We start from the raw sequence: 143887 nt of genomic DNA on the forward strand, positions 1-143887 counted from the left end.
CACAAGAAAACAAAATCAGTTACTCTGGTGTACGTGAAATCAGAACAATACAACCACTTGAAGCAAAAAGTAGAAACAAATTTCAGCCCAGGAATGGAAAACTGATACTTCAGTGCTATGGATATGCAATGCGCTTCATACCACAGTGCGGTTCAGCGTATGCCAACCTTTAATGCTTTTGTTGTTGTTGTCGTTGTTGTGTTTCTATCCATACAGAAAAACTAAAAACCACACTTCAACTCTCACTGAAAGCTTCAGAGCTTTAGCCATTAAACTATGAAAACAAGTAAAGACAATTTGTTATTGCCCAAGCTCAATACAGGATTTTATTTTCCCCAAAGGTGCTGGAATTATTACATGCCACAATGTAACTATAAGCAACACCTTCGTTGTTTTTGAGCCCTTTCTCACCAAAGAAACAGCTCTAGCCAAAATTAACTGAGCTGAAGTTTGTGTTTGAAATATGTCCATTTGGTCATTTCTTGTTCTCAAAGTTTTATTCCATTCTTCACTGCAGTGATTTGAAGAATTTGTGTGTAAAGTTCTTTTTTACTTTCATGTTACAGTTAACTAGTTTCTCAGTGCAGGTGCTAATCAACCTCTCAAGGAAGCTCCAGAAAAAAGTAAAATATATAAAAGTCTATCCAAAGTCTGCAAATAAATTAAGAAAAGAAACTGTAAAGTGTCAAAAGATTTGTTGTATGAATACAAACTCTAAAACATAGTCTAAGAGGAGGACAAAAAGAAAGTCCCCGGGTAAGGACAAACCAAGCCAACTGTAAGTAAGGATCTCAACAAAAGCGTCGCGCAAAGAATGGCATGGTTTTCCAACCACTTGTTTCAGTTCTTACGTTATCAATTGAATAAAGGCAACAAAACCCAGTTACTCAGAAAACCTTTGTAGCACAGAACATATTTCAAAGGCAGTTCAGCTCACATTTCAAACAGCTATAGTTCTCATGAGGTTTATTGCCTGTCAAAATTAATGGTTAAGCTTTTCAAGTCAGTATTGGACTTTCTGCACTTCCTGATGTTATAGACATGCTGCTATTGTATAGACTAGTTAGTTGTTGTTGTTGTTTAAACTATGAGTTGGTAAAAACTTAGAGTGTTTAGTTTTGCAAATATTGCTCCTCCTGGCTTATGCATTTTGCATAATGTGTTAAAAGCACAAGGAGTTGATAGTCTTGTACAGATGCAACTTGACAATGTATTGACTTTCTAAGTTAACAAAATAAAATTTAAAAGCAAGTCACATAAAGCAACAATCACTACTGCAATCACACATGTATGTTGTAAGTCATCACTTTCCCTACCCCCACCCACCACACACGTAACTTGCCCCACACATTCTCTCAGAAACACAAAATGAACTACGAGATATACTAAATTACAGCCACAACAGCAGCTAACTGCAGCAGCCACAGGATTTCTTTCAAGTGAAGCACTGACCCTTTGCATTTAAAACATTGAACACTCTGAGCATTTTAGATCGTTTCAGTCATTCAGGCTCAAGTTCAGTACAGAATGCTTTTGCAGGTTACACGAATGCCATCATCTGCAACAAGACAACATTCTCATTACTCGTTACAAAATTCACAACAATCCACACATCACCCCAGCGGTTTATTATTTTTGGTGTTACTTTTTAAACGTCTGTCCCACATTGGCAAGTTGCTAAAAAGGACAAAAAAAAAAAAAAGGAAAAAGCCCACATTGCCTCCATACCTACAAAAAATCCTTGGCTTCTCCAGTTAGCAAAAATACAAACCATGGTATCCTCAGTGTTGGTTTGCGGGAAGGGGGAATCAGAGGATAGAAAACACAGTTTCTGTAAGTCTCTAAAGCACAACCCTGTTGTTCCTACTTCAAAGTTACGAGATTTACTGAATGAAGACTGGACAAGTCATTCATGCTTTTCTCCTGCATTCAGAAAGGCACTGATAGATTACAGTGTTAAGTATTTATCTCCCAGTTCTTAAAGAACAAAGCCTAATGTGCAGAAAGCTGAAGTCTCTGAATAGCAGAAGTAGTTGTAGACACTGCGATGCTAAGAAGATTGTAATAGTGGTAGGGCTACAGTTACGAATGAAAATAACTGCAATTAAGATGCAAAAAAGCAGTGGTACTACTAAGACAAGCACATGCACATCCATTCTTGATTTGACAACACAATCTAGTCTAGTTCAAATAGCCAAGAATTTAACAGGTTTGGGGGGGGGGGGGGGGGGGAGGGAATCTTCAACAGGACAGCTGTGTCCTCATCTATAAAATAAGCAAGAAGAGAAAGATAAATACACATCTGAATCCATTAACTGAAGAGGAAACTCAAGTTGTTGTTTTAGAGCTACAGACCCTCAAGAAGGATAGTTTTCCATCTCATGTTACTTTTAAATCATCTGTTCTACTCTGCAGTTTTTATAGTTGAGTTCGAGAAAAAAGCTCCTCCTCACACGGATCGGCCCATTCACTTCCACCTTCTGAAGCTGTGTCTTCAGAGCTGGAGCTATCGCTGGAGTAGATCTTCTTCCTGAAGCCATTTGGTTTTGCTTCAGCATTTATATCATCTGCACATCTTGCTTCATAAACAGAAGAAACCTAAGGATTTAAACTGACAGTGTTGATGGGGAACAATAAAAAACATGATTGCTTTTTTCTGAGCTGGGAGGTTATACAGTTTTGTAGGTGTTCAAGAGAGATGTCATGATTACAGGGCAAGTCCTCCACTTCCCTGACTTAGCCCACTATGTAGAAAGGACTGCAGAACAGAAGGGAAAATAGTGGGGCCTTTATTATTTTTTCCTACTCCTTCATTTTAGGATTTGTACAAAACAGCAAGAGAATCAAAAGTGAACTCAGTTAGAATGCATCATTATCACGGGTCACATCAGAAAATTAGTGTCAAAGTTATCTCCAAAATTTGGTAGTAAGTATTAAATATCAAGAAAACACAGCACAGATCTGACTGAACTTCAAGCAAAACCAGTATGTCTTCAGCTGAATTAGTAAAGCTATAGCAAGCATGTCACAGTGTAAATTTAAGTGCTATCATCACTATAAAGTATGTTTAAAAGTGTATCAGTAAGTGCATGTGTACACAAAAGATTTTCCCTACAGCAAAAAATCAGGTTTTTGTTTGTAAGCAGGACAGAATCCAGCATACATTATGTTTACGCATGTAGTTACTGGTCCCTTCTGCCTTCATAGTGCACATCAGCCCGCTCTACGCTTACTGAAATTAGAAGTTCGGGGAAAAAAAGGCTCATGTTTAACACACACGACAAGCAAAAGCCAAGTGTTTCCAAAGGAAACCGAGTTTGCTTAAACTACTACAAGTACAATTCTTTGTACAAAGGGCTGTACTCCCCACAGTACAACACCTAGGAGTTTTCAGAAGAACGCTCAAGACACAGAAGAGAGTATAGCACAAAGTAAGGAAAGAAAAGCTTTGGGAGGTTTTCATAGGAATTTCATTTGAGGCCAGGCTGAAAACTGATGAAAGGGAAGATGTGGTGGCACTCCCTTATAAAATAAACAAGAAAACTCCTCCCCCAAACCAGTGACACACTTACCATATTAAAATCTAAAAGATGTTCATCATCATTGGATATTTCCTTTACATCTGCAAATTCTCCTACACCATTCTCTCCCTTGGCATTTGTATAACACTCTTACATTGTGTTTGTGGGGGTGTTTCACAGGAAAAAGGAAGAAAAAACAGAATTGAGGAACACTGTTATTTACATTTAGCCAAAATGAAAACATCTAGAGAAGTATTCTTGAAATTCACACTCTAAGCCATGTAAACTCTGTGCTTGTGGGGGGCTTTATAGTTTGACATCCTTCAAGAGATAAGCATAATACCTTATGGAATCTTCATCAAATCTTACCTGGATAATCAAATAATAATAATTAAAAAAAGAAGCTACTTAGTTAATGAAAACATCTAAAATAGTAAGGTACAAAGAGCAAGAATTACTTTTTTATTATAAATGGTTCAGTACACTTTTCAATTCTGATACTGCACAGCGTTTTAGATCATTCCTATTTCTATACCCCCACAAAATATATACTGCAACAGCAGCCCTATCCTGACTGAAGCTCACAAAAAAAAAAGTTTATGTGAATGGCTATGAATTCTACTTACCAGAGTAAACTTCCATATATAATATCAACATATATCATAGTAATATAGAGGGATCACATGCATCAATATCCATATATTAAAAACACCCATACAGAGAACTAGATACAGCTAAATATTTGTGAAAGAATAAAATTAGCTCTGAGGATAAAGCTCTAATTTTGTTACATTTAGTCTAGAAGAGGAAATCCTGGAACTATTCTACTTCACAGAAATTCTACCCCTGTATCAAGCAGGTTCCAGACTCCATGGTATTTTATACTGTATATTCTGTCTTCCTCTGATGAAATAAGGTGGTGAAACACTGAGACAGTTACGCAGGTTCACCAGCAGATGTCAGCCAAAAGATGACACGATTCACTCACAGGAATTCAAGGATTACTCTTGTGTAAAATACACACTCAAGAGTGTGAGTCAGTACATTGGCTAGTACACCAATAATACCTCTGCAATTATCACTGGGGGCGGGGGGAAGCTTTACAAGAGGACACTAAATATCTCTACTTTGTAAATACTGATTTTTTTTCTAATATGGGAGGTTCTGTGAGCAGTCCAGGAGGCAAATCAAAGTCCTGTAGGCATCCATCTATTCTCTTTCACTGTGCAAACACATTTCTATAGTTGGGAGCGAAATAAGTTAAGATGTTCATGAAAATAGCCCAAACTGTCCTAAACACCAAAGTAAGAGCATTTAGGCACCAAGAACACCATTTAATTGGTTGTACTTTAAGGTGCACTCCAAAAATAGTTCAGTAATAATGACTGGCTAATCTACTTCCAGATTATTAAAGAACCAGGTGTCTGATCAAGTTTTTTGCACTGAGCCTCTACCAACCGAAAGCATCAGATAGCCTATCAATTCGGTATACAGAATGTTCTTGTTTAGCTTCTTGCCTTCTCCCCAGAAAAGGTAAATTGGTATGGTAGGCAGGCAAAATGAAGCTGTCTGGATTTTTGCCTGTCCACTGAAAACCTGGGCGTGGGCCAGCTGTCAGATGCTACGAATTCTTGGGAGACAACAGGGAGTGCTGGAAGCACACCTGCTTTTGCTTGCGAGCAGCCTGCCTACCACGACTGGATTTACTCTCTGTGTGGGACAGAAAAATTCCCAGATTATCACTGTGAAAGGAGTGGCCAAGAGGCAAATCCCTCTCCCTCCCAGCTTGAGAGAAATTCCACACATTCACTGAGTAACTGGCATGTTATTTATGCAAACCCATAAAAAGTAATTATCATGTTTTCACATTCTTATAAAATTAGCTGCCTAATAAGTATTATTCAGGTTGAAACATATTCAAAAATGTAATAAAGTATTTTCAGAGTCAGAGATTAATATTCTATTTACTTAATTCCAGGCTCTGCAATGAAGTAAATTTGCATAAATGTTAAGACCATTTTAAAAGCACTTTCATTTTAAGACTATTTAGAAGCATGCTAGAGAGCTATTACGAATGTAACTGAAGCATCCCAGTTCTCTCTCAGATAAGCAAATTTATTATGGAAGTTTACTTTTTTTTTTTAAAAAATACAGATGGTAGTTCCAATTCATCTGCAACAATTCCAATCCGTAAGAAAGAACATTTAATTCTAACACAAGTGCAACAGCAAGTTAGTTCAAACAGGCACAGCTTCTTACCTTCACACTGTGATGCAGGAAAAAGGGGAGAATAGAGCGCCTTTTCCCACCAGCATTGCTTTTCCTGGCTGCCACTCATTCTCTGCAGATTAGTATTCAATATAGGAAAGTGTTTAGACAATAATAACACTTCATTATGCCATAAATAATATACTTACATGTAAAGAAGGAAACTCTGGTATTACCAACCAATTTGCTAGGTCTCACAGGTCACACTGTTCAATTTCTAATACTGACGGGAAAGGACTGTCAAACTACAATAGAACATCCATTATCTGAACTGTTATACTCCATATGAACGCCATGCAGGGGATCACACTTTGCCGATCCAGAGTTGTACAAATCCAGAACAAAAAGATGGATTTCAGCCCTACACTGTATAATCTAAGTACAAACCAAGAGAGAACAGATAGCTACCCAAGAGATGAAAATACAGAAAAAACCATTAGTGGTTCATTAGTTCAGTGTAAAACAAAACAGAAAAGAAAGCAAACAAAAAGTAGCAAAATCTAATGTTTAGAAGTCTGGAAGGGTGAATTAGCAGTACCACTACCATCAATGGAGGAAAAACTGGTTATGAGGATGATTAATAATTTGTCTTTATGCTAAAAATAATCTCAATCTACTCACTAAAAATGCCTAAATACCCCCCACCCCATATTTTAATGCTAATTTACATTTACCAGAGCCCCTTCCTTGCAAAATTAATGGATGTGGCTAAAATACCAAAGGCTTGTCACAACAGACATGTCCCTAGTTTTATGACTGCATTTGTGGTAACGCCATTAACCTACAAAAGATGATGCCACCTTTTAACATCCCCTATAGATACTGGATAGAATGATTCAAAACCAAACCATAGTGCAACTAGCTACTAAAAACCATTAACAAATGAGTATCAATGTTGAGCTTCTATCCAGCTTCCTCCTCTGTAAACCTGAGAACATTTAAACATGGAAAATTAACGAGCCTCCTTCTGTTCCTCTTTTTTAGAGCTACAAACCTACAGAACCTAAACTTACAACTGCTTATTACTTAATGAAGTCCCTCTCAAACCAAATAAGCAGCTCAAGAGTGCTGTATGCAGAAGTGTCTGCCAGATTAAACTTTTTTTTTCCCCCCACAAAATTCTGCTATAATGAATATTGAAATTATCCATGCTGGTTTCCTCTCGTAACACTGAGGAAGTGTCCTTTTGGAACCACCCTCCAAAAGCTCAAACCCCAACTCCAGAAAAGGGAATTCTTCGAAAGTTAAACCATAGTTTAAAAAAAAAAAAGAAAAAGAAAAAAGGAAAAAAAAAAGAAAGCTCAAGGGTATTTGAAGCAGGACTTCATCAGAAATATGTGCATTTACAAGTACACATGAGGCTTCTTCAATCATGGAAGCCTCACTCTGCTGCTGACTACAGATGGAGGCATCTAAACTCCACAGACACAATGCTTTATTAACGTCAAGGTTTCCCACGTGGCTGGTGTCACACATGCACTAGCACACATGGTAAGCTGGATGAAACACAGCGGGTTACAAGCAAAGCCAGCTTGAGTCTGGCAGGGTGTAACAAGCTACAGCGGTCTTGCTTCCTAGGCTAAGTCACCATCAGAGCCTACATATCTGCTTCAAGATGGCTCAGCGACTGAACTGATGTCGGCTGCAGGCTGCCTCAGCTCCCCTGTCCTTCCATCACTGCCTCGATACCAAAAGAGTTAGAGAAACGCAGAAACCAATCTTCTGGCTGCGTGCAGAAGCAGCCCAGCAGGACTTCAGTCTGAGCTCAGAGCTGGCTCTCTCGCCCCCATGCTGACCCTCATGGAATGATGGGTGTTATTTCTAAGCCAGCAGTAAAGTCAGATGTGTAAAGCAAAAGGACAGATGTAAAGACCTGCTCTCCATACTACAGCCATTTGGTGGTTTTGTTTGGGAGGTGATGGGGGACATGAGATGATGTCCATTTTATACATTCACTGAAGAAAACTATTTTCTCCTACAGTTGCTTAGATGTTTACTACAATTATACAGTCATCGTGAAAATTTCTGAAAATTAAAGAAATACCCTTAATTAGCAAACAGAAATACCAACTCCAGAATAGTCGCATGAGTCTACCTTCCTTTGCTTTCCCTTTTAAAACTTCATTTTCAATTTATGCCATCTCCTCCTTTCACATACTCACATGCACTTCCATTATTTTGTGAAAAGTTTTAAGAAATTTCCCAGACGCCCATCTAAAAAACTATTATTCTCAGTTGTACTAGTATTAGAAATTGCAAGTGGAAGCCTTTCCTCTCTGAAACTATTCATATTTATTTTACTTTATTCTTAAGCACAGCTCAAAGACAACAAGGCAAAACCAACTGCAATGCTGTTGCACTCCCAGTCTTGCTACAGGTCTGAGAGAAGACTGATGGGTTTCCCTTCTTGTTTTAGAGCTAGGCATATGGAAACTGAGGCTTCTCTTAGAGCTTCTGATTGAGGATATGTAAAATAACTTGAGGACTTTAGCATTCACTAGTACAAACACTACAGTAATGTTATAGTTATGAAAGATTCTCCTTCCCCCCAAAAATCCTGGTGGATTTCAGTCACAACTGGCTACAACTTTTCAGTAGACTCAAGTCAGAATTGTGCAGTTACATGCAAAAACTAAAACTTCAGTTCCACTCCTGTCCCCCTCTCATCCGTCCCCTACCGAGAGTTAAGCCAACTGCAGGAAAAAAAATCATTTTAATGTTTGCTATTGTTTGTGTAAGAGTTTGAAAGAGTAAAATAGTTTCAAAACTTTAAATAGCATTTAGATGTTTTTCATTGGCATCTGGCTCACATCTGTTCCTTCCAACATCATTTTATGTCTGTTTTCTCAAATGAAGCTTCCTAAGAAGGCTGGGCTGTCCATTTAGGTCTTTTATGGAAAATCTCAACTGAAACCTCTGGTATACAAAAGAACAACCATTCTTTGCAAACATCAATACAAATACTTTCTAAAGGAATAAAAGCAACTATTAGGTTTTTTTCAACTAAAAATTCTAGTGCTGCTTCAAAGATCACATTACAGTGAAACTCTGTAATCTAGCTGGAGTAAAGTAGCTAACAGGAAGAAGAGATTTTGTGAGCTGAAGTGGATAACGACCATTTTGAACAGCGTACTTGATCTCCAGCATCATAATGGAATAGCAATTTGGTGTTTTGTTAAGGCTAGAATTGAAAAAAAAGGGGGAAACAAGCAGAGAAGGAAAAGATTGTTTCCTGCACCATGACTGCCATTTCCTACAGCTGATGAGATTCTTCCTCACCTATTCCACTCACACACATACTTGAAATAAAGCAGCCAAGAAAGATTACTGTTCTACAGAGTTTTATTGTATTGCTGCTTTCTTCACAAGACTGCTATGGACAGCAATATGTAGTTCATTAGCTGATGAAGCTGTATTGCAAGAGTGCAGCAGAATATCGTATTGTATTGATCTGGGGAAAAGGACAAGCTGCTTTGGTGAACACGCTTTAGACTGCGGAGCTGGGCCTAACGGAACGAATGCCCAGGAGGAGCATTTTACCCTTCTGCTCATTTTGCTGTAGTGAGTATGGAACAGTTTACACAAGCAGGAGACATATCCAACACCACGGTGTTCACCTGTGACCAGCAGGCAGCCTGATAAACAGCACATTTGAATGGTACTGTTGGTTTGCTGAAATAACATAAAATTTATCTGTAGTTTCTGTATGACAGGATACTAAGCCAACTTTTAGAAATGTCTTTGACAGGGACATTTAGGCAGGTGAGGAAACAGCGACTACCCAAGTCGGGAAAGACCAGGTCTAGAAGTATGAAAGCAGAATTCAAGAAAAAAAAGACCCATTCATATGATAACATGATAAACCTGGTACTGTCACATCTGCAATACGAGGTTTTATTACACGAATGATAAATGCGCAGATGGAAAAGCCAAGGAACAAAAGGTAGGAGAAAGCTGGAGGGGGCAGGGGGATGGTGTTCCTTTCGCCTCTCCTTATGTATGCAGATTTATTAAAAGTGAAGTTCATGTTGATAGATTTAAAAAAAAAAAACACAAACCCCTAAATATTTATTTTATTTTAAAAAATATATATATAATATATATATGTGTAAAAATATTTCTCCTCAGGTAAGAGGATTGCTCATACAAGTAGTTCATTAAGAAATTACTTTATTCTTTCCTCTTGGCAGAAAATAACAGTTTTATTTTGCAACCTCAAATAAATGAATATGCAACACATTTTTTTCTCCACCAAGAACTGGTATAGGATATGCTTAACAAGTTAAATCCTGTTTTATCAACAATCTGCATAGGGAGAAATATTAGTATGATTTTTTTTTTTTTTTGCTGTTCCTTAACTAACAATTTTGTATGAGGCAGCAATCATTTTTCTTGATTTCCTTGCTTCCAACACAAATTTTTCCCTACAGTTACAGACAAAAGTCTACAGCAAGTTCATACGGCTGATCAGTCATTTGCTAGTTAAAACTAAGTTACATTGGTCAGAACTTTATTCTTCAAGCAAAATTTATGCAAAGCATCTTCTCAGAGCTGGGGTCTACAGTTTTAAGAACCATCTGCCTGAAGGTCTTGAAAAAAGGGCACTTCCAGTATTTTATGAAAAGTTCTATTAAATTTTCCAGTTACCTATCTAAATAGCTGGTATTTTTAATCTAAATCAATATGCCTTTCAGGATAGACTATTTGGGCTTTAGATACTAATTTGAAAACATTGAATATTTCTACTCTTCCAGAATGCATGCTGACAAGGATTGAGGCAGTGACAAGAGTTGTGCAGAATCTGAACAGAATAAGCACTAAAGCCTCATTACGATCTGGATATTATCTGAAGTTTATGACTGACAGCTTCATAACCAACCACAGAAAAGTAAAAGTCATATTAATCTGTAAGTACAAATTTCCTTGAACCTGCTTTGCAACCCCTTACTATCAGAAAGAATACAAGAAGCACACAAATAATGTAGAAGTCAAAGCAGCAATGAACCGATTGAGTCCCATTCCAAAAGATCAGATCCTAATTTTAGTTCATCAGCTACGCAGGGAAGATACATCTGGCTCAAGAAGCTAGTCACAAATGAATAAAGGGAGCCAAGTCTAGACTTTATATTCTTAAAACCTATTTGGCAGTCACCTAATTCTTGAATTTCACTGAAAATATATATAGGGACCCTATGAGATCATCTAGTTTCTACTCTTGCACAGAGCCGGAATCAACTACAATGCACTATTCCTACACTCTAAATCTCTTCAAGACAGAATTTCCACTGCTTCCCTAAAAATAACTCAGCCTTACAGTAAGCTCATTTTCTGGTTAGAATTCTTTTTCTTCAACTTCTCTTGCTGTGATTTAAGGTCAATACATCCACTTCTTTGTGTTTACCAGAGTCTACAGGACAAGCACCACTTTTTCCTTATCTCCTGTAACTATGAACATGGCTTCTGCAAAACTGCTGGGTTCTTCAAGCTTCTCTTTTTTTGAAATAAAACCACCCCAGTTCCTTTACTCTGTTTTCAAAAGTAGTGATCTTTGTGTTGCTCTCCTCAGGATGTTTTTCTTGATACAAGGTAATGGGAGCTAAGCCTGGTACTCCAGCAGAAGGCTTTCCAGCTCCAGCTACAGAGGAGCAATTACTTCACCTCTTACAGAAGAGCTTTCCTATTTATATATCACAATGCTGCCTCTTGCAGTGTGTCATTGCTGATTTGTGCTCAGCTTATGATCTACCTGAAGATGCTTTTCTGTTTCGTGTCATTTGCTCACCTGTCACTCCTCACACTGTGTTTGTGAGGAGGATTATTATTTTCTTTAGAAGTTTGTATTTGTCCCTGCTGGACTGCATTTTATTTTTCAGACCATTTCTTCAATTTAAAAACCTTTTGATTCTAATCTTGTTTTCCAGTGTAACTGCAGACTTTCACAGTTTGATATAATCAGGGATTTTCATAAACGTGTATTTTACTCCCCAGACCAGACAAATTAATCGTTTCCCTTGTCCTCTAGTAAGCCACTGTTATTTTGAGTGTGCAATCTTTTTGCCAAACCAACACTTAGAAACTTTCTCACTTTCTCATGCAGACATGCCATTTACTGGTTAAAACATTTATTTAGGAAATTTAAGAGTCACTGGTAATACATCAGGTTCCATTTTCCTCTTTAAAAAAGATGGAAATCTGTCTGCCTTTTCTGTATTTTCTAGTGTCCTCAAACTAGGCTTTCTTCAAATTAGTTGCTGCTCCTCATGATATTTAGCTGAATATTCCTATGACTAGCTGAAACAGTATAATTTATCTGTACTACTCCTTTACTTTATTGTCTTTTCACCAACAATTCAGACGATGACAAAAACCGCACTAAACAGTACATTTTTGACATTACCTTTTCATAGTTTTCCTTGTTAGTTCTGTCTCTCAGAAATATCCTTCAGTCATTTTTTCTGTTTCTGATCTACTTCTAGGACTTTCAGGTGTACCAAATCTTTATTTTATTGGCTTACTTTATACCTTGGGTTTTTTCTCATGATTTTTATACTGTCATTGTGAACTCCATCTTTTTAAGGTCCCTCTCATACAAGATACTTTTCATCCTTCAAAATACCAGCAATTTAATGTCTTATTAATTAGAAAGTTAGAGCTCAAAGTCTTTGTAGGTGTTTTCATCACCTGCCACAATCAGCACATATCAAGAACCATCTGGACCAATCCTTTCTCAGATAGTCCCAAAGTTAGTCTCTCTTTTACAATGAAGTCCTTTGCTTTGTATAAGATGACTATGTGCTCTTGAATGTTTTTTCCACTTGATTCTCCTGATTTTAAGGCATAAAGCAGACCCCTTTGGATTTTGTCTCCCTCTTATCACTACCTAGGTTTATGGCAGATTATCTCCTACACTACTGACCTCAGAACCAATGTATGCAAGAACCTTCTTCCCTTCCTCTCTTGACAGCCCTTCCTAAAGGAGTTATACACTTACAATGCATTACTCCACTCAAGCAAAGTACCTCACCAAATCTAATAAGCCAATTAAGTCATGAGATCCATAAACACTTACGGTTTTTGCCAGTAAAATTTCCTCATCCTCAGATGTGCTGTCCTAGGCAAGTCCAGACTTCAAAAGTTTGGTACCAATCCCAACAAAATCCACCAGTCCCTTTATCTATGTCAAGGACTCAATAGCGTAAGCATTCTTAGGGCACACCTACTAGATCAGAGACCATATAAAATTTGTTGATAGAGATTCAGCGTTGTTACATTCAGAGACCATTAACTAGACCAGACTATGTACTTACCCATGACTCCACAGCTAAATGGTAAGAGCATTTACTTGGAAGAAAAAGGACTGTACTTCAGCAGGTATTTTTTGTGGTTGTTGTTGTTGTTGTAGTTTGGGGGGGGGGGGGGGGGTGCTTGGGGTTTGGCTGGTTGGTTTGTTTTTTTTTTTAATCTTAAGGCTAGGTATATAATTATCATTCATTCTTGAAGAACTTCTGCAGGAGCTATAAGCAAATTCCTTCTGCAAAATATGCTAAAAGTCTAAAAGAAGTGCTCTAATGTAGAAGGTAAGAGTGAGGAAACTGAACCAGCTTCTCCTACAGTCTTACAAACAGGAGGTATTCAAAGATGTGTGTTTGCACAGCACATATATAATTCAAGTTTATGTGATGCAAAACAGAATGTTTTACTATTACACTGTGGTCTACATTAGTATTTTCACACCCATTATTTATGCAAAAATATTGGTGGTACCTCAGAACACAACTCAAACCTTATGTTAGATAACAGTGAGTTATACAATAACTTTAATCATAAGTCAGTAAAAGAAAGCACAGAAGTTTCATTTAAAATATCCTTTACAAATCAGTCAATTCTATAGCCTCTGCTCAAGTTAAAACTCTTTCCCATGCATGTATGTGTGGGTGTCCAGGAAGAATGCTTCTCAAACTGTTCTAATTCTAGGTATTTTATATTGATTTTGTTTAATGCACATGAAAATAAATATCACTCTTAAAAAGAAAAAAGTTCGCACACAGAAGACATACTTGCATGACATTTGCACTCTTCTTGCACACGGTATAGTCATCATCTTTACTGATTGAAGTTTACTTCATAACCAACATACTAAAATTGTTTTAATGCTTAAAAAAACTTCTCTTTTACAGATAGACTTAACTACAATAATAAGCTTAGATAAATGTTCTCAAGCCAAAAAGCCTGTTATCTTCAGATGCACACTAATGGCTCTTAGAAAAGCCCAGAGTGTGTACATATCCTCTTGAGCCATGCTAGGTACAGGAGGGCTATTTAACCCAGACTTTCTGAATTTAGGTTGTAATCAGACTCCTCAAGCCCCCTAGGAAGAGCTTAATTGCAAACCAAATTGGAGTCTAGACTGCTGAGACAGTTGTCAGCCCTTTGTACTGCTTAGTGACTTATAACATTGAAGCTTTGAAAATGCCTACAAAATCATGTGACCTGAGCAAGGGAAGGAGTTAGTTTTCCTCTTGCACTCAGGAACTTAAAGAAAATAAAATACCAAAGCTTTTTTGAGCACTATTCAGTACTAAAGGTTTTTTTTCAAGCCTTATAGCTACCACACGCTATGGAACCACTGTAAACTTATCTTATACCAGACACTTACTACTTTCTTGAATGGGTAAATGGTTGAGGCAAAGATAAGAATAAACATCCTCATGGAGCACTAAGCATCCAGAAAGGAGATCTGAACAAGGCTGGAAGGAACTTTAGACTCCTGCTGTCACAAATAACTGTATTATACCATTTGTTCATTCATTATGTCCTACTGCATGATGAAGTTAGATTCTGCTTACTCCTGGTAAAAGGTAATTCCAGAATCTGTTGACTTACAATCTAAGTTTATTAATTTTTTTGGTGACTCTTTTTTGGCAAGGCCAGGCACAAACCCAGAAACTTCCCAGACTCCAGAAAATATTTTGAGCCACTTCACCGCTGTTAACTTAACAGAGCAGCAGGAACCAAGATGTCTAAAAAGGGCCTAGAAAAGTCACAAATTTGATTCTCTTGTGCAAGCAGCAGACATCAACTTATTGACACTGGGAAAAGAAGCTGCAATAGCAATTAATTTAAAGGAGGATGAGAGGAGAAACAAACAGGGAAGAAGGAAAATAAGGAACTCTGATTTTGTTCAACAAAAAGGCTAGCTTTAGTTTTAGCAAGAAAAAGTTTAGCTTTCCCGCACATGAATTAGTGTTTCAGACTTGTAATTGAGGAGTATACCATTGCACAACACAAGCTGGTTGCAACTCCAGTTGAAAATGAAAAAATTCCCTCCTAATGCAGAGACTACAACTGCCGAGTATGTGGAAGAGGAGACTGAAGAGAAAAAGAAAATGTGAGATGCAACTTGTAACCATCCGGACAACATCTCTGGGCTGGCCACACAACTAAATTATTTTAGACTAGACTAGACTATTTCAGTTAGAAGGGATCTGCAATGATCATCTAGTCCAACTGCCTGACCAATTCAGGGCTGACCAAAAGTTAAAGCATGTTGTTAAGGGCATTGTCCAAATGCCTCAAACACTAACAAGCTTGGGGCAGCTTTGAACCATTCCCATGCATCCTGTCACTGGATCCCAGGGAGTAGAGATCTGCACCTCCCTCTCTACTTCCCCTCCTCAGGAAGCTGCAGAGAGCAATGAGGTCAACCCTCAGCCTCCTCTTCTCTAAACTAGACAAGCCCAAAGTCCTTAGCTGCTCCTCATAGGACATGCCTTCCAGCCTTGTCACCAGCTTTGCTGCCCTCCTCTGGACACATTCAAGGACCTTCACTTTGCTGGTCAAATATTTCTTCTCGAGAGCAGAGGGAGCTCACAGCAAGAACAACTTGGGTATTTTTGGCTGGAAGGGATTTTTTTCTCTTGATTATTACTTAACCTATGGCTACAATGACCTGAAAGAAAACTCTGAGCTTAACCCATAGTTATAGTTAGGCCTCCGTACAGTACTGTGGTAGTGATGGATATTTTGCATCCATGTTTTATTTCTTTTTGTGGCTACGCTGACGAGAGAACATTTTCATTTCCAGACAATTAAGCCTTTCTACAAACCTTTCTTTCTGAAAGTTTACATCCAATAATTCAACTCCAAATTCTTCTACTTGGAAGTAACTACAATTCATATTGCAAAGACTGACTTCAGATCCTCCTCTTCAAAATTTTAAAACAGGTTTGAATCAGAATCAGTAATAACTCATTACTCAAACTTTATGCACATTTTAACATATTATATGTAAATCAGATAAGCTAGAAACCTAAGGTAAACAGATTTTAAAGTCACATGAGTGTACACATGCATATATTTCTAAAGGTATGCAAGATGACACCGTAATGCCTGAAGATGGTTAAGTTTTCACAGAATCACAGAATGATTGAGGTTCAAAGGGAACTCTGGAGGTCATCATGTCCAACTTCCCCTACTCAAGCTGGGCGACCGAGAGCAGGTTGCCCAGGACCACGTCCAGATGTCTTTTGAATATCTCCAAGGATGGAGACTCTACAACCTTCCTGGGCAACCTGTGCCAGCGCTAGGTCGCCCTTACAGTAAAAAAGTTTTTCCTTATGTTCAGATGGAACCTCCAGTGTTTCTACAAAATTGTATTTTTCTAGAGAACTATACCCTTACAAACATTTAACTGTCACATGACAAATTGCTGGTTATCAGCTGCCAGCTGCAAATTCCGTAATTTTATATATCCACATACCTCTTCAAGCTCTCCTGAAGAAACAGGATTATCCTCGTACGTGGGGAAATGGCACCCTGCTTTACAACTGCAAAACCTGCCAGTCTCCTCACGTGGCTCCACTATTCTGCAGTTTACTTTAGAGCTCTCCATCGCCCTCCCATCTAGAGATTCTTTCATACTGCATTCTAAACAGGGATCTTTGTTTCCTACTGGCAACATCCCAGCCGACTCTTCTTGAGAATCCAATGATGTTTGTGCACTCTTCTCCATTCCAGACTTTTTTAATCTGGGAAGGAATTTTCCAGATTCAAGCTCTGATTTTCCATAATAATGCCCTTCTTTTTCTGCATCTTCTTCCAGAGGTTTGAGATCTGCTTGTGGATCCTCAAATACATCTGCTTGAGAAGGGACAGCAATACCTCCCTCATCTTTTTCTGACTCAAATTCTGACTCACTTCCACCACCTGGAGAAAGTTCAGATGCAGAAATTGGGCGAAAGTGAGTCCTTGGAGAAATCCGTATAGCCCTGTACTGTGTTCGATCAACACCACATATCCTGGGGTGTAAAACCTCACTGTCTGAATCAGAGCACAGAATTGACTTCGGTTTAAAACTAGGGCTGAAAGATGCAATTCCTTCTGGCTCAAACGAACACTCTACGTGAAGAACTTGTGAAAATGGATTGTTCAGGTCAAAGGAAGAGAATGAGTATTCAAGCCCTGGTTCTTCAACTTGAAAGTTACCACAAGCTCCCAGTAAGTCTTCATGGAAGATAAAAGAAAACCCCTTATTTAATCCATTATCTCCACTCTTTGATTGCTCATTCTGCTCAAATGATACAAATGGCCTCCATAATTGCCTATGACCAGGGGCAAAGCTATTACCTGGAGTCATAAAAACATCTGTACCAGCTATTGTCACTACATCAGAAGCTGCACATTGTAATAAGCTCCCTTTTGAGTGACTAGGTGGCACCACTGCCCATTCTCCATCACTGTTAAATGTTTTGAGCTCCCCATACACACCACCAAGTATAAATGAGTTTTCCTTATCCTGGTTAACATCCCAAGGTTTTGATGGTGTAGTATAATCACCACCATCTACTTTTGATAAATCATTTGAGACAAAGGCTCTCTTCTCTAAATTTTCCTTTTGACCTTCCCAAAGATGATACTCTGATCTCTGCACTGCTTTATTGGGCTCCTGGAGGGTTTCAGCTTTTGCTTCTGTATCCAAACAGCAACAATAGTTATTTACATCAGTTGAAAACAATTCATCTTCTATTCCTTCTATTTCTACCATTGCTGCAGAATTTCTGTCTGTCATATTTGTCCAAATATCTTTAATAACCCCTGAGCTGTAGCCATCTCCATGTGGACTGCTTTCACTACACCCTTGTGTAGTTTCATAGTCTTTACTTTCTGCTTTTTGTTCTAGCTGAATACCACAGACAGATTCTAGCTTAGATTTTTTTTTGAAAATCAAAGTGGGCATTTCTCCTAAAGTTCTAGCTTGTTGCTGGCAGGATTCTTCTGGCAAAAAATCTAGAATTTCTTCATCTACATAACTCGAAGACACTCTAGGAACTACATAATTAATATCTTCTGCATTAAATTGCGTGGATTCTTCATATGGAATATTTAAAGTCTCATTGTCTGAACGTGTTTCTTCCGAGTGTGACCATGGACTACAGGTTCTTGTTGAAAGATTGGAACAGTGTTCATTTTCATCAAAGGCACTATTTTTGGTCCATATTAGCAATCTAGACTGTGTTTTCCCAAGAATATTAGCAGTGCTACTAGAATCTGCATTTTCATTTCCCAAGTTGAGTGTTTCAAAAGAAAATGGTAAAACAGAGTTACTGCATTGCACTTCAAACACTGAAAAACAAGAGTTTATACCAGACCCTTCATTAATATCTGAAAAGAGCTCTTGATTGCCAGCAAGCATGTGTGAATTAAGCATTGTGCTGTCTAAGACGGGGGAGAATCTGATTGGAGAATCTCCTCCAAAACTTTCCCCATCTGCATCACCAGAACTAGAAGATGAACAGCACTCCCAAAACTGAGCTAAATTACTAAGGTCTTGCAAGAACCACCCTTCAGCACCAACAGAGCTGGTCGAATCTGTCCATATTGCACTTTCCCCTTGCAACTCCATTCCATCTAACACTATGCAACATTCTGCCTCAAAATCAGTTTTTTCTTTACTCTTTTGTCGAATCATATTTAAAATCCGACTCTCCCCTTGCATCGTATCTGAGGCACCAGGATCCAACATGGATTGATCAATATCCACTTCATAGAAGTGTGTTAGTTCTGACAGATGAACATCATCTAAATATTTGTCGTCCTCTGGTTGAGAACATATTGAGGTCCCAGCGAGGTCAATATCCTCATTTAGAACTGCAGGCATTTCTACAAAGTGACCATCGATGAAAGTACCTGCTGCGAGGTATGTTTTATGAATATTATTGTTGCTAATACAAAGACCATGCACTGATTCAGACAACTCTTCTACAGCCTCTGATGTTACGCCACATATATCTTCTCTGTTGCGGTATGTAGTCTCCAGCTTGCTTTTTCTGCTAAGAGGAACAAAGTACTCTGTAATCGGCTCAGTATACCACAAGGGTTCTTCTTTATATTCCTTTTCATTTCTGCTGTCTAAATACAAATCTTTCCCATCGCTACTACCAGCTTCTTTTCTTCCAATTTCTTTTAATGGCCTTTTACCTCTTTTGCACAGCTGTTTGATGGACCCGCTGCTACTGCTGCTACTGCTTCCGCTGTGGACTTTTCTATCAGCCTTTTCACCAGATTTCACTGAAAGCCTGCTTTGCCCATTACGCCCTTTTTTATTTCGAACCTCTCTTGTTTTGTGTCTTACTTTAATACACTTCATTGATGCCTTGTATTCACCTTGATTACCACTAGAACTTGAGCCAGCCTCACTGGATCCAGATGACCAAGAGCGAGGACGCATCTTTCCCTCAGACTTATGTCGGACTTGCTTTTTGTATAAAACAGGCTTCTCTTCAACAGTGTTGTTACTAAACTTGTTTTCTTTCTCATTTTTACTTTTCTTCTGCTGGGTTCTTTCCTGTACAGTGGCAGATACTTTATTACTTCTGTCTTTAGTTACTTCACTTTCACTGTTGCAGTCCTTTGGAGAAGATGTATCTGTGCTAGTTGGTGGAACAGTGGACGAAGATGAGGAGCTAGAGTAAGAGCATACTTTGGATTTATTCCATACAGTCATAATTTCCTGCAGGCAAACTGGCTTTTCAGAAAGAGGAGGAAATGCTTCATAGTACCTGAAAGCAAAACAAAAAGGTGACATTCAGATCGTAGAAATTCAGACAGGCATTAAGATTAGAAATTATTACTAAAAACACATCAAAACACTACCAATCTAATTGCCACAAAATCTAGTTTGTTCTACATGTGCACATGCCACTCATTGCACTGTTTATTTGAATGATAACAAAGTGGAGATTAAGATAAGCTTTAAAAGTGCTTATATTAACACATGTTTGAAAATATACTGCCAAGTAAAGCAGTCCCATTTTTAGGGAGTACTAAACTTCACTGTAGACAGAAATTGTGGATGCTTAAAACAGTGAAGGCCTGACTCCAGATTTATTAGATAACGTAGCAATTCACTACAGTCGTCTTAAACATGTTTGATTTAGAGTATAAATGACGAAATCCTGAATTTCAGTCAGTTGAGTCCTGAATTTCACGTTTTTTTTAATTCTCCTTTGTGAAATGAGATATTATCTGTTAAGTTCTACATAGTTTGATTGTCCAGCTATTAAGAAAAAGCTATAGCAATTACAGAAATCAAACATCATCAACATGGTTTTGCAAAGACGGTCAACAAGCCCTGACTTCCAATAAAACATCCTAGTTACTGCAAAAAGAGCGTTCTACAGTAGTTTAAGATGCTTAGCAGCTTTGTCCAAAGGGACAAGATTAAATTATGGTTTTCTGCAATGTTTAAAGTAGCATGTGTTGGACAGTAAAGATATTTATACTAAATTGCATGTATTTCAATGAAAACCTATTTAAAAAGTCTTCAGAAGTCAGTTAAATGCACATTAGCACAATCAGTTCCTTGAAGTATCATCCATTTAGCAACACTTATACTAGACTGTTGCTAGCAATGGTTATTACTAAGAGATACGGAAGCAGTCATAACTCCAAGATAAGTCTATGATAAAACTCCTGGCTACTTCAGTAACACTGGACTCAGTTATTTGGTAACTAGTAGAATACATCGGTTATAAAGAGTTTAAAAGTTATAAAGAGTTTCAGTTTCCCACTTCTGCAACAGAAGACAAAGAGTTCTGGAGACAGGAAACTGATTATCTCCCTGCAAGTCTAACGTGTCAATTAATGCTGTTTTAAAGGCATTTAATTTGCCTAGCTGACTTGGTCTTAAGGAAACTTGAGTTCTGCATATAGTCAGAAGAAAGCAGTCAGGACTTCAACATAAGTTAAACTAGCCCACGGTATCAAATGTGCATATTTTTACATATAAGATGAACAAAAGAAGATGGCAGGAAAAATCCTTATTCCTTAATATCTACAAAACTTCAGATTACCCACTAAGTTAACTTCACCGTTTTAAAATATGGGAGCAAAAGGACAAAAGAGAAAAGCATCTCAGATAATAATAAAAAATGCATACATTTCTACTTGATCCTTTGCTGTGGGAGATAAATCAGTCTCGGGAGACAAAGAGCCTTCTAACTTTTTGTGAATCTTCTCCTCTGTTTTGGAAAAAAATTCCAAATGCTTAACAGAAAAATTCAAAAAGCCAGTATATTTTATAACAGTATTTAACAAAAAGCACAAGGATATATACTGTAATAGTAGTAAATTTCCATAAAACAGAGCAATTTATAGTCTGATTATTATACATAAAGAAATTACAAATTATCACCCAAGATTCAAGTTTTCCACAGTTGTCTTGTTAAGCCCTACAAATTTCACCAAACATGACTGGCTAGCAGCTGCATGCAACTTCATTGTTAGCAATGCCCCCACTAGGAGACTTTCTATTGAATTTTTAGCTATTTCATATTAAAAACTTTATCTCCTTCTTACATTGCTAGATATAAAAAAAGATTTTAAAAATTCAGCTATTTAACTAAACGTTTTTACAAATGGTTGCATCTAACTTCTCATGTGTTTCACTAAAAGGAAGTAACCCTGCAGTAGTTGCTGTGCTTTGGGTGGATGTAAAGGCATATTCCCTGTGTGAGAGGTAACTAAAGTTTTCTAATTCTTTATATTAAAATCTGTAAAATACCAAAAAAATGCTGTGAGATACACGCTAATTTTACTTTTTTCAAAATAAATGGTCAACATCACCTTGGCTCAGTAAGAAAGCATCACAACAGCACTATGAAATATTAAGAGCCAACTAGTAATTACTGTTTAAAAACAGAAAAAGGGAATGGAAACAGCTAAAATCATGCTTTAAGCAGGTAAATATTTATCCCTTATTTATTGCTATTTACACTGCACGATAAACATTAATTTTACTATAAGTGTCAGAAGTTGCTACTATGCATCTGAACAAACATTCATGTGCGATGAACTTTCATTGGAACCACCACAATTTTGTATTATGCTCCCTGCCCTATGCTTGATAACAAAGTCCCCATTATCATTCCTCTAAAGCCCACAAATTTTAAGCACACCTCTGCCATGGCTACTTGGATGCTTTCCAGAGGAATAGCTAGTATATAACAATTTTGGGGCCAATCTACTCTTCGCCAGTATCAACACACAAAAGGAACAGAATCAAGCCTACTTTATTTTGATTTCTTTTGGTGGAAAGGGGGGGGATGCTGAACATCGAATAGTTACTGAAGAAGCAGGCATAGCTGGATATGAATAATTGTAGCTTTTAATAAGGAAAACTCCATTTGTGAATCACTATTTCTTAGGTAAACAAAGCACAGTAGTACAGAATTGCTTAAACTAGTTGAATGAAATAATTCAAATGTATTTTAAAATTACATGGCCTGTATTAAAAGCTACTGAATTAATAGCCTGCTCCCCCACCCACCCCCACGTCTCAGAATGTTACACAGTTGATAAATACAATGTATGGCCTCAGAAGTTTAAAGATTTATTCCTCACCTTGCTTACTCTGAAGGTCTTTCAGCCTGGAGCAAAGCTCCTCCACTAGCGTTTCAATCCCAGAGCTCTGCATAACAACAAAACCACGGGGGGGGGGGGCGGGCGGGGGGGGACGAGAGAAAAAAGGAAAAAAAAAGAAAACAAAACATAACTTACTAAAAAGAATATTCGTTTTCTAGAAAGACATCAATACAGTGAACATATCTTAGCAAACATGTATTTTTCTTTTTGCATGGTAACGATGCATTAAAAAGCAAAAAAAAAAATTCTTACTAGGTATAAATCCATTCCTATAAATACATTAATTAGAGGTCAAAATGATCCCACGACATATGTAGATACATTCACACAGAGGTTTCAAACAAGACACATTGTTGCATTATTGTATATCCAAGGTTTTGCAAACTCTGCACTCTCACATTTACTGCACTGTATCACTTAAGATTTAGCCAAGAGTCTCAGGATAAAAGTTCAAGCAGCAAGTAATCACTAAGATGCATTTTAAAAAGCTAAGCCTGACCCTTTCGGTTGCAGTTTATATCTGTGAGAAACAGACTGTTAAAAGTATACAGAAAATCAGGAGTGAAGGTGAAAAGAACAGTATGAAGACATATACATATAGGTGGTGCAGAGGGAAAGGAAACGCTTCCACAGTATCTTCATGCAAAACCTATCTCATAGTTTTGCCAGTTCACAATGCCCAGTTTTTTTCTTTTTAAACATTGTGCTGTTTACTCAGGAGAGCAGAGGGAAAAATAAACACCTTATTCATCTTCCCTATAAGCCTCTTTTTTCCTCCTTTATTCCTCCATATAAGCCTTCCATACACTCAAGCTTCCTTTTCAATCCAATTTCAGTGTTACTCTCACATGCTTCTGCTTTTACTATCTGCCTAGACTTGCGAGCAGTTCTAGATAAAGCAACAGCACCAGAACAGCAAAATACTGGAAAATACACACACACACAACACAATACAATATACTATCAATATTCTACATAGGAGAAAACCCCGTGCTATTCTAATGGAATAGAAGTTGAATCCCAGTCAGCAAAATACTAAATACCAACCTACAGCCTGAAATGACCATTTCTGTTGGAAGGAAAACAAGGTGAGGTCGGTACTGTGTAGATATTTGTGCTCTTAGTATTTTGAAGCCTAGGGATCATGCTTGGAGATTACACTTTGCACTTTCCAAAACTGCAAACAGAAGGCTGGAATCACAGCTAAACACAGCAATCTGACACAAGTGAGGAGGATGCAAGAAGTCCCCTGCACATTATCATACAGCTGGGAATGGTAACGAGGGAGAACTGTGCAGCTTCTTGTATCCTATCTTGTTTCCTCAGTAACAACTCCAGCATCTTGTCCCCCTCATACCTGGAGATTCTCAGACTTACACAAACCTCCTACAAAATTATCTTACCTTCTGAATTTTACATGATCTTGTGTGCATATAGTTACAGAGTATGCATTCTCTCCAAAGGTAATCCAGATCAAATATCAAGTTACAGAAATGCATAAAAAATACTTTGATTTGCTATGTCACCATGGTGGTATAAAGATTTCATTTTTCCAAGATCTAAGAGTTTCTACTCTCTCCCAATTACTGGCTAGAAATTGCTGAGAAATGTGAATATATGTTGCTAAAGCACAAGAAAATATTAGGGAAAAGGGAATACTAATTTATACAGTGGAACTAGCTTGTTTAATTCTCTGTCAGAAACACACATTTGAAAAATCATATACTGAAGCAATGACTTATATGCTAACTTTTAAATTTTAATTATTTGCAGTCAAGTGAGAAAGCAATTTTCTATTCCTAACTGCATTGCTGCACTGAAGTGCTAAATATAAACCTTTACGCCACATACTTAACTGAGGATGACTTAGCAATATTAAACTTTATAAGGCATCTTCTATATCAGGAAATTTACCAACATAAATTAAATTGTTTAGAAAGAACCAAGCAGCACAGTAATATGGACAAACCTATGTAGTTGTAATAATAGTCACTTTATGCCTATACCACTCCTGACTCCCCCCTCCTCCCCCCAAAAGGGCAACAGAGGAGGAGCTGGCCTTGGTTTTGCCTAGCTCTCCAAACTGCCTAATCGAATGGACACCTGTAGGAAATACTCAAAATCTAAGGAATACAGATTCACTTCCTTAGCTTAATTATAACATCATGTAAAAAAAAAAAAAAAACCAAACACAAAACTGGCAACAATATGCTCACCATTACACCGGAGAAGTGAAAACTTTTGTTGGAGTCAAACGTTTCATTTCCTTCTGTACCATGAAACTAATACTTGAGTCAGCTGACATGCTGCACGCTGTCCTGCATAGCACGCTGATGCAGCTAGCGCTAGCTTAAAAAAAAAAAAAAAAAAAAAAAAGGAAAGAAAAAAGGGGGGAAGCCATTGTGCAGAATGCCAAGTCTCTAGAGACCACTTGCTCAACCTCCTACTGCAGTATATAAAAACAAGCTGCAGACTTAACGTAACAAATGCCTCAGCAATTATTTCATATATGAGATTTAGTTACTGTCTTTTTTCATTGTTTAAGTTAATGCATTGTGGAAGTGGGGTTGCTGCAACTACAAAGTAAGATATTCCAGGCACTGGCTTGGTTCAATAGGACACAATCATTGAAGAAAATTAGATGATTTGCCTGAAGTGCTTTGCTTATGTTCAAATTTAAAGACAGTCCCCAAATAGTTCAAATACTGCAGTACCTTAAAAACATTTTTCAAGATGGAAGTCTTAGTGCCTAATTGTGATTGCTTTTGTAATTCCAACACGAAAGGCTTAAATCTCATGATTATCTGTAAGATTATTTAAACTACCGACCCAGATTTCTACTAACCCTTTTCTCTCATTCAAAGGGCAGCACGTCGTTTTTTAAATTTGTAGTTTTCATTTTGAATAACAAAACTTCCTCCACAACAAACACATTTTATTCTGTTCTACTGTTTCCAACATATTTCTATCTCCTTCCCCTGCTTTAGCTTACGTCCAGTTCCATCAAAAGTTTTTCTTTTTGGCTTTTCATCAGCTGGCTGAAAAAAGGGAAGGATTACATAAAGGATAGGTGTTATGTTACTGGCATAAGAGTGACTGTGCTAACAGCTAAATTAAGCTTCTGAACTCACCCAGCATGAAAAAGAACAGTCAATGTGATCACTGGAGTTATAGGACTAATAGCCTGTGTCTTGCTTACTGACCAACATGACTCTATTCAGAGCCAAATTAATGTAGTGCTGCATAATGAGGAATGAAAGCAATTAAAAAAACCAAGCATAGCTCACACACATTTTTATATATATATATGTAAAAATGTTGGTGGGGGTTTTTTTGTTGGTTTGGGGTTTTTGTTTGGGGTTCTTTTTGTTTGTTTGGGGTTTTTTTGTTTGTTTGTTTGGGGGTTTTTTGTGGGGTTTTTTTTTGTTGTTTTGTTGGGGGTTTTTTGGTTTTTGGGGTTTTTTTTGGTGTGATTTTTTTGGGTTTTTTGTGGTTTTTTTGTTTGTTTGTTTGTTTTTTTAACACACACACACACATATATATGTAATGTCAAATCTTAAATCAAAGATCTTTTTAAACATGCTCTACTTCAGAAGTAGAGCAGTCAGAAATGACAAGTAGTAACTCATTAGCTTAAAACAACCCAATTGCTTTTGTACGTATGTTCACACCCCTGTATAGATGCAGGAAATGTTCCCGGAAGATATTAAATCTATAAATTTAGTTACTTCTGAAATATTTTTATAAATTTAAAATAATCAGTTTACTTAATTGCAAACCATGGAAACAAAACAATATTATGTACACCAAATTCAAATCCACTAAAAACTGTTGCCTATGTTAACAGTGGACCCTGACTTCTATGTTCTGAGAGTTTTTAGTAAGAAGCTGTGAAACATTAGCTCCTCTCAGATTCTTGATGAATCACTTTAATTCTTGTTGAAATTCATCTCTGCTAGTAGGTTACTTCTGAACGTTGCGAACAAGCACTGTGCAGTCACCGTGCAGGACTGAATTCGATCACAAATGCTCATGCACCACTATTATTTAACGTAGTTATTCTATGGAACTAAGGATAGCATTGGTCAGCAAAATTTTTTGTTTTCACTGATCTTTCAGCCCTTCCCATCAACCAGTAACGATGTCTAGTTATGGCTCTTGTACTTCCATCCAAAAAAATGCCATGCAAATGTATACTTTGTTCTGCAGATCTCCACATACGCAATAGCCAAAAATTCTGGACAAAACCCAAGTTGTAATGGCCAGTATTTAGAATGAGCTTTCCACTTCTGATATACCATAAATATGTACGCAGAAACTGAAAAATTCCACTAGATTATAAAACTCAAAGGGAAGGGTTATTTTGGGGGGATTTTGTTTTGGGGTTTTGTGGATTTCTTTTTTTTCCTTCTAGCCTAACATAAGTTAATAGCTTTCCTCCAGAAGCTTTGAACTGTGTAACCGTAAGTATTTACTAAGTATGGGTAGTTACTTCAGGTCTGTGAGGTATGAGGAAAGCTCTTTGTTCCTCTTTAAGATTTTTGAAAAGACAAAAGCATTACACTTCACTTTAACAATTAAAATAATCACTGATTTGCTTTTAGGTTTTTGAGAGCTTTCTAGCTTACACTTTTAAAACAAATCCTCATTTCACTTTCCGAGATACACAGCATTGTTTAGGTGGGAAAGAACCTCTGGAGATCATCTAGTCCAAACCCCTGCTGAAGCAGGATCAGCTAGAGCAGAATACAGATAGATGCTCCTTTCACAGAATACAAGTTCAAATAATCTAGAAATTAAAGAAAATCAATATATTCATAGTTTCAAATCAATTTTAACAGGTCATAGGACTCTACAGGCAGAGACGGAACTCTGACTGTAGTGTACCAGGACTGTTTTCTTGGCATGTAGCCTGTCACCAAGAGCAGGATTAGGTAGCTGTTCTATATGAATCAGCTGTTAAGCCATGTGAACTTCGTAAGGCACAAAATGTGATTCATTGCAACCACACATCTATTTCTATATTTTGTAGGATGACGAGAGCTAGATAAAAGTCTAGGTTTTCATTTTCTAACATTCTCATACAGTATAATTCATCTGGCTACAAGTACTCTCAAAAAGAGGTGCTCATGAGATAAAGACCAAAAAAAGGACTAAAAAAAAAAATCCCTAACCCCAAGATCAACACTAAATAAAGTAATGAATAAATAAATAAATAACTCCACCAAAACAGCAGGCTCCCTGGGGCGTTCAATCCAGGTAGAGTTCAAAGGAATAAAACAAGGTTCCAGTTTGCACTATGGGATTTCCCTCCAGTATAATAAGGTGGATGACACTAAGAAACATTTAGAGCATGTATTTGTACAACACCTCTTTGGCCCTTCAGTAGTGAGAACACAATTAAATCTTTATCTTTTCACTTGAATACATAATGATTTACAACAAAGACACTGGACCAGTCAGAAAACCAAATTCTATTTATTAACTTCTCTTTTGGGGCTCATCAATACTTGATCCAAAAAATCTTCAATAGACGTGTGACCTTAGAATATTGATTTCCAAGCAGACAAACTGACTGAATATCACAAAAATCCAATCTCAAGCAATGCAAGAGCAATAGATCTCCAAAAAGGAGATAAAAATACTTTCTTGCAACTCTCTTAGTCTTTTCTTCTGTACTAAAACAGCATTAGGAAATGTAAATCACATATCTAGGATCAGACTCAGATTTCAGAGCTGTAATTCACTACTTCACACCGCACAGTCTAAGAGAGGTAATAACACATTATTTACTAATGCTAAATAAAACAGGTCAACTACCAGCTCAAACTAACTTAAAATGAACACACTATCCCTAAATGTAGGTTACTAGAGCAGTTAATCTGACTTCTGTTATTTAAAACTTAATTCTTGTAGCTCCCTCCCATAGAGGGCTACATTGAGATAAAAGTTATCTGCCCAAGAGGATAATTCCTCTCTGGAAACTATTCTTCTCGATTATTATTCATCACTTATAAACAAACATGCTGACTTCAAAGCCAGAGAAGACTTACTACCTTTGTAAGCAGTGCTGCTGTGAGATTTCACTTAATCACAGTACCTCAGCTTGTGGATGCTGAGATGTTCTTATCTATATTATCAATGAAATGGAAGAAACTTTTTAAAGTGTGTTCCCACTAATTATGCAAAAGTTATTTTCTGATCAAGTGAAATGCAGAAGGCACACTTGAAATTTCCTCAGTAGGTACTCTGCCATAGTCATTGAAGTCTGCTTGTGCATATGATAAGAATTCATAATGGGCCCCAATTCAGTTTTTTGGTGAAAATTATTTTTGTACATTAAGGAATTATAATCTAATAACATTGTTCTGTGATGAAACACAAGCCGTTATTCAGGCAAGCTCTGTAACCGACTTCTCCGGCATTTTTATGGCCATCGTTGTGTATCTGAAAGATTGTGCCACCTTCTCCCTCCAAGATGTGCATATGCAAACTTTCTTTCTGTCCCAGACTTAAATGAGAAGCTCCTGGCGAGAGAATTGCCTTGCCCCATTTTGCTCCCATTATCGTTGGGAGCACACACAAGGTAAAATAACTTTCAAACATACCAAACACCTACTTTCAGCCTCCAAGACAAAATTATCTATACAATGGGAGACACTTAAATACAAGAAATAAGAGATAAGCATTAATTTACTTCTGCTGGCTTGATGTAAACTGAGAAGCAAATGCCCAAAAAGAGTTATAAAGCAACTTCTGTGTAGACTAAGCTCCCACAAAGAACCTCTCCAGTTCGATATATAATTTTTCTATATCAAGAAAACTCATACAAAAATTGAAATAAATAAAACTTTTGTCAACTTGCATTAAAGACATTATACTCAGGGTAGCAGCTTCAGTAACCTGACAAATCAGATATGTGGTACTATTAATATCTATTTAAATGCCAAAGTCATAAGGAAAAAGGAATTGATTTATTGTAATTATTTTATTCTGTGATGGTTACCTTGGCAAGACAAATTCACTTCAATTTTCTATATGGTATCTGAAGTCATAAAACACAGGCTAATATAGTTTGCCAAATTCAATACCACATAGCTTACTTAGTATACGAATGGAGAAAGAAGGAAAACTTTTTGAGCCAATGGATTTGATAAAACAGAGCCAATACAAGTTCTCTTAAACCAATACAAATTAAATTATCATAGAAAAACAGTGACTGGTTGGAAATAATAAAACCCTATGGTGCCTTCTCACAAAAGCACCTGAGTGACATCAGTCCCAGCTTGATTTTATGTTTCAAAACATACATCTTGTCTAAAATTCTTCTTAGCTCCTGAAAATTTTTAAAATCCTTTCCTAAATAATGCTGTATGTTCTAGAAACAGCTAGTATATCCCTTTCCAGAAGGCAAACTGCATACAACCCAGAAGGAAGATAATATTCACTGGTTTTGTGAAGTGTTTTGGCATTACCTGGAAAAAAATTCTGAACAATCATCCTCAGACACAGATAAATGCTTACTACTGAGCTAGTCAGGATATATGCTTCAAGAAGTATTATGGTTGCTTTGGAACCTTCATTTTTTTGCTTTAATAAATTTGGACTTTTCAAGAGCAACTTCAGCATTTCATCCTTCCGATTTGTTAAGATGGCTTTTACACAACTTGATTCATTCTTGTTATGTCCTTTATCTTTACATTAGCAGTGTTCATCCTAGCACTTCGTTACCATCCTTACAGGGCATTTTGACTAATGTTTTTCACTTATTTTTAAAAAAGTCGAAAGAATATTGGGTACTTCCTTTACACATCTCTTGTTCACGTCACTTCTAGTTACATGAAGATACGTAAGTTAAATCACTTAACAAACCATCTAATATTTAGTAGCTGATTCCTTGGTACCCCAGCGTAGTGGTCAAAGTGTATTACCTAATTAATATTGGCTTACATCAGAGAAGCAGAGAACAGCAGAAATAAACCAGTGATTAAAACTAATTTTAAATAATCTAGTTAATCTGGCATCCTACGTTAGAAGAAAAACACAGTCCCTGCACTACAGGGTCCACAAGTCCTTTTGCCTCAGTTCTTGCACATCACTATTGCCAAGTGCAAGACAGATTATCCAATAGTGCCTTGGTTTAACTGGCACACAAATACCATAATCTTTGGAGACTACAATAGTTGGCCAGAGTAACCCATCAATAAAAATACACTCAGCTCTGGAATCATAATCAATTGATTAGTTTGGCCTGATTAGGAGCTTATTTCTTCAAATAAGATTTATGTGCAGAACCGTAGAAGCTGCATGGTAAGTTTGACAGTTCTGCACTTAAAGCAAGAAAGATGACAAATGCTAAGAATTTTTCAACAGAATCTGATTTTAGACACATCTCAAATTTATGCTGAAAGCAAGGTACATTTGAGATTAAGATTACCATTTCAAATTTTTAACAACACTGTTCACTAGAGCCACACTTGTTCCTGTAAGTGCTCCCATGTGATAATACAGATATCAGAAGCGTCATATCCGCCCCTCATAATTCAAAACAAGCAAAGCCAATGCTCCAAATAACAGCACACCCACACCTGACTACATTTCAGAGGAATTACTGTTACGAAGTTCCACCAACTATGTTTCAGTATTACCTCCAAGCAGTAACCTCTTAGAACAGTGGGATGGAAGGCACTGTTTGCTTTTGTCAAATATATTAGAGCAGTGCTCTTTCAAAATTCATTACAAAGTCTATCAACCAAGACTAATTCTTACTTTTACATGTTGTACACCATTTCATGTGACAGTTAGCAGATTCTGAGAGCCTGGTTAGTTCAGAGATGGACCATATTGCCTGAACCCCATTAGGTCATGCCTTGAGAGATCAGCAGCATTAGACACCAGCAATGTCTCAGTATGTGCTGTGGAACAGCTTAGGCAAAGTGACTACCTATAGGCAGAGAAAAAAAGAGTCTGGGAGATCTGGTTTCATCAGTGCAGAAAGTAAGATACATATGAAGAAGTTTCATTTGCTCATTCTTAAAATGTCCTCATACAGTTCAGCAGAATAAAGATACACCGACTGCTTTAGCTGAAACTCTAGCACCATCTTGGGGTGGAATTTCACATGTAATCCTGCAAGGGTTCCATGAATGAACTACATTATATAGGAACTGCAATAACACAGCTGAAAACCTGCTTGCTCTATTGAGCAATGCAAGCTTTAGCAGAAAACTAGTCAGTTAAAATGTAATTAAGCTTGGATTTATTACCAATGGACAGGCAACATGACTAATTTCAATATTATTAGTAGGAAATAAACCTACTGAACAGCCTTACATGTATCAGTTTCAACAAGTAACCTCTAATTCCAATCTTGCTCAGACAGTATCCACCTTGCAAAAATACAACACAGGCAAATTTCTAAACTCTTAGTTTTTTTACTAAACTTCTGAGTCTCAAAGATACTGCTGTCTTGTTACTGACAAGTTTCATTATTCAGATCCAAAATAATTTACAGACTTTCAGAATTAGGATGCTTTAAAAAAAAAAAAGCATCTCAGAAACTATACATGAACAAACTGACCTTCTTAGTTTTAGATGTACCAGACAGGAATTAAAAAAACAACAACAAAAAAAACACTAACCAAAAAAAGTCATTTGATGCTGACAGAAACAGCTGTTTTTACTTAAAAATTGAGGCAGTAATTTCAGGATAAAATATCTTATTTTCCTCAAAGGACTTTTACATAAATACTCCCCAGTCCTGAACAGTTGGGGTTTTTTACTCAACATTTCATTAGAATGCATACGCTTACTTTGCTAGTTAATTGCAAACCAACACTTTACAATTTCTTCCACAATTCAGCGGCGTAAGAATTAAGATAAAGTCTCTATTCAAGGTCAGTATTAACAAGCTTTTTAAAATTTGAACAATTCTTCAGCACATCTCTGAACTGCTATTTATACTCCAAGTATTTCAGAAAAAATCAACTTTAGAACTGCAGTAAGAATAGCAACTGATTACTACATTAAAGTACTTGTGATAAAAGTTCTTCTCACCATCATTCTGTCTTCGTTTTCTGGCAAGTTGCAACGCACTTACATTCTCTCTGCCTCTGACTGCATCAAAAGCATCTGCAGCCAAAGATTCATACGGATATAGACAACTTGAGACAGCAAAACCACAAAAAGATAGTGTCCTCAGAACATATATCCATAAAAGGTTTGCACTCTTACATATACCAGGTAGTATCTGCCAAAATCAGGCCTCCTCTCACAAAAGCACTTAGTCCACAACATGCTTTACCACTGCAAGACACAGTGATGCAGAGTGGTCAAAAGACTGCAGCTTCCCTGACTCGTCATACTCCATAACTTAGGAGATGTTTTAGAAATAAACACCAAACTGTAAGCTTTTTGAAGTTAAATTTTTGGGTTTTGCACCATAAAATTGTAACTAGAATCTTGGATTTCTGTCTCAGTCTAGTGTTTTACATCATTACTCTTTTAAGTAAGAGACAAAAAACTGAATTCAAACAAAACTAAGCTACCAAATAAAGTACTCCCTAAGAATGAATACTATGTAAATGAAAATCCACAAAGACAAGATTTCGAAATATGTATTTCAACCATTAAATGAAAGACTGACAAAACAGTTTACTGTTATCAAGTTAATTTTCATCTAATCTATTTCATGACTACTTCTCCCCATCAAGCATCTTTTTGAAGTGATCACCCAATTTTAGGGCCTTTGATTACTGGTAGGAAGGAGGAGACAGATGGTCTGCAATTTCTCAACATGTTACTGGTTTAAGTAATTAAATATAAACACCAAAATTACGGTACCTGGATCTCAGTCATTTCCTATGAGAGTTAGAAAAGTTATTATTAACCCTCAATACCCTTTTATCCTCTGCATATTTTTCCCCCTAAAATAGATCAGGCTGCAGAATCCTAAAATGTTCATTTAATTGCCTCCCTATTCTGGGGTGGGGGGTATTTTGTTTGCGTGTGTGTACACATACATGTGTGCATATATACTCTCTCTACAGACACATACAGGGTAAACATTCTAACCATTTCACTTAAATACAATTTTATTTAAATATAGTTAAGTTTAAATATACTAAGACTTCTTTTGATTACTCCCAATAATGGAGCTACCTCAACCTTGCTTGCTTTCCCAATGCTAAGGTTGAAAGAAGAGGTTAGGCTGGAAGAGCAAGTGTTCCACACCTGCGTGAGGATATTGGTATTTCCGTGTCCATCTACTTTGAAAAAAACAAACACAGAAGAATAGCAAAACTATAAGCAAGTTCCACAACTGCCCATGTGGACTACTGCCAGACCCCTTGCAAGAAGAAAAACCTATGAGAACAAAGCTGCTAGCGGACATATTTGTGAAGATCCTAATGAACACATCCAACTTCTACCTATCTGACAAAAAAATAAAAAACCTCACTACAGGTAAACATTTTCAGATAATTCAGAAAACAATTCAAGTGGCATTGGGAAAAAAGTATTTATTTGTATCTCAACAGTTTTTATAAACGCACCTCACTCACACACCACTAATCATCAATTTTGGCTACAGTTAACAGACTATTTTTATCTTTTTGTAGAGAAGAACATGAACATTACATGAAGCAGCTTGAATGCCTCAGCAGAAATAGTATTTTAACATTATGTTTCACAGTCCAAAAAACTTGTGTTATTTCCCATCAGATTAGCACACAAACGTAAGTACAGAAACCAGCCAACATAGCAAATGTGTTTGAAAAGCAGAAAGAAAAGATACCTTACAAGTTACTTTAAAATATCACTAGCATCAAAGCAGGATCACCCTTCCCCCCAACTTCAGGGTAAAAAAAAAAAAAAAAAAAAAATCTGTATTTCTTACACAATACACATGTCAAACTACCTACAGAACAACTTTAAGTAACAACTTTTTTTTTTTAAAGGTTCTACCCTGTGTTTGAAAATACATTTTAAAAAATTATGACCTGCAATTTTGTTAAAGACAACAGATGTGCAAGCTTAATTGTCTGAACATGTAACAGAAGTCAAAATAGCCCTGAAATAACACAAGTCTACAGGTTAATGTAATTATAGGTTAATGTTGAACAATAAAAATCTGACAAGGTGGCAGGAATCAAAGGAGGAAGTTACTTGTTCAACCTTTCAGATCACACATCTTTATATTCTTTCAAAACCCTAGTTGAAGGGTTTCTTCCCTTCTTCTGTTTCAGATTATACGAACTTTCAAGTGGAGGCAGACCAGGGATTATTAATAAATTTACCTCCTTCCTTTTTCTTTTCAATTAGATTTCTCTATATAAAATAAATTTGTCTTTAAGTGATGCTCCTTGATTTTCAGCTATGTGAAGATGCATCAAAAGAGTAATTTCTAAAGCTAAAAATCAATCATCAGTATTCCTGTAGTCCATGTATGAGACTACTACTTTTTGTTGTTCATAAAATTAGTATACAAAGATAGTTATATCCTCAAGAAAGACATTACTTGTTGCAATTATTTCTTCATATTTGCTTCATATTTAAATTAACTTTTATGGTAGTCAGAGTGCTGACCTCAATATTCTGTAACTATGAGAGCAGAGCAAATTACCAACAAAATTATATTTTGCATCACTTTGTTAGGATAATAAGTAATGGGAAAATGGGAGTTCAGAAATCTCACAATTAGTCAATTAGCACTTCAGTAACTGAACAAATGCTCAAGTAGCTTCACAAACAGTAAGCCAGTATAAGATGGCAATGCTGCTGAAGGTGGTGGGAATAACCACACAACTCAACCCCACTTCCTTCAGTATTCTTGGCCACATACCTTCCTCACTCTTGCTGGCACAAGTGTCTGTACTACAAATCTGACCAGGAAACCTCTATGAGTTAACATTTCCTCCACCCCAACCAGGTTAATCTCAGGAAACTGATTCACTTTTCCAATCCAGTTCTCTACACAACCACACAAATGCTTGCCCAAGCACAAACTGTGACTAGGAAGCTGTATGGAGCAATAACACAACCAGGTTGCATAGGCGGGGTAGAGTTTCTTCTTACAGTAGTGACAGATCAAAGTATTTGTAGTTCTGTAAACTAAAAGATAGACTTTCTCATTTCTGCTGTCTGAAAAATCTCCCTGGAGAGCTTTCATTGACCTGTGCTACAGATTATTTTTTCTATTTAAACGTTTCCTTCAACAGTCTCTCCCTTTCTCCACTCTTCCATTGAGCTACATGATATCTGCTGCCTCTGGTATCTTCCTTCAAGCTGTTGCCTTCACCTCTCCTCACCTTCTCCAGTCAGTGCACTTCAACTCCACTTCCACTAAATGATGTAATCTGAAACTGAACACTTGCTAAATTGCATTTCGTTTAGCAATTCTGGATTACAGATACAGCATGCACAAATCAAGATGGCTTTCTGCCCCAATATTTCATTCCTTGCTGCTCACATACAAAGTAAATTTAGAATTTTAAGAAATATCTTCACGTAAAGCTTTGCAGTATTTTCAACACAAACCGGTGCATTGCAACGGTCCCTGACAAGAATAGGTGAGGGCTTACAGGAAGGAAAGCATGACACTACATAGTACAGAATCTTTTGTGAAATCCTACTGCCATACACAGATTTCATAATTTCCTAAAGAAAAATACAGAACTCTCAGACAACTCTTGGGGAAATTGCATTTTAAGTAGTCACAAATCAACAGATAAGCATCACAAGCTAAATATATCTAACACAAAGAAGGGCATAAAGCCTTAAGCATCTATTAAATAGTCCAAACTTACTTCATCAGAAGCAGAGCGAAGACACTGGACAGCAGCCTGTTTTTTCATTTCCTCTAGTGTTAGATCAGAGCACTTTTTCTTACTCTTTCCCCATTTCTTGTAAGCTCCCTTTTCCCAGCCCAGGAAGATGTCATTCTCCTAAAATCAAAATAAAGAAATTACATTATTTAAAATACATTAATATCTCAGTACTATAGCAGAACAGGACTACAATTAACATACTGTTCAAAATAAAAACAACCTCATCCTATCTACTAAAAACTACTTTTTGCCAAATTAAAGCTTAGTTTGATTACAGAAAACCTGCACTTACTATTCAGAAAAGCACATCTATTTTCCACAGGACATGGAGGCTACTCACACTTCACTACAATATTTTCCAATTGCAAAGCATATCCATAAAGATCATTTTATGGCCAACTTATGGTTTCATGTATTACTGTAATTTACACAAAATATGTTAGAGAGTTTCACTGGTCTCTGAAACAATAGGGATGAAAAGCAAGTAGTTCAGAGTTAGTATTAAACTTAAGAGAAAGCTAAACAAGCCAAAAAGAAGAAAATGCAATGTTAGATCCCAAAGGCTTCAACTCAAGTCTCACAATGAACATCATTATGACTAGAAATAGCAGCGGCTATCTGAAAATGAACCTGAACTAATTTTAGAAGAAAATTAGATGCTGGGGGGGTTGAGTTCCCATACAGGTAAGAACTTTTAATTATGAACAATAAAATCACAGAAGAATGCTAGTGTATTATATGTAATCATCTGAAGATACATAGCATCCATTTTATATTGCTTTTCAGAATTCACAACATTTATTATCAGACTTGCTTATTCTTCACTGTCCATTCACATATATACACGTGATTTCCCATGTTCGTCTCAAAGAAATATTTTGGCTACCAGGAAAATAATCTTTAATGTCTTTTAACATACACCATTCTAAATCATCTTCTTCAGAGATACACAAACACCTGATGCTTTTCAACACACCTGTTTCAACCTTTTCAACATTCCTGTTACTGCTTCTAATGAAATCCAGGCTAAGGCCTACCCTCATTTAAAACAACTCCCAATTCCCCATGGCTTCCAAATGAAGTAAAACCAAGTTGTCAGTGAAACTAATTGTCTCTGTGCAATCAAAGAATAAGATAGGGAAAAAAAGGGGATGGAGAGGGACCAATCACCTTCAGAAGCAGCCATTGAAATGGCTGCCGTTCATGATTTTATATGACCGAGTCCTTCAGGGAAGATTAGAGCAATTTGTTGAATTTATTTCTTAAAGTCTTATTTGATCACCAAAACTGGAGAAGTGGATCTAGTTCTGAAAAAAACAAAAAGCTACCTAAAAGCTAACTCTGTTTTTCCTTATACTTGTGCAAGATGCCAGTGGTTCATTTAAAACAAGAAATTTGAACAGGCTACTGTTCTGTTATTAGAAGGACTAACAGAAATAATAGAAAAAAATAAGAAAAACAAAATCCTCAGAAAATCGGTTCAATAGACTGTGCACATGTACACTCCATTTTTTAAAAATAAATTCATAAGTCTTTTCCAAAATTGTAGTTTATATATTTCTTTATACACAATGAGGCTATAGAGCACTCTAACTCTTCCCAATATACACATGAAAGTACACAAACAGATGAGACCCACCTACCTACCCCCTCAACAGCTTCCAAAGCCTGTCCTGCTCATCCACATGGGCACAATTACAAATGAAAAAATACATACCACTTGCAATATGCTACTCAAAATGAAAATCCAGGCACACCAGCAAATGTGCACTGAGTTAACTCCATTTATTATGCTTTTAGGTGAAAAGTTGATTAAGGCAACACCTACACTAGGAAAACGTTACCAAAATGCTATATATGAAAGTACTCTGCCAACAAAGCTTTGCTTTGCACTGGTACATTAAAGCTAACCTCCTGAAGAGTAGCTTTACTAGCCATATATGCTAGCAGACTGTCAGCAGAGCAGCAAGAACCTTCATGCTTACAGAAATTTATAAAGCATTTCATTCAGTTCTCCAGACACACAATTTGAATGATATCTGACACCTGTCTACAAACTTTGACACTTTTCAATTTTTAAAAATTTAATCTTTGCAACAAATACCCAATTTTTTAAATGGGGGAAAGGAGGCTAAATGGAATTCTCTCTCAGGCATCCACCATAGAGCTGCATGTATCATGGTCTCATCCCTCCTTCCAGAGTTAGCACGTTGTTCGTGCACTCTGGGAACAACATGGCTCATCTTGTAGGATGCAGCGATTGATGACAGAACTCCAGTAGAATCCTCTCCTCCTTTCTACCTCTTTAGCCAATACACAGAAGATTTGTTTCTGAACATACAGTTTTCAGTCACACCTGGCTGCCAGTGCTTTACACCGCCACTTTAAGTTTTATAGGGAAAAAAGCCTGTTGAAAACTTGAGTTTTTGAATTTTTTTTCCTGGACAAACTTGCTAATTTTTTAGCCTCAGCTTTTACAGGGTTAGCAAACACCATAGATTACAGCTATTCCACATTAAATTTTGAAGTTTAAAATCCTCATGTAAACTATACTATTTATCAGCACTATATATATGTATTTGATATAGCCTAAATTTATTGAGGACCTTGCACTTTCTGCACACAAATCAAACACCACACACATAAACCACTACAGAACAGTGAAGAAAAAAAAGTCCTTACACATAATACTTGTGTTATAATTTATCAGAACCACTCTGATACAAAAAAAAAAAAAAAGACTTTACAGTAGAAAGGATAAGAAACAAGAAAATGTCATACTGCCTAGAGACTGAGTTTGTAGAACTAGAACTTGTCGTGTGACACACAAACCGACTGGCATTCTGCTTTTATGATGACTAAATTGATAAAGAAAAAGACAATCCAGCAGTTTCAAATGGTTTAAATTAATCTCTTGCTTTTTTCCCCCGCCTTTTTTTTTTTTCTTTGTCTCCAGTGGTCAGGAGCCCATTAGTAGGTTTACTCCTTAGACTGGAAAATATGAAGTCCATGACAAACAGGAAAGAAAGCAGTTCAACAAAACAGCCCGTATGCATGAAGGCAAGTAAACGACTTACTTCACATGGAAAGAATCACTAAGGGCTTCTGTTATCTTCAGCTACTAGATGCCTTCATTTACCTTTGTTTCCTAACAGAACTAGAGATCATATGATAATGCTTATTTTAATGCAAGAGCTCTACCAAAACTTTGAATCTTTACAATTCTGTTCAGTGGTCACTGAACGTTTCATTAAAGCAACGCCACCCCAAACTTACAGATTTAGAAAGTGTGCATACACACAGGAGAAAATCTGAAATTTAGCTTACGAAATTCTAATACAGACTACCACTACTTAAATTTTTAAGGGACAACCACCCAATATTAAATAAATATCAACAGGAAGCTGAGGCCATCTGGATATTGGAAAAATTCAAGTTTGAATATCTAAACTGCTATTTAAACATCTATTCTTCAAGTCCTACTGTACCTACCTATTACATAACTAGATAATTTCATATTAGAGATTTTTTATTGTAAAGACACTGAAAGTGCAAAGTTTCATGACAATAACTTAAGAACCATAAACATGGCTAAAAAAGTCTTGGTAAAGTATCTGTATTCTTTATGCTAATGCTACCTCAAGAAAACCAGTATTTGGAGTGCTTAATTCAACCCTGAACTAACATACAGGTGCAAATTTTAGAAACAGATTTCTGAATTGTTTCTCCTGCTCAACTATGCAAAAGCAGCAATTCCACTGCTTCCTTCCACCCTACCAAGAAATTGGAGAAGCAAAAGAAAAGCAAGTTTGGTAGTGATTCTTTTTACTTTCATTTGTTGTAAAGACAATAGAGAAATATCTACTATCAGTAAGAGAACAAACGTGACACCTTGTGATAAGATTGAAAGAAAATTGTTTTGAAGCTCATAGTCTACATAAATGCAAAATCAGTGCTAAAACATGCTTCAAGAATCTTGCAGGAACTACTCATATTTCATAAAAGCTGGAGTCAAGTTCACTGATGCAGAAACACTAGAGGAGACTCAAGGTCCCAGTTTCTATTCAGGTAAGTAAACAGGCTTAAATTTTGCCTTATCAGCAGAACACACAGGAAAGGAATCAGATTTAATAGCCTGACCAACAAACTCCCCAAATGGGGAAATCAAATCAGCAGAAAAACATGTTGTAAAAAGTTCAGATTTTTTTTTTCTTAAAGTATATTCAGGGAAACTGATTCCCTAAGATTCTCCCTGTGTAAATGCACTACAGATTGAATTAGATACACACTAAGATCAACAAATATGATGTATCTCAAATTCCCAGATAATGTATTGAACAGCCATAATTATCTATGTGGTCCACATTTCTATTTTTAAATTATACAGAAGACACTTAGGGGCAAGAATTTCCATTCTCTTAGAGGAGAGACTAAAATACTGAGTTAAAAAAAGTTCTGATTCAGAGAATTTTGAAGAACTCCTCTTTTTTGAGCATTTTAATTTCAGCACAAACCAGTTACTATTCAAGCATCTTACCAGCCTGGAATTTTTTGCTATCGTAAAAGTTATTGCTGGCCAGTCAAAATGCACTGCGTCAACAGCAAGTTCCAGTAGCAAGTTCATACAAAAAGTAAGAAGCATTCAACATCATAATTTCTCAAATACAAAATAGTCACACACATGGAGTCTCTCCCTTCAAGAATCCAACTCAAAGAATACGATCAAAACAAGTAACCCAAACATCCAGACAGGAGGATCATCTAATGTGAAAAGGAATTCCCAAAATTGTTATGGTATGCAAGCCGAGTCCTGCAAGATTGAGTAACATATGTGAACAATTTTTCCTTCTTAATTCTCAGTTAATAGAATAAGAAATATCTCCAAGGAAGGGGAAAAAAATTACTCACAGGTTTTTTTTTTAAAGGGGCAAACATTTGCCAAAGACTCAGCAGAACAGTTGATCAGTATTTTTTCCACGAATAGTTCAGAGTTGTATGTCTACTGAATGGCTGGCCAGTTCCTGTCCAGCTCAGTACATAAAGATTAAGTTTTGTTTACCTGTTCCAAGCTGGGGCATTAGTCTGCGGACTCCTCTACCAAGCTGTAGGAGAAACCTTTCTTACAAAACTATTTTAAAGATGCTCAAATGCCATTAAAATAGATCATCAAATTACTGGACAGGCCAAAGGTAAAAACAGAACGAATGCTCATATGGACAGAGTAAACAGTGAATGCATATGTCATCGTTCCTTAGAAAGCAGCTCAAAAACAGGAAAAGACACATCACCCAAAACAACTGCTATACCAAGGTAATGGATTGTACAAGACACCACAAACACCAAAATGCTTTGATAGAACTACAGAATTTGCAGATCTTTACTCTGCCTATGGGACAGAATAGTCTCAACTCAAGCCAGTACTATTCTCCAAAGGCTTGCACATTCTCTGTCTCCACAAACACACCCAAAAGAATTCCTAAATATCAACACGCAGTCCACAAAATGTCCCTGCTAAAGTATATCATCAGTATATCTTAAGTCAGTGACTGCTACCAAGGTTTGTAGTGAATAAATGAAAACAAGGCCTATGTTATCTGATGTAATGAAAACCCAGGTAGTCCAGCAGTCCTGGTCTCTTCTGATAGCAACAGTTTTTACAACATTGATGTTTAATTAAATCAAATGTTTGCGTAGACAGGTATGAACCATTGTGCACTGCGAGAAAGCTTTTCCAAAAACTTATTCAAAGAAGTCCAAAAATCAACTCTTGAGATGTTTGGATAGGCATGGAATGGAAGAAAATAGACATAAATTATATCCAAAATGGATTAGGTGCTCATTACCTCTAGCAGGATCTCATAATGGAGAATTTGGGGAAACTGCAACAGATTACACGTGTATTTCACCTTTAAGATTATTCAGGAAGGAGACTGTATAAATACCTTCCTTCCCCTAAACTGAGATTCAAGAAAAACTCTCGAGCATGACTTAGAGCCACAGGGTTATATATCTTCTCATAATTGCTTTTGCAAAAATTTTAAGAGACATTGCATCTCATTATAATTAATAAAATGGTCTAATGGGCCAGGATCTGCTCAGACATTCCTCACAGGCTGCCTCTGACTGAAACAAAGATAACAAGATAATACATATGCAAGACAATTCAGAAGAAAACATGAGAACAGTGGCACAAACTCAGATTATGTTCTCCAAAAGACATGCAAAAAGAGGTTCAGCAGACAAGCAGACTTTCAGAGAGCAGCAAAAGTTTTCACCATGTCAAAAGCCATGCTACAACAGAATGGAGAGGACTGGAAAACATTCTTTAATATTAGATAATTACTGCAAACCCAAGTATTACCAGGGCAAGAATTCATCTTACTCTTTGTGAAAAGCCAGAGAACCATCGAGCCGCTACAGTCACCTCTCTCCTGCTTGCTGTAACTGGAACATTAAATCCTATGCAGCTGGACTGTAACAGAACAGCTGATAATATATCGGACCACATCACAGACTGCTATGACTTCAAGGTCCTCAAGGCATTCAGCACTGAGGATTCCACTATTTGCAGGCAGGGAAGAACTTTACCTATCGAAATGAATCAATCCGAGTATAAAATCCTGTAAATCGAGTTTCTGTCAATTACAAACTCTTGCTTATAATTCTACCAACTTGAAAGGGTAGTCTATGTGTTGTTCACTAATTAGAAGTTACTCTAAGCTGAAACCAAGCAGAAGAAATTTGATCACACCCACTCCCAAGAGCGAGAGAACATGTAAATTCTGCATCTGTTGAAATCCTATGTTTGTTAAGCAGGCTGCCTTTAGAGTTTTCCCATTAAAGTAAAAGCTGAAAAGAAAATTTAGCAAGGCCATAGCTACAGCTATAAAGACATCATTTTACTTGCACATCTTACCTACATGGCAGAAAACAAAGCCAAGAACTGAACAGAAACTGCCACTACAGAGTCCAGGGACGTGTTATGACTGGAGAAGTTATTTCACAGCATTTATGGTTGCTCTCTTAGACTTAGGAATAAAGTTGTGTGGCAAGCATCACAGACCACCGTAATCACATGATTTCAGAGCATATAGGCAGTGCACACCTATGCTTGGAGGCGTGTGGAGAGTGTACTGTCACGCAATGGTCTACTGTACAAAGCACACTAAGGAGGTATCTCAGCTAGCTCCAGAATCCGAAACTGTGCAATAATATCAGCACAGAGATGGCTGCAAATAAATCCTGATTGTTAGGAGGACTAACCAGCCTAGCACTTGAGCTTATATCTCTGCTTTGCATTATGTAAGCCTTTGTGGGAATACATTAGTAGTCATAACACTAAAAAAGTGATTCTGTTATTCTTTTTGCGTGATGGTGAGAGAAACACCATAACTAAGCATTTGATGCTATTTAGAAAGTCACAAAGGTAATGTAGTACTGTTTTAAAAGATAGCTTTGATTACTCAGAGCAGAAGCTAATGATAACATTTTAACTACATTAAAAAGATGTGCCTACTTCAGTAGGATAGTACGTAAGATAGGCACCACAGAGCCTACCTAAGCTTGATGTCCTGAAATGGATAATTCACATATTGGAACAGACATGTTTGCAAAGGAACAAGCATTTCAAAGAAATGAGCATTTCAACATGATCACTCACACTGGTACAAAGGCAGAAGACAGTTTGAAAGAAAAATTTCTCAGATAAGCATTTATTCTCAAGGACTGTGGTTTTCTTCTGCACTAATGTGTCAGCTGAAGCTGACTACCCTGAAACCTGTACAGTTTGCACAAATACAGTGACCCTGAGAGCCTACTGCTGAGCTCCAATCCCTGCCACCACAATTCCTATCCCTAAAATGGAATAAAAAATACAAATGCATAGTCCATGACACTCCAAATCTACCCCACATCTAACAGTCACCAAGACAGACATACAGAACAGAGCAGTTATCTCATAATTAACAAATAAAATGCCAAAAAAAAGAAGGGAAAGAAAAGACAGAATAAGCCTCACAGAGACACTGCACCAGTACGAACTTGAGTTGCATCGGTCACAACCATTATGTGAGCTTTGGCTGGAAGATCTCATACTGACAGCACTTGCAAGGGAACCCAACTGAAACGACTTCAGCACCTGCGATAGGTGCAGCTGTTCCTCACAAACCCAACTACAGGTGCTTTCACAGGACAAAGCTCATTGCACTGGGGCAATCATTGCACTGGGGGAATCACAAGATGAAAAACAAGAGGCCCTAACCTGCTGCACACACAGCAGTTCAGAGAGGATACCTGGGAGTTTTCTGAGGCATGTGCCTTTACAGTAAAGCCATTTCGGTCATCTTCCACTGCTTAATTGAAGACGAATCCACATCCCCGCAATTTTTCTCACCAAGTTAATACTGTATACAAAAGATTTCTTTTCTAAATTTTAAATATGACAGTGTGAGTTACATAGTCCTCAGCTAGTCACTCCTGAAAGGGCGGGAGGAGAGCACAGCTAAGTTTTCTTCTATGAACTTTTTAACTTAGTTGTCTGAGCTTTACAAAAGTTAAACTATTTTCTATTAATAAATAAGCTTTATGGGCATATTAACTTAAGGATATAGTACTGTTTCCAAAATATGATAAATCTGCTCTTTCTTCAGTTTACATGTTTATGTATGTGAAAAAGAGGGTGTTTATTCCCAACCCTATAAACATGTATGCATTTGAACACTCTAAGGACTTCAAATTAATTATATCAAAAAGTACAGGCAAAAGGCTTGGTCTCACAGTTCCCTTGCCTACCTAACTATTCTTTTCTTCACACACAAATTTTCACAGCTTGAACTTTACATACTTAGTTTGGGTAATGATTAAAAAACTAAGGTCAGAAAATCTTAAAAATGTTCCTACAGGAATACTGCACAGCGTAATAAGCAGTAACACAATGACAAACTAAACTGAAAATGTTTTGCATTCAAGACATTTACCTCTACATGTTGCTGGTGAACTTTGAAACTTAATGACATGTGTGCCACAATCACACAGCATTACTCTACTATAACTGAACTATACTCTGCGTATTTTAATGCATGAAAAAAAATTGGGTTTGAATGACCCACAGTTATTTCTTAGGGATGATAAAAGAGCAGTTGGATTTATACTAGAACCTGCATTGTCATCTTTTGTTAAATACGCATACCAGCCAGATTAACATTTAATACAGGTTTAGTGTAGCACAGAGGACCAAATCCGCATTTCTTCTCCTGTCTTTAGGTTATGGAGGAGATACTTCAAAACAAAAACACAACAAAACACATCCTCTTCCCCCTAAAATATACATGTGAAAAACTAAATATCCATTATTAGAATGTAAATCTAGGTTATCAGGTCCCTCTATTGGGTTAATGTGAGATGCCAGGGAAAACAAATGCCCCAACATTCGACTGGATCTTGGAACCTAGCAGGTGCATCACAAGTCTTTCAGCAAAAAGTGTCCCGTGTCACCAGCACACGCTAGCCAAATGCTGAAGAGTTGGCAATGATATCCCCCACCCCAGCTCAGAGTGATAGGCCAAAAGCATTTATGGAGATAAAACCACAGAGTAAAGACCTAAAATTCATCGTATGTGGGCTGAGGCTTCTTTTCCATCGCACTGTTCTTTTCTCAATATAAAAAAGAAAACTACATTTTGGACTTTAAATATGTATGTGCCAGTGATGAAAAAGCAAGAATAAAAACTATGATCAGAGAGTCAGCAGAAGTGCAGCGATCAGTCTGAAGACTTTTTCTATGCCTCCATGTAAAAGATTACCTGAATGGAACTATTTCAAATCAGTCTACAAATAATTAGTCTTCCAGAATGAAACCCTCCTTCTTACAAACTGAAAAATCAAAAGGAAAATCTCATGCTGGTCACAGAAGAACACAGTTTGCAGTATAACAGCTACTTAACTCTGACAGTTAGGAAAATACTATTTTTTAAAAAAAACTTTTTTAGGGTTTTTACTTTTGCGGGTCAGAAAAAAATGTCAACTTCCAAAAATGAGTTGAAAGAAGTAGATCAAAAGCAACAAAAGACACTTGATATGGAAAGTATGCATAGCAAATGCATTTAGACCTTCATGCTGCATGACCAAAGGCTTACAAACAAAGCCTTTATCTCGCAGAGTGTCTAGCAGTTGGGTTTGTTTTTTAAGGTTTTTTTAATAAAGGCTCCATCCCTTCAAAAGGGAGAGCAGTCTGCAGGCAAAACAACATGAACTTGTTATATTCGGAAACAGCTATGCTTACAAGTAGTATATAAAAGATAAAACACAGAACACTGATTTTAATACTGTGCAGATAAAGATCAATGAATTAATGTTTCACACAAAATATATTTTAAGGCAACGCCTTCCGCTTCACACAGATTATACTATCTTAATGCAGTATTTACTGTATCACAAACTGGTTTGAGAACACGTGTATCTACAAATATACTCTTGATTTTTTATTTAAATAACAGTCAGTAGTCTAGTCAGTAGTACCTAGTTGGCTTAACATTAGGAAACTAAGAGCAAGACATTCTGATTAAAAATCAATCTAGTCTGAAGTAAAAAGGCTGTCTCACAATGTTCAGATCTCCCCCAACAGCAATTCTGCGGGTCCACAAAAGTTAAAGATTTGTCAGTAATTTCATGGATTTTTCTCCTTAATTTATCCTTCATTCCAAAATAAAAAAATCAGGAATAAAATACAAATGATGAAAGCATATATACTTAACAGAAACATTCTGCACTTTAGCTACCATCAGAGTATTCAAATCCATACCAATTTTATAAGGTTTTCCTTAACAGACCAAAAGCATCTAAAAGGTCATCTACCTCAGAATGAATACCAGTGCTTTCCAAACACTGTGCAGAGACCACTGATAGGTCTCAAATCTTAAAAAAGAAAACAAAACAAAACACCCCTAACACACCTAAATAATGAATATGTTATATAACATGGTTCAACAGATTCCTTTAGTAATTTTGACCATGTAGACATCTAATTTATGTGTAAATCAATTTGAGAATCATGTTCTCTACAAAGTTTGTAAGCAAGAAGCATCTTTGTTTCTAGGGCCGGGGGGGGGGGGGGTGGGGTGGGGTGGGGGCAAATCTACCACTGAAGTCCTTACCTGTCTTCTGATATGACAGACCTAAACTAACTAGCCACAAAAAACCCAAATTATTTCTATGAACATTCTGCTGTGTCACAGTAATCAAAGAAAAACGTGCAAACCCAATTCATATTGTCGTCGTATTCTCTCCTCCACCAGTCAACACTGGGGAAAAATCCCAAAGAGCTTCCTCCCTTCTGCCCTCTTAAACCCTCCCACCAGCAATATCATTGCTACCAAAAACAAAAAAGGGGGTGGGGTGGGGGGTGTGAGGGAAATTAAAAACAAGAAAAAAGTGCACACACTAAAAATGAAGGACTATTTAAGAACTTCTACATCTTAAGCTTTTAGGCTCATTTCCAAAAGTAGCAAGTATGGCTTGAATAAGAATTGTGCTATAAATGCCAATGGTAATTAAGTTAAATTCAGTACCTAAAAACCATTTAAAGTGTGTATATTTAGGAAGTGTTACAGTAATTCTTGATAGGTATGTATAACAAACATATAGCTACAGCGGCTCTGGAAGATCTTGGTACCACAGTGCAATTTACCATAAACAAGATTCCTTTCTTGAAAGCTCTCTAGTACTTTGAAACACAGCTGGGCAAAACATACCTGCTTATCAATTTTCCCAATATTTTAATAGATATTTCAGTTCAAGCCAATGAGTCAGAATAAAAACTGCAAACATTCCAGTAAAATTTGGTTGCAGTGTATTCGGATTTTACTTTCACCTATGTTTTCTGTACTGTGCCTCCCTCCACAGCCCCACACAAGTACTTGCAAAAAGCCCTTATCAACTCTGAAAACTCATCACTTATTGATCTATCATTTTGCGATATTGAGCCTGTGACCATATAATGATACCCAACAGAGACCACTCTACTTGGGCAAGACATGGAATTAAAAGTAATAATAAAAACAAACAAACAAAAAAAAACACGAACAAAAAAGACTCCCAAAAACCAGACTCACACACAAAAAACCCAATCCAAATAAAAACAAAACAAAGAAAAAAAAAGGCAAACCAATCCACACACCAAACCCTTAAACACATTTTATCTTCTATCCACATATCAAACTACCTCACCGTACAGACACAGATAATATTGGAGGAAGAGAGGTCAAGTGACCAAAGCCACAGAAGTATGCAGCAGAACCAAGACCAGAAACCACGTATTATATGGAGAACATCCAGAAGGGAACATCCTGTTTATTCTCAAAAAAACCCCTGAAGACCTAGTCAAGCAAGATGCCCATATTCTTTTGAAATACGTATTTTAAACATAAACAGAAGTGATTGTAACATAATAACACTAATATCTTAAATAGCTGGGTATGCCTAATTAGGTTGTGGATGTTTTTTTCACTCATTTTTTATTTTAAATCTTTCTGTACTTACCTGACAGAACATCAGTCCAGGACTTCAAAATTCCATTTCCCTGCTACAGTTGATGACACCAGAACACCATAAAGCAAGCAAGGAAGGAGGCTCCCTGAGGTGACTAAAACAGTGCTAATGATGTCATCAACATTCTGAGGCGGCAAGATCTTAATGACCATCTTAACTTCAGTTTGCAACATTTCTAATGAAGATGATTTATACAGTATCCGTAAGATTAAGACTTCCTAAATTTGTCCTCTTCACTACCACCCCCCCAAATAAAAGTGCATTGCAATGGATTGTTGATATGTGTAATCCTATTCTGGGTGTTCAGAGACCACATGTTCATTTTAACCTGTTCAAAACAGAAGTCACTGCTGTATTTTTGGGAAGAAGTGATGGCTAATCACTCCCCACAGAAACAGAGTTCTAGAAGCGAAGAATCACAGAATAGCCCAGGTTGGAAAGGACCTCGAAAGATCATCTGGTCCACCCTTTCAATGGAAAGAGAGCCTAGATAAGATTGTCTAGCACCCTGTCCTACTGCATCTTGAAAACCTCCAGCAACATGAACTCTATCACGTTCCTTAGGAGGTTGTTCCAGTGAATGATTGTTCTCACTATAATTAAAAAAAAAAAATTCTTTGTCATATTGAGATGAAACTTGACCCAGCGCAACTTGTACCCATTGTTCTGGTCTTCTCCATGTGGCTCCTTGTGAAGAGAGAGCCTCTGTCCTCTTTGTAGCCATCCTCTAAGTTGGGGAGAAATCATTGCAATAAACGCACTATTGAGAACAGTTCTTTTCCTGGAAATTCTGTTATCTTTCTCAAGAATCAAAGGAATTGTAGGGGAGAGAAAATTCTTGAGATGCCAAGAACCAACTCTTCCATGGGAATTAATCTAAATTAAAGGAGCCCAGCAACTCTCAGTATTTTACTCCTAAATTATTTCTCATTTAGATGTTTAATTGCTACACTCTTCCCTGATTTCTATTTGTAAACAACACTAGTATTTGTTTTTCCCCTTTGTCTTAATGTTGTACCCATCACCAAAATCGGACTGAAACTGCTGATATGCAAACATATGCTTCAGAGTACAGATTTTCTTGTTTCTGAATGACTTAACTAAACCAAAATTAATTTTAAAATGCCAGGTCGTACAAATAACCAGTAGGCAGTAAGTAAAATAAAAATAAATTTAAAAAAATAATAAAATAAAAGAACAAACACATGTGTTTTAAGATTTCCTCAATTCTCCATATAAGATATTTGTATTTGCAGTCTTTAAAGACTATTTGAGAAAGGAATTAGGTAGCAGTACGTTTCACAGCATATGCATCAAATCATTATCAGAGAGTATCATCCCAAAACTTAGAAAACAGTTATTTGAAGTAGAGGGAACAAATGCAGTAGAATTATGTTATAAGGAGGATCAAATTGGAGGAGGTGGAAAAGAAACTTCCAGCTTCTTCAAATCTCAATGCTGTTCAGAAGACATCCTGCACGTTTCTACTACAGCACCTGCTCAGCAACACAGGTTTTGGCTACGCTGTCAGCATGTGATATTCTTCCCTCTTTGGCTCATTAGGTTCAGAAAATCAACTTGGAAAAAGAACAGACACATTCCTTAAAGCTCCGCTATCAACCCACAAAGCACCCAGTTAAGGTATCGAAACAAGAAATAAACTGAATGAGGTTTATCATAATATAGTTACCCTGCTTCTTGCAAAGCCTGATAAAAAGAAAATTTTGGCACTTCAGTCATTTCAAATTATCACAGTAGTGACTTCACAGTTATGACTATGCTCTAAAATGGACTGAAAAGAAATGTCTTCATTATTCCCCAAGGCCACAGGGCTATCTATGAAGCTCCTCAAATTCTGGCGTGGTTTCACTTGGTTTCTTTTTTCTGTCCACACCCTCCTTTCAAACAGGTTTTATATTCTGTCCGAAATACAGCTATTCATGACTGACCAAGACCTAAGTAAGTTTACTGTTAAGGTACATTCTAAAGAGTGCTTACAGTGGTTTTACTGTTGTTGTTGTTGTTGTTACAGTGGTTTTATTGTTGTTGTTGTTGTTATTATTAATCATGAGGTTGTTCCTGGTGACTTCCACTGCTGCCAGATAAACTTTCGAACAAAAATTACTTTTACACATAAAGTTTGCTGGTTTGCACAATGGAAGCATGAAGGCTTTTATGCACAGCAATGGTTGCTAAGAGTTCAGAAACTGGCAGTTTTTGAACTCTTAGAAGAAGAGTTAAGAATTAAGAATTAAGAGTTAAAAATTAATTAAGATTTCAGAAAAGAATTAAGAATGACAGTCTTAATTTCAGAATTAAGTTCTGATGCAGTTAGGTAGCAATGTGTGAAGTATAACCAAAACAACAGCAACAAAAAAAGAACTAATTAAGCCACCAAATAAGAGGTATCTGCCTTCCCTTCTTCCCACTATAATCACAGCCACCTTATAAGACAAAGTCTATGATCAACAGCATCCTCATCCCTTCTTGAAAACACCAGGACTTCCCCGAGTCCTATATCCAGAAAACTCCATTATTAAAAGTATTTTGACAGAGGTTGATGATGCAGAGAAATTAAAATAAAAAAATAAAAAAAAAAGAGGTAAAAAACAGTTCTAGGGGCATATAAAATCCATAGCAATAAAGGCACAAGGAAACAGTAATAGAGTTGTGCCCATCTAATACACAGCTTCACTTTTCTTCCCCTGACCTTTTTGAATTACAGCCATGTATAGTGACTCAATTGTTCCACAACTCTTTTGCATGCCTTTTATCAGGATTCAGCATTAACATTCTTTTAGAAAAGATGAATAATGTATGTGCAATAATATATTTTAAATACTTGAATACTGAAAAAAAAGTATGCTTTTTTTTTTTATTCTTTACTGAAAACAGCACAAGATTAAATCCATGAGAAGTGATGGAGAGTCTACAAACTACTGTGAAGCAGGCCAATTTGACATACAGTTTACAAGAATTACATTAGTTTACTAATGTTCCAATATTAAATTAACCTTATAATCATGAGTACTGAAGGTCTGCATTTATGACACAGAACATTCCAGTGTTAATAATTCTGTTATCAATTGTAGCAATGTAAAAATTTCGTTTAATGTAATTGCTCATACAGCAAACTAACTACATTAATCTCAGTTCACCCACCAAATTTGATCCCCGTGTGGTTTATACCCTCCTTCCACCCACACACTAAAAGACAATTGCCCCCCCATCTGAGCCATACCCATGTATAATACACAAAACAACTGATACAAAAACTCACTTTCACTGGACAACATCTAAAATATGTAAATACCTGTTCCTGCAGGTCGTAGTCATAGCTATCATGCAGCAGAAGACTGAGGACATACCGAGTATAAATCATGGCATCAATGCCACACTTCTCTAGCTCTTGTCCCAGCCAGGTCTGCACTGGACCCAAAGCATGTAGCAGAGACATTTCAGAAACAGATACAGGGCCTGGATAAGAGCTTGAGGAGCTTTCAGATGGCAAACCATCCACAACAACTGTACAGATAGGGCGCATGAATCTAGGTGGTTGGCATCCTTATAACGTGAAGCATTTTCTGTAGTTGATATTCCGTCGATATCTGGAGGTGATTTTCACTCCAGTAAATAGGAGAGAGGCTTGACTTCTAGGACAATCATTTATATTTCCTGGCAGTTAGCAGTCTAGAGATGAACATCACTCTTCAGGCATGACCAGTGAATAAACTAAATCCTAATAGCAAACACATATGTAGATGTGTTTTTCTACCTTAATTTCACATTGAGGCCAGATGCAAGTCCCCAGCAGGACCTATAAAGAGGAAAAAATGATTAAGTTGTGATAATATGCATCCATACATGAATAATATTAAACAGTGAAAAAAACACCCAATGTAGAAAGCAGTCATTTACATACTGCTTAATCCACATATATAATACACCTATTCAGTGTCATTTTGAAGAGTAACAGGAATTATTCCAAGTTTAAAGGTGACTTTTAGAAAAGGTGCTTTTTAATGCAGGAAGAGAGACTCTTTCATTAGAGACTTCACAACTAAACCATTGATTGAAATATATGTTTCACCTAGCTTTATGGGAAAGTTGAGATTTTATTACTTTCACTATCAGCTGAAAAAAACCACTTTGATAAAAAAACCAAAATCCAACCTATGTTAGTTTGCATAAAGACTGACTGTGTATTTTGCATCACTAGAAGACAATATAATCCTACTGTTTTGCGGTGATTTCCATTTCTGGAGTAGAAAAAAGTGTCTTGTTTATAAAACACTGAATTTATGAAATTCACCTGGCCAGGAGTTTCGTAAATCCTACCACTAAATAGTTGATATCTTCAGGCTTAGGGTTTTTTTAGTTTCAATATCTGCCTTGCCTCAGGACAGCAAAGCATTTTATCTTCCAAAATCTGTCCTCATAAATCTATAAAACTCTGGAAGAACTTAAAAAAATTGAGCAGAACACAATTTATCAGTGCCAGAATTAACATTTAACCCTCTTTACAGAAAGTATACACCAGTCTTACCTGAGAGCTTACACTCTAAACCATATGCTAAAATAGACAAACCATCCTAAGACTTAGACCATCCACAATCCCAAATGAATCTCAGTAAGTAAGGGGCAGAAAGTACAAGCACCACACATGCAGGCATTCTGCCCTCTAACCCAGAAGCAGCCAGTCCAAAAAAGGCACTTTTGGACCAGTCTGCCAATCAACCACATGGTAGGCTGCCTTCTCTCCTCTCCAGCCTCTCAGCAAGAGAAAACAAAGCTCAAATCCTAGCAGGAAATAACCCTTCACTGAAAGGAACCAAAGACTAAAGGATCTAAGCAAAATCTACTGTTTTGTTTCAACTCCTATGCAAGATGACCAGCATACTCAAAACAGACATCACCTAATTTAACTATCTAAACTATATACCGTGTGCAGCACTTCGTGTGGGCAGCATGTGTTTTGCGGCCAAACACAATTGAAAGGTGACCTTACAGTTGATACCTATGTCCACACAACAAAAGATCATAGTTTTTAGGAGTTTTCTTTGCATCACCACCCAGGTACAACCGTATATTCCAGGTCTTTACTGAGTCAATTGCAACATCATCAAAAAGAAACACATTATAATCAGTTGCTACAGAGCTGACAAAACCTTACGCTATGCTAAAGCCGCCTTACTTCTCTGATGGCAATGTTCATTTTGAGAAAGTAGGTAACGCAAGAGTATTCAACCTTTGTCAGTAACATGTTTGTATTAGTCAGAATCTCCTAAGTAATCACAAATAACAGCAGGTAGAAACATCCTGCAAGGGGCCTGGAGGTTACTGCCTCATCATGTAATTCAAGAACAGAAAGTATGAGAAAAGTCTAATATTGTGACCAAGATACTCCAAATCAAGAGCCACAAGTCCAAACTTTTAAGCAGTCCATATTCTCTTAATTGTTGAAGAAAAACATTCCACTCAAAACATCTATTTCATCCTTCTCCTGTTGGTACTCCACATCACAGAATGTGATGAACATTCTCCCTAAGTCAATGCCACAATCCCAGTCAGCCCCCCAAACCCCACGTTTCAAAGATCTGGGAAAACTGACACAATTGATTTGTCTTTTTTGAGTCAAGGAGCAGAACTACCTGAATGTTCAGGAAATCAACAACTTGTTGACAGAAAGTTCCACTGGAAAGGGGAATTATGAAAGGGTGGACAGGGAGGAAAATCAGGAAAAAAAAAGTGAGAAAGTGACCGAATAAGAAATTAATTTATTCTAATTCAGCAGGCCTCCCACCTAGCTATAATCTTTTCTTTCACAAAGTATACAGAGAATGGAGATGGACGGTAAACACATGTTCCAAGTAGTCTTTGGTTTGCAAAGATATCATCAAAAACAGTGAAGAGAGGCAGACGGAGAGGGCTTGGTTAAGATAATCACATTTTTCATTGAAGGTTTTGAGTATCCAATATAGCAAAGCAATGGGCTTCTGGAAATTGAGTTACTTCAATCGAAAGTGACTGCGTCAGTGGACAACAGAAGATCTATAGATGTCACCTACCTAGACTTCTGTAGGGCCTTTGACACGGTCCCACACAACATCCTTGCTGCTAAATTGCAGAGATACGGATTTGATGGATGGACTACCAGGTGCATAAGGAATTGGCTGGATGGCTGTGTCCAAAGAGTTACAGTCAACGGCTCAATGTCCCAGTGGAAACCAGTAATGAGTGGTGTCCCTCTAAGGTCCATACTGGGACCAATACTATTTAATATCTTCACCAATGATATAGACAGTTGGATTAAGTGCACTCTCAGAAAATTTGCAGATGACACCCAGCTGAGTGGTGCAATTGATTTGCTTGAGGGAAGGGATGCCATCCAGAGGGACTTGGCTTGAGGAGTGGGCCCATGAGAACCTCATTAAGCTCAACAGGGCCAAGTGCAAGGTCCTTGCACCTGGCTCAGGGCAATCCCCAGCATCAGTTCAGACTGGGGGATGAATGGATTGAGAGCAGGCCGGTAGAGAAGGATTTAGGGATACTGGCAGATGACAAATTGGACATGAGCCAGAGCTTGCAGCCCAGAAAGCCAATTGTATCCCCGGCTGCATAAAAAGAAGCGTGGCCAGCAGGTCAAGGGAGGAGATTCTCCCCCTCTACTCCACTCTCGCAAGATCCTACCTGGAGTACTCCATCCACCTCTGGGGTCCCCATTAAAAGACATGAATCTGTTGGAGCAGATACAGAGGTGGGCCACGAAAATAATCAGAGGGATGGAAATACCTTTCCTGTGAAGACAGGTTGAAAGAGCTGGGGTTGTTCTGCCTGAAGAAGAGAAGGCTCCAGGCATAGTTTATTGCAGCCTTTCAATACTTAAAGGAGGCTTATAAGAAAGATGGGGACTGACTTTTTACAAAGGCCTGTAGTGACAGGAAAAGGGGCAATGGTTTTAAACTGAAAGAGGGTAGTTTTAGCTTGAACATAAAGACGACATTTTTTACGATGAGGGTGGTGAGGCACTGGAACAGCTTGTCCAGAGAAGTTGTGGATGACCTATTTGAAGTGTTCAAGGTCAGGCTGGATAGGGCTTTGAGCAAGCTAATCTAGTGAAAGGTGACCCTGCCCACAATAGGGATGGTTGGACTAGGTGATCTTTAAAGGTTCCTTCCAACTCAAACATTCAATGATATAGCAAAGCAAAGGGCTGCTGGATACTGAGTCACTTCAATCAAAACTTACTTAGGCATATGTTTTAGATCCTTAGCACCTAGTAAGGACTGAGTTTATGCTTCAGCTTTTCCCTTTTCCTCCCTTTTCTATCTTAACAGTTATTTTCATGAGGCATTTGAGAAATTCAGTTCTTGAGATCTAGGCTGGCAAAATCTGGTTTACTTTGGCTGACCAGTTAAAGTGTGTCTTGCTTTTTTTTACATGGGGGGGAGAGGGGAGAGACAGCCAGAGAGAGACAGGTTATCACAGGAATTAAGAAATGAGACAACAAAATTTCTATGGTGTTCAAATATTATAGTCCAGCTTTTTTGAACATCATATTCAATTACCTATTTCGACATTATTTTAAGTTTCAAAATATATACATGATATAAAAACTGGAAATCTGAACAAAAGTCGGGATTTTGAAATAATATTTGAGAGTTCTCATTTAACAACCGTCTTGTTTTACAGAAAGTCTTAAACATATTTCCATTATGTTTTAGAATTAACAAAATTTCATGGAAACTGAGCATTTTCCCATCCCAGTACTAGAGAGAGACTTTCCATATAAAATACAAGTCACTCAGAGAGCGAACATTTCTGCTAATGGATGAGAAGCTCGGTTTTAGAGATAACATTTTCTGACAAATAAGTTATCATTGCTTTTTAATATTTTTCATGCTGCTTGTTAAAAATAACTTTCTCCATCCTCACAATGGCCACAGCTAATGTGAACAGGGAGAATACAATACAGCCTAAGTAATTAGTGCAAGGCTAGTTACTCTAACTAACAAGTTGGAAAGAATTCTCCATTTCCAGCTATAAAACATGATGGAAGAACATGCCTGATAATGAGAATTACCAAATAAAAATTTACATATCTCTATCAATAGTTTGTGAAAACTACTGCTTACAAATTCTGAAGTCAAAAATACATGATGAAATTATTTCAAAAGAGTTTCTACTTACTCCACTTCCTAGTCAAATTTTTCCTTTTAAGTAACCTTCAGTTTTTGTAATACTAATCAATGACCTTAACAAGGTCACTGTTAGATAAGCTGTCAACAGCTTAACAACTATAGGCACAAGAGCCAGTTTATGAAGTGTCTTGTAAAGGAATGAGAATACAATATCATGTAAACACTCAGATTTTACAACTTCGACTACCTTACAGCAGATACTCTTTCTCAAAATTCTACTCATCATGATAGTCACTAAACATTCTTTTGAGCTAAAATAGACAGAAGACAATAACTGAGTTTTAGTCTCCTGAAATCTAGTTATGGAAAAGCAACAACTTTAAATAATCTATAGCAAGAAACAGAAAGGAGTATTAATGGAACAGAAACTGAAGCTGGAACATTCCAGGTCCTTTCCCTACGACAGAGTTGTTCTTGCATGGTAAATAATCTTTTCTGAAGACTAAATAATCCTAGTCATCCCTGTAACTGAAAAGGAATATGAGTTTTGTCATAACAAATAGATAAAATAATAAAAGAAAGAATTTAAGAAAATAAATAAAGAGGGTCTTGGTAATAAAATAATGAGCGCCACACACACATCTTCTTGTGACAGTTGTGTCTACAGGAATACAGCATTATCGTGTAAAATTACACTGAGATCACCGAAGAGCACAGTAAGGGAAAGGTGTAATTAAATCACTCTTCAGTGAAGCTTGATACAAGCCCACTAAGAAAGTGCTAGCACATGTAACTGTTCTTATCAGACTATCAACAGAAAGAGTAGATTGGCTAAAAGCTCATGCCAGGCAAGACATTTCCACGTCTTCAACAGCTTTTTTTCTCCATAATTCGCTTTCATACAAAAAAGAAGTTCTCTTAAGGAGCTTAAAAGAAAGGCTCTTTTTTCCAGTTGTTTCTAATCTTGAAAAACAGTGACCAAAGCCAAACCACAAAACTCACTGAATTAATCTAAGGCAACCTCATCTGTATTTTATCAGCACCAAGAGGCCTCTGAAAATTATGTATCCATACAGCAAGGTTCTGAACAAACATTTTTGTAAACAAACAAGAAGTAGACTTAATGCTTTAACAAGCTTTCTTAAAGTTATACCTACTATCAAGTCTTAAAGTAACAGAAAACATTTGAATAGGAGAGTAAAAAACATACCCCTTACTACTGTCCTTTCAGGCAAGCTAAAGGTCCAGAGACTATTTGTTGGAGATCATAAATAGGTAACTTAAAAAAGAAGCAAATTGTCTGCAGGCTTAAATTCGCTACACTGGGGTCTACACTCTCAATGGAAAAAACTTACAGGATCTACATATTGAAGGAAGTTGAAAACAAATATATTATTTATTTCTGTAATTTGCAAATGAAGTCTCAAGCCTCAAAGTTACTCTTTACACATTTTGACACATCTACTACAGAGAAGTTGATCTCTTAGATAAAGCTACAGATGCTATCTTTTTCCTTCCTTCCATTCCCAAAAGGGGTAACATTTGTGTTTCCAGTGCCTCATTCTGCTTACTGCTATATGTTAATAATTAGACCAAACATATTCTCACATAATATTTAAGTCGCAACTGCTGTTTTATACAAAGTTTCCTCTATTATTCTGTGAAATATGCCAGTATATTACATAGCTTACAATTAACAGCTCTCATTTTCAAAAGGTTTTTTTCCCCCGCTACGGCCTTTGACAAGGTATGACAATTTTTCAATGCACAGAGGAAAAAAAAAGATTATAGAATTCTTACTTTTTTTTTTTTTTAATGTGGATACGAGTTGCCACTTTTTTTATCCAGGACAAAGTTTTTTAGAAGTAATATTTTTTCCCAAAAATGGTTGTATTAAAAGCAAACAATCCTTCTTCTCCCTGACAACTACATATAGCAAAAATACGCAAATCCTAATTAGTATAAGTCAAAGTGAAAATTTTATCAAGTTTGGTCAATAACATACTAAAATCAGGTATTCTCTTCAGTAAATTTCAGTCCCCTCTAAAAGACTGATAATCAAAAGCATGGTCACATCATATGATGGTAACAGAAGTCCAAAATTGTTCTTATATATTATGGAGGAATCAGCAATTTTACCATCATTTCTTTTGTTTCTTTCAGTGAAAAATCTAAACAAATTCTTAACATACAAACCAAATGGCCACACACTGGGGAGGGCGCTGTCAAAGCCCTGAAACAAAGCCTATTTACAATCTAGTGAACAATGGAATCTGTGTCCTTAATAAATTTCACATGGCATTTAAAAGACATGTGAATTCAGAAGTAAAAGAAGTTGTTATTTTTTAAACACATTCCTCAATAATCTAAGAAATTTGGCTGTATAGTCTTCAGAGCAAGGACAGCTTTTTTTATGTGTTGGTGATGTTTGATGTTATTGTACAACAAACAGCAGAGCAGAGACTTGATTCACGACCAAGGCACTGAAACACTATCATAAAACAAAAAAATTGGTAATGCCCATGCTACAAACAAACCTTTCCCTCCATCCCAGTTCAGACAATTTCTGCCACAAAGCTTCCGAAGCATTGCTGTGCCATCAGAAACACAGATTAAAACACCTGGCTGGAATCAAGTAAGGACCACTAAAGTGGTCAGAAGCATAAAAACAGCTCTGTGAATTAACTTTTAGATATACATAGAACTTCCTTTTTTAAGAAGTATTATCAGAAACGCAAGAGTGATACAATCTCATTTGTAATGGATATATGTTTTACAGTTGACTGATATCTAACGAGGCTGGGCTTATGCTACAGTTCTAGTGTAACACAGTCAAGTCAGAGAACCCAAAGAGGGGACAGAAACCAGTCTGTGGGCGTTACTGCAGGATGTTTTTTCTTGTAAATCTGCAAGCTTATTTTCGTAACACTTACCCAAATGAAAATCTGAAGCTGCTAATCCTGTACAAAAGCTTAATGGAATTACTCAAAGGATTCAAGAGCTATCATATAAGCCTCATTTACTTAGGTTAGGAAAGAAAAAGAACAGAGAAATAACCAAGATGACACCAGGGGAATCACCAGCACAGTTCTGTAGGATTCTGCACTGGGACCTGCATTGCTTAACAGATTTGTAAGTAATCTGGGAGATGGGATGGGTGACACAGTTAACGAGCTACTAAACGACAGCAAGCTATCAGGGATAGCGAATACAAAATAACTGAAGAAATGCAGAAGAACCTTATGAAACTGGACTGGGCAATAAAAAGGCTAACAAAATTCAGCATAGATAAACTTAAAATGAGACAGAGGAGGAATAATAACCTCATGCTATTAATACATGGAACAATGAGTTGTGAGCTATTAATCCCAGGATCTCTTTCCTAAGTAGTATGTAGATATTTCAGGAAACCATAAGCTCAAACCCAGCAACAGTCAAAAGAGCAAATCACAGAACAAAACTGAAGTTATCTTTGTGTCACTGAATTAATGTTTTGTATGCATATTGTACATAACATGCAACCCTGGTCCTGTCATATCAAAGAACACGTGGCTCTCTATGGATAAAGACTAACTCTTCAATGTTTTGGGGTTTTTTTAATAGAAAGTACCAATGAGTTAGTAAGAGCTATGTACAAAACTTCACACAACAGGTACCAGGAATTCCTTGCCAAAAGATACTGAGGACTTAAAAAAAAAAAAATAAAAATTAGATGGGCTTCAAAGGAAATTGAACAAGAAAGATCCCTTGAGAGTTTCCAATGAGACAAACCACATCAGGCTCAGGAAATCCCCTAGACTGAACGTAGCGTGAGGCTGAGGGAGTATTCAGGAGAGGTATCACATATACTCTCCCTGTTCTTTTTCGTCCCTAACAGCTCACTTACAGATGCTGTTGCAGACAAGTACTGGATTTGACAAAGCCTTTGTCTGAACCAGTACAGCTGTTCTTATAAAACATTCATGTTCACCATAATACAAGAACAACACTTCAGAAAACAGTAGCTGGAGGAGTTCAATTAGCTGATCCACTCACAGGGCTGCACATTATTAACATATATGAACTTTGTTACAAGATGTCAGAACGTCAATCCTGTCAGACAGCAAAAACTGAGCTATGGGAAACAACTGCAGAATTAGCAGGTGAAGCACCTGCACTAGGGATTCAGCTGCATATTCAAGACCCCAAATTCTCAGTAATCTGAATATTCTCCACTTCCTCAAAACAAACATGTAATATAAGCTGGAAAATGTACAGTTTGTAAGTTAGAAAAAAAGGCAAGATGGAAAGAGGAAAAAGCATAACCTAGCATCTGTGATGACAGATACAAACACTGTGATGAACAGTCACAGCATACAATATCCACCACATACCAAAACTTCATCACTTTATAGAATTATAAGAAGGTCTGAAAGTGGCTTCACAAACAAACCCTTTTGAAAGGGTTGCTATTACATATAGCAGACCTGTAAGAAGCATCTCTACATAGTGGACACCTAGGAGGTAGTTCTTCACTACATGCAGTGTGACTTAAAAATTTAATTAATACGTTCTAATAGTTGGCAAGTTTTGCAGATCATGGTTCAATAACTGTCTTGATAATTTAGTAAGCAAATTTTACCTTCAAGACAGAAGTACTGTTATTTCACAGCATCACTCAGGAAACTGTTTCAGGAGATCAAGACTCAATATTAAAGATGTATTAAAAAAATCAAAAGAAAGCACTTCATTATGCAACACATAGCCACCACTTCCATTTCAATAAACATAAGGGAGCCTAGAGCATTTCTGACAAAATAAAACCTGACAAATAAAGCTTCTGGTACCACAGTTTGTTGTGCAGTTGTACCAGATTAAGTGTAAGTACAGCACACCTGTAACCTGCATCCCTCCCAACCCAAAGCATTACGTCTCCAAAAATGTCAGCATTAGTTTTAAGAACGGCTTACAACTGTTAAAAACACCTTCAGACATTGATCAGATTTAATAAACTGAAAGATATTTATACGCTGTCTGAATCTAGAGGAATGAAATACTGCTTCACTAATTTCAAATGTCCAGCTGTCAGTAACAATGGCAACATTTACATTATTTAAGAATTTGTCCAAACAAGGTTATTGAGTTACCAATACAGTCCTAACAATTCCATTCTATTCTTAAAAGAATGATGAACATAAGCTGCCATGAGAAATTTTCTTCCAGTTTAGTTTGTTACTGTCCAGACTGGATTTTTAACTAAGTTTCAAGCTTGCTCAGAACTGGTGTTTGAAGTACATTTTACTCCTTTGTTTAAATGAGACTACTCTTTTTTTTTTAAATCCTATCTGAAAAAAAGAAAAATGTACACATATCACATAACTTAGAAATATGGTAATTTTTTTGTAAGTTTAAAAACACAAATCAGCATCTAATGACAAGGAATTTAAGTAAATATTTTTCATACTAGAAATGAACTTAAAACAACGCTGCATATAACTGACAAAATTTGAAGTAATTACTACTATTGCCAGCATAAGTACCAGTTTGTAAAAATCAGAAGTGATGTTTTTTATACCAGCAGTAACTAACTTTTAAGAGAACGACAGCAGCAGCAGAATCTTGACAGAGAAACCTGTCTGGCTGACAACTCAAAGGCTAGTTAGCACAACAAAAACTGCACCACAACTCCATACTGTCACCAAGAGAGGATGTTCTACTGCCTCCCCCATCGTCCCTTCCTGGCATTCTCACCCTTTTGTCCTGGTACTTAACTCATCTACTGTGTGGTTGCAGGGACAAACTGGATCAGTTTGTTCTAAATGGAAAGAAATTATTTTTGGTGAGCCAGTCTTCAAAAAACACACGTAAGTGATCAACTCACCCTGTTGCCACAAAATTTCTACGTCTGGCACAAGAAAGGAAGTGGGATTGCCCCTTTCAGCAGCGGCCCACTGTTAGATCCACTTACATATAACAAGAAAATATTAGGAGGGCAGAGCTCAGAAACTACATTTTAGCTAATTCAGATGCAAGCCTTTCAGACCACCATGACTCTGGAACATGAAATGTGGAAGCCAATCCAGGTACTTCAACAGATATGATATTAACTTCCAACATTTTTACAGAAATTCCCTACTGACCCATGCAACTGTACCCCGTACTTAGATCATTCAGCAGATTCAGCCTCAAAACAAACAGAACCCCACTGCAACAGTAGCCTGGAGATGACGAAGAAATTACTGGTTGCTTCAAGTTTGGTAAGAGAGAAGCAAGTGTTGCACTGTAACTAGCCTAGAATATTAGGGATCACCCAAGTGTGGAGAACCCAAGAGAAACAGTGAGTGCTAATGCAGAAGGCAGCACATGTACACGTCAAAAACGTAGACGTTGCCTCAGCTCATACTTTACAGTACTCCCCAACCATCGGTGTAATTTCAGTATCACCAACATCTGTTACATTTCTTATTACCATTGAAGACATTGGTATGACTTAAGTTTTTCAATTTAAAATTGCAGATCTTACCAGCATACCAGAGCAAAGCCAGTGACAAACATCTCGCTCTCTCCCGTTTAGCTCAAGTCTATTACACACAGGGATTGCCTGGATGGACTGCTACAGCACGTGAGAGGTCCTGCGGAGAAGCTGTAACTGAGCCTAGCTGTAACTTCAAGGAGAAGAGTTAGTCTTTTTTGTTCAGTCCCATGAGAATCTTCACAGGGACACTATTTATCAAAAGCTGTATCTTTTACTACACACACAAGCAACAGACCACACATCGTTGATTACCATCATCATACCTCAGTAACTCTTTCTCAGGTTTAAGGAAACATAAATGGAGCTAATAAGAACCAAAACCAAATATAACTAAGATCACAAAGGATGCACACATTTTAAGCTCACTGAGACATTTATCTTTAGGACTACTGGCATGTAAAATCTGTAAGCTTTCTACTACTTGTATCTTGCTGCATCTACTAGCCTTTCTATCACCTAGAATATATGCAGGGCTTAACAACGCAACAGAGGATGCCATCAAGTAACGGAAAGATCAGATATATGCTCTTGACTATTTTGATCACTCTCCTTCCCGCCCTCCTCATGTCTTCAATTTACCAAACTTTTAGAGCAGTTCAAACTACCTAACAGCTATTTGCCTGTGTTTGAACTCCCTTCCCAAGCAGGATGGTAATAGCTCAGAGGCGCAAGTACCAAGTTACCTGTGCGTCCATTAAAACAGACTTGCCTCCAGTTTCATAACGTCTCAGTGTGTAGACACAGACACCAGTGTGCCCCAACAGGTGTTACCAGCCTCCTCCACGGCACAGGCAGCCACCAGAAGGAATCACCCCCAGGCCACCAGTGGGGCCACCCTGATAAAATGTTCAGTGCTCTTCACATCAGCTGGAACGCTACTGCAGCGCCAAGTAGCCCAGTGGCCACCCTTTCAGTGCAACTATATAGCACTTACTCCAATCAATATACAATTTATTCTTAGGCATACATTGCATCTTTCAGTTGGGGAGGGAAAAGGAGAATGAATTATGAATTCCAAAGATCCAACAACCACTGCCCATTTAAAGGCTATGGTATTTCTCCAGCTATTTATACTTCCGAAGTTAATAATCCAGCTGTATACAAACATCTAACTAGTTAATGACCACACTACCCATTTTACTTCACTTTGTCAACTTCTTTAATTTGTATGAAGGTCTTCTCTGAATGCTTACTATTAAAGTTTTCTATACTCGGTCTGCAATTCAAGGAGTTAATTACTACCTTTTTGAAGAGCTTAAAAGAGCCTCATGAAGGGTTTAAAAACAAATATAACTATTGCCTAACTATATAGTCTTTTCAACTGCTCTTTTCATAGAAAAAAGTTATAAATTCAGTTGGAAGTCATATACAATGTTTTTATTAATAACTGCGCAAAAATGTACAGTATGTGTCAGCCACAAGAGGCTCAGTAATTGCAAAGAGTTCTGACCAGTTGAATTTGCAAGCTCTATGACTTAACCAGCAGAGAAGATATTGACTTTGCAGGAAAGAAAATATGGCAGACCTACAAAGGAAATTGTTTCAAATGCTTTTCTCCTGCACTTCTACTACCTCTAATTTTTAAACCAAAATGTTAGTAAATTAAATTATATATATTGATGAAATTGAGATCAGAAGTAGGAGATACTGCAATTTTGAACAGAGTAACAATCCACATGAAAGAATATATATTTGAGCATTTGAGTGCATTTGCATAGGCATTTTTTGTTCAGTTTATGTTGTAAGACTGTCAGGTAAACAACTTTTTCTTCTTCTTCTTCTGTAAAAACAGTGGTGATATCTGTTGCCATAATCTCCGCTTTTATGATTAAGTATGTTGCTTACAAATGCTATTGCTTATCTAAAAAAAAAAGCTTACAAACTGAACAGGTTAATAGGGCAGGTTAATATTGCTCTTAAAAGAACAAATTTGCTGTTTGCTACTTCAAGTGACAGCTGGAAATCTTAATTTTACTAAAATGCAAAAAATATTTAACTATCACCACCAGAAAACCTCTTACAAAAACAGCAGGTCAGCATTATATTACTTGTCTTCAAGGAAGTTACTGCACTGTTAACCAAGGCATTTCTTTCACAACTCAAGAACAAAGTTACTAAAAACTGGAACTCTGAGGTTTCTCTCAAGCTGGTAAGATATCCTGTTCAGAGAAGCTGGTGAAAAGTGATCTATATAAATATGAAAATTAAGCTAATATCTGGACTTACAGAAACCTTTTAAAACTCTTCTGTCACCCCACACAATTCAACATGACTTCCAGCAAAGCAGCTATAAAAACTTCAATAAAACAAGAACTCCTATAGGTAATTCTGTTTCACTGTTAAGTGTAATAGTCAAATAAGCAGCAGAGTGAAGTTGTACTCCAGAAGACAGAAAAGGAGAATAGGAAGTCACTTAACAGCAACTTTTAGCTAATTAGTAACAGTCATTAGCTCAAAATCTTCAGCCAGCAGACTTAAAATATCATGAAACAGTAAAAGTTTTTCCTGAAGTTTCATAAGTAAAGTTATCAATCAGACAAATCACTGAAAGCTGGCTCCATTTCTTTCAAGATACTCCAGGGTCCTAAATTCAATGCAGTGTTTTACTGTTGCATTCCCATTCAGCCACGGAGTCTTCAAATTTGTTTCAAGTTTGTAACAACAGATTACAGTGTCACAAGGATTTAGTGAGATTAATTACTCATCCAATGGCAGCAATACGCATTACTGATTTCTTCGTTAGTGATACTTCAAGCAGCCTTTTTTCTTTAGTCTAATAAAACACTTTATTTTCTTAAAAAGCACATATGACACATGCTAAATGACCAAAATAATTTCCTTAATCACTCTATGTGTGTTTTAGAACATTTTCCCACTTTACTGTTGAAGATTATCTCAATCTAAGTCCTGACTAAGCTAACGCTAACTGCAATAACCTTGCAGAGTATATCTTGCAACTCAGCTCTGCTGTTCTGATGTTAAAACTATACAATCTTATGAAAACTTGCTTTATTTTTTCTGGCCTTCAGCTACCCCTAGTCCTTACTCTCTTATCTCTCTCTCTACTTTCTTCCACAGTCTATATATATGCAAAGCCTCTTCTGCAATGCAACTATGGCTCCCTTCAGAATTCTTCTATAGCCAAGCTAGTTCACCTAACCAAACTATAAAAACAACAAAACCCCCACAGTCACAGAATTTAATAACATAAAATGCATAACAGCTCCTCCTTTCCATACAGCATCTTAAACACAGGCACATTAAGATGAAACAATTTGCTTGAATTCACTCAGTGACAGAGCTGATAGAAAACTGCAGGTCTCTTCAATCCTAATCCAGCATTCTATCCAGCAGACCTTGTTCCTTATATAAATGTAATAGTAACTAGGAGAAAATTTTTCAAAGTTACAAAAAGAACACAAAACTATTCAGATTTCATCCCTGTTACAATTTATTTTTATTTATTAACAAATTTTTTGCGCAGAGTATAAATTTTCGCATGCAATCCTTTCTAGCATAAGGCCTAGAAAGTTACAGACAACAGTAAAATTAGCATGGACCGCATATTTGAAACTTCCTCCTCGATACAGTAGAAAAGAGAAATTTTAACATTCCCCAAATAATATTAAAAATTAAAATTGTTACAGCAAGCCTGAGCACAGTCTATGCAGAAACTTAGCAAGATATAATTCACTTATTACATATAATATCACAACAGTGAAAAATTAATTTAAATCCTTTATAATTAAAATTTCTACACTACTGCCTTAGAAATAAATCTCTTGGAAAGACAGATTCCAAAGTGGACGTACAGAAGCTAAGTTATAAACAGAATCTAGATGATACAGAAATAATCAATGAATAGTTTTATGCAGGTAAATCCAAACACTTGCATGTGAAATTATAAAGGAAATAGCAGATTAAAAATTAAAAATATTCAGTACCTTCCAATAAAGCTAGAGAAATAACTTCTAGTAAGAAGTCTGTGAAAGAATAATCTTTGTACTAAATGTTCAAACCACTCAACACTTCCCCCCACCCCACCAACCACCACCGTGGCCCAATAAAATACACATTCAATCCCTCAGCATCAATTATAAATGCACCCAACCACCTTTTGGGAAAAGTAGAACAAAATGCTTTTTAGTAAAAATATTATAACTAGCTCATCTAGATATTTTTCTACTAAAACACTCTGACAACCCTTCAGTCACCTGGTGTTTCTGCCTTGAAAAACCTGATGAATTATTTCCAAATTGTGAAAAAACATACTTTTCCCTCTTATCAGCCAATTTTATTTTTGTCTGTATATTGAAATGCAACTGAGCATTCAAATATTCATTTGAACATTTTTATTTTGTATCATGAAATTGACCTTACTCAGAAAAAATTCTTGGGACAGGGTTGGGGAGGATGGACACAACACAACAACTCGTTTCTATAATTACATTTACAAATTACCTAACCAGCCTGTCACTGTTCTTGGACTAAAACAAAGGACTCCAATCTCAGTTCCACAATACAGAAGAAAATATCCCAATAAACAGAGCATATTAAATAGCTTCTAGAAGATCATTTGTATTCCAAGCTCCACTGGCAGTGCAGATAACTAGAATAGTTCCTGCTACCTCTCTCAGACTACAGGAATTCTGGGTCTTGCTGTCTTCATCACATTCTGCTTTCCCAGACATTGATACTCATCTTATTATAGTAAGAAGTTATCACTTTTAGTTATTAGCTATTGGTTGTTAGTACCATTATAAAATTTTAGGGGCTTCACGTTATCAGTCCATCAGTCAGGTATGAAACCTATGCTATAAATGCATGTCTTAAGAAAAGAGAGAAGAAAACCAAGCTGCAATGGAATAACAAGAAATAAGGGTCTTTTACTCTCACAAACTACAGAAAAACCCAGATTAAAAAAAAAAAAAACAACAAAACTCACATTTGTTATTTTGAACACATTAACATTTAGATGGCTTTAAAGGAAGTATTTAACACATACTACTTTCAACATCCATCATTATGAATTTTGTATGCTGCTTTACGCAAAGCTTAAAGAAGCAGCAAACTGACAGATGATTTTGCTAGGATTCTAGCTAAATAGATAGAAAGTCTATTCTGACTCTACAGCACTATACCTAAAAACCAATAAAATTTCACAGAAAATTCACCCATGCTAAGTATAAAACCAACCTCTTGGCTTCCTTCATTCCCCCCATTCACCTAGAAACAAGATTCTCAGGAAGGACCAAGAATTAACTTATGAGCAGTATCTAGATCTTCCTCTGTCCCTATTCCTGCTAGAATGCACAGCAAACGAGCAAAGGAGAATGCTGACATCATTTTACCCCTATGGAATTTCTCTTACTTGGAAGAATACCGAATAGCAACAACAACAAAAGCAGCGGGGAATGCAGGCTATGAAATCAGCATATTCAGATAGCAAGAGAAGTTTGAGGCCTTCAATTTTTCCTCTTGGGTGACATATAAATCTGTTTGCCCCTTCCTTTCCTTCCGATTCCCCTGCTGATGAGCAGAAAAGCTAGAGGGTCAGGTATCCAATACAAATTTGAAGAATCTGTAGTCTCAAAGCATCATTACCCCTATGGTGCACAAAACAAATGAACTGATAAAGTTCTGTGACTGAACGCGTGGGAATATCTGCTAAGCAGAATATGGCGGGGATATAAATTGCTGATGCTTTCAATGGATTGTATAAATCAGGATTTCCCCTGTAATTCTTAGTCCTTGAAAATGAGGAACATTATCAATATACAGTGTAGGACTAATTTTATTCGTTACCTACATCCCCTCTTGTATCTCAATGATCAAAACAGAAGATTTTGATACCTATATGGTACGCTTTACTGATTGGAAGGGAGGGGTTATACACTACCATTTTAGCATACCCCTACCGACAAGAAACAGCAGATGGAGGATTAGTACAAAATAAAATCTGTACAGTTACATGTCAAGTAACAATCAAGTTCCATGTCATTTACTTTTATAAGGCGTATTTTTGTCTTGAACAATAAAGAAAAATGCCAATTTCAGACTCCCATGGATTGTGAGAAGCCCGCAACACTTGGATTTTAAGCACTGCAGTGAAGTAGTTTGTTTTACACAGTTATCTACTGAATCATCACGAGCTCACGTTTCACAGCGAAGAAACCAAATTTGAACTGCAATTCCCACCTCATCCCAGGAACACAGAAGTAATATACGGTGTGCAACAGAAGTGTAAAACCCTAAACATTTAAAGGGGTTTGCATGAGGAAAATCAACTACCCATACCACAGCATCTCTGATCCCAGGCCATTAAACTACAACCCAAATTACTTATATACAGAAAACACTGGAATATAGGAATGCCTTTTCTTTGAAAGGACAAGCAAATCGTACTATTTTCACCCTTCAGATCAGTATCAGGTACTGCAATGAGTAATTAAAACAAAGACAAAACAGAAAAAAGCACCACACTTTCGCTTTCCCCAAAGTTTCATACTACGACTTAATAAATGTATACTTTTAATCGAGACGACACGAGGAAAAGATGGAAATGAGTTTGCTGGAATGAAGTGTCAGTTTGTGTCACTTCTGCATTCAGCTGTAACCTTCGCCAAACCTTGTGTGTGTGTCCCCCCCCCCCCCCGCCCACTGCCTACGAGAGGCTGCGGCCCTGCCGGGCCCGCCCAGGCGTCGCGCAGCTCCGAGCGGCCATAGGACGCGGCTCCCATCAGTCTCCTATCAGCCCAGCTCCTCCTCCCGAAACAGCAGCACCCCCAGCCTTTCTATCGGCCTTTTGCCTTCAATAGGCCCCTAAAGGACAATGCTATTGGGAAGGAAAAAGAAAAAAAAAAAAGCAGGGGAGCGAGTCCCACCAGATCGGCCCCCAGGGTAACGCCGTCGCGCCGCAGCTAAGCCCGCGGCGGCTGCCATCTACCCCAACCCGAGGCATTTAGCCCCGACTCCCAGCTCCTCCTAACCGGTCTGCGCTTTGTACCATCACGCACAGGATGAAAGGTCACGGCGTGAGCCGTACCCGCACACCAGCCAGGCCTGGCAGTAGCCCGGGGCGGGGTGGGGGGGGGCGTGTTGCGGAAAGCCCTGTCACTTCAACCTGACGGTCAGGCAGGGCAGGGAAGGGGCTGCCCGGCTCAGGCTCTCGCTACCCCGACCCGAAGCGCCGCGTCCTCCGGTCTTCCCGTCCACCGCGCCGGGTGACATCGGCGCAGGCCGGCACCGACGACTGGTGGGTGCTGGGTGCCGCCTTCCTCTCCCTCCTCCTCTCCTCCCGGCCGTGACCCGGCCCGAAGGCACGGGAGCCCCGGCTCTCGCTCCAGGCCGGCGCCTCCCTCCCGCCCCCCGGCACAAGCCGCTCACCTGACGCTGGGACCCCAGGGGCCGGGCCGGGATGGAGGAGCGCGGGGAGGGCGCAGCTCCCAGGCAGGCGCTCGGACCGGGGCACCCCGGCCGGGCCCCCGGCCCCGCCCCCGAGCCCTGCCTCGCCGCCGGCCTGCAGCCAGCCCCCCCGCCCGGCCCCTCGCGCTCCCTGTCACCCCCTCCCCGGCCCCTCTCCTCCCGTCGCCGCGCTTCCTCCCCTCTCCCCCCGGCCTCCCCGGCACGCTCCCGCCGCGCTGCGGCAGGCGCAGCCGAGAAGCGGGACGCGCCGTCCCGGGAAACCGTCCTCCCAGCGCCGGCCAGGCCCGGCCCCGCAACTCCTCCTCTTCCCGGGCTCTTAGCGGAGAGGGGAGGGGAGAGGAGAGCGGGCCGGCGCGGGCCTCCTCGGCCGGGCCTCAAGCCGCCGGCCCGGCGCTCCCCGGGGGCCGAGCCCGCCCGTCCCTTAGCGCAGCGGCGGGAAGGGCGGGGGGGGGGGGGGCGGCCCGGCGCCTCCCGGCTCCGTCCTCCCGTTGCCACAGGGAGGGCGGCTGCCGCCCTCCCTCCAGACCTGCTCCTCCCTCTGCTCCCCGGGCCCGCGGCGGGTATTTACCTGCCGTGGCGGCGCAGAGCGGGGCCCTGGGGCCTCTGGCAGCCGGAGGAGGCGGCGGACTCCGTCCCGCTGCTGCCGTCCCCGAGTGAGGCGGGCGGGACGGAGCCGGGACCTGCCCTGGGAGGCGTTACGTAAACCGGCGGCGGCAGCGGCGGCTCCCAGCGCCACGGGGAGGGAGGGGGGCCGGCCGCTCCGTCACCCGGCAACAGGACTCAGCGCTCCGGCGGACCGCGCCGCAGGCTCCTCCCCGTATCCTTCCGCCCAGAGGGCGGCCCGGATCCCGCCGCCCAGGAGCGCGGGCCGGGCTGAGGGGCCGCGGCGGGGTGCCTGCGCGCGCGCAGCGGGGCGGCGAGGCGCGCGCCGAGCTCTGCGGCGGGCGAGCTGCGGCGGGGGGGCGGGCCCCTCCGTCCCCGTCCAGTAGTGCCCGGGCGCCAGCGAGCCGGCTCCATAGCGGGCCGCCGCGCAGGAAGGGCGGGGGGAGAGGAGGGGAAGTATCCCTTTGCCCTGGTTGTACAGCCTCGGCCCGGCCCCGCCCGCCGGGAGAGCGCCGCGCTGTCCGCCGGGCGCCTGAGGAGAAGAGGGGCGGGCGAGGCGTTTGAAAGTCACTGGCCGGCCGGCGGGGAGCGCGCCTCCGGGGGCCGCCTCAGCGGCCGGCCGGGGAGCGGCACCGCCCCTCGTGCCTCGGAGTAGCCGTCACCCGGGCGGGGAGGCGGGCGGCGGCCCCTCGCCTCGGCTCGGCTCGGCTCGCCTTCAGCAAGCTGCCGGCGGGAGCCACCCTCGCCCCCCCGGGAGGGCTGGCTGCGTGGTAGCGACGGAGAGGGAAACACCCAGGGCCGGGGCAGGAATGCGAAGGAGGAAATGGGGGATAATGATGGAGTGTGGCGGTGTTTGTTATGTGAGGTCCTTTTGAAATCCTTAACGACTCTGAGGGCAAGGTTAGCAAATAAAGTGTATTTTGCTGCTAAATGAAAGCCCGTCTGGAAGGAAAGTCGTCTTTTAGAAGATTGATGCCATTGAAAGTCGGGTTTAGTAGGTGAGCTCCTCAGGAGCCGGGAAAATCTTACTCCAACTGATTAAATACCAGCTTAATCAGAACTGTTTACACAACCGCAGAGTAATGAAAGACCAACATTTTTAGCACAGTAGCATGGGTGAAAATGGGCCGCTGTAGGACTGAAAATACGACAGAGACGACACACCAACGTACTAATTAAGCTGCTTAATTGGGAAAATAGTAATGCCCTTTTCAGGTGTACACTAGCACCTCACATTTCTCAAATACATGAACGCATATAGGTTTATGGGAAGTCGGTAATACATAAGATGTCAAAGTAAGTCTTCTGTCTGCATGTAATCCTAAGGGTTTCCTTCCTTCTATTGACAGCTAAATGTGTGGCTCCTAGAGTTCCAAAATGCGATGTGTCATCCATGTTGGCTAACACGGTTTCTTTTGTGCAAACAGTATCTTCAGTCACTGGAAGCAAGCTCATCTTTGAAAAGATGATCCCCCACACCCCAGATGTAGTCCCATTTAGGCTTTTCGACGAGTTAAGCCTGTATATAAAAATACATCTCATAAGAAACATGAACATGAGCCAGGATAGTAACCACTGTCTCCCAGCCTATATACTCATTTCTGATACAGGAGCAGCATTATTCTTATTTTTGTTTTAGCAAAAGGGTTTGCCTTTTTTGGACATCCTTGGCGCCTAATTTAGTCATAAGTTTGATTTAGACTGGCCAAAAAGCCTAAGTATTTGAAGTTCAATATGCAGGATTGTGTAGCTACGTGAGCTACTGACGTTCTCTTAAACGCTGCCGAGGCAGTAATTGATGTCATATGAACGTGGAGTTAATCAGTTCAGCTTCCTCCAAACCTTGAAGGAGTGTTATGGGAAAGCTCTAAAGAGAAAATAGTGCTTTAAACCCCGTGATAGTAGGACAGTGTAGTTCTCTGAACTATTTAATTACTGTTTAAGTTATTTCCATGTTATGAAAAGCTGAAACTGAAAAGCTTTGGGGGAAAAATCATGCTGACTGTTTTCTGCTGAGTCATTCCACTGGTTTATCAGAAGCATTTCACCAACACTGTAATATGACTCGCGCCAATCACAATCAAATCTCCTTTTGTTCATGAGGTCAGAATCTGAATTCCCCTTTTCAAGGTAGAAATAAAATACAGTAAAATGTGGGACACCTGGGATTTGTCTGTAGTAACAATTGGCACCAATTTAAATCAATCTCCATTCAGTCTTTGAATGTATTCTCAATGTATTAGTAATGTATATCACCAATACGAATCCACTTACCTTATTTCACCCTTTTTATATTTTTTTTTCTCTGAAAGCTCTGTAGAAGGGACAGATGCTCAGAACATTGGTGTTCTCCAAATGGAGCAAGTCAGAGCGTGCAGGCCAGTGACAGGTTATTCTGAATATTCACGTAGTTGCTGCGTGACATTTCAAATTGACAGTTGTGGTTTTGTGGTCAGATCTCAGGAATCCCAACAGTGGAATTTTTTGTTTGCTTGTTGGTTTTTGTTGGGTTTTATTTTCCTAACAGCCAACCCAGTTCTGGTCTCCCTTTGGCAAGCATTTCAGAAACAGCTGGTACATGACCATATGCTGCGCTGGCACTGCTGTGAGCTTATTTCCCACTTGTCCTCCTGGTCAATCAGAGCTGCTCCATGTGCTGAAGGACAGCTGGTCCCTTGGCATGTGAAGCAGCTAATGAACTTTTTCTCCAAAAAGCCATAGGGATAGAGCATGCTAACTCTGATCAGTGGCTTTTCCTTTCTGAACGGCTATCAAAGATGGAAGTTCTGTATGGGAACTCTTTGTTGCCCCTGTGTGACAACCTACACACAGTGAGAACAACTAGGTGGGTGTGCATTGTAGGTGACAGCACTTGTTTGCAAAATCAAGGCTAAATGATCTGTGTTGAAAAGAATGCTAAACCGCATCTGAGTGACTTGACAGATTTGTACTTTTAGCTGTCAGCCTCAGCAAGTACCACTGTTTCCCTTTTTCGTTCTGACCCCTGCTGGAAAGGGTCTCCAATAAATTTCTAAAAAATGTATCCATTTCACCATATAATGTTTTTTCCTATTAAGGAACATACTGAAGGAGAAATTTCACAGCAGTTCTGTATTACATAGCCACAGCTTGTAAGCATTTTACTGTCAGCCATCCATCTTACTTCCTTAAAATTAGTCAGTTTATAATATTCCCTAAAATTTCCTGCTATGTGCAATAAAAAACACCTGATTTTCCCTGAGCAGGGGTTCTGTATCAGTTAACTTTGAAAGTCATGATAACCAATCATTAGACAGTCCTCTATTGTTCACACTTCATAAACTGTTCGTATGAAATGCTTGATAGAAACAATCTGCCCATTCAGCGTTTTAGAAATGGAGATAGAGCAACATTCATGGAGGAATAAATGTAGTTTAAGAACAAAAAAGATCATCTAAGTGTGCAGAATATAAATACATACGTAAATTCATAGATATTTTTAAGATCCAGAAAATGGACGGACCTTAATGTAAGGTGAAGCAGGGAATATCCAACAGATACATGATGCGTTTTATTGGTATCTTGATGTACAGCTTCAGAAGTATACAATTAGCTCTTTGAAACTACTTTGCTTAATTGCATGAAGGCTTGCATAATTTTTTTACTACTTTTCACGGTCCATTTCAGGTTTTGAGCAAAGACTCATGCAAAACGTTCACACCTCCCAGAAGTAATAACGAGGTTCAAATGACACATTCAAAAGGCATTCCTCAGCACTAGGTCAGGTTTCAGATTCCTTTTTACTGATCCCTCTTCCCTAATAATATCCCTGCACAGTGAAAAAGCAAGCTGTAGATACCCACAGCATCAGAGGGCCACTTTGCTGTCAGCATCAAGGACCTCATCCACCACAGTGAATGGAAAGTAACATTAAATTTTAGTAGGATCTGCATTAGGCCACAGTTTGACCTTTTTCCTTTCAGACTTCTCTGTAACAGGTTTCAATATTATTAATAGGAACAGGCTAGCATGGTGAGTTTGGAAGATCTGAGTCACCTGAAAAAATCAGTTATATAATTGAAAGTAAAATAATTTTCTGTTTAATACAACTGCATCACTATAACCTCAAAATATATTTTTGCTTTCTTTGAACACAAACTGCGCATAGGAAACTGTCACAGAAATTACATGTCAGGCAGTGCTGTTCTGTGATAAGAATGTCTGGGTTTGGTGTTGGCATTTCTTTGGGACTCTACGTTTTTTTTAAAGTTATTCTGCTTCGGTGTACTCTTGCCCTTTTTCATCCTGTGGCATTAACAATTGCGAAACCCTAGTAATACCTTGAGAAACCTTTGGGAAGTCCAAAATAATACATGAACAGGAGTCTGTCTCAACATGCTGCTGTGTGTGTAAAACAGACCACCTGAAGTCTACCGTAAGAAATACTCAGAGAAGATGTGGAAGAACCACGATAATTGCCTACACCACTTTGGACAAACAGCCAAGCAGTACAAAAGATAAAGAAAACGAAAGCTTTATTCTACATGATGAATGCGAAAGTCCAAGTACCTAGATACAGTATTTGAAACAATAAACCAAGGAACAGCTTTCAGTAGTGGTGTAATGAAAAGACTATAGAAAGTACAGTGTTATAAAAATGAAATAATTTCCACAAGTCATAAAATACAAGGCAATTATTATATGCGATTGCATTTTAAGGACGGTTAGTCACCATAAAATATACCAATGTCTCAAAATCTGATCTTTTTTTTTGGTAATGCGTATGTAGAAGAATTTGATGTCATAATGAGGTACTAATTTAATTGCATTATATTTGTTGCTACATCAGCTATTGTCAAGTCATTAAGTTAATTACATGTTAAGTTCTAAACTAGATGAAACACATTATGACATCTGTTTTTTCCTATTTACTACAGCATTCCAGAATTACCATGTTGGAAATGTCTGAGGTTTTGGCAGCTTGCTGTCTTACAAATAGTTCATGAATACAATTAACCATCCTTGAGTAGCCTGCAGCATCAGCATCCAATCCTTGTCTTACTCATCAGAAATACAATTATTGTTCCACACTAATTCCACCAAACATTTTTTTCCGGATATTGGCCATATTCTCAGTCAGTGAAAATGCTGAAAACAGAGTGGATCACATTATACTAGCTGACAATCTGGCCACAGATTTTGGAATGGATATACTAAAAGAGTCATTCCATCTTTATTAATGATCTATATGAAAGGAAAAGTGAAATAAACACATGAAAATGTATCGAGTTCTTAAAGTAACTGCATCAAAGGTATTATTCTTTTCATCCAATGCATCAGCATTTTTTTAACATGATATTCTGTTGCAGACCCTAGTAAAATAAAAGATCCTTTGTGTATTAATGGCTTATTGTCCCGGCACTTTGACATTATGTTTTGACTGATCAAAAAAGCTTTCTTATCTGATCCCATGGTAAAAGCAACAAAGCAAAAATAGTGCAAAAGTCAAGTTTGACAAAAGCAGCATTTGAAAAAGGGTATTGAATCCCAACAAAAACCTTACCGTTTTCATCTTAGAAAAAAATTGTTTCAAAATACGTGCTGAGATCTAGTACCTGCATTTCCAAACCTTTAACTACACTGAGGAGAGATTTCCAGCTTGTGTGATTGACTACAGGGCTGTCAGCCTGAAATAGAAAAAAATGAGCAGCACAAGAGAAGGAAAGGATATTTTTCTGTCAAGAAGTAGCTAATATTTCAATACTTTGCAGCTACACTGATAGGCTCTCTGAAGTATCTTTCATTATATTTTGGCTTGTAATTCTAAATGAATGATATTTAGACGTTCATTTGAAGAGTTACTCACTGGAACTTGTTAATGGGAAGAAAAGTATCTGACTTTCCAAGGCCAATTTATGTATATATATTATAAAGGTGTTTTCTGTCAAGGCAGCTGTCTCTGTTGAAACGAAAACTACTTGTTCTCTAGTTTCATCGGGATTTTGTGTTGTTATCATAGAATCATAGAATGGTTTGGGTTGGAAGGGGCCTTCAAGATCATCTAATTCCAACCCCATTGCCATGGGCAGGGACACCCTCCACTAGACCAGGTTGCTCAAAGGCCCGTCCAACCTGTCCTTGAACACTTCCAGGGTTGGGGCGTCTACAACTTCTCTGGGCAACCTGTTCCAGTGCCTCACCACCCTCATGGTGAAGAATTTCTTCCTAATACCTAATCTAAATCTACCCTCTTTCAGTTTAAAAACTTTTAAAACAGTTTGATGTGTCTTTTGAGTTTGATACTATTTCAGTATCAACTCCCAAGAGACAAAAAAACCAGACATAACTTTAATTGGCTGAATGAAAATTGCTCTCTTGATGTTAAAAACCCTACCTATTTCAGCAGTTGAAGAGGTCATGAAACAAAGGAATGGTTAAATGTCTAGACCCAGACAGCTTTTCCAGGTGTAGGGAAGACAGAGGTCATTTCCCCTAAGAAAGCGACATTTTTTTTTTCTCTGAGGCTGATTGTAGGTCCAGACAGAGCTAAATCATGAACCTACTGTGATTAGATAACACAAGGAGAAGGCACTATAGACCAAACTAATGCAGTGGTGGTGTATCAGAGGAGAATATTAGATGCCATGTTTGGGCCACAACTACAGATCACAGGGAGTATAATCCTACGAGATGGATTACTTGGACTTCATTTGTTAAAGGGGTAAAATGAATGCAGTATCATTAAATTAAAGATTCCTAAATGTCAATGTCAATATTCATAGCGATGAGTAAGAATTGGCAGCCAGGGCATTGCTTTCTGGCTTGTTGCAATACTTTGATTTTACAGATTTTTATTCATGGGAGCATTCTTTCAGAGACGCATGTGCTTCTGTACCTTGAACAGTACTTCATTGCAAAGTTTTTCAGGTAGGAAATTAAATCCTTAAGAAACAAGCTGAAAACTCCATGCTTCACTGTTATGCATAAAATTGATTTCCATATCTAGAATTGAAGCATTGCTGTGCCAGAAAATATTATGGCAATATTTCTTACACAGTCAATGAAAAACTATAAGCCCCTGAAAAAGGGATTCAGGGCACCTGTATGAGGCACTGGCTTCTCTGCCCCAACTGCCTTGGGCTACCAGCTGATCCAGGACTCCTGTATGCTGAAATGGAGAAGTACTTAGAGCTTATCAGTGGAAAGCACTATTGAAAAACATCTGAAAAGTCAGCAGGTTTGGCTTTGCCAGAAATAACTCTGGACACCAAGGCATTTTACAAGTAAGTAGGGGCTGTGAGGGGCACGCTTTCTTCTCTCCTCACTCTCTGAAACCAGTGTGGCTGCATCCAGGTTTCCTATCAGGGATGGTTCTTGGCATGTGCTGTCTCCAAATGATGCTAGGCAGTTGTTACTGGCCAACTGTGCTAACAGTTAAGTACTATGTAGTCCTGTGTTCAAGTCCATGCCTTGGTCTTGGTTTATATGCCACTGTAAACATAACTTCAGAGTTCAAAATACTGTTTTGTGTCTTGGGAGAAGGCAGCTACCAGTGGAGGATGTAGCTGTGGCAGCCCTGTGCACAGTAATCTGTTGACTTATGCATCTGTCTTGGAAGACGAAAATGTTTCTTCTAGGATCTTTTCAGTCTTGAGTAAGCTGAACCCACTGATTCTGATTTTCCAAAGGAATGAGCAAATGGTAGAATGCCCTAGGATACAGGCCACTCTCCATCTCTCTTGTTGCAACTAGGTTATTGTTCAGAAAGGAAAGGCAGAACCAAGAAGAATGTAAAACCAGACGCAAACTTCCTATATCTTGTTGCTGAAGAGACTCCTGTGAAATGAAAAGTCTTGGAATTCAAGCTCTATTTCCATTTATATGTATGCAGTTTACCCAACTCTGTAAAGCAAAATGTAAATACTATCTCTATCTCACAAGTGAGTTACTGAGAGTTAAGAGGAGGGAGGATATGGACCTCATCCTAAGCTATTCTCCAGACTGCTGGTTAGAGCAGTCTTCTGGAAGAGCTCTCTCCACAGGCGGAATAAAAGTGCTAATGTCAGCTGGGAGTACTAAATGGATTTTCAGCTAAATTCAGTGCTATTCATGGATGCTACGTGTGGGAATGGGCTCTTTGGGGATGAGTTTAGGCACTTCTTTCTCAATTTCAGCTTTTAAGAGTTCAATTTGGGATACTTTTAAGTATGTGTGTGGGTCTTTCTAGAAAATTTTGCAGTCTGATGTGGAAACTAGTAAATTTTAAGCTCTTCCATGGATAATAGGTGACCTGAATAGCTCTCTTCAGATTTTAGGCACCATGCAGACTGGAGCTGTTACAAAGCTGGTAGAAGGACCAATGAGCAGAGATAGATTCTTATAACTGAAATGGGTTATTTGCTCTCTCATCTTCAAGACATGCACATTTGGAAAAGTAAAGAAGGCAACTTCCCTGCTTACAGTCACCCAACTTTTGAATGAGGGCGTAAATTCCCATAGTGTGGATTCAGCTCCTTAAGATATTTGGTACATTTTCTGTGTGTCTGCAGTATTTCTCCTGTGAATGAGGTTAACCATTTATATGATACTAGTCTTCATGTTCCTTGTTTCATAGATTTACCACCAACTGTCTGGTAATATATCGTGCAGTGAAAGTGAGGCATTCAGCTGCAGTTTCTTTTTAGCAAACTTATTAACTGACTTTTATAGACCGTCACTACTTGTCGTTATTTGTGACAAGGGAGTTTTGAAAACTTACACGAGCTAGTGGTAGAAAGAAGTACTTCTAATGTACATTAAAAGTACTCCACCATTTGTTTTATGAAGACAACCTTAGCAATAGCTCATCTGAAATTTAATAACTGCCTGGTTTCACTGCTCTTAGTGGTCTTATCCAAAGTCAATGACAAGTGCTTACATTTTTCTGTGATTGGCCTCAGATTTTGAGTGTGTGATTGTTTGCATCAACTATTCTGCTTTCTATAGTTACATGAGATGATAACAAGCTTCCATTATTTGTTAAATTTTTTTTACCCATAGATGCAGAGAACATTTTAACTGCATACCTTTTTCTGGCTCACCATCCCATTTCAGGGGATCACCTGAGGCGTATCTCATCAGGGGCAGCCAGGTTTTGAGTGTATGCACTGGCAGGTTAAATCAGCATACTACTTTTCTTGGGATGTTGATTTTGGGGGGATTTTCTTTTAATTCTGTAATGATTAGGTTCTCCAGTGCACTTCTCTTATTTTCCATGGTGGTAGGTTTTGTAATGTCAGCTGATACTATATTCCTTTGGCACACCTATCATTTGCATGCACATAAGGCACTGAAGGTACTCATTATTTTCAGCTAACAAGTAATCTTGTTCCCACTTAATTTGAAATACATTGTTCTCTGTGTCCTAATTTTGGCTTTTACAGTTACTTGCCTCATTGCATTTGGATTACACTGCACTGTGTTTTAATACATCATATTTAAAACCCGCAAGATAAAACATCTCAATAAATAGATACATAGATATAATTGCAATGGAAACATTATGGCAGCTAGGGAGGTTGACATGATTTATCACCTGTCAAGAGTACATCATCATAGGCATAGTGGACAGTATGGTGCTGCTCCATTGAGTAGAAACTCAGTCTTTCCAGTGGTCTCACCAGGCTGTCAGCCTTCCCAGGGCTGAAATGAGAGGTTGTACCAACACGTTTCTGCACTCACACACAACAGCGGCAGAACTCTTTACAGACAGGCTCTTGTGATAATATTATTGCAGCAGCAACCCATCCTCAGAAGGAGCTGAGAAGGTTTATCAGAGGTTCACGCACCTGCATTCTTCACTTTTTTAACCCTGGAGCAGCTGCTGGACAAGTACGCCAGTCTTTGCTTGCCTAGCGATGGCAAAGCACTCCATGTGGAAGCAGCAACTTCTGCTGAGATTCATGCACCTCCTGAATTAGTCATTTCCTTTCATCTCTGCTCCAAGATTGTACAAGATGGTAATGATGGTACGAGAAGAATTGTCCTGTGGGCTGTATTTGGCTTGCACGACACCCACGGTAGTGTATCATATTTGCAGACAATGTCAGTTACTGTTTGCAGTGGCTAAATGTCTCGGTAAGAGATTAACGTAATGCCGATGAAAGAAATAGGCTTCATAATTCAAGTTATCTCTTTGGGAAAGTTTTACCACATACAACTATGAATACTCCCTTCGTCTTGCATAAGGGTTGTTTCTTTCACTTTCAGTCCATTTTCCGTTTGACATCAAATAATCAAAAAAGCCATTTTTACACTACAATATAAGGGAGTCCACAAGAAGTCACAGCAGAATATTTATATTTATATTTATATTTATATTTATATTTATATTTATATTTATATTTATATTTGGAAACCTGCTTCTGAAGATAAAGCATCAGGTAAAAAATATGGGGTACATTTAGTTTTCCAGAAGGGAACATACCCTGTAAGCCCCAGTACCTGGAAGGGCTCTGGGGAAGGACCATATGAGCTCCGCTGCACTTTGACAGGGTATAGCATATCTATAAGGTTCTAACAATTTCCCACGTTCAGCATGCCGACATTTCAGTTGTCGACTTCTAGAAAGCACAGAATAACAACGATGCAGCCAATTTTTCAGTTTAGCAAAATGTCGGAGAAGACACTATACAGAGAGGAATCTATGTTTACCTGGTTAATATACACAAATCCCGTAGTCCCCTGGGAAGAAGAAAATACTGATGTTGCAAAGTTTGTTGCACAGGTCCATAAAAGTAAAAGCAGCAATCCATAAATGTACATGTATATGTACATGTATGTGTGTATATCTGTATACATATACAGTGTATATCTGTATACAAGTACATGTGTGTATATCCATAAATGTACATGTATATAAATGTACATATATATTCATGTCTATAAATTATACTGGTTTTTCAGATAGGAGTGCTGAATGGTATGTGTCTGCATTTCTCAGTATAAGCGTACATCATTTCCATGCGTGTTTCAAGAGATTGACTGAATTCTTGAAGGTGAATGATAAGGGAGTGTGGGTTGTGGAGCACTGAGATAATGCCAAGAGTCACCTGCAGGGTATGGAAAGGGTGGAGCTACCAAACTTACTACGTCAGACCTCACAAAAGTTGAATATATAAGTTATCTTAGTGTTGTTTAATAAATTTTTCAGCATCTCATGATCACTTAAATCTCTTTTGGTGGATTGCCTGGAGGCTGTGTCTCAGTCACAGGGAAATACTGGTTTACCATGATAAATATTCCTTCAGGAATGCATGTTGCTAAGCTGCTCTTCTAAACAGTGAAGTGTAGGCTACGCCTTAAATGTATGTTGATATGTCCTTGATTTCACTAGCATTTAATCACAGGTTAAAGTGGTCTCCTAAATTAGGGCCAGAAAGTTATACAATTTACAACTAATTGAACAGGAAGAACCCAGCCTGTTAAGATCCTAGTCTGCTCTCGTCATCCATATATACATGTTTACAATATAATTTTCATGTAAGTCTGGGCAAAATTAGAGCTTTTTAAAAAGCGTTCATAATTTGCATAGGTAACAGCACGGGACAAGACTAAGGGACACAGGCAGGAAATTTGTAAGAGAAGGGAGTACATCAGAGCCTGCCTCTGAACTTCCTTGAACAGAGAAGTCATTGAATTTGGAGAATTAATTCAAACCCATCTCTGCAGCAAACATAATTTGGAATGGCCAGAAGATGCTGGGATGATATCCAAAAGACAATTAATAAAACAAAAGCTCTTCGTGTATTTCATGACATGCATCTTGGCAAACAGCTCAGTAAAATTGATACTGATAAAGCCAGTGGGGCTTGGGTCACCAGTATATACTGGAAAGACATACCAGGACATGCGGAACAACCATTTTCATACCTAGCAAGTTTCTATCTTACAGAGAATAATGTATTATTATAATTCAAAGATTCAGTGCCATATAAAGTGCCGAGTCCTGCACTTTGGTCACAACAACCCCATGCAATGCCACAGGCTTGGGGAAGAGTGGCTGGAAAGCGGCTCAGCGGAAAGGGACCTGGGGGTGCTGGTTGACACCTGGCTGAAGATGAGCCAGCAGTGTGCCCAGGTGGCCAAGAAGGCCAATGGCATCCTGGCCTGTATCAGAAATAGTGTGGCCAGCAGGAGTAGGGAGGTGATCGTGCCCCTGTACTTGGCGCTGGTGAGGCCGCCCCTCGAATACTGTGTTCAGTTTTGGGCCCCTCACTACAAGAAGGACATTGAGGTGCCGGAGCGTGTCCAGAGAAGGGCGACGAAGCTGGTGAGGGGTCTGGAGCCCAAACCTTATGAGGAGCGGCTGAGGGAGCTGGGGTTGTTCAGTCTGGAGAAGAGGAGGCTGAGGGGAGACCTTATCGCTCTCTACAATTACCTGAAAAGGGGTTGCAGAGCGGTGGATGTTGGTCTTTTCTCCCAAGTGACAAGCGATAGAACAAGAGGAAACGGCCTCAAGTTGTGTCAGGGGAGGTTAAGATTGGATATTAGGAAAAATTTCTTTACTGAGAGGGTGGTCAAACATTGGAACAGGCTGCCCAGGGAGGTGGTGGAGTCACCATCACTGGAGGTGTTCAAAAAACGTGTAGACGTGGCACTGTGGGGCATAGTTTAGTGGGCATGGTGGTGTTGGGTTGATGGTTAGACTTGATGATCTTACAGGTCTTAATGATTCTGTGATAAAGAGAATTTCTTACGTATACCAAGAATAGAGGAAATACAAAAAAAGTAAAGGAGTAGTCCATTATGAAATAGATGAAATAATTTGACAAATGATATTATTGAAATGTGTGCTTTAGATAATTTTCTGTCCTATATCAATAAAAATAGCATAATGTAAACATTTCAAATATAAAATGTGTAATTAATATGCATAAATTTAGCTAGCATATACAACTGCAAAACAGACAATTTGAATTAAGCAGGAGTAGCTATTTTCCCACACCTAGTATACAAACAGCAGGGACTAGCTTCTGTTTCCTTTATTCCAGTGTAACTCTACTTATATTTGATCCTTTACAGAACAAAAGCAGTAAAACAGAGACCAAATATGATCTTGCAGTGACAGAACATGCTGCCTGGAACTTACGTATGGGAACATCTGACAATATTGGTTCTGATCCTGAAAATTTTTCATGTGTGAATAATTTTATTTCTGTATTCGAGACCTTGCATTAAAGATATGCCACATGTCAAGTAATTATATGCAACTCAAAACTTTTATTCTTGTTTTTTGCCGTTTAATTGTAGTAAATTTACCAGTAAGGGACAGTGAGGAATAATGGGCTCCAAGTTCTGGCTCAGTTTGTTAGATCCCACATCTGTGTACTATTTTCTCGTTTCCTAACTTTCAGTATATCCTTCTCAGCAGCCACCCAGTGCATGATGCATTCAGTTCCCTACTTCATGTGATATATCTGGTTATAGTGTCAGAAACAAGGCTATTCAGTGATTCAGCCTAATGGAATTACTGGTAGCAACTGGTAATGGAATTACTTGTAGCAATTTCTCTATAAATACATAATGAGGGGAATCTTCCAAAAGAGGTAACATTGCTGAGCAGATCAGTTGTGTCCCTTTGGATTTTGGATATAATAAATAGGAAAAAAATGTGTTTTATTGAAGTATTCTGTATGAAAATTTGCATTTTCTGTAACATGGATTTTTAAGAAATTAATACCTCAAACTGAAAAATCACATTCAAGAATTTGGAGCTTTGAATTTGTTTGAAATCTGAATTCAGATTTGGATCCAAAATTAGTAAATGATCTAATAAGCAATCAGAACTGAAATTTCTGCCTTTAATGGTGGCTATTGCACAAGAAAAGAAAAAGGTATAGAAGCTAGTAACAATTCCACCCAACTAATATAGAGCACTTGTTTGTCATCATTATTTCTCAAAGTGCCTTGCAAATTGACCTTCTCTCATTTTGTAGAGGAGGGAATTGAGGCACAGAGAGAGACGGTGATTTACCAGAGGTTTTACAGCAGGCCAGAGGCAGGGTCCCATGCAGAAGCCCAGTCTCTGCTGCCTGGTCCTGCCATCTGTCCACCAGCACTGTGGTGCTATCAGTGATCACTGGAAAACAAAAACCTTCTTCAGAGAGTATTAGCCAGCTTCCACCATAATGCAGTGAGTTTCTTATTCATATACATGCATATTCCCTTACTTTCTCTGACTGGAAGAACAAGGAAAAAAATGCCTTCAGTTTTCCAGGTGAGAAACTGGAACTTTATAGTAAAATTAATGCTGGCAGAAATATTTATCCCTCTGTGACCTTTTACTGTTTTCTTAAATGAGCAGCTTCTCTCCCTCCAACTGTAGTGATTCCCTCTTCGTTCCTATTCAAAGAATCAGTTCAGACTGATTCAAGTGCTTTTACAGGCAGCTGCCAAATGAATACATTGCATTTCACTGAGTTGCAAATGCTGGTTAGGTCACAAGATGCTCAGGCATAAAAGGCTTTATCCTGAACACTGGGCATTTTCACTTCTCTCTTCTCCTTCTCGCATGCAAGAGGGGTAAGATGCACTGATTCACATTTATTTGTGAACTAGAGAGTCTGGTCTCTTCATACATCATGTACCAATTTAACTATGTTATCTGAGCTGTGTGAATTTTTACAACACATTCAATTTTACTATTTAAATTGATGCATGCTTATACTGGTATGAAGGTGTTTTACACTGCCACTGGTTTTCCTTCTGCTAAGGAAAAATAAGCTATTCTGATATATCTCCTCCTAAATGGGAGATACACAGCTTTAACTGTAGTAATATAGTCAGGTCAGCACAACTTTCTGTTGTAAACAAGGCCTATGTTGCACAGCTAAGGCTAGATTACTCAGTTTTTCAAAAGGTCTGCTTGCAGAATGTGCACAACCAGTGTAACTAGTTGTGTTCTAATAAATACTAATAATAGATGTCTAATTATGACAGTTCATCTCAGCATTTCCTGTGTGCCTCTCACGGAATGACTAAGCGCTTCTTGTCTCACCACCGAGCCAATTACTGACTACAGGCTGTTATTAGGGGCAGTCCTATATAATTTTCACAATTACAATATATGTAATTTCATAGTTGTGGACTGCCGACGAGTTAGCACTGTCCATCTAGAAGAAAAATATTGTCTGCAATTGCTTTCAAGGGCTGAGGGAGGCAAATGTTTACTCACAGGCACAGCTTTTCTGACCGTGAATACTCCCCCTGATTTCGAAGGGATTAGGCCTGGTAGTAAGTATCTGCAGAATCAATGCCTAAATCAGCATGCTTAAATGTTTAATTTTGCTCTCTCCAAACGTGTTTGCAGGGTGCTAAAGTAGTCTCATGATTCTACACATGCAGGTTAGCTCCTCTTTTGGAATTGCATTTCTATTTTAAAAAAGCTCAGGCAAGCAAAACCCACTGTTACGCTTACTCCAAGGTGTATTTTGTGATGGATGTGGTGGTCAGAATGTCACACAGACAAATACTTCGGTAGAAATGTGCAAATAATTATATAGAAATGTGCAAATAATCAAATGACAACGTTCCAAAATCTTGTTAAATATGGGCTCTAGAAACTGTGGGTTAGATTTATTGGTAGAATGAACAGACACCGTTCACTGATGTCAAAGGCTAAGGTAAAATGGAAAAAAATCAAGTAGAAAATAGGGCTTTTATGGAAAGAAAATTGACATTAATATCTTTTTTGCCTTCTTTTCCCTCTCCTCTTAACAGGCAGGCAACTCCTACTCCCTGTGTTTGCCCTGTGGTCTTGCTGTCATCTTTTCCTGTCTACACCCTTCTCATGCTTCTGTGCCGCACTAGATCCAAGAAATCAGTTTTGCCTGCTACTACAAAATCTGTGGGTTTTTTTGAGCACTCCTCTCTGCCAAAAATCAATTACAGAACTTTGGCTCTTCCTGTTTCCCTCCAGCGCTTAATCCTTTATAGAACACTAAGGAGTTTAGCCATGGAGGTGCTCACTTTCTCTCTTGTAAGAGGAAATGCACTTGAAGGTGTCTTGAGCCCTTTTGAAGGAGCTCCGGGAAGATAAATAGCATGTCTGTGCTGTCCACATTGATCTGTGGCAAAATTTGCACCCACTTCTTATCTTATCTTATCTTCCCTCATCCACAAAGCCTGCCTGTCACTGTGCACTTGCAAATTCAGTCTGGCACCTGATAGCTGGCTCTGCAGATGAGAAATTCAGATGTAGGGGATAGCTGGATCCATACCTGAGCTCCACCTCTTTGTAAGCATGGGTGATGCCCCTGCACTCCAAAAAGATCTTAAGACCTCCATGCTGAACATGTACTTGGCGTATAGCATCTGAATTATGAACACAGTTTTATATTTTGGCAGTGTGATTAAAAACAGAGTCACTTTGAAGGGAACTGGGTTTCTAGAAAATGTTGCAAAGAAGGTGAATTTATCCTACAAGCAGTTGTATATTGCATGAACTTAATTATGTCTTTGTTCTACGAACTGTAATAATTAAAATCTAATCCACAGTACAATCAATACGTGTTGCCATTGCTATCACTAATGTATGCACATAAGTAACAGTCTAGGGAGAAGGTGTAAGTATATGTGATGAAGTTAATGAAGCCTTTGATAATATTTCACTTGGTATTTTCATAGTTGAGGTACATTTAAGTACCTATAAACATCATTTAATGTTAATAAATTACCATTAATAATTAAAAAATGGGAACTGCTTACTAGCAGCAGTTCAGTAGAAAAATATTTGGAAAAAAAAAAAAGCACATGTGAGTCAACAATGTCATACTGCTGCACAAAAGTAAACATCCTATGAGGATGTCTTAGGAGGAGTGTTGCCTGTAAATAAAACCAAGCAATCCTTCCACACTACCTAGCTTTTTGAAGGTCTGAACTTAAAAATTACTCATGTTCTTTTTTGTAAATAACGAGAGCAAGAGTCAAAGGAAAAGCAATGAGATTGATTGATTCCCTTCCCTGAGAGTTAAGGACCAGAACCACTAACTGAGATGCTGCAGAGAAATTCACTGTGCACATTTTTCGATCTACATCTTGTGCATAAGTGTTGCATGTTCATAAACTAAGCAGGGAGTAGGATATTATTGACCTGTGTGCCACTGAAGGCATTTACACTCGGTGAAAAATACAGTGATCTCCCAGTTAACAAAGCAGCATATGATTTGCATAAACAGGGGCTGAAAATTTAAGGGTCTGCATAACAAGAGCAACTTAAAAAGAGATTACTTGTGGCAATATTGAAATAGTAAGGCATTTCTCTCCTGACCAAGATTGTCAGAAGCAGCAGCATAAGATAGAAGATTAGACTAGGAGCCAATGGACTGAGTTCAAATCCTGCTGTTCTCGATCTGCTCAGCAGTTGTGAGAAGGTCGGTGTATCTCTCTCTTTCTCTTCACACTGTACTTCTTGGTTTCTCCTTTATGTGTTTTGCTACCTTTGACTTTTACCTCTTTGGAGCCGGACCATCTCTCCCTGTATTTCTGTAAAGTTTAGTACAAAGTGTCTCGGGATCTTTGTGCAAGACTTTAGACGCTACCGCAAAAGTAATTTAGAAGGGAGGAAATTAATTCCTTTCTTAGGCAGAGAAGTGATCCCAAATATATGTTAACATCCAAGACTTGAATTTTAACAAATGGCTCTTTGGTTCTGTGGCATCTACTTCAGCATGCCACTGACTTCACAGTAAGTATGCTGGGGACTGAAGCTATACATATGCTACAGACAACTTTCCTTTGGCTGCAGACTACAAAAAGCTAGACTGGCATTAACAGCTGCCTGAAGCACAGGTTACAGTAAAGTATATCATGTTCATATCCTCATTACATACCTTGGATTCCAGTGTAAGCCTGAAGTCTGGGGGTGAGGAGAACTCTTCAGACCATAAATACATTAGCTTGGTGTGATGAACTATGCAGCTCTGTCCTTCAGCTAAGAGAAAAAAAACCCTTTTATTCCACAGACACATTCTGGAGACTGCTGAAGAGCAAATCAAGACAGGATTTTCTTGCTTATTACAGAAAACTTGGAGACTGTCACAGATACTGCTGATATTCTTAATGCACCTATATATCTGAGGGAAGGTTAAGTGTAAATCTTCATTCACAATCAAACTTCGATAATTCATGAGTGTGCTTACAGCTAAGTGTGCAATAAAATACTTCTTTCTTATTCCTTATGCAGTTTGTAGAGTGTTGGCAATTTTCTTAAAGGGAATAGGAGAGAGACTGTAGAAACAAGTAAGAGATAATCATTAGAAACCTAGGGAAAAGAATTGTGGCTTTTATGATGCTTGCAGACTGCAGAGAAGAATTGGGCTAACGGGAGAGGGAGTCAAGGATGAGGAAAAAAAGAGGCATGCTGATTTTACAAGGAGAGGGCTTTGCAGGAAAAGAAATGTTTCACTTTCCTTAATACGGAATCCTTCATAAGGCCAAAATGAACATGAGGCAAAAAATAAACCCAGAGGTAGAAATCCATCTAACTGAGAAAGGATCCAGGAGTATCTTTTTTTCATCAAAGTTCAATATATAGTTGGGAGATAAAGATTTTTAAAAAGAATACATATTTGAAACTAATTGTATCCACAACTACCAGGAGTAAGTTCAGCATGAACAGAAATGCTTCACTGCCTTCCCTAATAAGGGAAAAAGGGCATGACGCGATGTCTCTGATTGAAAACAAGTTCTCTTTTTTATCTCGTCTGCTGTCAAAGTTTAACTAACTTATTTGCATTCACATCTCCCAAATTTACTGATAGCTTTGTCACTTGCAGCCAAACGTTTGTGCCATGAAACGCAGCATTGTCAGCTCATCCAAACAAGCTCTGAGCTGCACTATTTACTGTACAAAAATCAAGACTGAATAAACAAATTCTGAATATAGGACATTAGGGTGTTTGTTTGTACTTGGAAATCATCATAGTTTTTGAATCTTACAGGAGAAATTGCCCCGCAAAGCCATTTCTGACCCTTGATTCAGCATGCTGCTTCTGCGTCGTTCCCAATCCCTGTTAATCCTGGGCATAAAAACCACCCGAGGCTACTGCGTGCTGCTGCAGAGCACTACACTGTGGGCCAAAGGGACAGCCCTTTTCACCTTTCTTTATTGCCCTCTATCAGACAAATAACTTATAGATGTTAAAAACATTCGGAGTTAATAGAAGAGACCCTACTACCATGTGCAAAGTCTTTTGCAGCAAATGGGACGGGGCCATGCAGGTTTAACCTGTGTATTAGCTCATCGGCGTGCAATTCCAGCAAGGCTAAGGACATGAGGCCCCTCCAGCAAGGCTTGCAAAAGCTAATCCACAAAATGTTTCTGCTAATTGTTTAATGTACTTGAACGTGTGGAAATTAGAAAGTAGCTCAACTTTTTAATCTAACTGCGAAGTTCAGCTTTGTGTACTTCAACTGAAAGTAGCAGAGGGGACCTCTGCCTGGGCAACGTAGTTGTTGGGCTGTTATATGGGCTGAACAGGCAATTTAAAAACAGGTGTTTATTTAGTGTATTTCTCTGATAGAGTATATTTAGTGTATTTCTTTTCTTTAATTCTCATTCTGTATTTCTCTCATATACCTATATGTATATTTGTACATGTTTCAATAATGTTTTAGTATGATCATCTTGAGGATATTTTTATACAAATGCAGGAGCCTTCATATTCACAGATTTGAATGTCTGAAAATCGGAAATACTAATGCAATTTATTTCAGTAAATATAAGTCATTTACAGAAAGATCCTCTGTAAATGTTATCAGTTTGTGCTACTGTAACTATTACTATCAAATTAAGTATGTGCATTGCAGTAGCTCCTGAAGGCACTAGTCATAAATCAGGTCTGTGTTGCAAGAATATCGGTGGCTCTGGAAAAATGTGTTCTGCTGGGGGACGGGGGAGGACGCCAGAGATAGCTCCTTGCTCTTTCTGGTTGATCAGACGTCCAGACCCCTGCTAGTACAGCTGGCCTTGTCATATGCAACATGCCAAAGCCAAACATGGCTGAGCATGGAGAGCTGTTCTTAAGTCATCAAGTATGGTCCTAGTCCTGCAAGGGGTCTGCAAGCACAAGCTTTCTGATCTGCACAGCAGTGTATGAGTAACGTCTAAGTCATCTAGTAGGAGACATGGATTAAACATTTGCCCATGTGCAATTTTTTTATCTGTTGACAAATCCCTGAGCAGGAATTAAGGCATTAGAAATGGAGACGCTTTTATATGCAAAAACGAAGGCATCGACATAGTATGAAATAAGAGCTTTGGAAGTGAACGTGCCACATTGCTACCCAGAGCCTGCCAAGGCAGCTGCCGGGGCTCGGGCTCAACGATCAGCCCAAGCACAGATGAAACTACACAGCGAAGCCCCACGCACTTTCGTAGTGAGTTACGACTATGCTGCAGCGTTACAATTGCAGACAAAAATAGCCACTCTACAGTAAGTATAAGGTGAGTGAAGCAAGGCAGTTATTGATGTCATGTTGAAAGTGCCAGCAGTGCCTGAGGTTTTCCTTTTGGTTTCTCTGCGCAGAATCTGGGACTGAGGGATCCGGACATTTAATTCTGAACCTCCCCCTGTGATATTCACATACTTCCCTAAACTGGAGATTTGCACAAATTGAAACGAGCATTTCTGCTTCACTGATCATTCCGTGGGAAAATATGTCTGAGAAAAAAGTTTACTTCCTTTTTTTCCCTCAATTCCCTCTGTTTTTACCAGATTTTGCAGAAGCAAACCCCCAAACACTATATTCCCTTGAAAACACTCTTTTTTCCCACTCAGACCTTAAATTTCTACTCACAAGCACTGTTGCCTGATTAAATATTCTATGAAGAATTAAGTATCTTAAAAGTTGACGCTGAGAAAGTCAGACTCTGAAACACCGACAAGTTTTCGCAGCTGTTTTCGCAGCGTGAGCCTGCCTCCTTTCCGTGTTTACGAAAACACGCTTTAGCCTGGTTTATTATGACTAAACTCCTGCAGATTGTCCGCTTCAGAGAAATATTGCCCCGTGACCTGGCAGGAGTCCCTGACGGCGATAACCCCGTCCCTGCCAGGGGCCCCGGCTAATCACACCTCCCCACCCTGCCTGCCTTCCCCCCGCCTTCCCAAAGCCTCCTACAGAACCGGCCCTGCGCAACCATGACATCTGTATTTGCAATTTAACTGAGTTATTCTTAACAGCAGCTTATTTCCAGTATCTCCTTACAGTTTTGCTCCAGTACAAAGGCTGTTGCAGCTTTCCGTGGTTACTTCGTATTAACTCAGAACTGTTTCTGCAAATGCGTAAACTGAAAATACTGCGTTACAAACTCACGTCTATGCAAAGCTGCGACCAGATTTACAAAACTGTGTGGAAAAAAGATGAAAATCTTCAAGATTCCTTTACTGCTGCTCAAAATGAATCATCTATACATAAAAATCATGAAAACTTAAAAAAAGCACATTAACATATAGATAAAGAACAAGTGCATAACAGTGATACAAAAACTAAGTCTCTACCAAGATCTAGAATATAATTACAGGCTCAATTTTCTGAGAGATGAAAGAAGCAATTTTTCAGAAATGTGGTTCTGTATATCCCTCCAAGATGCTGAATAAAACTTTTTTTTTTTTGGTCCTGCTACATTGTTCTTACTAATCAGGAAAATTCCTTTCCTTTAGTAATACAATTGCTTCTTGGAGAATTATGGCAATAACAAGACATTTCAACCTCGATGACTAGGTAATACTAAAATATGGATATGTTACAGTAATTTGGATTATTGCATGTGTAATGAGCAATTTTCTCCTGACTTTTTAAAATTTTAGCTTTTTTTGGCTAAGATTGTCTCTTTACGGTAAAGGCCTACTAAATTTTTTGCTACCGCTGCCTTGAGCCTTGTGACTATGAGCCCAGTGTAAGGGAGTTTATTTTGAAAGTAAATCTGAAGACAGTAACCTCATTTAAACTGTTTTCTTGAAGACTTTACGTACATCTTTTAAGTGTTAGCTTCCTCCCTCAAGAGCAAACGAGGGAGACAGACAGGATTTTATTCCTCAAATAAATGTGAGCAGTTCTCAAGGCTTGTCACTGAACTTACATGTTCCGGGGGATTTTCAGTCTTCTAGGTGCCCGTTCTAGCTGTCCCCTCTTCATGTGAACTAGTGGTATGGGGATCACTAGTATTTTAATTTGATTCTTGTATTTTATGCTGCAATTTGATTTACTTCTGGGATAGATATATCAAACAATACGTCAGTCCAGGTTTTGCATGAAGCAGCAATCAGCCACTCTCAGGTTGGCTTTAAATGGCTGTGTGGGCTGGATTCCTGAAACCACCTGAGAAGTGTGCTGGTGCCTAGATACTTAAAACTTATTTATGTACAGCCCTGCTGAGTGTGACAAGGCTTATATGAACTAAATGACTAAGCAGCATTTCAGAAGTGGCATAGATGCTGCCAGGTCTCAAGATGTGGTGTGACAGCATGCAAAGCTACCCAAATTAGAGGCAAACAGGGTCATGACTAGAAAACAAGCCAGCTCTGGAACTGAATTAACCCACCAGCCTACCCTGGCTAATTGGCCCTGCTGAGAGTGAGTGTGCTCATTAATCTGGATGCAGCATCATCCTTGTACCGACTTCAAGAGCGAAGCCACTATTTTTGACAGGCAGATCACTGCGATATGTAGACATAGTAATTTGTGCAGAGGCTCCTGACACGGCATGGCATGGCTGGAGAGAATGGTGCCGTGGGTCGCTGTTGGCTTTGGGGGACATTGAGGCTCCTCAGTGCCTACATTGCCTCAGACGGCAGAGGCACGCCTTGGTGGCAAAGTGCGCTGGCCCTGGCGGGGACCAAGACCTATTGCTGGCAGATGCTGAGCTGATAAACTCTACCAAGGCTGCTTGGCTCCAGCCCTGACTGCAGGAGATCCAGGCAGGAGCAGGAGAGATGTGGGGCAAGGTGGTGGTGGTAGATGTTGGGGAGAGGCTCAGGGCAAGGAGGCAGCAGGAAGGTGCAGGGGAGGGAGTGAAGACAAGAGAGGTGATAGTGGTAGAGTCTGAGTTTAAAAAGTAAAATCTTGGAGGCCTTTCAGAGCAATGAACACCTCCAGGAGTATCACAGAATCACAGAATCACAGAATCACTACGGTTGGAAAAGACCTGTAAGATCATCAAGTCCAACCTGGGGGGAAAAAAAAAAAAAAACAAAAAAAAAAACCACAAAAAACAACAAAAAACAAAAAAAAAACCCCACAAACAACCCACACAAGCCAACCACCACACAACAACAACAAGGCACAACACACCAAAAACCAACCCACCCAACACCACACAGCACCATGTCCATCAAGCTACATCCCACAATGCCACATCCACACGCTCCTTGAATACCTCCAGGGAGGGTGACTCCACCACCTCCCTGGGCAGCCTATTCCAATGTTTCACTACTCTCTCGGTAAAGAACTTTTCCTAATATCTAGCCTGAACCTCCCCTGGCGCAACTTGAGGCCATTTCCTCTAGTCCTGTCACTAGTCACTTGGGAGAAGAGACCAACACCCACCTCTCTGCAACCCCCCTTCAGGTAATTGTAGAGAGCGATAAGGTCTCCCCTCAGCCGCCTCTTCTCCAGGCTGAACAACCCCAGCTCCCTCAGCCGCTCCTCATAAGACTTGTGTTCCAGACCCCTCACCAGCTTTGTCGCCCTTCTCTGGACACGCTCCAGCACCTCAATGTCTTTCTTGTAGTGAGGGGCCCAAAACTGAACACAGTATTCGAGGTGCGGCCTCACCAGCGCCGAGTACAGAGGCACGATCACCTCCCTGCTCCTGCTGGCCACACCATTTCTGATACAAGCCAGGATGCCGTTGGCCTTCTTGGCCACCTGGGCACACTGCTGGCTCATATTCAGCCGGCTGTCGATCAACACCCCCAGGTCCTTTTCTGCGGGGGAGCTTTCCAGCCACTCATCCCCAAGCCTGTAGCGTTGCCTGGGGTTGTTGTGGCCAAAGTGTAGAACCCGGCACTTGGCCTTAGTGAACTTCATCCGGTTGGCCTCAGCCCATCGATCCAGCCTGTCCAGATCCCTCTGCAGAGCCTTCCTACCCTCAAGCAGATCAACACTCCCTCCCAACTTGGTGTCGTCTGCAAACTTGCTGAGGGTGCACTCTATCCCCTCATCCAGATCATCAATAAAGACATTAAACAAGACCGGTCCCAAAACTGAGCCCTGGGGGACTCCGCTTGTCACCGGCCGCCAGCTGGATTTCACCCCATTCACTACAACTCTCTGGGCTCGGCCATCCAGCCAGTTTTTTACCCAGCGAAGAGTGTACCTGTCTAAACCACGGGCCGCCAGCTTCTCCAGGAGAATACTGTGGGGAACAGTGTCAAAGGCTGTGCTGAAGTCCAGGTAGACAACATCCACAGCCTTCCCCTCATCCACTAGGCGGGTCACCTGGTCATAGAAGGAGATCAGGTTGGTCAAGCAGGACCTGCCTTTCATGAACCCGTGCTGGCTTGGCCTGATCCCTTGGTTATCCTGCACGTGTCCCGTGAGCGCCCTCAAGATGAGCCTCTCCATAACCTGGTGGACATGAGTACCTGGTGGACTCATTGCACGGACAAGCAGGCTTCATCTTCTCCATTCATCAAAAGCCTCATCAAAACCAATATTAGGTTCTTTTGAAAGTCCATCCGTGTTGCACTGGGATGGGGTTTTCTGCTCAGCACAAAAATACGCCTTGATAATTCATCTAATCAGATGGAGAAAAGCAGAAGGCAGTGAAAGCTGGGAGTTGAAAGGGAAAGGCAAATCTGCTCAGGGGTAGGGCTAATCTGACAATCCATCAGTCCATCTTTAATCTGGGAGGAAAGGCTGTAATCTTAAGGCTATCCTGGTAGGGTACCCAAAGAAAGTGTCACACAGTTGGGGGCTGATTGTCACCTTGCCTTGCAGCTCTGCCTCTCCGTTGCATGCTTTTTAAAATCAATTATTCTTTCTAAACCACATTCTAATACATCAGTAAACAGTGCTGGAAACTTTTCAACATCATTTCATCCTGTTGTGGAAGCACATAGTAACCATCCAACTACTGTTAACATATATTAGATTGGGGCTCCTCAGACTAACGCAACTTTGTACTTCTTAGTAGAGAACTTCTGAACTTCTTAATATCCTTTCATTCATGGTATCAGGATAGAATTTGCTTTTTTTTTACATATTAACTAAGTTCTTCACTCCTCTGAAGTACATCTCTCTTTGAATTTCACTGTAATGGGTCTTGGGTCTCTCGTAGGCTGTCCTTTAAATCTGGATTGCATCCGTGACCAGGATGATCCTCTGATGGCTGAATTCCACTGTTGCCTCTTTGTGCCACACAACCTTTACCATTATATAGGTTTGCTGATACTCCTGAAAAGCTTTGTGGTTTCTCTAAAATCATGCTAAATTATTCAAATACAGTGAACATGCCACTGCTAGAGGCGCAACCTTGAGACACTGAGCAGTATCTTAGTGTAAATGAAACGTTTGTGCCTGAAAATATCTAGGACAACATGTTGCCCTGATTTACACATTTACATTGGATGCGATGTAAGGATTTTCCTCTGGACTTCATGGGAAATACATTTTGGGCCTTACACTACTAGACTGGTCTTGGTGCAGAACTGCTCAATAATATTTCATTTGTCTTTAATGCTCACATTTTACGACCTGTAAAAATCCTAAATGTTTGCTTTATAATTTACACTCTCTGAGTAAGCAGTAAAAAACATCTGAGGAACCTCCTATGCAGTTTATATTTCTGACCGTTCTGCCTATACAGTCGGCTATTTTCAAAGGAGCCCCAAAGGAGCAAAATGGCCATAGCACAGTCTTAGGCACCGGTACCCCTACGCGCTTTTGAAACTCTAAGCCTTGGTGAGGTCAGTGGGATGAAAATAGGACTTCTGTGCAAAAGCTACTGCTTTGACCAAGCATCTATCCCACATAGAAACGGCAGCACAGGTAGAGGTTGTGTTTTGGAAAAGATTTGGGCATGCAATGGGAAGTAGAGCAGCGTATCAGCATGACTTTCCACCTGCTAGAGAAGTTTTGCCTGCCCTTTTCTAAATTTGCGTATGAGTGATATTTGTGTTCTAAGCTGAGTCCTAAAAGGACAAAGCAGTCCCTGGATAAATTTATTTTTGTTCTGGTTTTGTAAGGATCCTTCTGTCTGCTTGTTCACCTGCCAGTCCCATCAGTGACTTCTGGAGCTGTTTATCAGATTTGATTGAAATTAGCCAGAATTGGGTTGTTAACTGTAAATTATATTATTCCAGTCTCACCATATTCCTACAGTACCTGGGGTTTTTGCCCTTTAGTTTGGCTTACTACTTCATCAGTTTCTTGCTTTGGGGTGTTTCTCGCTTTGGGTTGCATACATGTGCACATCGTGTGCAGGACCAGCAATGGTAGTGACTGTTCTGCAGAAAAGATGCTGGTATGTGTTGGTGAGACAAATAGGGAGATGTTTGTTAGAAGAAATGGAGTCAGTATGTGTCCACAGCTAAACTCACTTGAGCTGAAGTGCACGTATAGAGTATAAAGTCAATACTTTCACTCTGGTCTTTGTAGTCAAAGAATTGTCTGGCCAGCAGGCACGCAGCAAGAGTCAAACCACAGTGGAAACCTTGATGCTGGTCAGCTATCTATTTTTTTTAGCTTCTTAGAGTACGGGTGGTTTTTTCAGCTTAGGTGTTCAAGGAATGTGTGCAGGTGTTCAAGGAACATGTGGACGAGGCATTGTGGGACATGGTTTAATGGGCATGGTGGTGTTAGTTGATGGTTGGACTTGATGATCTTACAGGTTTTTTCCAACCTTAGTGATTCTGTGATAAAATGATGAGATTAATATAGATTGCTTGGCTTCATATTTCAACCAGCAAAAGAGCAATATATTTACCTTGAAAGAAGAAAAGATATTGGTTGTGAAAAATACTCACTGGAGAATCCTGGAAAAAGAAAACTCTATTACTTCTTGTTCTGTTATTAAAAATGGTAAAGCACAGGCTCCCTTCCCTGCCATGTCACCAAAAAATGAGTTCAGTTAGGATTTGAAAAGACTAGATTTATGCAGAATGTTCTCAGCTAATAGGCCCAGGGACCAGCAAAGGAATTTCATGAGTCTTGAATGCTATGAGTTGAATAGGTAATTTATATTGCATGTGCATGACATATTTGCACTTTCGTTTAGCTCTGACACATTAAATAAACTTTTTTGGAAACTATGATTAATTGAAGGGACAACAGACATCAGGCTTTTGAAAAATCCTTCTGCAATGGAGCTCCACCGCGATTGTTTTCCCAAAATGGAAACCCAAACTTTTCAACCAAAAGGAATTGAATGTTACATGTCTCAAAGATAGTCTGCTTTCACAGCTTTGCAAAACTTAGGCAGGAGGACAGACAAAGATGAGCACTCCTCGCAAAAAGCCAGATTGCACTGTGAAAGCAAACGTGTGAGTGACTACCAGGGAACTCGCATGAGGGAGGAGAGAGCTGCAGGAAATGCTTCAGTCACTGCCTGCACCTTATTACACACGTAATAACCCAACCCAGCACACAAAGCCCTCTGAAATCAGCCTTCACATGTTCTGTCATTCAAAAATTATTTATTTGTGAGACATGCCTGGATTCTTGCTCACAGGCCGATGAAGCTGAAGTGTCCTCTGGAGCACAGATGTGTTACTCAGCTGTATTCTGCACGCACACATCGAGTACCTGCTCTGCCAGGCAGGCATGAGTGATTACAGGCTGCTCGGGGACCGGCAGCCTGCTGTGCAAACACAGCACGTCTCCTGCATTTTCAGCTCTGTCTCCCCCTCCCTCATCATCTTTTTCCCTGGGGTTGCCGCAGCGTCAGTTAAGCCCAAATGTTTTCTAGCTACAGAAAAATTATTTTAGAGCTCCTGGTGACACTGTAAGTAAACTGATGAGTTTCCTTCCAAAGCGGCTGGCCAGCAGTTTGCTGTTGAGAGAGAAAATGCCAAGCAGCGACTCCTCTTTTTAATCTGCTGTGCAGTTTCAAGAATTGAAGACTATCCGCTTTCTGTCCTCCACTGAAGAGATTCCTCCACAGCTCCTCATCTCCCTCTTCCCTCCAGCAGCAGAATCCATCACTCTGGTCAGTGGGTGCTCTGCCCCTTCCCTGCTGCCCTCAGCCCGACAGACCAGCTGGGGTTTTGTCCCTGGCCCCTAGCTATGAGCATGCAGGGGATGTGACACCCTTCCAGCACTCGTCAGACAATGTTAAAAGACGGTGACTAGGACTCTGGTGTATTAACCTTAACCTGTGGCGAGTCAACAGTTCAGGTGCAATTACCTGGGCAAGGGCCACAGACACCTTGAGTTCTAGATTATAATGTGCAAGCTTGTCCCAGATATTACTTTGCCAATACGAAGAATAATCTGTGCTTCTTCATCAGGGTGCCCTTCGACACAGACACAGTGCTGCTAATTCAGCATATCTCAATGACTGTGATTGGCCCTGGACTTGCTTTAAGAAGCTTCTCAGCCTTATGCAAGTTATAGTCTTGTCCCTTCGATTTCTTTATTTCTAGAGCCTGCTTCCAGGGAAATAAATATCAGTGAGGGCCACAGCAAGAGAGAGAGAGATATATGCCTCTTCCCTCCCCTTGAAGAGGAAGCTTCTTGGTTAAGGAGATACAGCAGCAATCCCATAGGAATGGGAAGTCATGCTCACCCATGGCCCCCTTACCCATCGAGTGCAATGGTCTCGCTAATCTGTGCACCTCCGTCTCTCCACTCCTGCAAAACTGGTCCTGAAAAAGTGAGCGTATGTGCATGTTTCAGGGCAGAGAGATGGCAATGTGAAAAACCCCAGAAGCTTTAGGTGGGAGAAGAGGTGGGCAAATGAGTTACTGGACTGGAGGGGAAAAGGAAACCCAGAAGAGCAGCAGCTGGTTCACACATGAATCAGCAGAGTCCACTATCACCCAGCCAGATTTCTGAATTAGCCATCCCGAACGTGGACCAGTTTCCAAATTCTACGTTGCAGGTTCAGCTTATCTAATTAAATGTGTTTCAGAGGCCTTGCTTCTCTGCATGCCTTCCCAGAGTTATTTTGCAAAAACGGTAGGAAAAAGCGGCAGCTACCATTCACACCATGAATCCTGCTTCTGCTGTACTTGGGAGTGCTATATAACCACTGGCTGATAATTGGTTAATAGATGCCTTTATTAAATAGAACAGCCAAGATTATATGCAAGGCAAGATATTTGTCATCTGTGTTTGAGGCTTGGCTGCAGATGTCATGTAAGGCTGCAGTTATTCCTGGTTACTCCTTTCAGGGAAGAGCTCCATGTCCTCTAAAGCCGGGCAGCAGCCCCCAAAGGCAGGGTGTACCTGGAAATTGTCTTTTGCTTCTTTCTCATACACCCACCCCTCAACAGAAGATACTATCTGACTAGCTTGAGTCAAAATGGCTTTAAGAACAGGCCATAACAGCCTGTACAGATTCTGTAGGGGTCTTTTAGCATGAGTAAATGCTCTCACCTGCCTTGGGGCGTGCTCAGAAGGTGTTGGAATGGGAGGCCATGCACTGGGGGGAATGCAGGAAATTTTTGACGTGACCAAGTGACAGTCCTTTTCCCAGGGTAGGGAGGGCTTTGGCAGACCTCTGTCCTGCATTAGCCAGCTGAGCCTGCGAGTCGTATAATGGCTTGCTCCTTGCAGTATCTATCTTCAGCAAAGCCCATGGACGTCCCTTGGACATCTCCCGCGTCTCTGCCAGCAGCAACCTGCACAACGCTCCTCTTTTGCACTTCTGCATCGCCCCTTCACAGGCCCTCCAGAAATCAGGCTGGTACAGTGCCTTCTGAGGAAAGAAATATTCCACAGTTATGTCCTGCCAGGGGAAGAAGTATGGTCTTTGAATATAAAAGCAGATTTATTACATGAGAAAAATGCAGGGTGCATTTTGTCAGTATGTTTTTAATACTTTCTGATTCGGAGGGAAAATGTTTTATTACAGTAGCAGTTGCCAAATCAACTGCTGCATCCCAGCCATCCCCGCGGAGAGGGCAGCGTGTCACCTGGATGTGGGCACAGAGGCTGAGCGGAACGATAGCTTTTTTTAATCACATATCACCAGTTTTAACATAGCCCGGGTTTTCAGTGGTTATTTACAGGCTGTTTTATGACCCCCGTGACATTACTCTGGATTTACTCCAGTTTTTAGCAGACAAGAGCTCACGTTTCACTATTTTGTTGTTCTCAACCAAAAGGTCTGAAAAGGCACTGAGGGTAGACTCCCAGATTGCCACAGCATAGCCTGTGCAAACCAGGGATGGGAGAAGTCTGGTCCCCCCTTCCTCACTGCCTCGGAAAGAAGTCCTGGTCATTTGGCCACCGTATCCACTGTCAGGTCTCAGGATGTATTCACCAGGATTTCTGGTACAACTTTAACCAAGGGAAGTGTTAAGGACTTTCTAAATGCCGTAGTAGAAAAGCTTGGCTGGTATACTTCTACCAGTTAATCTTTGAGATGCAATTTATAGCAGTAGGCACAGGCATTTGCTGTTGTTTTACTGTCTGCCTTCTTATTTATGACCTCGTCCTCATATTCAGCACTAGAAATTGTATCCCTAACTCTTCTATATATCAGCCTGAAACAGTCTTTTAAAAATTTCTGTTCTACTTTCTGTTACCACAACCTGGCTCTGCAAGGAGAAACCTCTTCCATTCCTGGATGACTACAGGGTCTAAGTCCTGGGCCCTCCTGGGAGCTTCCCAAGGATCCAGCGTTAGGAGTTTTTCACCTTAGTATCCTTGCTTCATTATTTCTTAACACATGTGTAGTAGGTGCATCATTGCCTCACCACTGCTTCTGCGCTCATGTGTCTGCTAGCCTGGGGCAGATGAACTTGGCCGATGGGAATGAGACACTTCAGTCTCTTTCCTCTGAGCTGGGAGCATGGAGTGACAAGGACAGGTATGTCCTACTAAGCACTCAGCAGCCACCATAGTCATGCCACCCATCTTCTTGTGTTTGACGGGATAGCAGCAGCAGCAACAACGATGATGTGTTTTCAAGGGGTCTGGCACTTGTCCGTGGCTGAAGAGAGGACGGAAATGCAGTGTGATCAGTGTCACTTACGGCTCTGATTAGGATGCTACTGTTGTGCTGCCAGTAAGCCATTTCCCCACCCTCCTGAAGCTTCAGTTTACTAAGACCAGCATATATAAGCATGAGTATATAATTCTTCCCCCTCTCATAGAGAGGAGAGGAATTAAATTACTTCTCCTTTTGCTTTGGAAAAAAAATAACCAGACTGTTTTCTTAAACTCAAAAATAAAAAAAAGCACTAAGAATGAGGAACGTCAAGTCTAGTCTCCTCAATTTCTCTGAAAATCTCCTGTGCATGAAGTAGGAGAATAAACTGAGAATTTGTTTTTATCCAACTTCTTTTAGCACTTAAGTTTGCACAGTATATATTGGTCTGTAGTGAATGTGCTTGCTTATTATTTGATATCTCCTTTCTCCCCAAATATTATAGAAAGCAGTACTACAAGCAGTAAAAGCATAGCACAACCTAGTCCTGTCTGCTGCTGGGGGAAAAAAGTTATCCTTGCCCCTAGAGTACAAGCTTTATCCTGGGGCTGGGATAAGTGGACTTGAGAGAGCCCTGTGAGACAAGAAGAAAGGTGCAGAAAACAGCTTTTGGGCCATATCAGTATCAGAACTGCTAGTACCTAAGTTTGTTTAATATTCTTTTTTTTTTTTTTTTGCAAGCACAGATTTTTTTTTTTTAAATCACAGAAATAGTGGGATTGTAGATAATGGGCTCCATTTGGGAAAATAATCAGCTGTTGCTCAAAGTAGGTATGATTATGCACTATTCCAGCAGGTACCTGTTTGGGGAAAAAAAAAAGTGTGTGCAAGTGCATGTACCACAAAAGCATGAGTGTAGAGTCTGGGAATTAGGGCAAGAAGAGAAGGAGATCGTGGATGGTTGGCCTTTCTGGCTGTCACAGTCACTTTAAGTCCTAGTTTCTCATTAATTGACAAAAGGGAGGAGAGCTTGAGGAAGAAGTTGAAGTATCCCATCTGGGTGTTGAGGGGCACAGCATCCAAAGAAGTCCTCTGTTCTATAGTCGTGGGGGCAGCTTCTGGTTTGGGCTGGGAAAGAAACTGTGGGTTGGCCCGTGGGACGGCTGAGCAGAGGGTGCGGCTGCTGAACAGGGAAGAGACTCTTCCCCTTTCTGATTAATTTTAACATTCTGCTCCGAATATTAGAAAGTACACTTGCAACAGATGTTTCATGGGGTGAAACCTCTTTAATCCCTTCCTTCAGGCTAAATAGCTTTACAAAATCCTCCCCACAGCTTTGATAACCCAGTAAAAATAACAGCTGAGCTACAGATGATCACTAATCTTGCTGTATGCGTTCGATCACAAAATGGATGGCCAGTAATTTCTCACATGTAAGGGGGTTTTGCTTAGATATGACATAAGTTGCACTTTTAAAATCTCCTGGTACAAATTAGGAAATTAAAACATCATTGACTATGTGCTTGGGTCGTCAAACATCAACCACACAGCAAGATGAATATAGGATCTACCAGGATAAATTATTTCAGGGATGGCATAAGACTGAGTTAATGTGATTTAACAAGCAAAATATTACTCCATAAGAGTAGAAAAAAATGACGCCTGCATCCCAAATTATATATTCATATTGGGATCTATTTTGAATGAATGCCTTAATCACTAGAAGCAAGAAGGTCAGAGTTAGACCAGCACTAAGCAGTTCTGAATATCCCAGCCCTGAAAACTGTTAAAAGACGTATAAGCAACTAGAGACATATAATGAGAGATATTATTAACATTTTTTGCTTATCTAGCCATACTGCCTGGAGGCCTAGGTCAGGAATTTGAACCTCCTTTGGGCTAAGCAGTATGCGTAAATTAGAGCAGACATCTTTAAATTAATATAAAATACTGTGTTTAGACACTGCTACATGTTAAGAAATATGGTTTCTTTGTGCCTCCATCTATGCCTCTGCCATTCAGAACTAGTAACACCTTAAATAGAGATTTTTTAGATGCAAAATCAGCAGCAGCACAGGGTCTGCCAAGAACCAGGTACAGATTAAACCACTGGCTTTAGGCTGCACAGCTTCTGGAGTCACACGGCTACACCAGCATCTAATTTGTTTCTAAACTTAGATTATTTTTAAAAAGGAAGTTCAGCTTTGCCCTTTATTGCATTGGGCTTTGCTGCTGTATGTAGGTCAGCGGCCAGCCTGTTGGAGCAGATAGTCCTTGATCTTGCAGAAGCCGATCTGGAAAGAAAACGAAGGCTCAAGACTTTGTTGGAGGGGTCCTGTTAAGTGGAGCCAAAACCTGTTGGCACAGCTTTTAATTATAATTTTAATTCCTGGGCTTTTAGAAGGCCAAAGTCAGAGATGCGTCTGCTAACACTGCTTGTCTTTTGCAGAATCTCTCACTGATCTTGAGGCCCTGTCCTACTCTGTATGTCCTGAAGTGTTTGCCTTCAGGATTTTCCAGGGTGGACTGGGAAGACGGAGTCTGCTCCTGTCTGGCACGTCAGGCTAGAGCTGATTGCAGGACACCAAGGCCACCGCCTTCTGTCCTTCAGCTACTGGCTGTGCATAGCACTTCTTTGCCTGTGGCCTATGAAAATAAATACATTTGGTTTTATTTACACAACCACAAAGGGGCTTGATCCTTCCTGCACAGAAGGTATAACTGCTGTCTTGGTTTAATGCCCTGAAAGGCGATTGTACCCCTCCCCACAGTCTCTAGAAGAGTCCTTTTTTTTTTCCCTCATCATCATCTGCTGTCTTCCTGGGTGCTGCAGTGATTTCTAGCCCAGCTGCAGACTGTTCCTGGGGCGGAGGCAGATAAGACCTAGATAACATGTAGGATAGCATGGAGGGGAGAAAAGGGGTACCAGTTTTCCTGGTGGAGGGTAGGTGATGATGACAAGGGTGAGGCAGAATCTCTTTGGGGAAGGAGGGGGGCACAGGGCATGGGCGATTCAGATATTTGAGGGACAAAAACAAAGCTAAAATTATTTTTCTAAGTACTGCAGTGCTTCTCGAAAGGTCAGGCACATCAGTGCAATGTAGACATACACTGTAGATTATTTAAAACTTGCGGCATCCGTTGCAATGGGGTATTGTAGACTGAGGCACCATCACCAGCAAAGGAGGACATGAGAAAGGTTCTAAAAGAAAAGTGGGCATGGTCTCTGCATCTTACCTCAAGGCGATGCAGCAAAAAAGCACTTCCTTATCATTCACAATTTCAGCTCTAAATATAGCCATAGGAATCTATTTTCTTTCTTTTATGCTGCTTCTCCCACTGTCTTGATCTTTTCTTCTCCTCTGTAAGCTCAATCTATTGTTCTCACTTGAGATCCAGAGCTGATGGCTTGTTTGCTTTCATTGTCAAGTATTGCTTTCCGTTTCATTGCTGTTATCCTTCACTTGTACTTTGAAACAAAGGCACTATGTAAATAGAGAACAAATGATACCCTATAACAAAGCATCTAAGGCTCTTTTGTGTGTTATCATGAATCGTCTTCTGTCACCCCATATTGTTGACCGGTTGTGAAACTTAGTACTCTTTGCTATCAACTGGAATTGGGGACCCAGCACTTTTTCCAAATCACTTTGAGGGCTTTTTCCGAGCAAGAAACTTAGTCCCCACACCTTTCTGCCAAGGTCCACGTCTTGTTTGATGACCATACATCAGCATTCCTGTAGCCTGGCAGGAGGACGTCCCCAAGTATAGCTAACATTTGGTGCTGTTTGAAGAGATTGTGTGGTTATAAAGAGTGACACTTATCAGGTCTGCATGTTCTCCATTTCTTCTTATATTCTTTCTTAGCTGTGCTTCAGTACAATGTACATTTTCAGAGATCAAAATAAAAATTTCAAGGGGAGGTGGGTAGTTATTGCAAAAGATCTAGACACATTAGCCTTCCCCAGGCAGTACAAAAACCAATTTTCTGGTTTATTTTTAGAATGCTATATGAAGCCCAGGTCTTTAAAAAAAAAAAAGTAAAAGAAATATAGTAATAGGCACCACAGGACAGTAAATATACTAATAATTGATTTATGTTTATTTGAAGATGAGTCTTTCAAAGAACAGGTAGATTTAAAAAATGGCAGAGGTCACACCACCGGTTACAAACCCCAGCAGCAAGTAGCTAAAGCCTTTGGTTTAAAGATGACCTCCTCGAGTTACAGAGAAGTCTGTGGACAGGACAGTGTGCAGCACTGCTGAGTCTCGGTCCAGGCATGGGGCCAGTTCATAGCTCCGGACATCATCTTGCAAGACAGCAGCCTTCTAGCGTGTCTTGTACTGCTTTGTATGAGATGGCTCTGCTTGCACCGATTCCTTCTACAGAAAGCATTTCCAAGCACGTGTATTGGATGTTTTCATCACTGAGAGGCAAAGTATTAAAGTGGCCAAAATTATGCTTTGCAATAGTAGAAACCTACTTCCTATCGTCTTGTCCAGACTCTCAAGGCCTCATCTGTGAGGTGGATGGCGGGGGTGATATGTGTCTCCCCTTCCCGTTCAGGGGTTAGCAGCCTCGCTCAGCATTTCCTGACACACAGTTATCACTACCTGCACGCTGCTGTCAGCAGCCACGTTCCTGATACCCCAGAAAGCTGATCCAGAGGTCGCCTGGATCTCTCTAAAAAGCCTTCCTCCGGCTTTCCTGAGGGCACAAAAAACTCCTATGGGGAGAGAACTTAATCCAAAAGTGGGATTGCAGGAGGAGACCCGAATGGACTGGCTTGGTGGACAGCGGCACCACACTCATTATCCCAGAAGAATTATTAAATATTAGATGTTTAAAGCTGTTGAACTGTCTCTTGAAGAGCCATCCTTTCCTAATCAAAGGTATCAGGATAATACAATTATTTGTCCTTCTGCTTTCATTAGCGCTGAGCTCTGCAGAGGACAGGCTGCCCATAGAGAGATTGTTAGCTCACGCTTCTGTAGACAAAATCGCACAGAAAGGGGGTTAACATTGCTTCGTTTTTATTGCTCGAAAACTTGGAGCACTGCAAAACCAAACCTGAAGCACAGCTTTGTTTTATCTGAACCCTGCTGCAAACCAGTCCATTAATAAAGTAATTGGGCATAGCCTGGGCAAATTGGAAGCAAACATTGCTTATATTCAGCTCCTAACGTGCTCATTCTCTGAGGGCTGAAAGACTGAGCTGCTATGCAGCAGCGGAAGACTTGCTAGAAAAGACTGCGTTGTGCTGGCTGAACTGCGAGCCGAAACAGCAGCCTTCTTTAGCAAGAAGAGGATGGTTCTTTTGCTTGATTTTTGGGGACTTAGCAGGAGAGAAATGCTTTGGTTTGTTGTTTACAAAGTAAACCACAGAGCGGCTTTCCACTGAAAGGCTCCTTCATATTCGGGCAGGAAGAAAACAGGAAGGAAAAGAAGGAGGAAAACGTGGAGAGCCGGGGAAAACAAGGATACAGCTCAAAATCAGCTGGGGGAAAGTGTCCTTTCCTGCAGGTCTGCCTCACCCCGCTGCGCTGCCTTGGCTTTATCCTGCCCTTTGTTACCTTCCCTGCCTCTCCAGCTCGCGGAGTTGAGGCGATGCGCTTGCAGAGTCTGTCAGCGAGGGCAGGCTGTCAGCGAGGATCTGCTGCTGCCTCGTGACGTGAGAAAGCCGACAAGTCTTCCTATCGAAAGACTGGTAGGGCAGTAGCCGGCTTTGCAGGAATTGCACTTGTCCCTGCCAAAACCAGACTAAAATCCTTCTGCCTCTGAGATGATGCCTGGGAATGATAGCAGCCTGAAGTGTGTGGCTTTCAGTAAGGTGGCACGTGGCCAGGCACCCAGCTCCATCTTCAGACCACACATTCTGCAGTAGTGAAATCAAGCAGCAGCCCCGAGTTAGCTCTGGAAGATGCCTTCCAGCACCCTAAAACTGCAGCTCTGGGCTTTCCCTTTCTTCCAGCCCTAGCCCCAGGCTGAGCCCCAGGCAAGGCACGCGTCTTTGCCTCCGACTACAGAGCCCTCAGAGGACAAACCTAGCATCATCCCTGATTTACTTAAGATTTATTATTTACTTTAGATCCTTTCCAGCTCCCCTACAGCTGCAGCTCTGGGCTTTCTCTTTCTCCCAGCTGTTTCATTTGGGAAGTCAGTGATAGGGAAGAAGAGGCTATTTTTGCAATGGGAGATTGAATATTCATTTCAGGCAGCCCTCTTAGTACCTGCAGAAAGAGCAGCAGAAGGCACAGGGTCTTAGGCCTTTTACTTGTTCTGCAGGTTTTACTGTTCAGTCTTTTAAACCTATTAACTTACACTGACGGGTTTGAAATCTCATGGAGAGCATGGGGAGACTGAACTAGCTGAGGTCCGCACAGGTGAGGAAGTTAATTCAGAAACACAAAATTGACTTTTGTGGTGTATCGGTGGCTTCCAAAACTTCTTAATCCAAAACTACTTGGTCGGCACATCACAGACTTAAATTACAGAGTAGGGTTTGGAAATGAGGAGGAAGAAGGGACCTATAATCACTATAACAAGAATTTAGCGGCACTAAGGGAAAATAAATATTTGAACATTAAAATGTTTCCAAAGCAAACCCACAATCCTGGGATTTCAAGCCTTCATCAGATTTAAACCCTTTTAGGTAGCAAGGCTAAAACTGTGGCAGCGACGAGCGGGTTGGTTCAGTCTCTCTGTGCTTGTACTTACATCCTGGAGAGGAAGTTCCTGGCTCTCGCAGCACATCTCTGCTCAGCTTCCTTATCCACTTATTTTCAGGAACCTTTTGTTCTTTCTGAATGCAACAGTCAATAGCTAATACTTTAAAGACCTACTTCTGCCTGTCATAGAACAAAAGAAAATGTTATTGGCAACTGCATCTAAATAAGAAGCTATAAAATCACAAGGAAAAAAAATTCAGTGCATTTACTTTGATATAATGGAAAGGTTTATTAGGCAAAATCAAACCTATTTATAGAACATTCTGATGCCTAGTCCTGCAGCATAATAAGGTGTATGCACCTATTGATCACCTGTTGGAGAGTATCAGAGCTGTGCCCTTAAAAAAATGAAGAATTTTCTCTCCCTTCAGACAGTAAGCAGCTTCCAGAATGGAGCTGTGAGCCAGAGGTTTCCAGGTTGGTACAGGAGTGAAAAAAAAATTGACTAGGAGAAAAAAAAAAGGAATCAGTCTGGGGAAGAAAATGGCCTGAAAAAGCTGTACAAAAGCATAGTCAATTAGCTGCTGGAATGACTAATTTCCAGGTGGGTGGATCTGAGCAGACTGCAGAAACCTGTGGTAAGCCCCAAGGCTCTGCTCCCAGCACGTGGGAAAGGTATCTCAGAAAGGGACCCAAAAGCGTGAGTCCATCCGTTGGGGAGCTGCATGCACAGAGGCAGCAGCAGTTAATGTCCCAGAGGACACTGGGCAAGCGCCAGCCCTCGCCTCCAAATGTTGCAGCCGTGAACCCTCTTTAGCAAAAGAAATTCCTCGATCCTTCCTTTCAGGTATCTGAGCAGGAGACAGCTTTTTTTTCATTTAAGAGCTTCCCCGAGCACTGCTGAGTGGTTAGGGTGGGGGAGACGTGCCAGCGGGACTTTCACTCTGCCAGCGGTGGGCTGAGCATCACCCGCTGTTTTATACCATTTTACGGGGTTGACTGGCTGCTCAGAACAGGAGGAGGATGAGGATGAGGATGAGGATGAGGATGAGGATGAGGATGAGGATGAGGAGAAGGAGGAGGAGAAGGAGGAGGAGGAGGAGGAGAAGAAGGAGAAGGAGAAGGAGAAGGAGAAGGAGAAGGAGAAGGAGAAGGAGAAGGAGAAGGAGAAGGAGAAGGAAGAGATGCTCCCTCCCATCCTCTGCTGCGACCTTTTCAGCCTCTTGCGGAGAACATGGTCCAAGAGAGAGGACCAGACCAGCGACCATAGCTTTACTGTTCGATGGCTTGGGAACTTACCTGACAAAGGGTATCTTTTCAGTTATGCTGACTGTGTATTTTGCATTAAGTAGTTATTGATTAAAATGCAGTATTTGCCCTTACAGCGTATCTGGGACGCAGACACCTGCATAGCCATCTACCAGGCTACAGAAGTGTGCTGCTTGTCACGCGCCCTTTTTCAGGCCTCCTCAGCCTCGCCGGTCTCTGACACGACGGAGGGAGCAGGTAGCAGGCACCCTGGGCCTCCTGCCGCCCTGGCTCCTGCTATTTAGTGTGCGCAGCTGGCGTGTGTGGGTTTCAGCCGAGGAAAGGTTTGAATGCAATTCCCCACCTCCTACAGGAGCATTTCACTGTGAGACTGTTGCATAAAAGACAGGTAGCATCTCCTCCTCCTCCTCTACCCACCTTCTATAAGGAAACCAGCAGCTAAGGTGTATTTTGTGAAGAGCTTGATCTCGGCGCTGTAGGTCAAGTGTTGAAGGTACATGTTGCTGGCGTGGGGTGCTCGGAGGGTCTGGGGAGAGAAATGTCCAGTTTCCAGCCCCAAACTGGGTTTACTGGGGAGATAAACGCTATGCTTGACTGGGTGAATTATTTTTTTCCATGAGCCCCAGTGAACTTGAAGGTAAAACTAATGAGGAACCTTCCCAGGTAAAACTACTACACAAGTGACCACAAGTGACTTCAGGGTTGGGTAACATTATGCCTATTTTCTCTTCTATATACACTCAGGAAAAAGACACCAGTATGTCATTTTAAAAACTGAAGAACCTTGATGGTACCCCACCAAATTTCAAAATGGCAACTATAGATACTGGAGTATCTTCATCTATAGAAGGTATCCTCTGTTAATACAAATTTATATTTTTTCTGTATGAGATAACAAAAATACCTATTGGCTGGATTGCTGCTTAGCTGACTTTCCGACCTCTCCCCTTCAGCCTTGCCTAATTTGAAACTCATCACAGATTATGATTCCCCATATTGTCATTTACTAGTAATATCTTCTCCCATATCTTATTTTCTGTTAACATGTCAAACATGTCTTGCCCACAACTGTTAGCTCGTATTTGCTGAGCTGCTTTTTATGTTGTCTTTTCCTTTCTCTTACATCTGCCTTATGCTAGTTCTTAAACTATCTCATTCTACACAATACACTTAGGCCTAAGAGCTGGGATTCAATGGTAGGTATAAAACCAGGTCTAGCATCTCTGCAATTTGAACCCTGGATGACAAAAGTTTACCCAGGGAAGGAAATACACAGTATATTCTGGGTAAACTGTGGGTTCAGAGCAAAAATTAATAATACTGGGAAGAAAATTAGTGGCTTGAAAGATATTAAAGTGACTCTGTTGAAATGCTTTTAGGTTAAATAATATATTCTGAAAAGTCACTTTTGTTCTATGATAAGGTGGGAGCTATATGTTAATTTCTTTTATTCCTGGATCATTTTCCCTCTGAGGTGTCATCAGTTGAATTTTCAGTACTACATTGAAATGAATATTCATCACTGAGTTACAGCTTTTGAAAGATCTGCAGGGAAAAATAAAAAAAAACCCAAACCCCTTTTCTTCCCCCTCTTTCTGCAGCTGTGAACATGCACAGCTCCCTCTGGTTAGCAAAGCAGCACGCAGCATCCGTGTGCTCCTGGGCACCGTCTTTGGGCTCTCCAGGTGTCCCCACAGGTACCGGTGGGACCAGGGGACCTAAGGAGACTTCAACACACGTGGCAGAGTTTGCAGGATCGGGGCCAGCAGGAACAAGGAGAAAAATAATATCCCACTCGTTTCACAGCACACTTGAGCTGGTGGCGAGAGGGGTAGCTCAGGTACTCCTTGACGGAAGCGATGGTGCTGGAGCTCGTCACGGTTGGTTGGTACCCATTTTGGGAGGTGGAGCGGTAACAAAGCGGCTTGGTGCTGCTGCGAGCAGAACTGCAGCTAAGCAGAGTAAACCAAGTCTTCAAATGCTCTACGAGCACAGATAAAACCTGCACAAAATCAGGAAAATGGGCAAAATGGCATTAGAGAGCGAGTGAAATTGTGTGAGTATCGGACACGGGGGGCAGAAAGTTTAGGAATTAGGGATGAAATATGGGGTAAATTACAGTATTGCTGACGATGATCTACAGCTCTCACTGCTGAACAGTGTGGTTTAAAAATCCGATAGATAAAATGGAGTAAGAAGGTGAATCTCTTGGCTCACAAGACAGGAGCTTTTCACCAATGTGCTCTTTAAAAGACGCGTTTTAAAAGTGATCTCAGTGGGGTGTAGAACGATGCTACAATAAATTGCACAAGGGATTTGCAATTTACAAACAAGGGGAAACAACTTTCACAAGGGTGAAACTGGGATGCTGCCGCCAAACCCTACCGAAAGCCCAAGAGATGCAGCCTCTGCGTGGCTTTCGGCTCCTGCTGCTTCCACTGCGATCACTGAAGAGCTCTCGATGGGACATACAGTGTTTGTTTAGAAATAAAATTGCCATGATGTTAAGAACATTTCTGAATTTTTTTAAATCTTAACACAAATTCTTTACATTCTGTCTCAATAATGATACATTGCATTTTGGGCTCAGTGGGTAAGAAAAAGGCTGCATTTAGTGCCACACAGTGGTAAAAAAAAATAATTTCAGCGAGGATGGATATTAGGAAGCAACACGGAGGAAACCTTTTAGATGCTAATGCTAAACTTGGAAAAGGAAAAATACATTTCAAAAAAATTAGGATACACCAGTCAGTTAGTGACAGGTATCACCTAAATGTCCTCACCTGAGGATGGTTTATATCACTAGCTAGCTAGATGTGCAATATATGAAATTTACCTCTGAAATTTATAATCCACTTCCTTTGCAATAAGGCGAGTGCTTTGCTCATTTATAGCCTTGACAAAGTAGTGAAGGATGTGATACTGGAATCTGCCAGCCCTTGCAGGTGAGAGCTGCACAGCAGTCATCGGGCAGGGACGTATGGGATTAGAGCTGTAAATGTATCTCAAACAACTGAAATAATATGGAGTAGTCTCTGAAAAAAAGGCTAATTTAGGATCCCTGGGTTGGGAAGACTTTTGTGCATTTTCATAATTAATAGTTTTCTTGCTCGGGTAGTGCAGAGAAATATTACTGTTGCCAATAAAGCAAGTCATGTTACTTCTGCAAGTATAATACATGTGATGCAATTCAGCTCCAGCCATCCAGGAATTCGGCAACCCTCTGAGTGTTGTTCAGCATGATTTTGTGCCACACTGCCATGCCGCAGGGACTGGGGGAGAGAAGGCAGACCCCTGCTCAAAACGGTCTGTTGCATGAGCTCAGTCTGCAGCAGCGCTGGAACGGTGACACAGCGCTGCTGTCCCCTTTGGCAGGGAACAGGCAAGCTCACACACGCAGGCAGACACACAGCCACACGCTTTCTCTTTCTCGAGCGATCTCTTGCACGCAGATACTAGTTTATTAAGTCGGTTAGAGAATGAGGAATAACTGATCATCAGTTTTTTGTTGTATGTCCATGCTAAGCTGGGAATCTGTTCTCAGCAAGGTGCCAGGGAGAAGGCATGAATGTGGGCAACGCTCACTAGTTTTTGGTTGCATACTAAGTATGGTCTCTGTCTGATTTAACCCTGACCATAGGCTAACAGCACCCATTGCAGCACCATTTGCAGCTGCACCAGTGGCTGCTTCCACTCATAGCGGTTGCAGCTCTAACACTTTTTGGGTGGGGGAACCCCTCTGCGGGTGTCTGTGCCAGGTACGGTGCTGGTGTGTACACCAGCCATGCGTAGTGTGAGGGGGACGGGAGACTCTGAGGTCTTACCGGGGTTAGACAGCTCTGGTGGGGACAGAGCCACATTCACGGAGGGAAGCCCGGCCCCTGGATCACGACTGCTTGATCTGACCCAACAGTGCTGGGGCAGAGAAGAGCAGAGCCTTTCCCGAAGCAGCCGGCAGTCACATCCTTTAAGGTGTGTGGGGACACTGTGCCCTTGGTGTTAGGAATAAAGTTGTAGGTGGTGATTAGTCAGTACAGCCAAACCAAGGAACCAAAGGTGGCTAGATGAAAGGACACCTGTAATGGTTAAAACAGGCTGAAATAATCTAATAAGCCCAAACTTTTCCCAGTGGGTTCCCCAAAAGATGAATACACTTAAACATATGTATGCTTCTACATGGTTATGAATGGGTCGAACCCGCAGCTAAACTTCAGACTCAGGAAACACAGTGAAACTAAGTTCTTGTTCCAGCTCCAGGTACGTGACTGTGGTCAGTTAGCTCATTGTACCAGGCTTCAGCAGGGAGAGGAAAATGTTTTTGCAGTTAAAGCAGTGCTCTGCACCTACAGAGCTCTTGTTCCTACGTTTGCTGTGCTGCACGATCTCCTGGGGCCTCCAGCCGGAGCTGGAGCCCTGCGCAAAACCAGCGGGCAGCTGCCCGGGGAGTTGCGGCACCTCTGCCTGCACAGCATGTTTGCCCATGCGGTAGGACAGGGAGTGACTTGGCTCTTGGCATAAGATAGGAATAGCACCAAACAGGACTGTTTTGAGGATAAAGGAACTAAAATTGACGTTTTCTGCAGTTTGCACTGGGTTGCTCACCTGCAAAGAAGTGCTTCAGAATACAGATTGGCTCAGTCTTGCTCCAGCTGCAGAGTCACAGCTGATGGCTGTTGCCTGCTCCACTGAAAGCAAACTCTTCCACTTCTCCACACAGACATTTTTCAGGTAAAAAAGCAATAATTGCTGCCATTAGTCCTACTCCAGGCAAAATTATGGCATGCTATTTGGGAGGGGGGTGTGTGTGTATTTAAATGTATTTAAAATAAAATGGTTATAGTGTACAACCCTACCTACATTGCCAATGGTAGAGTAATATCATTATATTGGTAAAAAAAGCCTTATCATGTTATAGGAAGTAAATCCATATGAGCTGGGTGAGCTGGTTCACCAGCACATAAAACTGCACAGAATCCTCCATGCTGCCAAAAAAAGTGCGTTTGTTTTGGTTTTTTAACCAAGAAGGAGCCTACATGGCAGCCCTGCAACACCCACACCGCTGAGGGTACCGAACAGGCTCAGAGGCAGCCCCAGGGAGACCCGTCCTGTACAGCCGCGGTGGCACACGCGCAGATTTAGGCTGCAGCCTCCCTCAGCTGAAGCTCGGCAGGCTGCATCCCGGAGATGCTGCTGTACAAAAGCAGCCTCCAGCTGATTCATGGCTCCAGCAGCATTTAATCTTGTGCAGCCTTTGCACTGGGGTGAGTATTGAGCCTTTTGGCTAAGAACAGAATTTTTAAAAGCAGAGAAAGAGAGGAACTACTCAATATGAGTTAGTGGGAGCAGTAAACCCATGCTTTTCCACAAAGGAGCAGAAATTAACATTCAAGACAGGGAAGTAAGCACAGTAGGATTTATTTTTACAGCCCATCATGCTTGTAAACTGCATGGCGGTACATGGAAGTGAAGGGATCCATAGCACTGGCATATGGAGCACAGGCAAAGACGGCTTCTGGGAGCAGTTCGACAATTAGTTGGCTCAAAATTATTTCTGCTCAAAATATTTATGACAGCAGGAAGTCAGAGCTGCCACAAAGATGACAAATTCTTTGAAGTCCACTTGGGAATCGCCATTTTCATCCAGGTTCCTGAAGACTTTATCAATAGCATCCTTGTCCTTCCCCGACTGCAAAAGAAAAAGAGCAGGTTGCGGTGAGAGGCGGCACAAACCCTAGCGCAGCAGCATCCCTACCCACAGCCCGAACAAGGACCCTGGTGGGCTGCGGGCCCTCGCCGAGGCGTGTGGGAGGGCACCTGCGGAGCGTGAGGCTGACGCCGACGCATTGTACCTTTCCGCGGGGAACTGCGATTGAGTTGCCTGGGAGATGGGGGTGGGATGGAGGTATAATGGCTCCTGCTCGCTGCCCTGCCGTAGGCCTGCCCAGAATGTCAGGTTATCGTGTTTTCTGCTAGTGGGACCTTTTTATTTTTCTTCTCTTTGCTTGTTTTGTGCGTTATACCTCTGGGCATAAAGCTGTGAGTTCCTTCGCACCGTGTTTGGCGGAGAAAACTGCTCGGCGCCCCGCACGGGACATGGGACTGCGTGGGACTGCGGCATCTCCTCCTGCCCGTCTCGGTGGGAGCCGCACATCTCCTCCTCCGGCTGCCTGAAAAGCACGTCCTTCCCACGGGAGGTCATGCTGCCGCTGGCCTCAGGCTCAGGTTGGGGCTCTGGGTGACAGAAGGACCAAGCACAAGTCCCAGCATCCTCATGGCACGGGCGCAGACCCGCATCTTCCCACCCTCTGCACAGCGGCAGTCAGCACGTCGCCCCCCACCTCCCCACCCCCCGAAAGCATGTGCTCCTGGGTTTATCGCACCTGGGAGTTGCGGTCATGCCCTGGCACGGAGAGGCATATTTTCTACGTGTAAAACAACATTTATCATGGTTAAAGCTGTGTAATGCAAAGCCCTGAGGCCATCACCCAGCTGAATTAAATGCCACGCGTTCCCTGTCCGCTCCCTTGGAAGGGCTCGGCCGGAGCTCGGGCAGTTTGCGGTTTTGCGAAATGATGTTTTCCTGGGGGAAATGTCAAATTTAAGCTTCATTAATCACCACCGCCCCAGCAAAGATGCAAACAGCCTCAGAAGTGCTTCGAGTGCTCCCTCTGGCCCTGGTGCCCGCAGAAGGTGCTCACGGGAGCTGGCGTCCGGGAAGGCACCTCCTGAAGGAAGCGTGAGGCTGAGCTGGAGTCACGGCAGCGAAAAATGTCAGAAAAATCTTTTTCTTTCTAAGTTGTCATAATTCTGATGGCCTGACTGAACCGGTACACCTTGAGGCTGATGTTAAGCAAGGCACAATCCAAGTAAAAAGAGTTGGTTGGGTTTTGTTTTTAATTTTTCCAAAATATATTAAAAGAAGGGGTTTTCTTCTAAAGTAGGTTACAGGAGGGCTTTTTGGCTTGAGTCCTGGCACTGATTATCTCCAGGGATTTTAGAAAACGCAGTTTTAAAAATGAACAGGGGATGGCAGTAGAGACCTGTCTTCTATAGGCAACAACTGTGTGGACTTTGTTGAAGTTGAACAAAAAATAAATCTGATATTATACTAGAAAGAAATTATATAAACTTCTGGAAAATTTCCACGAATTTGTGATAATTACTACCTTAATTGAAATCTGAAGGCATTTCTTGATCATGCTCTAATTAACTAAATTTCTCACTCTGTAATTTCATGTTTCAGTTTAAATATATGCACCTTTAAAATCACTAAAAATTGAACCATTTCCCTAGATTTGACTGATGAACGTGTCTGGAAGGTTTTATTCCTCTTCACTTTGCAAATTACAACCAGTTTTAGTTTCATGACCAAACATTTTAAATTATTTAGTGAAATATATGAACTAGTTTTAACCCCTGAATTACTTCTGAAATGCAGATGGGGGGATTATTTTTTGGCAACTCTTTATAACTGATTGTAATCCTCCAGTCCTGTGGTATGGATTTATTTCTGCCCCTGATTGATTCAAGACCTTTCCAGCTAGTTGTGAGCTGTGTCAGCTATAACCAGTTTTAAGACCAGAAATATACATGAGTATTTAAAAGACTCTTGTTTCCCAGAACATTCTTGCGAATAAAAAATATGGATATAAATGTCAGGAAAATGCAGGTAAAACTTTTTTTCTGAAGTCAGATGTGTTCTCAGTTTCTTTCTTGCAGTTATTGGTCTGCAAGACAGGACATTGTTGGTTTACATTTATTCTAAGTATTGACATAAAATGTTATTTTTGTGCTATTTTTTTTTTTCCTAGAACAGGTAAAATGGGAAGGGGAGATGGAGACTAGAACGTAAGTGGACATTCAGCTAAGTATCTTCCTGGAAATCTCCAGTTTCTGCAGCAGTTTCAGGAAAAGCGTAGAGCCAGTAAGGGCAGCTGTGGGGAGCTGGAAAAGGTGGTGCCTGGCCAGTAACCGTACTCAGGAACGACCTTTGAGCATCCTCCCATTTGGTAGTTGTCTAGCACAGCGGCTCCCCAACTTTATTTAGACCAAATGTCAAGCTTCTGGGGGCTTTCCATGCCCCCTTAGAATTGTGGGTTTGTTGTTTTGCTTTTCTTTACGTGGAAGTGCTGTAGGTGACGTACAGCTCCCTGAGCAGGAACAGGATGCTGCCTCTGACACTGTTGGGTCACAACCACTGATCTGTCTGACAGAGCTTTTTCAGAGACATTTTCATCTATCCCCCCCAGAGCCATCCAGGTTCTTATTCTCAGTATTGCATCTGTGTTTCATTTGTGAGTCACAAATCCAGCAGGCATGGGTTTCATACGATGATTTCATACAGTTTGCATGGAAAGAAAAGTAAATTGTATCAAGTACCCTGGCTGCAGCGCCCTGAAATAGTTGTTAAAAAATTGAATTATGCTGGATACAAGAAGTGGTAGCCACATTTGGAACATTTGGTTCTAAGCTTTTGCAATTAAGAATAATAACTGTGCAGATAGATAGATCAACATTACTCCTGTGTGGAAAGAACAAGACATATAAGAGTGTTTCTTGGATTTTTAGTGAAGGGAAGCAAATAAAAAACAATTGAAAATGAAAAGCTTTTTGTCTCCCAGGCAGCTAAAGCTTTTACTATAATATATTAAGCATTTTGAATACCTACTAAGAGAAAATTTATATATATATAAAACCTGTGTAAATGCACCTGATGATTACATACGAATCTATGTTGTGAAATACTTTTTCAGGTTTTTCTTTTACTATTAAGGACAAATGCAAAACAGTTTGCTCTGAGTTCATCTGTTGTTCTTGTTTATGCATCGTTTTGCTGTGCATACTGAGTCTGTAGTATGAATACCCAGAGAAAGTAAGTGTATAAATATTTAGAGAGATTCTCCATCTGCAATCAAGATCTTCAACTGCCGACAAAATAACTACCTTCACAGCAGCTGTGACACGATATGAGCTGGTAAATTCAGGGATAAACAGAAGTAGCAGGTGAAGTCTGAAGATGAAACCCAATCTATTTCAAAGCCATTGTCCTGATAACGCGAGTGATGATTTAGTAAACAGGGAATGGCCCTGAATATTAGAATCAGTTTTACACGGTATGTGCAAAGACTTTTTTATTTAAAGTTTTTCTACAAACCACTGCATATTTCTGGATGTAGTCTCCCCTATAATGTACGAAAGCCTGTGTCTGCAGGCAGCCCTTGCACCCGCCACACAGAAATGATGCTGCGCTGTTCTCTTACCGAGAGGAAGTTTGGGAGCTCTGTTGCCAGGAGGGTCTTTAGTTCTGCTTTGGTGAGGGTTTGCCTGTTGCCATCAGTCTTTGCATATTTGTCAAAGACAGCAATGGTCATTCCCATCGCAGTTTCCAGCTGAGACATGTTGCTGCTGGAGTCCGGCTTTCTTCTGAACCAGAACAGCCTCAGGGCTCTCTCGGAGGATGGAGACGGGTCTTATTCTGGGGTTCTTTATGCAACTGTCCCATCCAATCAGTGGTGGCACACCAGAGGGACAGTTATCCCTTAGCAAACATCCGTATCTGAGCACTGCTTGGAGTACACGCCTCTGTGCTGACAGCTATTCAAAACTCAAGCTTTATCACCCTGGTGTGGCCGGTACAACCAGTTGCTCACCAGTAGAAACCAGCCTCTCCTTCAAGATACACAGTGTGACTAACAAACGAAAATCAGATTTTGATACTGGCTGTTTGCTCAAGAATCAGATTTGTTCCTTCAGATATCCCCATCTGAGCAGAGGGTTGATAGCCAACTTCGGCAGAGTAGATGCTAGCCTGCTCAGGAGGAAGAGGAGCATCTCACTTCTTCACTACCGTAGTCAGGGGCTCTGCGAGGTGCTGCCTGTGCTGAGCCAAGAGCAGACACAGACGGCCCTCTCTGCCATGCAGAGGACCTTGTTGCAGAGCAGATGGCTCACTAGCACACACTAGGAGTGGGATTCACGGGATCAAAAGTAGAGGTCTGCCATGCAGACAGCTAACAGTCTCCCTGGGCTTGCACTCAGTCCACAGTGGATGTCTGAAACAGGTCTGATGAAACAGCATCTCTCCCGGAGCAGCAAAGGGAGCCTTGCAGAGCCGCTCCACAAAGAACTTGCTCAGATGAGGATATCTGAAGGAATAAATCTGATACCTGAGCAAACCGCCAGTATCAAAATCCATCTTGAGCTGCAGTGAAATAACTTGTTATTGAGCCTATGCAGTGTCAAACCTTGCAATAAAATGGACTGTAGTGAAAACAAAAGGTCACTTTGAAGTCCGGTGTTCCTCTGTGGCTTCTGATGAACTTTGTGATTCGCTTGAAAACCACGGTCCCCCACCATTAAAAGGCCAAACGCACTGGACCCACACCTACACACAGCAGCGCTGTTGGTCTGCGCTGGGAGCTCAGCGGTACATGTTAGGCTTAGGTGGTGGAAGCTGATCTGCTACAGCTACACTGAATTTTGAACAAGTTGGAATGTCGGACCAAGCAGCAGCATAACTCGGCCTCCCTTGAGCTCCAGGTGGCTTCTCTAGACTTGGAGGAGCTCATTTAAGGTGAGTTACATCTACAGTAGAGTCTGCAGGATGGACACACTCTGAGCAAATGATTTGGGGGAACCTATGGAAACTAGGGCATCATGCATGAATAATGCTGATGGATCCCAGGGTGCAGTGTTCTCTGCAGAAGACCCTGACTATGGATTCCCAAAATTAAATCTGAGTTTGGATGACTTTGGACATACCTCTGCATGCTTGAAGGTAAGTTTCCACTTGTGTTATGCTATAGAGAAGTTAGCAAAAAATGTTTTTTAATTGAGAAAAAAAATTTAAAATTACACTCCTTTCTCCTATTCATTTATAACCACTTGTTCACCAGGCAAAATCCATCCTGTGACATCTATAATGTCTCAGAGCAAGACTACACATCACAAATACATGGAAATCTATTACCTTTCTGAAACAAAAACCCCATGATTTTCTGTCTTACCTTCTCCAGCAAGGGATTTTGCGTTTCCCAGAAAATCACAGCAACATCTCAGGCTGTATGCTTTATTCAAACAGTTCATGTCATGAGAACTGTTTGTTCCTATGACTTCAACCTCATGACATAGTTGCAACTGATTTGCATTAAGTGGGTAAAAGCTTTAAGTAAATTTTGAAGTTTGTACATTAAAGTGTGTCGTGGTTTAACCCCAGCCAGCAGCTAAGCACCACACAGCCGCTGGCTCACTCTCCCCCTGCCCCAGCAGGATGGGGGAGACAATTGGAAGAGTAAAAGTGAGAAAGCTCGTGGGTTGAGATAAGAACAGTTTAAGAAATTAAATGAAATAAAATAATAAAAATTGTAATTAAAAGGAAAATAACAACAACAACAAAATAAAACCCAAGAAAGACAAGTGATGCAAATGAAAACAATTGCTCACCACCCTCCGACCGATGCCCAGCCTGTCCCCAAGCAGCAGTCCCCCGGACAGCTTTCCCCCTAGGTTATATACTGAGCATGACATCATATGGTATGGAACATCCCTTTGGGCAGTTGGGGTCAGCTGTCCCGGCTGTGTCCCCTCCCAGCTTCTTGTGCACCCCCAACCTACTCGCTGGTGGGGTGGGGTGAGGAGCAGAAAAGGCCTTGACTCTGTGTGAGCACTGCTCAGCAGTAACTAAAACATCCCTGTGTATCAACACTGTTTCCAGCACAAATCCCAAACTCAGCCCCATACTAGTTGCTATGAAGAAAATTCCCTCTATCCCAGCCAAAACCCGCACAAAGTGCATGTTGAAACCTGTGGGGTTGAAACCTGTGGGGTTCCTTCAGAAGGAACAAGAAGAGAGCAAACAACTGGCCCTTGTTAGCTATGAACATCATCTGGTGTTTGCATACGCACACAACAGCAGTCACTGGTGTGTCAAGTGCCAGGAACTTTTCTTTGTGTTTTTCTGACATGTATCTGTAATATGAATATTAAACATGGGCATTAAAGAAAAATCAGTTCCTACCTCTAAAGGAAAACCTAATAAAATAAAACATCTATTATTTCACGCATTCTCATGACTTTGAATCATGAATATCGGTGTTAGTTACACAGATGAAGAAAAAAAATGCCCTGAAAAGGCAGAGGGGGACATCATCAGCTCCAGTCAACAGGGTATGTCAGTATGTCCACACCTTTGCCACCTAACCTGGCAGAAAAGGCGTCCTCAATCTTGACCCATTTTTCTCTGCGAACAAAGGTGAGACACAATTTTTGAGAAGACGGCACCAAAAGCGCTAAAACACAAAATAAACCACAGGGCTTGAATTTCTACAAACTGAAAGGTCGCCATGGTAGCACTGCCTGGTTGGCTTTTTTTTTCCTAGTGTGTCATATTTGTATCAATGGATGTGCACACACATCCGTACTGCTCAGACTTTTCAGTTCACACTTTTTGTGTTGTTTAAATGCTTTCTTACAATTTGTTTTTCATTAAAAACAGCAGTTCTGTGCACAAGGAACAGACTATTACAACTGTTTGCAAAACCAAAGCAGAGTACAAAGAGGAGGCACACAGAGGAGAACAAGCAGTGTTTTGATGCCAACCCATCTGTCCAGCTCTCCAGTGAGATAAGCCATTTTCTGTGGGCTTGTTTAAATTTTATATTATTATTTTAATGTAAACAATATCCATTATTTGCTTCTTTCAGGTTTCTTTCTTTGAAGAATGGTATAGGCAACAGCTTAGATGATGAGTGTTTACTGAGGGTTTATACAGAATCAGGTCTTGCCATTCCTAACTTGGGCCAAAAATTTTAATTATTTGTGTGATACAAATGTGGACTGTCACACGCATAATTTTCAAAAACCATGCAGATACACTCAAATTTTGTGGCATTTGGCCAGATGTTTAGGCTTACATGAGATTTGTGTGACCTTGTGCTGATTTTCGTTTAGAGAATAAATTTTATCCTATGCTTTTTGCAGCAGCATCTATTTTGGAAAAATCTGAATAAATACATTTATCAGCTCTACTCTGAAGAGCCATTTGTGTCACAGCCAGCTGAATAGCTGAAATGGGAGAGCTGAAATGTTAAACTTCTATTAAGAGCTTATCATCCCTTGAAGCTTATTCCAAAAGGAAGTTACATGAGAAGGACTTTTTGACAATTTCCACAAATCTGTTATGTATCTGAATGGAAGAAGCACAGGAGGAAGAAGACACAACCCGAAATGATGAATTCGCTGTTTTCTTAAGTTGTATCTTGGCAGCAGTATGAAAAGCACTTGATTTTTCTCTTAGCAAGAGGATAACATCTGAACCATAAACAAGCATTGCATATTCCACACTGAGATAAAATTATCAAGACCCTCAAATTTTCCAACGTCCTGGATTGTTTGTTGAACTTAGAGTATCAACACACTTTATTTACTAAAGAGCAAGGTTTTCCTTTGCACTGCTTCTGAAAACTTGCTCTAAGTCTGGTTAACAGTTTTTAAAGGTCGTTCCATTTCCGCGATGCATGGTAAATTTATTTACCTCTAGTCATTAAATGACGCAATTACTGCATTGTTTTGCAAAACACAGTTAGAAAGATCAGACTAAACAGGCACTGATGAGGCACAGGCAGAAGAGGAGTTTGTACAAGCACAGTGTGATCTTCAGTGACACACCATGTAGGTTCTGTTAATAATATACGTATAGGTTTTCATTATTTTATTACCATTTACTTCTCAGAATAACCTTAAAACGTATTTCACAAATGAAACTAATAAGCTCAAATACTGTTTAAGTGAAGTTTAAAGGCAGGTAAAATGGAGAAGACCAATGTCTGCTAACTGGCTGTGTGACTTTCTGAGTTGAGAGTTGGGGTAATAACACTGTCATCTGGCAAAGCTGTACCATGGGAAGCATACTTTCATCATTGTATATTGACCCTACTCAAACACAGTTATTAGTGCACTAGACATAGTCATATTAGACTGTAAAATCAATTAATATATTATAGCAAATAAATTAATATTTGCAGTGTAAATACTTCTCTCTGGTTTTCCATCCTTGGTTGAATAATTTCCTCGATGCTATTCTTTATAAGGTTTTTTATACTTCAGTTTCAACGTTCATGTTATTAAGGCTTCCAAGACTACTTTTTTTTCATTGTAATGACAGAAAGAGAAGTCACACCCTAAGGTAGCTGAATTTTGTGCACTTAAGTGCTGTAGTCATGATTTCTAAGTACCGTGATTCCTCAGCCAGTCTCACACAAGCAGTCCAACTGTCATTTGCTCTACCTTAACACTTACAAAATTCTACTCAGATATAAGCCCATCATGCTAAGCTGTGGTGAGCATAGTAAAAAGTTGTTCTATGGCATGGTCAGAAAGAATAAGAAAAAAGATAAGAAAGAAAAAGATAAGAAAGAAAAGATAAGAAAAAGATAAGAAAGAAAAAAGAAAAAGAAAAAAGATGAAAAAAGATTGAAAAAAGAAAAAGAGAAAAAAGAGAAAAAGAAAAAAGGAAAAAGGAAAAGAACAAGAAGAAAGGAAAAAGTGAAAAAAGAAAGAAGAAAAGGAACTGAGCTGCAAGAGAGGATGGTTGTTTTGTAAACTTTAAAACAGACTGAGTGAACCTTTTAAAGGAAGTTCCTATTTGTTAGAGAGAGGCAAAGACACGCGAGAATGACTAAGCCAATTCCAAGAAAGCTTTCAAAAGGGTTTTGCATGCAAAGAGGAATATTTTGGCTGTGTTAAGCTCTCATGAAGTAAGAGAAAACTACTCTTTTTCCTTTATTGTACAAAAATGTTTTCTCAGAGGGAAGGACTCCCTAAGAGAAAGTTGCCTCTTGTTGAGTGTCTGTGCAGCCAACACATCAAGAAAAACCCTTTGCATCCCCCATTTTGTATTTTAAAATATTAATTTATGCATACGTTGAAGAAATGAGAAGGGCTGACCTGCTATCACAGAACTGTGTGTAGGGTGAGGTGATATCCATATACACGGTTAGGAAGATTTACAAGGCAATTTGATGGAGTGGAAGTTCCCCAGGCACCCATATTTCACAGAGCTGGCTGCTTTTGGTTTCCAGAAAGTAACCACAGGGCGTAGCGCAACTCGTAAGAACAAATAGGGCTTTTTCAGAAGGCAAACACTGACATTGTTCTGTCGTTGTTAACGAGGCAGCAAATGAGCACACCGGGCTCAGAAATGCTGAAAGATGGGGTGGCAAATGGGAACTGGAGTATGCTTTTGTAACAGACAATTTAACTTCTGTTTTCACTTATTAGAAAAAAAAGGCGGCCTTCAACAAACAGGGAAATAAAAAATGACCTGCACAGAACTGGGAGAGTCCTTGACTTGGAGTGGGGATCCCAACCATGAACAGACTCTTAGCTAAAGCCAGAGGATGCTTGAGTGTGTTGAGGAAACGTGGTCATAGATCTAAATACAGGAATTGCATTATTGTGCCCAAAATTTATCTTTTACATGTGTTTAAATCTGTCTAGATGGACTATCTACTGGGTGTATTTAATAGAGTAGCCATTTGTGTGACAATTACTGGTTATGGTGTCTCAGAAACGGCCTGTGCCTGTCTGAGGTCCTCATGCTCAGCACCCAGGCCCACCGCTCATATAACTTTGCTACCACGCTGCAGATCTGAAGGCAAGGTGAGAAACCAGTTGTTATTCTTTCTACCCAGAGGCAATCAGCTCGTTTTTTCTCTGCAGAGCTTGAATGAAATGATAGCTACTCTTTCCATTTCCTTTCTTGCTCAGTAGCAGTCCCTGTTTAGACGAGACCTAGAGTCTTAGGTTAAACTTAGCCTGTATTTAAAAAGAAACTTAAAAGGACGAATCGCATTTAATATTGTAGAGCTGCTAAACTGAGAAAGGAGAGTTATTCTATCTGAGCAAACCCAATCAGCCCAGTGGTATTTTTGGAGTGTCTGTCACCTTCATACCAGACCTTTTTCTGCTGTCTTCCGTGGAGATGCTGATCTTGGTTTTCCTCGTTCCAAAATTAAAAACTATAAAGTAATAAAGAGAGCAATACTTATTATGTGCTTTCATGATTTATTTCCACAGCAGTTTCAGAAGCCCGAACTGTGAACTGCAGTTCAGTTATGCCGGGCAATGTACGGATACAGCATTCCTGGCTCGCAGAGCCGATCATTCAGTGTTAGGACAAGACAGGCACATCAGCAGGTAACAGAACATCGAGCCTTTCAGAGCAGATGTACCTGACAGACCCGATTCCTTATTATTTTGAACCCTTACATTGTTTAGTTATATCTCTAACCTCTGTCTGTCTTTAGTCCTCTGATAATGCCAAACACTTTCTCCCTCTCTGCCTTATCCTTTTTATACTCGTCTGCCACTGTGGAGTTGAATACTTCCCAAGACAAAGTTATGAAGTAACTTTGATAAGAGCAGCTCTGGCTGTATAAGATGTTGCTGGGTCCTGCCAACTGGCTCTGCTCTGGAAAAAGGACAAGGAATTAATTGTTGTCACATCCTATCAGCCAACAAAATCCACCAGCACCCAGCACAGCAACCTAGCCAAAGCCTTATTACTAGAATGGAGTACTTCATCAAAATCCTTCCTCCCATCTCAGTATTTCATAATATGTAGAAAATGAGAAACATTGTACATTATCACCTGTCCTTTCTCTTGGTCAGAGAAACTGGTTAATGCTCTTGTGATCTGCGTATTCATTTGTCAGTTGTATTTGCAGTTTCCTGTTTACAAAATACTGAGACAAGACCCCTTATTAAAAGGAATAATAATTAAAAAAAAACCTTTACAGCCACCCTCATTGTAACTACCCAAGACAAACATGACGGCAAAAATAGATTCTCATCATCTTACAGATTTACCCTCTGGTTTATTTCTGCTGTTATTTATAGAGGATGTCGCAATGTATCTTGATTTAGAGTCTGATGATGAAATAGATGCAGCACACAAAATTGCATTCGGGTTTGAAAGCCCAGTTCATCAAGGCAGAATAAAATGAACATAGCATCCTCTTTGGTTAGTAGAAACATGGACCCTGTGGACCCCGTGGCACACTTCAATTTCCCCTCGGGTGGTATTTTTCCTTGAGTTTGGGATCTATTTTAAGATTGCAGTCTTTAATAGAGAAGCAGGTAAAAACATTTTAGATTTCAACTTTTATATCCCAAGCAATGCTAAGAACTAGGCAAGAATTACAATGCAAATAAAACCCTTACTGTTTGCATAGATCAGACTTTCCCTATAGATTTAGCCTATCTCCAGAGATGCACCTGCCTAATGGACGAGTGTTTTTAAACTGAGAGTGTTCTTAGCTAGCTGAATGAAGACATCCTTAAGTCAATTTAAACTTGGGCTGTAGCCGTTGAGTTTTTGAGAATAGTGGCAGTTTTGCAGTGGTTCTTGATGTCAGCAGTACAGAGAAAGCAGTTCAGATAAAATCAGATTTCAAACAAATTTTAGTCAACCAAGATAACATCGTTGCTGTTTTACCAGCACAGTTATCAGGCACGAGAACGTTAGTCATAGCATCACACACAAACACGACTATTTTGCCAATACGTTGGTTGCGGTGCCTCATCATCCTGCCTGCTACCAAGGATCCTTGGTGTAATGGAGCCAGGAATACCTGCTCCATACTCTTCCACAGGTACTACGAGAGGAAAAAACCCCAACCCAGGGCTTGGAAAAAAAATGTAGTTCAAATCAGACTGAAATATTTCGTACCCAGTTGCTAAGACTAGCTGCCTAAGTGCTAGGTAGATTAATTAAGCTGCAACTCTTTGGATGATTGTGCAATGGAGCAGGAAGAGGGAGCCTTCAGGGCTGTAGTCTCAAGTTGACTCTACTAGCTTACCAAACCAGGGTCACGAGCATGACAGAAACAGAGAGGGAGCCTCATTCGTAGGACTATGACTAAGCCAAGTATATTGATGAGACGTTAAAAGAACGGCAGAACACATACAAGGCTTTAGAATACATTGTGCCAGTCTTGCTCTTAAATTAGTGTGTTTTAGCGTGTGCTTAACACAGGACTTTGAACTGGAGTGGAACGATCACTTTGCTGCAGCCTGTTCAAGAGGGAATAACCACTAAAACTGTGTAGAAGCAAAGGCCCAGGATTCTCTTCAAGTTCTGTTATTAGGCAGATGGGCTTCATTATATATGGAACAGTTAAACGGACAGTTAAAATTGAGATCATACCGGATGCTAGAATGTGTCCTGAGGTTAATTACAGAGCTCTTTTTTGCTTCCCAAGTGGTACAGAAGCAGAGGTGATACACATGATGCGTAGGTATCAAACTCTTGTTGACTGAGTAGGACAACCAGCGGGAGCTCTAAAAATACTCTGCTGGCTCATAGCCACTGTCAGCCATAGACAAAAATAGGTCATGATAAACTGGATGTAGTCTTCAACTGCCAGATGTTGGAAACAACCATGTTAGCATACAAAATACGAGCAGCTGTTAATATGACAGCATTCTTTGCTGGTAGGAACCACATTTAATCAACAATTTATTGATAGTGTTGTAAAGAAAATACGATTTGAAAATTATTAAACTGTGGCTTGCTGGCAGTGTCTTCATTTAGTGGTTTTCCTTTAACAATTCCCTGAATACTCTACATCTCCTAGTTGTTCTTAAATAGAGAAGTAACCAGTAATATATGGAAAGACCAAAATTTACTGCACCCACTTAAAGCGCTTCCTTGATCAGGGACCTGGCCTGAAGGTCACCACCCCTTTTACTGATTATGACTTTCTTGTGCAGGGGACAAAGTTACAGGGTTTGTGGAAATCCAGAGTCCCGTTTGTGAGCCTCAAAGGAATATAGCACATGACAGTGTTTCACCATGCAGTAAACCAACCTATAATAATGAGTTTCAGGACAAAAAAGATCAAGATTTTAAAGTGACTGAACTTGAAAAGGAAGAAAAGAAACTCCTCTTGCTTTATTCAATTGATACATAAATATCATGAGATGTACTATAACAAATAGTTTCTCTCATAGAGGGTATATTCACAGTGCAGTGATTACAGCATATTTCGGACAGCAGTATATTCACAGCAGAAGGGCATTCAGGGCAGGCTACAGAACAACCCAGGAAAGAGGATCCACACCAAACAGTGACCACTGCCAAGCTACAGTAATTTGAGAGGCAGCTATCTGACCTGTAGTCACTATAGCATAGACAGAGCCAGAGCACGAGCCATGCTGTATGGCCTCAAAGATTTCATTACAGAATATTGAGTAGCAAGGCAGTCACACATTTAGACTACGCAAACTGTTTTTAAGGGCTCTGGGAATGCTAGTCTGCATCTACTGCACTGCCCAGGTAGGTACAAGCTGTAACACACTTCTTGGGCAGTGAAGTAATTTCTCCCTGCTTTGCTGGCAAGATGATCTAACCTCCAGCTAAGCTATGAAAAAACTTTAATAGAAGACGAAATAACCCTGGTGCATAAATACATTCTCATTGCAGATATCTGCTCTTAGTATTCAGCAGTCCTTGAACCACTGCCATTAGCTTTGCTGTCAATACTCTTCACCTCTGTTCAGACCTTCAAAGCCAGGTTTTACTTACATTTTCAGTTTTGACTTATTTCTTCAGTGATTTATTTAAAGTTTTAGAGCTGGCAAAAGTGGAACAAGCATTAAGACTCCCATCTCCTTCAAGCACACTGCCCCTAGTGAGACAATAATTATATGTAATAATATTATATATAGCTTCATTTAAACCTAATATTTCATTGTGTGTAGGTGACTACCTTCTCTGGAAGACTTTTCATAGTGTGTGAACGGATTAACACTAACAGTCCCTTTCCACAGGAATATAATCCTTTCTGACATACCACTCTTGCTATGATGTGGTCAGCACGATGATAATTTCAGAGAGCAGACTCCATCCTAGGTCTAGTACTGTCTGTTTGGTCAAATGATTACCACCGTGTGCTTTTTTTCTCTATCTTCTGCTATTTATACATGGGCTGCCTGAAGTAATGCTTTTGTTGGAGAATGTTGTTCAGTCCAGAAGATTTTTCAAAGTATGATAATACATCGTTTATTATTTCTGGACACAGGGGAAGAGTTGAAGACAGTCTTCTAAAATTACATACCCTCCAAATTCACAGACTCCTTACAGTGTTTTGGTAGTGAGAAAACATTCAGAGACTGCTTGGAACCCGCCTTTTTCTTGTGTGTTGTCCCACTGACATACACTGACAGTAAACTCACGTAATCCATCCTTCAGCAGCAAATTACCATATTGTTTTCAGTTTCATAGTTATTTAGCCATATTTTGTGTATGATGTTGTCCTTTTAGTTCTGAATGTCAAAGCAGACAGCGGATCCTTGTTTCACTTTTGTTCTAGACTTTTTCAGCTGCCCTAGTTCGTGGATTTGCTCATCTGCTGCATTGGATACAATAGTCGCAGTGGATTTGTCATCTTTTCCTCTTGATTCATTGCAAAAAAGAATCAAGTGATTCATAAAGTGTAGACACAGCCTTAAAAAGCAAAGAAAACTCCAGTCAAAATAACTTTTACCTAAGACACAGCATCTAGAACAGCCCGAGGGAACGGAGAAAAACATGGGCCATGGAGTTAGAATTTCAAAGGGAAAGAGTGTCTTAGTACTAACATTGAAAGGCAAAGTCTTCCTATGTTTGCATTCATTTCTCTTAGTTAATTAGGTACCAAGCACAAAATACTTATTTAGAATACCAAAGATGTCAATTTCCAGTGTAAACCAGGTTCTATGAAATCTGAAATAGCAAAGCTTTTTTATCCCCTTAGTTATTTAACTCCAGTATTTCCAAAAAGCTTGATCACACTGTTCCTTCTGGATGGATGCTCTTTTGATGCAGTAAGCTAGCAAACTGCCGTGGTATTCAGATGTTATTCTGGACTGTGCAAAAAATCATCCTGTTTTAATTTTTAATGTTCACTCTCAGGTTAAGCTAACTTAGATACTTGGAGCTGTGTGTTGCCACCTGACCTAATTGCTCACCGTTGTTATGACATATGATACAAGTGAAAATAAAATCCATGCCTTGATTCAATTTCTGTGGTAGAAGACTGCCTTTGCAACCCCAAGAACTGGAAAAAAAAAATGACATAAACTGGAGGCTATAAATAACCTTGCAGAGTTGTACAAAACCTTCACGTTTGCTGTTCTAGAAATGGAGCCCAAACCTACCCAGAATGTACAGCAAATTTCCAAGCTTAAGAAAAAAAAAGTTTAAGCAACATTAAAAACTAGTGTGAACTTTTTAAAGACTTACTTTTGCACAAACAGAAAAAAAACCCCCCAAATTAAACCGATCATGTTCTGCAAGGCAATGAGTGCAACTCCAGAGACACCATAATATTTGCTCATCACTACTGGCTTAATTTGTTTGAAATATAGTGTCCATGCACATCATATGTACTGCCTTTACTAATCTACTGGATCTCCTGAATGATTTATAAGATCCAATTATGCTTTAACATTTAAAATGATACCACTATGAAATCACTCTTTCTGCTTTCATTAAAATAGCAAAAATGTCTGTTACCTGAAAGAAAACACTGAACCGGTATCAGTGTTGTTTACCACAACACTGTGGCTAACAGCTGCTAAATTATAAAGCAACAACAAAAGACCTTTTATAATTGTATTCATACAGCCTCTGGATGAGTCTTGCTGTCCATACAAACCCTGAGCAGTTAATGGCTACTAATGAACTCTTCAGTCTCCACCACCTCTGATGTTTGCGTTCTCATTCTCAACCTCGTTTTCTTATGTCTTCATTAAATATTAACAAGTAGAAGAGTTATCCATTTATAGCTAGTAATTAGAATATTTTATTACTCTGACCAGACCATCTTATGCCTCGTATTTTAAAATGTACTGCAACACCTCCTGTAAAAGGAAGTCTCCCAGCTTCAGTGGGAATCTACATTTTATGGGGAATTAATTTTCCCAGCTATACATCTTCTTTTTTTAGAATTATGACTATAGCACAATAAAAGATAGATATTACTGTTTTACTACCTGCATCCTGATATTCTCTCTTACCGTGATTTCAGTACCAATATATATGACCAAATCAAGACTGAAGCCAGGTTCTCTAACAGGAGAACTCAGGAATCTGTAAGCTCAATAATTGCAGTTGTGACCATGGACTTTAGCATTTTACATCACCTCTGTGTGGCTTGTCCCAGCCTGTCCAGCTGATTGTAATGGAAGTTGCACCTGCCTATGCAAGAGTTAAATTAGGGATTCTTTCCCTTGCCCATTTTATGTTTTAATATAATTAAAAGATGAATAACTGCCTGGAAAAAGGAGCTTGCCTGAAATCTGCTACCTGCTCTCAGCAACTGTTGCCTGCGCTAATGGCCCTATGAGCTGAAGCTGGTCCAAGCCCCGTGAGCTTGATACACAGTTATATGTAAAGGGATTTTATTGCCGTTTTTTACTACTTCTACACTTCTTTCACTCAGTGTCTATACTGATATTCTCCACTTCTTGGTGCCCTTTTCTCCAGGCAATTTTAAAGTGTCATTAAATAGAGCAACAGAAACCAGTACCCTTCTACTACGTAAATATCTTTTTTCTTATTTCTGAGGGTTGTGTCTTGCAAGAAAACTTTTTTTTTTTTTGCTTGAAATGTTTTTCATGTGTAGCAAGATGCCATCCTAGGAACGGCAGCTTGTTGTGTGCTTTCTGTTCAGCACTCCCCAGTGCCTCATTTTGAAAGTCTTTCTCTCACAGCAAGAGTCTTTTTATAAACAACTTACCCATTCAGCAGAATTACGTGATGAGTTTTCCTCAGCTGCTTCGTTGGTGGATTCTTTTCTCCTATGAATTTCTGCAACTTTGAGTATCTGTTCCTCCTGATGCCTTCCTGCCGGCACAGGAAGTTGTGCAGAACCTTAGCAAAAAACAAGTTACAGTCACTGCTTGCTTACTGTCCCACTCCAGAGTCACACTGGTACTTCACCAGAGCTCTATAAAGCTCTTAACTTTGGAGTGCAGAGCTCTTGTGTAGCTTAGTCTTGATGACAGGTGCTAGAGCGGTATTCAGCTTGCAGATGAAATCAACTACCTTCATGTTTCTGAACACCCCTTACGCGATGGAGAGCTGGTCAATAGTTTGTACCATGAAAACCGATCAAGAGAACTGATGAGCTCACCCTTAAGTAGACATCTACAATGGGTCAGCTCATACAGTTGCCTCGGTCAACTCCAGTGACTGAAATAGGAGCTTAGGGACTTCACTTGTCTAAATCCCCTCCCCCTGCTTTTTTAATCTGCAAGCTGAATTGCATCTCAAGCCTGAGTAAGCCTCACATCGCAACAATAACAGTCATGCTACAGTTACTTAAGAGGCTGCCTTAGGTTATATGTCACTGATATGCACCCACCGCCCACAGATGCCCTATATTTACACTTGTCCTGTACCCTTGCCATTCACTGTTTTTTCTTGTGACTTCTTTCATCCTTCATTTCAGGATTTTGCAACAAACAAAAATTAATAATTAGTTAAAAAAATTCAGTTTAAAAAACATAGCTCAGAACAAAGCCCCCAAAGTCAGGTCTTTCAGATGTCACTTCCAGGTGTCAGTACCTAAAGTAAGACCATTACGCAGAGTGAAGTTCTGGCTCCTCACTTTTTCAGTCTGCTAAGAAATTATCCTGATTTATATACCTTCGATATCCTAGACAGGTCAGTCTACGTGATCTCTCTTTCCGGAAAGATAAATAATAGAGGCAAGTGGCTGCAAGTACGCTCACTTGAACTACAAGCTGTGCCTTCTGAATCCTCCTCTCAGCTTGAGGTGCCCCTAGCAGATCAGGCTAGGTGAGCAAAGTTATACATTGAAATTGCTCTTAGAGATGCCTCTTAAGTCCGCCTGCCCAGCCATCTCAAAACAAACATCTAACTTAGAAATTATGTGTTAATGGAAATGTTGTCACTCACCAGAAAGTTTTGAGTGCTGTTTCTTTTTGTAGCAAAGATACAAGCTTCCCATTGCCACTAAGAAAGGAATGATGGTCCATATTGCCAAATCTCTTTTTTTCAGTGAGTGGGCTTCTGCAATTACGTATTTCAAATAAAGTTATGTGCTATTCAAAGATACAATAGAAAACCAACACCGTAGCAAAAAATAAAATAAATAAAAAAAAATAAAAGTGAGTTCAGGAGTCAATCAGTCCATCTCCCCACCCAAGTGCAAGGTCATCTATACTTACCATTCCTGAGAGAATGGGGCAAGACCGATAGCCCAGCTCAAGTGCATCTACTCCAATGCACGCAGCATGGGCGGCAAACAGGAGGAGCTGGAAGCCATCGTGCAGCGGGGCAGCTATGACGTGGTCGCCATCACAGAAACATGGTGGGACGACTCGCATGGCTGGAGTGCTGCGATGGAGGGCTATAAGCTCTTCAGGAGGGACAGGCAAGGAAGGAGAGGCGGTGGGGTGGCTCTGTACGTCAAGGAGTGCTTTGATTGTATAGAGCTGGATGATTGTCACGACGGGGTTGAATGCTTATGGGCAAGGATGAGGGGGAAGGCCAACAAGCCGGATATCCTGCTGGGGGTCTGTTATAGACCACCCGACCAGGGCGTAGAAGCTGATGAAGTGTTCTTCAAGCGACTGGCAGAAGTCTCGCAGTCGCAAGCCCTTGTTCTTGTGGGGGACTTCAACTTACCGGATGTCTGCTGGAAGTACAACACAGCTAAGAGGAAACAGTCCCGGAGGTTCCTCGAGTGTGTCGAAGATAACTTCCTGACGCAGCTGGTAAGCGAGCCTACAAGGGAAGGTGCCCTGCTTGACCTGCTGTTTACAAACAGAGAGGGTCTGGTGGGTGAAGTGAAGGTCGGAGGCCGTCTTGGGCTTAGCGACCATGATATGATAGAGTTTTCAATATTTAGCCAAGTAAGGAGGCGGGTGAGCAACACCGTTACCATGGACTTCCGGAGGGCAGACTTTGCCCTGTTCAGGACACTGGTCGGGAGGGTCCCTTGGGAGACGGTCCTGAAGGGCAAAGGGGCCCAGGAAGGATGGATGTTCTTCAAGAAGGAAATCTTGAAGGCGCAGGAGCAGGCAGTGCCCGTGTGCCGTAAGAAGAGCCGGCGGGGAAGACGGCCGGCCTGGCTCAACAAGGAGCTTATGCTGAGGCTTGGGGAAAAAAAGAGAACTTACCACCTCTGGAAAAAGGGGCAGGCAAGTGAAGAAGAGTACAAGGACCTCGTTAGGTCATGCAGGGAGGGAATTAGGAAGGCGAAAGCCCAGCTAGAGCTCAACCTGGCCACGGTCGTGAGGGACAACAAAAAAAGCTTCTATAAATACATTAACAGCAAAAAGAGGGCCAAGGAGGATCTCCATCCTCTACTGGATGCGGCGGGGAACCTTGTCACGAAGGATGAGGAAAAGGCTGAGGTACTTAATGCCTTCTTTGCCTCAGTCTTTAACAGCCACACCGGGTATCCTCAGGGTATCCGTCCCCCTGAGCTGGATGACAGGGATGGAGGGCAAAATAGGCTCCCCATGATCCAGGAGGAAGCAGTTAACGACCTGCTATGCCACCTGGACACTCATAAGTCTATGGGGCCTGATGGCATCCACCCAAGGGTGCTGAGGGAACTGGCGGAAGAGCTTGCCAAGCCGCTCTCCATCATTTATCAACAGTCCTGGTCAACGGGGGAGGTCCCGGATGACTGGAGGCTTGCCAACGTGACGCCCATCTACAAGAAGGGTCGGAAGGAGGATCCGGGGAACTACAGGCCTGTCAGCCTGACCTCGGTGCCGGGGAAGGTTATGGAGAGGCTCATCTTGAGGGCGCTCACGGGACACGTGCAGGTTACCCAAGGGATCAGGCCAAGCCAGCACGGGTTCATGAAAGGCAGGTCCTGCTTGACCAACCTGATCTCCTTCTATGACCAGGTGACCCGCCTAGTGGATGAGGGGAAGGCTGTTGATGTTGTCTACCTGGACTTCAGCAAAGCCTTTGACACTGTTCCCCACAGTATTCTCCTAGAGAAGCTGGCGGCCTGTGGTTTAGACAGGTACACTCTTCGCTGGGTAAAAAACTGGCTGGATGGCCGAGCCCAGAGGGTTGTGGTGAATGGGGTGAAATCCAGCTGGCGGCCGGTCACAAGCGGAGTCCCCCAGGGCTCGGTTTTGGGACCGGTCTTGTTTAATATCTTCATTGATGATCTGGATGAGGGGATAGAGTGCTCCCTCAGCAAGTTTGCAGATGACACCAAGTTGGGAGGGAGTGTTGATCTGCTTGAGGGTAGGAAGGCTCTGCAGAGGGATCTGGACAGGCTGGATCGATGGGCTGAGGCCAACCAGATGAAGTTCAATAAGGCCAAGTGCCGGGTTCTACACTTCGGCCACAACAACCCCAGGCAACGCTACAGGCTTGGGGATGAGTGGCTGGAAAGTTCCCCTGCAGAAAAGGACCTGGGGGTGTTGATCGACACCCGGCTGAATATGAGCCAGCAGTGTGCCCAGGTGGCCAAGAAGGCCAACGGCATCCTGGCTTGCATCAGAAATGGTGTGGCCAGCAGGAGCAGGGAGGTGATCATGCCTCTGTACTCGGCTCTGGTGAGGCCGCACCTCGAATACTGTGTTCAGTTTTGGGCCCCTCACTACAAGAAGGACATGGAGGTGCTGGAGCGTGTCCAGAGAAGGGCGACGAAGCTGGTGAGGGGTCTGGAACACAAGTCTTATGAGGAGCGGCTGAGCGAGCTGGGGTTGTTTAGCCTGGAGAAGAGGAGGCTGAGGGGAGACCTTATCGCTCTCTACAACTACCTGAAAGGGGGTTGCAGAGAGGTGGGTGTTGGTCTCTTCTCCCAAGTGACTAGTGACAGGACTAGAGGAAATGGCCTCAAGTTGCGCCAGGGGAGGTTCAGGCTAGACATTAGGAAAAAGTTCTTCACTGAGAGAGTGGTGAAACACTGGAATAGGCTGCCCAGGGAGGTGGTAGAGTCACCCTCCCTGGAGGTATTCAAGGAGCGTGTGGATGTGGCATTGTGGGATGTAGCTTGATGGACATGGTGCTGTGTGGTGTTGGGTGGGTTGTGGCTTGTTATTGTTGTTGTGTGGCGTGGGTTTTGTGGTTGTGTTGTGTGGTTTTTTTTTTTTTTTTTTTTTTTTTTTTTTTTCCCCCCCCCCCCCCCCCAGGTTGGACTCGATGATCTTACAGGTCTTTTCCAACCGTACTGATTCTGTGATTCTGTGATTCTGATGAGCAGCAGTATCAATCCCTCCTATAGCTCCTGCAGTTTGACGGTTTTTTCCCCCCAGTGTCTAATCTGAGTCTTTTCGGCTTGTACTTTAAGGCTATTACTACTTGATCAGATCACTGAACTCATTTTAGGACCTCAGATTATTTTAACTCTTTAACAGCCTTTTACAGTCATTTCTCCCCATTTTCAACACTACTTCATTCATTCTTTGTTACTGATGTTTTCTAAATCTGTGGACTACCAGTTGGCCAATAGTGTAAAATGGTGTCCAAAACTGGACTGTGCTAGATGAACGGAAAGGTTACTTCCCGTGACTTGACCACTCAATATACAAGTGATGTTTGATAATGTTAAAGGTCTAGTCAGAGCTACTGCCCTAGTCTTTGTCTACAGCTAAGAGGCAGAAAGAGAGAGGCAGAGATCAGCATCTTCTAGAAGTGATGTGTAGTATCTTGAGACAGTTGTGCAACAGAACTGAGGTAAATTGTTTTCTAAGTATGTCACATTCTAATTTAAGATGAAACATACCTCACTCCTATTGCTGAAAAATTTAATTGGGTTTGAATACTCATTGTATTAATGCTTTTCAATGCTTAATTCAGAATTGGGACCTTAAATTTCTCCCCAGTAAAGGTTACCGTATGACTATCATAAAATAAGGAGACACAGCCTATATAAAACATTTTGACATAACAACTTTATGGTCACAAATCCTTATAAAGATAGAGCCCATACTGCTCTATCTTCCATATTGATTTATCCCCCGCTTTTTATTAAGAACTTGTAATAAAAAGATAAAATGGTTAGTAAAGGATACATATTACTGAACAGAACAACTATGTGATTGTTTCAGCCACTCCTTACCACAAGGCAAATTCATTCACTGTCTCATATCTAGCCTACCAAATATCCTCCGAGGAGGAATAGTGTTTGGGTCTTTTGCAAAATACACAGCTTACCTTTCTCTTCAACAATCACTGTTGTCCCATTTCCACATACTTTCTTACAGAAAGGTATCTCAATAATTATCTCACAGTAGTAAAATCCCGTGTCATTTACATTGGCAGATTTTATCACTAGCACATCCTTGCTTTCACGGGTGACGTTGGATACATAGAAGAGTTTTGATGATACTGTTTTGGTGATGTTCTCTTTATTAACAATATACCAGCTTACTCTATACCTCGCAACAGATTTTTCCCAAATACAGGCGATTTCAGTGTAGTCTCCAACTGATAGATGTATTTTTGTCGGTCTTTGGATGACTGTTAAATTATTGGGACCTGTAGCTAGTGGAGAAATACAGATAGATTTAAAAGTTAAAGCAGCAAAGAGATGACATTACAGCTGTAATGTCTAAAATCAGAGTATTTAATGATTTTACAGTATTAACATTATTTTATGAGATTAATTTTTAAGATCTGTTACCACCCACTTCTCCCTTGAACAATGGCAATTACTTTCTAGCTAAAGGAAACTTTTAATCTGGTGTTTTAAAGCCCTCCACTATTGTTTGTGTGCAATAAATGAAGATTTTCTGTGTACTCGCTGATATACTTATTTTTTATTTTCAACAAAAAGCTTTTCTAATAGACGTTGAGCCTGAAGCATATTAAACACTTTATCTGCCAGATAAAGAATGACCAAAAGGAGTCATTCAGAATGATTCATCGGTGAATAGTGAAAGACTCATGAAGATGAAAGAAAAATCCACTACAATTTTTGTCACCATGTAGGAGTTCTTGTCCTGCTCTGCTTCTAATTAGTGACAAAAGTACAGCATTTTTGGGGTGGGTTCTTTAATTTTGTTCTAACTTCTTTCATTAAGTTTTTGCTGACAAGTAGTTTATAGCATCAAATTCACCTCCTTTGTTTAATAAGTATACAATATGCCATTCAGACCACAGTTGTCTCATCAGGTCTGTTGCCTGTTTTTTAGCTAAGGGTGACTTGGACAGTATCAAAGGAAAATTTTTACTCTTTACTGCTTTGAACCTCTTTATCACTCACTGTCCACTTGAAAAGTGATCTACACAAGATACTGCGCAACACTGCACAAAATATTTTCTTCTGACATGAAACCACTGTGTGGGTATCAGCTAACTATTTTTTTTATTCTAATGACATCGATGCTCATCACAAAAGTGCTAATCCTGTAAAATCTATCCCCATGACTGCTGAGACCATTAGTTTCATATGCTGCATGAAGAGTTATAACTTTTTTTTTTTAGCATTTATACTATTAAAGTGAGGAACTACTTGTAATGAGAGTAAACTGCATGATTTTTTTTCAAATTTTCTCCTGGTTGTAACTCAGGCACATTTCACACCAACGTATAAGTAATGGGATGATTTTGCCCCTATCTGGTCCTAAAATGGCATTCTGATAAATGGTTTTATCAGAATTATGAAAATAAACTTTTTTCATTTGCCCTTAGAAAAAGCCACATACTTTTCATACCTAAAGGAGTTAGGCACCTGTATTTTTTCCACAATGCAGTGCTCAACAACTTGCAGAGAACAATATGGACAGTATAGGGGTAATAAACAGCAGAAAAAATAAGGGAAAGAATTGATGTAGTGTGTAAATGACAACTTAGAAGAAGCTGTTCAAGTGCCAAAGAACTGATCAATAATTTCAGTTTTTCTGTTCATTTGGTTTGTCATTTAAAATACAGTTGTGCTACAGGCTGTGCTATGTTTCCGTCTTGTCACTTTACTGTCTTTCTGAAAAACATCACTGAAAACATCCTTTTGCCCTTGCTTAATCTCTTAATTTCTCCCTCTCTTTTGTTCTGTTTTTTTTTATTTATACTGAATGTCCTCAGTATTATCCAGTCCAATTTGTATTGAAATAAGAAACATGAAACCTTATCCACTTTGTATTTCAGTACCTATGTGATCTAGAAGAAGAAAACCTCCTTAACATTTAAAATTCTACATTCAGTGTTTGTCACAATAAATATTCAAGCCTGAAGGTCTAAGAAAAACAGTGCTTGCATTAACCTAACATCATTTTGGGTGTCGAAGTGTAAGATTTCTTCCTCTACAGTTTTTCCTACAACAATCTCCTTGTGAAAATGTTTTTTGATTCCCCGCGCATTTTAATTTTGATTTCAGCATTATGAAAATATAGTGTGAGAGACAAGGAGGATGTTAACAAGTCTATTTGAGGTGGATATACTGTAAGAAGTTTTTTTAAATCCAGCTCAATAATTACAGGTGACTAACTATAAACAAAACAAAGCAAATAAACAGCACTTACCTAAGGAGCCAAAACACATTGTTAAAAGAAGCTTCAGTGAAATTATGATCGTCATGCAGGATTATTAGCGCTTGCATCAGGGTGTCTTTGTTGAAGATCAGCAAAACAACAAATGAAAGCATGTCAGATTCAGATGCTTAACTTCCTCTTCACTCATGTGGGGAGGACGATAGAAACCTAAATGCAACCCAAATTTTCCCTCCGCTCTTTGAAATTGTTGTCATAGATGTGTCTGGTTTAGAGCCCAGCTATCCTGTCTGAAGTCAGAACATTTCTTTTTTAAATTTTAAATTGTGTCCTAACTGGTTAACTTTCAACACTAGATCAGCCTCTCTTCTGAGATTACATAAAGAACTGTTTTTCCATACTTACAGTGGTCTCATGTGAACGTTTACCATTGCATTTCTGCAATCCTTCATTTAAAGGCAATTTATGAAGATGAGACTTCTTTAGCTACTGTGTACATGCTTGCCAGCAGCCTCTTCCAGCCAACCTGACAAATGTTATCCAGAGCCAAAGAGATAATAATTGTACATAGGTTACATTGATGCCAAGTATTACATCTGTCTTTCCTTATCACACATTTCATTGTCATCTTGGTGAAATCTTGCCAAAATTCTTCCCCCTCTGAAGAGTACTTTCCTACTGTTAAGGCAAAAGTAGCATAGCTCCATTGGCAGAAGCAATGGAGGAAGGCTGAGTTCGAAGATTGCACTCACAGTGGCCCCAACATCCTGCAATATCAGCGGGAAACAGTCCAGGACACTACGCTATGTATGCAGCGAGTCTCACTATTACCTATATGGGTACAGTTGCATTAATGCAGTACCAGTGTCATGTATATTAACTAAGGCTTGTTTCAGGAAGATTAGAAGTGTGGGTTAAATAAAATGATCTACAGTTACGTCATCAAGTTAAGAGCCATGTTGAAACTCATTTGCCTTCAATTATTAAAAAAAATTCTACAAAAATAGATAACTGTATGCTGTTTAATGTTCTCCAGTACTGATTTTTGGCTCCAACCCAGAATCACTTGCATTGCTTGGCCAGAGGAATGGAAGACAAAACATTGCTTCCATTTTCTCAACTTATCCCAGTCTTACTCCCTTGACAGATGTTTCAAATGCAAAGGTACCAAGCCAGACAAAATTATTCCACAAACATGTTCAGTTGGATAACATCAAAACTGCAATGACAGAAGTTAAAAAAAATAAATAGAACATGCTGAGAACACAGATCAGTTAAATTAAGAACTTGCTAAGAACCTGTCAACAACAAAATTTCCTAGAACTAACATCAGGTTTTAGCAGCACTGGGCAGGTGTCCAGAGCAGCTGAACTGCAATTTGTAATGAAGACACAGCCACATTTAAATATGAATGTGAATGAAAGGATATATTAAAGCAAATAATTTGTACTTAAGGATATTATTTAATTATATTAAATAATTCCCTTAGCATTGACATTCACGTTATCTTTGGTACTACTGATCAAAGATGTAGAATAAATGAAGTATGCCTGTGTAAATTCAAGGGAAAAACTAGTTTCTCGTGTATTTAAATGCACAAATGTAGGTATTTAGTGTTGAGTTATGGAGCTGGCAGCTCCAGCATGCAGGATATTTTGTCTAGAGACTAGGTGAAGCTTTTTCACTAGTGCTGATAGCAGCTTATATTTATCCTGAAAGATGCTTTGGTTCTAATCCAAAGCATCTACTGTCAGAGATGAAATGAACTAGCACACAGAAAAAGGGGTTGGGAAAAAGGTTTATTTTTAGCACAGGTTACTTCATTGTACCTTTTTACAACACAACCCCACAAACTCTCATCACAGTACTACTAAGTGAGTGGAAAAATATGGTGACAAAATTTCTTAAGCTAGCTTTGCTGCCAGGATAAGTGCATGACACAAAACGACTATGTGGGTCAGGAAAGCATCTACAACGGAAAGATCCTTTTCCTTTCTTTCTTCAACTTGATCTGAGTTAACCTTGGAAACTGCATTGATGAATTTGGATTCTGTAAATGTGTAATTTTACTCACCTGTGTGCTGGAGATGGTTGCAGAGCAGCTGCTCAGCACAGAGGCATTCTGTTCTTGAAGAGGCAAATGATAGTTATAGCCAGTCTCTTCCAAATGCTTTGCGCAAATCTGACTTCCCACTTTTTTTCTGTGGCTTTCAAAGAACACCAGTGGAGGCATACTGAAAAATACACTTGAAACTTTTAAACAAAGAGGACCTAAACCCCCTCCCTCCTCCTTACCCATATGTCAGACTTGCTTGAGAGCTTGTAACGCAAGTATTAATGAGACAACAGCATTTTTGAGGTGTTACTGTCAGCTGGGAAAGTTTATTAATCTACAGCAGCATTGATGAGAGTATGTGTGAAACTCAAGATAGTCAATGAATTTATAATTCTTCTGCATTGGAATAAGAAGATGGAGCAAAGCCCATTTACATTTATTTGTTATGAAAACTTAATCTGAAATTTTCATACTTGAAACAAAATTCTGAAGTATAAGTCAAAGACATGTTATCAGATTCTTTAAAAAAAAAATAATTCACATTTGCCTTTTCAAGATCTTCAAATCATAACAAACACTTTAGAAAGTTGCAGGTGTGCCA

General features: G+C 40.1%; 2 protein-coding genes across 3 annotated transcripts; both read right to left on the minus strand.

Annotated features, from left to right (window-relative positions):
• Window positions 1-2233: 2233 nt before the first annotated feature.
• Window positions 2234-71130, minus strand: KIAA0232 (KIAA0232 ortholog). 2 transcript variants are annotated; one of them, XM_059817420.1, is made up of 9 exons: window positions 71120-71130; window positions 52392-52895; window positions 36515-36652; window positions 22689-22755; window positions 21226-21307; window positions 16549-19846; window positions 5781-5862; window positions 3573-3670; window positions 2234-2598 (listed from the first exon to the last, which is right to left on the minus strand). In XM_059817420.1, exons 2-9 carry the CDS (start codon window positions 52620-52622, stop codon window positions 2419-2421), a joined length of 4176 nt encoding a protein of 1391 aa, XP_059673403.1. In that variant the 5' UTR covers window positions 52623-52895; window positions 71120-71130; the 3' UTR covers window positions 2234-2418. The 2 variants fall into 2 exon arrangements, with proteins under 2 accessions (XP_059673403.1, XP_059673404.1); XM_059817421.1 differs by lacking the exons at window positions 52392-52895; window positions 71120-71130 and having other exon boundaries at window positions 22689-22753; window positions 36515-36529.
• Window positions 71131-116301: 45171 nt separating this feature from the next.
• S100P (S100 calcium binding protein P) lies at window positions 116302-120154 on the minus strand. The gene is made up of 2 exons (XM_009818216.2): window positions 120017-120154; window positions 116302-116442 (listed from the first exon to the last, which is right to left on the minus strand). The coding sequence occupies exons 1-2, from the start codon at window positions 120152-120154 to the stop codon at window positions 116302-116304; spliced, it is 279 nt and encodes a 92-aa protein (XP_009816518.2).
• Between the last annotated feature and the right edge of the window lie 23733 nt (window positions 120155-143887).

Source organism: Gavia stellata, chromosome 5, assembly GCF_030936135.1.
Source record: "Gavia stellata isolate bGavSte3 chromosome 5, bGavSte3.hap2, whole genome shotgun sequence".
Classification (NCBI taxonomy): domain Eukaryota; kingdom Metazoa; phylum Chordata; class Aves; order Gaviiformes; family Gaviidae; genus Gavia; species Gavia stellata.

Excerpts from the sequence above, each read along its gene's own strand:
- S100P (XM_009818216.2), bottom strand. The coding sequence starts at position 120,154 with ATGTCTCAGCTGGAAACTGCGATGGGAATGACCATTGCTGTCTTTGAC. Across the intron at positions 116,443-120,016 it reads AGCTCCCAAACTTCCTCTCG|TCGGGGAAGGACAAGGATGC; the intron begins GTAAGAGAACAG and ends TTTCTTTTGCAG.
- KIAA0232 (XM_059817420.1), bottom strand. The coding sequence starts at position 52,622 with ATGCGCCCTATCTGTACAGTTGTTGTGGATGGTTTGCCATCTGAAAGC. Across the intron at positions 21,308-22,688 it reads AGACCTTCAGAGTAAGCAAG|AGGAGAAGATTCACAAAAAG; the intron begins GTGAGGAATAAA and ends TTTCCAAAACAG. Across the intron at positions 3,671-5,780 it reads TCCTGCATCACAGTGTGAAG|AGTGTTATACAAATGCCAAG; the intron begins GTAAGAAGCTGT and ends ACACAATGTAAG.